Source organism: Ursus americanus, chromosome 35 (assembly GCF_024610735.1).
Source record: "Ursus americanus isolate L20-20 chromosome 35, mUrsAme1.1.p, whole genome shotgun sequence".
Taxonomy (NCBI): domain Eukaryota; kingdom Metazoa; phylum Chordata; class Mammalia; order Carnivora; family Ursidae; genus Ursus; species Ursus americanus.
In genome coordinates, this window is record NC_142161.1 from 4329456 (window position 1) to 4445120 (window position 115665).

Genomic DNA, 115665 nt, shown 5'->3' on the forward strand with positions numbered 1-115665 from the left:
TTTGACAAATAAAATCAGCACACACCGTTAGGAAATAAGAAGTAAAAGAACTGAGAGCCTGACCACAGCCTCAACAGTGGAATTAATATATCTAAGAGATTAGACACTGAAAGGTTGAAACTTAGGGAGATAAAGAGAATTGTAAAGGCCAGATCAGCCAGAGTTCAGCGGGCTAGCCAGCATGGTGCAGGGAAGAGACTATTGAGAGAGCGTTAGTCTCTTATAAAGATAGCTTACTTTAAGCAGCCTCGGACACAATCGAACATCCAGACCCTCCATGCTAAGGAAACTTTTTTTTTTTTTAAGATTTTATTTATTTATGTGACAGAGAGACAGCCAGCGAGAGAGGGAACACAAGCAGGGGGAGTGGGAGAGGAAGAAGCAGGCTCCCAGTGGAGGAGCCCGATGTGGGATTCGATCCCGGAACACCCGGATCACGCCCTGAGCCCAAGGCAGACGCTTAAACACCGGGATCACGCCCTGAGCCCAAGGCAGACGCTTAACGACTGTGCTACCCAGGCGCCCCAAGGAAACTTTTAACATCCTTGGCCAACATCTTACAAAGCCTGTCTGAGCAGCAATCAGCTTTTGGGCACCCCCACTATTTCTTCATGCCCTCTTCAAACTGCACTAGATGTTAAGAAATTAAGCTCAGTATATTTAGTCATCCAAACTGTTTTGAAAAGGTTAGAGCAAAAAGATGAGAAGAAAATCATACGTTGTACTGTGAAAGCCAAGAGAGTTTTAGAAAGAAGGGTAATCAACGGTGTCAAATACCACAGAGAAGTCTAAGAGAATGCGGACTGAGAAGAATCCCCTGTGCCTGGTGACTAGGAGGACAAGATTGCCTTTCAGCGAAATGACAGGGACAGGGGCTGCGGGAACAGCGGGAGTCAAGAGAGCAGAATTAAGAGTGGCTGAGCATTGGAAAAAGAGAGTTCTGTCCTTGAACATTCAACAATAGAAGGATGAGGAAAATAGGCTAAGAGTTGCATCAAGGTCAAGTGAAGGTTTGGGGGGGTTTTGGTGTCACTTTTTGGTTTTGTTTTTGTTTTCTCAATGTAGGGGAAAAAGATTATGTCTGCAGGCAGAGGAGAGAAAAGGAATTAAAGGTGCGTAAGCTAGGCAAAATGGAGATCATTAAGGGAGAAAATCTTTGATTCTGGATGTTACAGCACCCACAAGGGAGAAAGGGGGAAAACAGAATGGAGAGCAGAAGGAAGTTTAAACTGAAGTTTAGTTCATCTGAGATAAGGAGAGAGAAAGAAACAGAGACAGGGTTATTTTGGAATGGATTAAAAGGCTCATCTCACATGGTCTTTTCTTCATTTTATCAGGAAAGTAGGAGTAAGAGCCCCTTTCAAAGGAGAAGAAGGTACAGGTCTAACGGGCACCCAGAGGGGACTGAGGAGAGAAAAGTCTTGGAACAACTGTGGACCCTAAACACGGAACAGACACCTGATACAAAATAGGCATTCACTGGATGTTTGAATAAATGGATAAGACATGAAAAAAGTAATTGTCAAGTCACAGGAAAAGCCACAGTTCATTGGAATAATAAAAATTTCACATAATGTTTTTTAAGATTTTATTTATTTGTCAGAGAGAGAGAGCACAAGCAGGGGGAATGGCAGGCAGAGGGAAAACAGGCATCCTGCTGAGTAGGGAGCCGGGTGTGGGCTCCATCCCAGAATCCCGGGATCATGACCCAAGCCAAAGGCAGATGCTTAACCAACAGAGCCACCCAGGCATCCTAATTCCCCAGTTTTTGTAACCTTTTGTAGAACCAAAAGACAGAAGGAAGGATAAGTCACTACCTTCAGTGTGACCTGGAGGCTTTCCCCAAAGGTTCCGGAGGAAAAGTAAGAAGAGTTCCAGGGTACCAAGGCTTGTATTCGTTGAGTATAGCCCCAGTATTGGGATAGACTTGGAAACGCAGGCTGGGCAAGAAGTCAACAGGACCCTTCCCCCAAAAAATATCTTGGTATGAGCTTCACTTATTAATGCTCTAACGTCGAACATCATTGTATCCCCAAGTTTGTGATTTTTTAAAAATTGTGTTGCTTTTTCTTTGTGAGTATACATGAGACCACTGTCACCTGTCTGCTCCGGGCTCCTCAACGCCACTCAACCGGAGAATTCAAGAGGTCTGACAGTTTCCACCATCACCTCGGTGCTGACAATGACAAAACATTTTCAGCTCCGATCTCTCCTACAAACTCCAGCGCCACATTTCCATCTGAGTACAAGATACCTCCACTCAGGAGCCCCCATCCCTGCAAATTCAATATATCCGAAACCAAACCCAACACCTCCCAAAACTCCGGCTCCACTTCTGTAGCAGTCAGGATCCGGTCAAGAGCCAGAAACCACACCAGTTATTTGGAGAGGAATTTAAAGAACTGTTAAATAGGTCTAATAACTATGGAACCCGAAGGGTAAAAAGAGAACTCTAAAGGATCACAGAAGGAGCAACAGCAGAAGCGGCCGCCACTCCACGCTGAGGGAACAAAGGGAAGAAGGCGGGGTTATTAGAAGTTGGCAGCTTAGAGAGTCCCCCTCAGAACTGAAATTCACATATCTGAGGAGGGAGCATCAGACAACTGGTGCCCAAGTCTCGGCAGGGGGATAAGATTGGTTCTGCAAGTGTTGGGGGAAAATGGAAAGCTGGATTCCACTTCTGCCAGAAGCACTGCGGGGACACCGTTCACAGGAAATGCAATTAGAGAGGAAGCCCGCGTGGAACAAACTAGAAGGAGCCAGTCGTTTTCCCCTCTTCCAGCCTTCCAGTCTCCCCCTAGTGCCCTTCATTGGCAGAGTTGAACAGGGAGCCAGCTGGTGAAGCAGAAATGCAGTTTGATGGGTTGCCCACCCCAGCATCGCAAAGCAGTCAGGTTTGGAGCTAAGAGGCAATTACTTGATAAATGACACTGCTTCTGAGCTCTATTAGCTAGGGTCCAGCCAGGAAACAGAAACCGCTGGAAGTACGTCAGAGGAATTGTACCACAAGGAATTGATTGGTACATGGGCAATAGAAGGGCTATGAAGTCAAACAGGGACCAACAGCAAAGCAATCCAGAAATTGACAACAGCAGGCAGCTGCTATCCTGCCCGAGGCTGGAGGGACGATGAGAGATGGTGGTGTTACTAGAGCCCAGAATCTAAGGGCATCCAGAGGGCACTAGAATCATGGCAAGGTCTACACGGAGGGAGCCAGGATTATGGAGAAAAAGGCTGTCTGGCCAAGGAGATACAGCTGCTGGAATTAATGCAGGAAGCAGAGAAAGGAAGAGGAAATACACTAGGCTCTCTTTCTACACTCTTTTTCAGGCAATGACTTCCATTGCAGACCTATCCGGAAGCCAGAGAGCAAAGAAATGCAATGCCATGTGATACAAGACAAAGAGGTTAAGAACAGAGAAGGATGGGGCGCCTGGGTGGCTCAGTCAGTTAAGCGTCTGCCTTCAGCTCAGGTCATGATCTCAGGGTCCTGGGATTGAGCCCAGCATCGGGCTCCCTGCTCATCAAGGAGCCTGCTTCTCCCGCTCCCTCTGCTCCTCCCCACTCCTTCCCCTCCCCTCCTCACCTTCACCCCCACTCATGCTCACTCACTCTCTCTCTCAAATAATAATAAAATAAAATAAAATAAAATAAAATAAAATAATAAAATAAAATAAAATAAAATAAAATAAAATAAAATAAAAAGAGGAGGATCTGAAAGTAACCAGGCAAATGACTAGCACACTAATATAACCAATTATGTCAGTGGCACCACCGTTTCCCTGACTTCTCTGCTCAACATCCCCAGTGTTCGAGTCCCACATCCAGTGTTTCACCCAATCTGATCTATGGTGTTTTTTCCTTGAAATGCCTCTAATATATGTCTACTTCCATCACACTGGCTTGGCTTAATTCAGGACTTCCTCACTACAAATATGATTGTTGCAATAAGCTCCTCCTAACCGGTCTTGAAGCTCCAGTCTTTCCTGCACTGTCTATGTCCATTCCAGGGGTCAGCAAACGGTGGCCCATGGGCCGTATCTATTTTTGTACATAAAGTTTTATTGGCACCTTGGCATGCTCATTTGTTTACTGCTTTCACACAGGGAGGACAAAGTTCAGTACTTGTGACGGAAACCATACGGCCCACAAAGACTAAACTATTTACTCTCCAGCCCTTTATACATTAAGTTTGCTGACCCTTGGAATGGAATAATCTGCTCCATTCTGTTACTAATCTTCCTAAACTACTCTTCTTGTGTCATTTTCCCACCTTCAAATTGTTCTTCATGTCTATACAATAAAACCCAAAGCCCACAGCTTATCAAGATTCAACAGGCTCCCGAAACTGGTGCCAAATTAATGTTTAAATCAGTGAGTTAGTGAGATAGTGAATATAATGTTGCACCATACCCAGCACATCATAATCTAAGGATGACTGTTTTATTTAATCTACTTTTCTTTTTTTTTTAAGATTTTATTTATTTATTCAACAGAGATAGAGACAGCCAGCAAGAGAGGGAACACAAGCAGGGGGAGTGGGAGAGGAAGAAGCAGGCTCATAGCGGAGGAGCCTGATGTGGGGCTCGATCCCAGAACGCCGGGATCACGCCCTGAGCTGAAGGCAGACGCTTAACCGCTGTGCCTCCCAGGCGCCCCAATGGAGGAAACCATATTAAATCTTGGCCTTAGTTAATAGAAATAGAGAAAGAGAAATAAAGATAACAATATGGCATTCCAGGCAGAATGGACAATAAGGCAAAGCAATATTGTCTTTGCAAAAATACACTGTTTGGAGAGACTTCAAGTCTGCACTTCACTGTTTTTATATCAGATGTCTGTATCAAACACCTGTAATGTTCTGTCACTTTTAATTATGTATGAATGATTTCTCCCTATGTAGAATGCTGCTTATGCTTAATCAGGAAATCTTTTAAAAGAGACATCTCTAGGGATTCATTAACTTAAAAAATTGGCACTGGCTATAACTAAATAATAATAATGTAGGAATTATTAGTATAATTACTGTACAGCAATTTATAGTACCATGTAAAAGGCCATTCATTCATTCATTCATTCAACAAAGTGTGTGTTGAGTGCCTGTTATGTACCTGGCACTGTTCTAGGCAATAAAACCACTCTGTAATGAATGAGCCTGCTATGAGCCTGCTTCTTCCTCTCCCACTCCTCCTGCTTATGTTCCCTCTCTCGTTGGCTGTCTCTCTCTGTCAAATAAATAAATAAAATCTTAAAAAAAAAAAAAGAAATAATCACTCTCTCCTCAGAACCGCCAAAGCATTTTATATGTGTGTCTCTCAAAGGCACCAAAGAATGAATATCCATGCTGGGTGACAAAGTAAAATAATTATCCAGAGAATTAATTTTTTGAAGATTTTATTTATTTATTTGACACAGAGATAGAGCCAGAGAGCACAAGCAGGGGGAATGGCAGGGGGAGAAGGAGAAGCAGGCTCCCCACTGAGTGGGGAGCCCGATGCGGGGCTCGATCCCAGGATCCTGAGATCATGACCTGAGCCAAAGGCAGACACTCAACCAACTGAGCCACCCAGGCGCCCCAAATTATTTTTTAAAAACTTTGTACATGAAATTTATGGATAACTGAGGCAAATACACTATTTTGACAGAGCAATGACTTCTATAAACTTTTTTCACTTATAAATCAAACGTATTGACGTATCACACATAAAACGTACCTATTTAAGTGAATCATTTGCTGAGTTTTTGATAAACGTTATTCACCTACATAACCACCAACACAATCGAGACGTACAATATTTCTATCATCACAAAGTGTTCCTTCTGGCCTCTCTGTTGTCAGTTCTACCCTCATGCACACACCCACAGCTCCAGGCAATCACTGATCTGCTTTCTGTCACACGAGATTCATTTTACAGTTCTAGAACTTCAGATAATGAAACTGAATTGTGGATTCTCTTGTGTCTGGCTTCTTTCGTCAGCATAGTGTTGCTGAGATTCACCCATGTTGTTGATTGTATCAGTAGTCCATTCCTATTTATTGCTGAGGAGCATTCCACTGTAGGAATATAAAGGAATTTATCTATTCACACACAGATGAATATTTGTTTCCAGTTTGGTGTTATTATGAATAAAACTGCTATGAATACTCTTGTACAAGTCTTTTTGTGAACATATATTTTCATTTCTCTTGAAAAAATAGTTAGAAGTGGCATTGCTTGGTCATTTAGTAAATGTACGTTTAATTTTATAGGAATCTGCCGAATGATTGTACCGTTTTGCATTCCTACCAGCAATTTATGAAAGTTCTACTTGGTTCACATACTCAACCCAATACCTGGTATTGTCCATCAGCTCATTTCAGCAACTCTAGCAGGTATGTAGCAGTATATCATTGCTATTTTATTTTGCATTTCCTTGGTGACTAATGATTTTGAGTGTCTCTTCATGTGATTCTGACTATTCTTCTTTTTATTTATTTATTTATTTATTTATTTATTTATTTATTTATTTAATTTTTAAGTAGGCTCCATGCCCAGTTTGGAGCCCAACTAAGGGCTTGAACTCATAAACCTGAGATCAAGACCTAAGCTGAGATCAAGAGTTCAACGCTCACCCGACTGAGCCACCCAGGCGCCTTGATTTTTGGCTATTCTTTCTAGTATCTTCTTTTGTGAAATGTCTGTTCAAAACATTTGCCCATTTTCATTGGGTTGCTTTGTTTTTAATCTTTTTTTTTTTAAAGATTTTATTTATTTATTTATTCGACAGAGATAGAGACAGCCAGCGAGAGAGGGAACACAAGCAGGGGGAGTGGGAGAGGAAGAAGCAGGCTCAGTGGAGGAGCCCGATGTGGGGCTCGATCCCACAACGCCGGGATCACGCCCTAAGCCGAAGGCAGACGCTTAACCGCTGTGCCACCCAGGCGCCCCTGTTTTTAAACATTAAGTTATAAAAAGAGTCACTTACATATCCTAGATACAAATCTTTTGTTGGATGTATATATTGTGATTCCAGTCTATGCTTGCCTTTTAATTTTTCTAATGCCTTTCAAAGGGCAAGCATTTTAAATTTTGATGAAGTCCTATTTATCAAATTTTTCTTTTTATGACTAGTGTTTCTGTCTAGGAAATCTCTGCCTACTGCCTACTCCAAGGTTTTCCTTTGTGCTTTCTTCTAGAAAAATTATGGTTTTAGTTTTTAAACCTAGGACTATGACTCATTTTAAGTTAATTTTTATATATAGTACAAGCTAAGAGTTGAGGATCAAATTTTTTCTATAGGGATATCCAGTTATTCCAGCACCATTTGTTGAAAAGAATTTCTTTTACCCTTTGAATTGCCTTAGCGGTTTCATTGAAATAAGTTGATCATGTGTGTCGGGATTTTTTTCTGGACACTATTCTGTTCTTTTGATCTAAATGTCTATTTTTTTTTAAGATTTTATTTATTTATTTGACAGAGATGGAGACAGCCAGTGAGAGAGGAAACACAAGCAGGGGGAGTGGGAGAGGAAGAAGCAGGCTCCCAGCAGAGGAGCCTGATGTGGGGCTCGATCCCAGATCGCCGGGATCACGCCCTGAGCCGAAGGCAGACGCTTAACCGCTGTGCCACCCAGGCACCCCTAAATGTCTATTTTTATGCCAGTACCACACTGTCTTAATTATTGTTGTTTTATAGTAAGTCCTGAAATCTGGTAATGTAAGTCCTCCAATTTTGTTCTTCTATTTCAAAAAGTGTTTTGTCAAAAAAAAAAAAAAAAACCAAACACGTTTTGTCTATTCTAGGTCTTTTATATTTTTCATGTAAATATTTCATATAAATTATTTGTCAATTTCTACAAAAATGCTAGGATTTTTATTGAGATTGCTGTAAATCACTTTGAGAAGAATCAACCTCTAAAAAATATTGAGTCCTAAAATCCATCAACATGGTTTATTTCTCCATTTGATTATACCTTTTAAATTTTCTGTCAGTAATGTTTTGTAGCCATCACTATACAAGTCAGACACATATTTTGGGTTTCGTTTGTTTGTTTGTTTACACTCATATCTTGTTAAATGTACTAGTAAATATTTCTTGGTTTAGATGCTCTTGTAAATGGCATTTTTTATTTTCCAATTGTTCATTCTTAGTGTATAGACATGCAATTGATTTTTGCATATTGACCTTGTATCCAGCAACCTTGCCTAATTTACATGTTAGTTCTGGTAGAATTTTTTTTTTAAAGATTTTTTTATTTATTTGAGAGAGAAAGTGTGCACCTGGGCAAGTAGGGGGAGGGGCAGAGGAGGAAGGAGAGGGAGAGAATCTCAGTCAGTCTCTGAGTTGAGCCCAGAGCCTGACTTGGGGCTCGATCTCATGACCCTGAGATGATGACCTGAGCTGAAACCAAGGATCGGACACTTAACCAACTGAGTCACCCAAACACCCCTAGAATTTTTTTATATTTTCCTCAAAATCTTCTTTTTTCCCCAGCTTTATTGATAAATAATTGACATATAATATTGTATAAGTGTACAATGTAATAATTAAATATACATATATTGCAAAACAATTACCACAATAAGTTTAGTTAGCACAGTCATCACCTTGCATAGTTACAATTTGTGTGTGTTGATAACTTTTTTCCAGCTCTATTGACATATAATTGACATACAGCAATGTATAAGTTTATGGTATACAGCATAATGACTTGACTTACATATATTGTAAAATAATTACAATAGATTTAGTTGACATCCATCATCTCATATACAAAAAAAGAAAGAAAATGGTTTTTATCTTGTGATGAGAACTCCTAAGATTTGCTCTTTTAACAACTTCCAAATATACTATACCAAATATGCTAATTAGCTATCGTCATCATGTTGTACATTACATCCCAGTACTTACTTATACCTGGAAGTTTGTACCTTTAGACGGCCTGAATCCAATTCCCCACCTTCCCACCCCCTGCCTCTGGTAACCACAAATCTGGTCTCTTTTTCTGTGAGTTTTTTTTTTTTTTATTTCACATAAGAGTGAGATCATCCAGTATATGTCTTTCTCTGTGTGACTTATTTCACTTAGCATGTCTTCAAGGTCCATCCGTGTTGTCACAAATGGCAGGCTTTCCCTCTTTTTTGTGACTGAACAAGTCTCCGCTGTATATTTATACCCCAATTCCTTTATCCATTCATCCTTCCGCGGATATTTGGATTGTTTCCATGTCTTGGCTCTTATACAGAATGCTACTGTGAATATGAAAGTGCAGATATCTCTTTGATGTAGTGTTTTTGTTGCCTTCAGATATATTCCCAGACATGGGATTTCTGGATCATATGGTAGTTCTATTTTTAATTTTTTGAGAAGCTTTCATACTGTTTTCCATAGTGGCTGTAGAAGGCTCTACAACGATGTAAATACTGTGACAGATGGTCCATTTGGGGCCACCAAAGTAACAGTTCCGTTTTTTCCCCCCAAGTGTCCCCTGGTTGTATATGTGTTATCACCTCTAACTGTGTTAATTTTTTACTTTAAAATCTTATTTACAATAGTATCCAACAGATTTGATTGATAGGCGATAACCCCTATTATTACTAAATCTGCATTATATTTTTTACCTATCTTTACCATTTTTGTCAGGTACATTTGATGTAGGAAAGATGTTAGGGTTCGAAGCTGACAGCCAAGAAAAAATTCTTGAGATGTCTTTGGTGTAAAAAGGTGGTTTTATTAAAGCACGGGGACAGGGCCCCATGGGCAGAAAGAGCTGCACTGGAGTCATGAGGAGTGGCCCATTATATACTTTCAAGTTGGGAGGAGGTTAGGGATACCGCACGTCTTTAAGGAATTTTGGAAGAAAGGTTGCCAGGACCTTGAGGGGGGCTACCTATTGTTGGGATGAGGTCATTTATTACTGTCTAATAAAACCATAGTCATGAGATCCTTCAGATGTAAATCGGTGGATCATATGCTTGGGGGATGACTGCCACTATATCTTGGAGATAAAAGAAGTTGCCAAAGGAATTTTTATATGTTAAAGTAGACTTACAGGACCCTGGGGGTCAGGCTAAGATTGCCTTTTGCCCTTAGCAAAGTATTAATATCGAGGCAGCTGAGTTCCTAGAGGAATGTTACTCTGCCTGTTTCAAGGACTTGTCAATGGGCTTTAAGCCATAAGGACATTCAGTTTTTCTTCTACCTTTATTTCCCACATCACATAATCATCCCCAAATAGCAGTGACTGAAATAATTTCAGACTATTGTATCTTTCCAAACTATATATTATTCAAAAAGCACTCTGGGGGGGCGCCTGGGTGGCACAGCGGTTAAGCGTCTGCCTTCGGCTCAGGGCGTGATCCCGGCGTTCTGGGATCGAGCCCCACATCAGGCTCCTCCGCTGGGAGCCTGCTTCTTCCTCTCCCACTCCCCCTGCTTGTGTTCCCTCTCTCGCTGGCTGTCTCTATCTCTGTCAAATAAATAAATAAAATCTTTAAAAAAAAAAAAGCACTCTGGGAGGAAAAAAAAAAGGCACTCTAATTTGAAAGACTTTGTAGGAGTTTAAATATAACCAATCCCCGCCTTTCTGAACAGAAATCTTTTTCTTTGGGAGAGAATTTCACTTCATCTATCTTTAGGAATGCTTTCAGCTTCAAGAAACAATCACCAGAGCAAACGAGACCTGGAGCCTGGACAATCAAGACCTTTAATTATCTTACACAACAAAGTCTAGATACAGGTGGTACCAAGTTTGGTGCAGCACCTGAAGGACATCAGCAAGGATTCGGGGTTCTTCTTTTTCCATACCACCGTCTTCAACATGTTAGCTGTAGATTTGTCCCCTCCTGGTCACAAGATGATCCTCACACAACCCCACTTAAGAAAGGGAAAGGTGAAAGGTGGGGCCCCCTCTTAAAACTCTTTTTATCTGGGAGGAAAATATTTCTTATAAAGCTGCCTTTCTTTCCTCAATTTCTGTCAGACGCCAGACTATCCTCACATTTCACTTCATCTACAGTAACAATATTATCTAGCACTAAGAATCGAATGACACTGGACCGGAAAAAGGCACGCCAAGCACTGCCAAGACTGTCGGGAACTTGTTTTTTAAATCAACAAATCAGAGGAGAATCGCCCTTCTGCAGAACAGAGGGAAAATCTCCAGGTTTTTGCAGTCACTACCTGACGGCCCCTCAAGTGGCTCTTAACTTCAATCACCTTTCAATCTCCTGAACACACTGCGCGATCTTGTTAATAGGGCCCTTAGCGTCTTCTTACCCACTTCAAATATGGCCGCTAAGCTCCAGTTTCCTTTACCACCTGATGGTGGCAACCGCTCTGGCTTCATGCCCATTTCCAAAAGGGCCTCTTCCCGCGAGGCTGAAGTTCTGAGTGCGCAGGCGCGAGGGCAAGTCCTCTTTCCGGCAAAATGGCGATGGGTTTGATGTGCGGACGCCGGGTGCTTCTGCGCCTGTTACAGCCACAGCGTCAGGTAAGGATTCCCCAAGGCTGAGCGCCAGGATTCGGCCCTGTCCCCATGACCCAAGCCAGTGACAGCTCGTGCCAGGAACAACATGAGCAGACGCTGACCTGCTCACCAGGACCTGCCTCTCGACCTCGGTTCGCATGAGTACACGGGAGGGTTATGTCCCCGACCTTGAGGGCTCAGCGGCTGCGTATCGTTGTCTGTTCGTGGGTCCCGTTGTCACCCCTGCCACGGAAACTTCAGCCTCGACCTCTGTGCTCCGGGTTGGGCCTGAGGTAACCGAGAGCCAGGAGGCACCAATTGCGTGCCTTTGGGTCGGCCATCTGCGCGCGGAGAGTAGTAGTGCCTTCACCTGTGGTCACGGGCTGCCTGCTTCGTGGCGAATGATCATGATGAGCGACATCTGCTCCCGATAAAAGGGCTCCATCCTTCTTTTACCCTCGCAGTTCCACAGCGTCGCAAGGCCCTCGCATTGGCCGCGGAAACCGCTGACCACGGGACTCCTCTTTCCAGCCGGCCGGTGCTGCGAGCGCCCGCACTATGTTGTCCTCGAGGGCCCTGGCCCCCGGGGCCTCAGTACCTCCGTGATCTTGTTTGCAGAAGCCCAGGTGAGAGGCGATTCGTCCTGCGACGTGAGGAGTGGCGTTTGTTGATTTTTTGTTTTGTTTTAACTACAAGATGGGGGAATGTGGCACAGAGTTCTTGGGCACACTCCCAAGAACTTGCAGCTCCCCAAAGTGGTAGCATCTCTGTTTCGGATAGATTTTCAAATCAGTGGGAAAACGATTGAGAGTACAGCAGGAGAGATTTACGTTATATACAAGGCATTGTTTGCCATAATGGTGGCAAGCCGCTGATGGTGTATGAGATGTAATTCCAGGTGTGCGTGTGTTTTAGGAAAGTTATAACTTGCATATCAGTGTCTTCATGGGTATTAATATTTCTGGTGAGACCAAGTAAATATTTTGGTCTTAAAAACTGAATTGTTTTAAATAAAAATTATGGTAGTTTCAGTAACTGCAAAACCGTGCCAGTGATACTCAAATGACTGAAGTCTGGAAAACACTGATAGAAGAAATAACTTACTAATAGGAAGGGAAGTCATGAAATCTTACTCTAACTTGTCTTCCTGCCTAGAGGAAAAAATGTCCTTTTTAAGCCTTAAATTCTGTGTACACTGTAGACTAACCCAGGAGAACCAGAAGTAGAAAGTCAACAGAACAACCTGATACGAGTTATTATTTTAGGGGACCTGTGATTTCTATATGTCTCCCCTACTGAGTATTACACATGACTTCCTTTTGCACAGGTTCAAGCCCCTCCTGTCATTCCTGCAACTCCCTCACCCACAGCAGTACCCGAGGTGGCTTCTGGAGAGACCACAGATGTAATCCAAGCTGCTGCAGAACAGAGCTTCACTGAACTGGGTCTGGGGTCATACACCCCAGTGGGACTGATTCAGAACTTACTGGAATTTATGCATGTTAATCTAGGCCTACCTTGGTGGGGGGCCATTGCTGCATGTAAGGAAAACACATCCTGGTCAGGGGTAGAAGAAATGGGAACTTGGGGGTAGAACTTAAAAGATAGCAGTTCTCTAAGTGGTTGGAGGGAATACAGCTGACCCTTGAACAACCTGGGGGTTAGGGGCACTAACCCCACCCAACAGTTGAAATTCCATGTATAACTTTTGACTCCTCAAAAACTTTACTAATAGCCTACTGTTAGAAGCCTTGCTGGTAACAAAGTCAATTAGTACATGTTTTGTATGTTACATGTACTCTATATTCTTACAATAAAGTAAAGAAGAAAAAAAACATGTACAGTACTGTAAAAAAAAAAAATCCCCATATGCATGGGCCCATGCAGTTCAAACCCCAGTTGTTCAAGTGTCAACTGTCGTTGCAGAGGTTTAGGGGTCAGAAAAGCAGATGATTCAGATGAGGGATAGAGGCTCTTGATCCTCAGTATACTTTATTGATCTTTCCCGAAGGGCATTATAAAACCACTGGATCACCTGCGATTCAACAAGTGTAGCTATTTAATGTGAGCGTGGGGTTAGAGTAAGGAGACGTTGTTAACAGTGACGAAGCTGCCCTGGTTTAGGAGAATAGACAGGCCAGGCGCTTAAACCCCCCCAAATTGGAAGGTACCCACATTGTTTCTCTTTAGGCTGAGATTATACTTTAAATTCTCTTCTTCCTACACCTTGCTCCAGTGATCACCTTTTCCCTAGGTCTTCAAGCTTCTCTCTCTTTACCGTCCTGTTCTGAAAATATAAACCTGTTCAAGTATACCATGGATTTCTTGAGGAAAAGTCCCTTTTTTTTTTTTTCATCCTTAGTTCTTTGTCCTTTCATACCTGTTATTTAAGAGTGTTCTTTGTGCAATGGACTTCTTTCTTTCCACGCCTTAACACTCAGCAGTCTGACCTTTTCTTTTTAGCAATCTGACTTACTAATACCACCTCATTTTGTCAGTGACATCGTTAGTAAACCCATTTTTCTTTTCATTCTTGACCTTTCTGTGTTAGACACTTTTTTTCGTTTATTTTATTGAAGTGTAGTTTATATACAATATTACGTTAGTTTCAGGTGTACAGCATAGTAATTCAGCATACATATTACGAAGTGATCACCATGTCACAATATAAAGTTGTACAATAGATTAACTGTATTCCCTATGCTGAACATTGCATCCCTGGGTCTTTATTTCTAACTGGAAGTTTGTACCTTTTTTTTTTTCTTTTTTTAAAGTTTATTTATGCAATCCCTGGGGCACCTGACTGGTGTTCAGTTGATGGAGTGTGCAGCTCTTGATCTCAGGGTCATGATCCTGACCCACACATTGCGTGTGTGGGGCTCAAACTCACGACCCTGAGATCAAGAGCTGCATGTTCCACTGACTGAGCCAGCCTAGCACCCCTGGAAGTTTGTACCTTTTAATCTCCTATTTTGCCCATCTTCTCCAGTCCCCTCCCCTCTGACAATCAGATTGTTCTCTACACCTATGAGTCTATTTTGTTTTCTAGGTTCCACATATAAGTGAAATTACATGGTGCTTGTCTTTCTGTGTCTTATTTCACATAGCTATACCCTATAGGTCCATCCATGTCACTGATGGTCAGATCTTACTCTTTTTTATGGCTGTGTAATATACTATTGTGTGTTTATACACCACACCTTTTTTTTTTTTTTTTTTAAATATTTATTTGACAGAGCAAGAGAGGGAACTCAATTAGGGGGAGTGGGAAAGGGAGTAGCAGGCTTCTCGCTGAGCAGGGAGCCCGACATGGGGCTGGATCCCAGGACTCTGGGATCATGACCTGAGCAGAAGGCAGACACTTAACGACTGAGCCACCCAGGCGCCCCTACACCACACCTTCTTTATCCATTCATCTATCAACAGACACTTAGGTTGCCTCCATATCTATTGTAAATAATGCTGCAGTGAACTTAGGAGTGCATATATATTTTTGTTTTGGGGGTTTTTTTAAGATTATTTTAGAGAAAGAGCAAGTCGTGCATTAGTGGGGAGAGAGGCAGAGGAAGAAACTCTTTTCAGACTCCCCACTGAGTGTGGAGCTGGACACAGGGCTATACTATTTTGCATTCTCACCAGTGGTACACCAGCACAAGGGTTCTCTTTTCTCCACATCCTTATCAACACTTGTTATTTCGTATCTTTTGATTCTAGCCATCTGACAGGTATTGAGGTGATACCTTATTTTGGTTTTGACTTGCATTTCCCTGATGGTTAGTGATGTTCAGCACCTTTTCATGTGTCTGTTTCATGTGTTTGGAGAAATGTCTGTTCAGGTTCTTTGTCCAGGTTTTAATTGTACTATTTTTTGGATATTAACCCCTTATTATATCATTTGCAAATATTTTCTCCCACTCAGTATGTTGCCTTTTTGTTTTGTTGATGGTTTCCTCCACTGTGCAAAAGCTTTTTGTTTTGGTACAGTTTCAGTAGTTAATTTTGCTTTTGTTTCTCTTGCCTGGGGAGATATATCCAGAAATATATTGCTAAGGGTGATGTCCAAAAGTTTATTACCTATATTTTCTTCTAGGAGTTTTATGATTTCAGGTCTCACATTGAAGTCTTTAATCTAGTTTGGTTTATTTTTGTATATGGTATAAAAAAGTGATGCAGTTTCATTCTTTTGCACGTGGCTGTCCATTTTTAACAACACCGTTTATTAAAGGGACTCTTCTCCATTGTATATTCTTGCGATCTTTCTCAAAGATTAATTGACTGTATAAGTGTGGGTTTATTTCTGGACTCTGTTCCGTTGGCTTATGTGTCTATTTTTGTGCCAGTACATTACTATTTTACGGCTTCGTAATATATCTTGACATCTGGGATTGTGATACGTTCAGTTTTGTTCTTAAGATTGTTTTGGCTATGCAAGGTTTTGTGTGGTTCTGTACACATTTTAAGACTATCTGTTCCAGTTCTATGAAAAATGGCATTGGTATTTTGATAGGGATTGCGTTGAATGTGTAGATTGCTTTGGGTAGAGTGGACATTATAACAGTATTCTTCCAATCTGTGAGCATGGTGTGTCTTTTCATTTATTTGTGTTGTCTTCAGTATCTTTTATCAGTGTTACGGTTTTCAGAATACAGGTCTTTCACCTGCCTAGTTAAATTTATCCCTAGATATTTTATTCTTTTTGATGCAGTTGTAAATGGAGTTTTTTCTTAATTTGTCTTTCTGCTACTTCATAATTAGTGTATGGAAACACAAGAGATTTCTGTATATTAATTTTGTATCCTGCAGCTTTACTCAATTCATTTATTACTTGCAGTCATTTTTTTTAGTGGAGTCCTTAGGGCTTTTTATGTACATTATCATGTCATTTGCAAATACTGGCAGTTTTACTTCTTTACCAACTTAGATGCCTTTTATTTATTTTTCTTGTCTGATTGCTTTGGTTAGGACTTCCGGGGCTGTGTGAATGAAAGTGGCAAGAGTGGACATACTTGGCTTCCTACTATCTTAAAATAAATGTTCTCAGTGTTTCATCATTGAGTATGATGTTAACTGTGGGTTTTTCAATTTTTTTCTTCCCCAAGATTTTACTTATTTATTTGACAGCATGCATGCACAGGCACTAGGAAAGGAAGAAACCGCTCCCCACTGAGCAGGGTCCCCGGGATCATGACCTGAACCTAAGGCAGGTGCTTAACAGACTGAGCCACCCAGGGGCCCCTTAACTGGGTTTTTCATATATGACCTTTCTTATGGTGAGTTATATTCTCTCTCAACCCAATTTGTTGAGAGATTTTATCTTGAACAGATGTGGAATTTTGTCAAATGCTTTTTCTGCATCTGTTGAGATGATTATACAATTTTTCTTTCATTTCGTTAATGTGATAAATCACGTTGATTTTGTGAATATTAAACCATCCTTGCATTCCTGGAATAAATCCACTTGATCAGCGTGAATCATCTTTAAATGTATTGTTGAATGTGGTTTGGTAATATTTTGTTAAGGTTTTTTGCATCTATCATGTTCATCATAGATTTTGGCCTGTATAGTTTTCTCTTTTTTTAGTGTCTTTGTCTGGTTTTGGTATCTGGGTAATGCTGGCTTGTAGAGTGAGTTTGGAAGCTTTTCTTCCTCTTCTTGTCTTCTGGAATATTTTGAGGATAGGTATTAACTCCTCTGTAATGTTTGGTAGAATTCACCTGTGAAGCTGTCTGGTGTTGGGAGTTTGCCCATTCAATTTCATTATTAGTAATTGGTCTGTTCAGATTTTCTATTTCTCCAGATTTGCTTTTGGAAGATACATGTTTCTAGGAATTTATACATTTCTGCTAGGTTGTCCCATTTGTTGGCATATGTTTGTTGATAGTAATGTCTTGCAGTCCTTCGTGTTTCTGTGGTGTTAGTTGTTAATTCTTTCATTTCTGATTTTATTTGGGTGCGTGCACACACGCGCGCTTTTTTTTTTTTTTTTTTTTTGTATGAGTCTGGCTAAAGCCTTATCAGTTTTGTTTATTTTTTTTAAAAATCTCGTTTTGTTGATCTTCATTGCTTTTTTAGTCTGTTTCATTTATTTCTGCTCTAATATTATTTCCTTCCTTCTACTAACTTTGGGCTTTGTTCTTTTTCTAGTTCATTTAGCTGTAAGGTTAGATTGTTTGAGATTTTTCTTGTTTCCTAAGGTAGGCCTCTACCGCCATAAGCTGCCCTCTTTGAACTGCTTTCGCTGTATCCCATAAGTTTTGAACTGTTGTGCTTCCATATTCGTTTATCTTAAGATTTTTATTTTATTTCTTTGATTTCTTCCTTGACCCATTGGATGTTCAGTAGGTTGTTGTTTAGTCTCCACATGTTTGGTTTTTCCATTTTTCCCTCTTGTATTTGAGTTTTAATTTCATCCCATTGTGGTTGGAAGAGATGCTTGATGTGATTTCAGTTTCAGTTTGTGAAGACTTGGTTTGGGGCCTAACGTGTGATACATTCTAGAGAACGTTGCATGTGCACTAGAAAAGAATGTGTATTCTGCCATTGGGGGGTTTTGTTTTTTAAGTTTATGTAGTATTTATTTTTAGTAATCTCTACACCCATTGTGGTCCTCAAACGCACAACCCCAAGACCAAGAGTCTCGTGCTCTTCCGACTGAGCCCGCCAGGCGCCCGTGTATTCTGCCTTTTGGAGATGGAATGCGTTGTCTATATCTACTAAGTCCATCTGGTCGTGTTTTTTGTGGGTTTTTGGGGTTTTTTAAAGATTTTATTTATTTGAGAGAGAGTACAAGCAGGGGGAGGGGCAGAGGGAGAAGCAGGCTCAACATGGGGCTCAGTCCCAGCAGGACCCTGGGATCGTGACCTGAGCCAAAGGCAGACGCTTAACCGACTGAGCCACCCAGGTGCCCCAGTCCAGCTGGTCTTATGTGTTGTTTAAAGCAACAGTTTCCTTACTGATTTTCTGTCTGGACAATCTATCCATTGATGTAAATGGGGTGTTAAAGTTTCCTACCTTTATTGTATAACTATCAGTTTCTTCCTTTTTGTCTGTTAACATTTCCATTATGTAATTAGCTGCCTCTGTGTTGGGTGCATAGATATTTACAAGTGTTATATTCTCTTTTTGGATTGATTTTTTTTTTTTTTTTTTAATCCATTCAGCCACCCTGTGTCTTGTTTGGAACATGTAGTTCATTTACACTTAACTAATTACAGATAGATATACACTTCTTACCGTTTTCTTAAGTAACCTCTGTACCCAATTTGGGGCTCGAACTCAGGGCCCTTCAATCAAGAATCACATGCTCTACTGACTGAGCCAGCCAGGCGCCCCTACTTCTTACCATTGTATTGATTTCTGGTTGTTTTTGTAGTTCTCTGTTCCTGTCTTCTCTTGTTCTCCTCCCTTGCAATTTGGTGACTTTCCTTAGTGTTAGGTTTATATTCCTTTCTCTTTATTTTTGTGTGTCTGTTATGGATATTTGGCTTCTGGTTACCATGAAGTTCATATTTAACACTGTATGTATATAAATCTATTTTAAGTTGATGGTTGCTTTAAGTTCAAGTGGATTCTAAAAGTACTAGTCCTGGTCCCCCCTTCCCACATTTTATGGGGGTCTTTTTCCCCCCAAGGTTTAAAATTTTTTATTTAGAAAGCCTGTGAAATAGTTGTATAATAATTTGGGTAGGTTGTACCAAAAAATGACTTGAAAATTCCCACATTGTTTTTGACGTTGTATCTTAGAATTTAATATTTTGTGTATCCCTTGACTGATTATTATAGGTCTAGATGATTCTACTACTTTTGTCTTGTAACCTTCATACTAGCTCTGTAGGTAATAATCTGCTACCTTTATTATATGTTTACCAGTGAGATTTTTTTTTTCATCATTTTCTTATTTCTAATTATGGCCTTTTCTGTTTTGAGAAGTCCCTTTAACAAAATTTCTTATAAAGCTGGTTTGGGATTGATGAACTCTTTATCTTTTGCTTGTCTGGGGAACTCCTTCTCCTTCAGTCTGAGTGATAACTTTGTCAGGTAAAATATCGTTGGTTTTAATTTTTTTCCTTTCAGTATTTTGAATATATTGTGCCACTCTCTTCTGGCCTTTAAAGTTTTTGCTGAAAAATCAGCTGATTGTCTTATGGGGGTTCCTTATATGTAACTAGTTGTTTTTTTCTTGCTGCTTTTAAGATTCTTTCACTGTTGGCATTTTGATTAGTCTCAGTGTCTCTTTAGGCTCATCTTCTTTGGGCTTCTCTGTGCTTTCTGGACTTGAATGTCTGTTTCCTTTGCCAGGTTAGGGAATTTCTCAGCTGACAGGTTTTCTGTCCCTTTCTCTTTCTTCTCCTTCTGGGATCCCTGTGATGCCAGTGTTAGTTACACCTGATGTTGTCCCAAAGATTCCTTAAACTATCCTTAGTATTTTCCTTTTTGCTGTTCCAGTTGGGTGATTTCCGCTACCTTGTCTTCCAGATCGCTGATTTGTTCCTCTGCATCACCTGTTCTGCTATTGAACCCCTCTAGTGGACGTCTTCAGTTCTGTATTCTTCAGCTCTGATTGGGGTTGTTGTTGTTGTTTCATAGTTTCTGTTGAAGTTCCTGTGTTCGTTTTGGAGTTCAGTGACTATGTTTATGGCCATTACTTTGGCCTTTTTATCTGGTAGATTGCTCATCTCTTTAGTTCTTTTTCTGAGGTTTTGTCTTATTCTTTCATTTAGAATGTACTCTTCTGTTTCTTCGTTTTTGCCTAACTCTCTGTGTTTCTATTAGTTAGATCAGTTCTGTCTCCTGGTCTTGAAGGAGTAGCTTTTTGCAGGTGTCCTGTGAGGTCCAGTAGTGTAAACTTCGTAGTCACCTGAGCCAGATGCCCTGGGGGTTCTTCGTGTGAGCTGCGTGCACCCTCCTCTTGTGGCTGGGTCACTACTGGTGTAGACTGAGTGGTTTTCAGGGCCGTCCCCTGACACAGCTGTCTGCAAAGCTCCACCACAACTTCTTCAGGTATGCTGGGAAGCAGGGCTGCCCCCCATCCTGTCTGAGACGTCCAGCCACTACTGCTGTTGGGTGAGCAGGTGTTGGGGGTTGGCCTCAGCACAGCTGGCTACAAAGGCCAGCTGTGACAGCTGCATCCACTGGTGGGGAGGGCAGGCCTCCTGTGTGGCTGACTGAGGTCCGGCTGCTGCAGGTGCTCTAGTATACACAGGGCAGGGGCTGCTTGGCTGGGGGGCCTGGTGCAGGCCGAGGGGGTGTGGCAGGGGCAGGGGGCCACCTAAGAGGGGCTCTTGGCCTGTGGGCCGGCTGGGCTGAGCAAGCTGGTGCTAGCAAAGTAGATGGAGAACATCGGCAACGGTGCCAGCCAGCTCTTCCATCCCCAGAGAACGTTCCAGCAGATCCCTGCCCTGCCAGCACACGCCCTAGAAGTAGTCCGTGGATCTCCTTCACGTGTAGCCCAGACATTTTTTCAGACTGCTGCCTCTGTGCTGGAACTTTAGCAAGTGAGATTGTGCTGTGCCTCCCAGGCATAGCCTTGCTGGTTCTCAAAGCCGGGTGTTGTAGGGGCTGGTCTTCCTAGTGTAGGGCTGGGAACCCAATGTGGGGCTTGGACCCCTTGTTTCACAGGGAGAGTCTGTGATATCCCTCCCACTTGTGGGTCCTGACTAGACCTTGTCTCTGCCTCCTATCCATCTCAAAATGACTTTTTCTTTATATCCTTAGGTGTGTAAGATCTGTTCTGCTCAAGTTCTTTACACAGAGTTCTATATGTAGTTGTAGATTTTGGTATATCCTTCAGAGGATATAAGTCATACGCCTCTGTTTTGATCCCTTTGGGCCTACGGTCCCGTATGAGACCCTTTAGACCTTGACATCCCTCCCTTGGCTTTTGTGATCGTCTTTCCTGATTTTCTTCTGGTCTTTCTGACCACATCTTGCCATTGCCCAGTTCTCAGTCTCCTCCTTCAGGGCTAATATTCTTGGTTTCATCTTAGCTTCCCTTCTCTTCCCACCCCGTATCAGCCATCATAATGTTGATAAAGCCTAAGCCCATATTCCCCCCGCACCACCACCTTTTTTCTCACCCCAGACCCTCTTGTCTACAGAGTAAAACTAAATATTTTTGGAATGAGCGGGAAATAGGAAGTATAAGAAATGGGAAGGAGCTAAAGCAGTAAGCCACCAGATTACTTCCTATGCTAGGCATTTCTAGGATAGTGGCTTTCAAACTTCATTGCTGGGAGCCCCCGAGTTCTATAGTGGTACCTCTGAGAAAAGCAGAGGCCAGAGCTTGAACAGTTCTGTAGCCAGATAGCTCACTCAGCTTGGTCTTATCTATTATGTATATTGGGGCTATACTTAAGAGTTAGGGGTAGGGAGATTCCATTGATACTAGAAAAGTTCAGATACCACTGATCTAGAAAAGTATCTTCTCTCACCTCCTTTTGTTCGAGGAAATAAACAGTATCCTTGGCCATTTGCGTATAGAAGTTAATGCTAGACTTTTGTGAGGTCAAAGCAGAGAACTGAGCCTTGGAGGAACCAAGTCACCCCTGCCCTTTTTGTTGAGTTCCTTCAGCAGGCATCAGTGTTGAAAAGACTAGAATAAAAAAGACCCTTTCAGTGAGGACCTAAACACCTTCAACCTTCCAACTGCCTAATTGCTTTGATTTCACTCCAGTCCTAGTTTGTGTTTTCCAGGTACCGTCCTTGCCCGCTGCCTGGTGTTTCCTCTCATCGTGAAGGGCCAGCGAGAAGCAGCCAAGATCCACAACCACTTGCCAGAGATCCAGAAGTTTTCCACTCGAATAAGAGAGGCCAAGTTGGCAGGAGACCACGCTGAGTGTGAGTCAACTGCAGAAAGCACATAGGAGAGGACCATTTGCACTTTCCTGACGTTCTGCTGAGGGAAGGGAACGGCCTAAATCAGGAGTTGATAGAAGTGGGCAAGTTCTAAAGACCTGCCTGCTTCTTGGGCCTGATGCTTCCAGTGACTGACTAGGGTCAGGTAGAAATTTTATGGGCTAGGTGGTAAGGATGGTCACCTCCATCGATGTATTTATTAGCCCAACCATTAACTTTCCCTCATTCACAGTTTACAAGGCCTCCTCGGAAATGACAGTTTACCAGAAAAAGTATGATATTAAACTCTTCAGACCTCTTATTCTACCTCTGACTCAGGTAAGCAAAAACATTTTCCTTCTTATTTTATCCTACACCAGTCAGATAAACTCCTGTGTTTCCCATGCCCTAGACCCCCAAAAAGCAGGTGGTGATGATAGGGTTTTCAGTGATGGCATGGTGAAAATGTCCACTTTGCTAAAGGGTCCTGACACTGTTTATCCTGTGAAATAGGCCCCAATCTTCATCTCCTTCTTCATTGCCTTGAGAGAAATGGCCAACCTTCCTGTGCCCAGCCTGCAGACAGGTGGCCTCCTGTGGTTCCAGGATCTCACACTATCTGACCCCACCTACGTATTACCGCTGATAGTTACTGCTACAATGTGGGGTGTCCTTGAGGTAAGCCCGGGTTGGCTAAGTGCCAGGCCTGCAAAGTGGGGAGTGGAGGTAGAGTTGATGGATTGAAATCTGAGGCAGATTCTCTAGAAATGACGTGCATTTGCTTTTGTTTTGGCAGTTAGGTGCAGAGACTGGTGTGCAGAGTTCTGATCTTCAGTGGATGAGAAATGTGATCAGAGTGATGCCCCTAGCGGTCTTGCCCATAACTATCCATTTCCCCACGGTAGGTAATGGTGCAGGAACTGGCTCCAAGCCTTTCCATCTGGCCTGGCCATCCCCCATCAAGCTGACAGCAGAGGACAGCTCCTGAGTACCGTCTCTTTCTTCTCCTCCAGGCGGTGTTCATGTACTGGCTCTCCTCCAACATGTTTTCCCTGGTCCAGGTAGCCTGCCTCCGGGTTCCAGCCGTGCGGACTGTACTTAAAATCCCCCAGCGTGTTGTGCACGACCCCAGCAAATTACCTCCACGGGAAGGTTTTGTAAAAAGCTTCAAAAGAGGTAAAGCTCTGTCCTCAGTGAAACAGGACTGGGGGGAAGTAGTCTAAAAATGGGCCTAGGGCCCTAGTGTCTTCCTCCTCTTTACACAGGGTGGAAGAACGCTGAACTGACACATCAGCTCCAGGAGCGCGAACGACGCATGCAGAATCACTTGGAACTAGCCGCCAGGGGTAAATACCTTTGCGGGCTAAATTCTCTGATTTGTTTCTTCCTTTCCTTCCTTCATCAAGATTTGTTTTCTCTTGCCCTAGGTCCCTTACGACAGACCTTTACCCACAACCCTCTGCTACAGCATGGGAAGACTCAGCCTCCCAGCACCCCCAACAGCAGCAATGCCAAGCCAAAGCAGCCCTGGCGTGACACACTGGGCTGAATTCCGTTCCTGCTCAGACTGGTAGGAGCTCTCTCTTCACACTCAGCCTCAGGACAGATTTGACACAGAGTCCTGGCCCCAGACCTAGAAACCGTGGGGTGCAGAGATCTTCCTTTTAAAAGTGGATTCCATTACAGACTCTCCCACCTACGTGTAAAAGAGCCCAGTGATCTTGCCAGCCACGGAATTAGTAAAGCTCTGTACTACACGCTGCTTCCGGATACTTATTCAGCAGGGCAATGGATGGTGCGCTTCAGGAAACTGCAGACCCGACTGAGCGGGGCTGCTCCCGCCCGTGCTCTTAGGAAGTGCTTCGGCGTTGTAAGTGGCATTGGGAGCTTACACTCCTACCCCGTACGTGGGGTTTTCCATCCACATGGGTCTCAGGATGCTATAAAATATTCAAGAAGTACATGTGCTCCATCCTGAGAGATAATGAGGCTGTTAGTGAAAATATCATTTTGCTAGAGCAGCTCAGGCGTGTTCTCTTGTGTAGAGAGGGCTTGTGTCAGCTGCCGCAGCTGACCTGAGAGGAAAGAAATACTCCGATCCTTTCAAGCACAAGACTGTTTTTAGTGTTCCTCTGAGCCCAATGAGAACAGTCCCAGAGACCTGTCTAAAATGAAGCCACTCAAAGTTTAGAACATAACCCCTTTATTATCTAGCACCTGTGACAGTTTCATGTCTCTCGAAAGGAGACAGGAAGTTTGGAGCATTATTGGCCCTTTTAAAGGAAAAGGAGTGGGCGGGCACACCCAGAGGTGAGTGAACCCCTTAACACGGGACTGTGCTCATGGGACTGTGCTCCTCGTACAGCCAAGCCCACACCGGACATGCTCCCCACCACAGTCTTCCAGATTTTTTAAAAAGGGACAATAAAGCAATGTGTAGCAAAACAAATAAATTACTTTTCATCTCTCAAAAGGCAAGTTCAGAAATCGAAGGCACCTGTCCGGAAGCCTGGTCTGAGCAGCTTCGACAAAGAAGTATACTTTGCTTTTCATCTTCCTTGGCTCCAGCCAGTAAGGGACAAGAGGCCGCTGCTTTCCACCTCTCAGGATGGATTCTAGAGGGTATTTAGTTAGACTTGGGATCTCGTTGCTTGGGCAGCTCTCCTCCATCTTCCAAGTCCATCTCTGCAGCAACTGACATGCACAGGACCTGGAGGTACCGTGTAGCAGAGGCTACAGAGAGATGTGGGTCAGCACTGAGAAGCGGTCAGCCGCGCTCACCTCAAGTGCCGCTGAGGGATAACCAGGTTAAGCCACAGGGTTAACAACAGGAAGGGGCTAGGGCAAAGCGGACTTGGGGGCGACCAGATGTGAGGGGGGCGGAGAAGGCCCGACGAGAGCTAATCATCGTGGAGACCATAGGCTTACCCAGAGTCCTTCGGAGGCAGTGAGGTCGTTTGTGCTCTGGCACTCTGATGATGAGGAAGTAGAAGGGCAGGCCTGATAGGGCGATGCCGATGCCGATGAGGGAGTTGATGGTGTCGCTGTAAAGCGGCACAGCCACCAGGAAGACGGTGCACAGGCAGAAGACGATGGGGAAGAGCAGGCTGAGCTGGAGAGCACAGAGGGCACAGTTGGAGGTCAGACACCCCCCCCCCCCCCCCAGCGCTGCAGTTACGGCCTCTCCTGGGACGATCAGAGCAGGGAGCCCGCTTCCTTCATCTCCGCACCTGCCACCACGGGGTCCCGGGCGAAGGTGGGGTGGAGGTGGATTACCTTGAGGGGACGAGGCCGCTGAGGCTCCTTCCAGCGCAGATAGAGCTGACCCACGATAGAGAGCCCCACGAAGAACCAGTAGCTGAAGCTGTAGTAGTTAATGAGCTGGAAGATGTCCTCCACGCACAGGTAGATGAGCGCCATGAGACCCTGCGGCCACGGGCCCGCGTCAGCGCCTCTCGGCCTTCGTCACTGCCGGCGCGCTCCCCGCCTCCAATCGCCCACAGAGCCAGCCCCTTCTCAAGTCCCCAGCGTCTTCCCCCATCTGTCCTCTTCTGTCCTCACACGCTTCAGCGCCCTACCTGCCGTCTCTCCTTCCTTTTCTAGTAAGCCCGTGGCGCCTCAATTGGTTTTTCAGGCCCATTCTTCAAACCTTTGCCAAGTTAACCCTCTAAAGCACAAATCAGAACAATTCCTCGCAAACCTTTTGCTGAGGAGCCTCTCCATGATCGCTCCAACCCACATTTCCAGCTTTTATCTCCTACTACCCAACTACCCCAGCACTTTGATATGGTTTTGGGGTTTTTTTAACGTTTTTTTTTTTTTTTAAGTCCTCTTTACACCCGGCATAGGGCTCGAACGCAGGACCCCAAGACCAAGAGTTGGCATACTCCACTGACTGAGCCAGCCAGGTGCCCCCCCATACTATTTCTCTTAACCTAAAGCCCATCTCCATCTTTTGCAACCTAACCTTAAAAATTCACTTCAAATATACTTGGTCTAGAGGCGCCTGGGTGGCTCAGCCAGTTACGCGTCTGACTCTTGGTTTCGGCTCAGGTTGTGATTTCAGGGCCGAGAGGTCAAGCCCATGTCCAGTTCCGCCCTCCCTGTGGACTATGCTTAAAAAGACTCTCTCTCTGCCCCTCACCCCTGCGTGCTCGCAGTCGAATCTTTTTAAAAAAAAACAAATGCACTTTGTCTAAGAAGTCTTTCCTCCTCTACCTTCTGCTCTCACAGAGGATCGTTCTTCCTTAACCACCACATCATTTCCTGTCCTAGCAGTTATTGCATTGTAATAGACTTAGTGTACTTTATGCTTCATCCTAGACCAGAGGAGGTTACTTTTTTTTTTTTTAGAGAATATTCTTCTTTAGAGCTTTTAGGAAAGCTGTAACAGTTGCTTCTGCTGGGTTTTGTCTGTATTTAAGATTTGTGGGGGGGCAGAGGGAGAGAAAGCCTTAAGCAGAGTGCATGCTGAGCGTGCAACTCGATCTCATGACCCTGAGACCATGATCTGAGCTGAAATCAAGTCGGACGCTTAACCAGGCGCCCCTGCTTCTATTGTTGACATTCCCCCCCCCCCCCCCGTCTGGCTTTCGGCCCCATCCTTGAGGTCACTTACATTGAAGAGCAGAGCAGGTACTGGCGTGAACCGCTCCACATGAATCATGCAGATGGCATCAGGGAGATGGCCTTCTCTTGAACCCACGAAGAAAAGCCTATTTTGGGTAAGATGAGAGAGAAACTTGTGGGACATGGGGTGGGGCTGGTTCACATGCCTCCTAGCCCTCCCGCTGCCCTCCCCTCCTTCGAAAGAGTGAATAATAGGGAATGGGGTCCAGTTTTGAGATGAGTGAGAACTGGAGGCTGCTGACGGAAACCTCCGTCAGGGGTTAATATGATTTGGGCAACACAGTGCCTAAACTCTGGGGCCTCCCCTGCCCTGCCCTAGCTCTTCACAATATATCCCCCCCCCCAATGAAAGACCCCACTCATACCTAGAAGCAGCCACAATGGAGGCGTTGAGGCCACCAAAGCAGGATAATGCAACTGCCAGTGGAATCGTCCAGTTGAAAATTCCAAAAATCTGGTCTGCAAAAGTCTTAAGGAAAGGAACAGAAAAGAGTCATTAGCAGGCTCTGAAAAGGATGACAGCATGCCCCCAGATGGCCCCTCATCTAACCAACCCTTCTGCCACAGCTGGGGTGACAACCTTGTAAACTCAGAATGTGAAGCGTACTTTTAAGTGATCCCTACACCAAGTGGGGCTCACACTCTTAACCCCAAGATCAAGAGTCACACACTTGACCGACTGAGCCAGCCAGGTGCCCCTAAGCGTACTCCTTTCAAGGACTACCCCGTTTCCAGGCCTTTCAGGACCTGCGATACTCCAAGAAGCCCACAACACACCCTCAGCCTTCTGCTAGTGAAAATCCTTTACCACGGCAACGGCGTCACTGGCCAGGATGTCCCTCATGTCTAGCACGCTGTAATAGGCCACATTGGTCAAGATGTAGATGATGGTGACAATGGGCATGGAAATGCCAATGGACAGGGGCAGATTCCTGTAGCCAGACAGAACAATGCACACATTAGTCCCAGGGTCACATCCCCATCTCCTTTAATCCTCAGACTCGCACCAATCCAGGGTGGTGCCTGCTGTGTGTTTCCCCAGTGCTTTCGCCTTCGAAGTGTGCACAGCGGTGATTTCGCTCTTGAGCTCCGGGCTTAAAGAGCATCAAGGGAAAGGAATAACACGTTTAGAGAAAAGGCTAACCAAACAGCAGAGAAAGGATCAATAAAGAACAATGGAACAATGTCACACAGGAAACAGTGGGGGAGGGGGTGCCTTTTTACATCCAAAGCCTCTTAGTGTCAGGATTCCTTCTCAAGATTGTCAACATGGGGAAATTCGTCTTAAGGTTGAGAAATATAAAAGTTAGGGAGGCAAATTGTGAAATCCAGAGACTAAGGCCCTCGCTGACAAGGACAATCTGTGTCTACACAAGCGACCTGGGAGCTCTGCTCACTCCATCCCCTCACTCAGTGTGAGAACCCTGGGGCCGTCCTAACCAGTAACTAAGAGAAAGATACAAAGACAAGGTCCTCGAGGCCAATAAAGCTATGCCCTTCAAAACCATTCTTCACGGGGAGGGGAGGGTGCATACTCAGGTCGTTTAGCTTCTGTCCAGTAGGTGGAAGCACAGCCCAGGCCTCAGTCGTGCTTCTATCCTCTGTTCCCCAGATTGCAACGCTGGATGTGTGCCAAGAGGAGTTTATTATTTTGACTTAAAAATTTACAGAAACTCCACTCCCTCGTAATCTTAGTTCCAAGAATCATTGAATTTCAGAGCCAGGAAGGGCTCTGGAGATCCTATAATTCAACCCCCTCAATTTACAGATAAGGAAGCAGGCAGAGTTGGCAAGGGACTCAAATCAGTGGAAAGACAGGCTCCAGGCCCTTTGACTCCCTCCCTGTCCAGTGCTCTTGTCACTCTGCAGGACGGTCGAATAATTGGAATAACAAGGCTGAAGTAACGCTGTTAAATGCTGACACCATACCACTATGTCAGTACAAATGTGAGAAAGCAGGAAGGGCTCAAAAGAACAGGAAAATTTTGGGGTGTCTGTGACCTGAAGTTATCTATGTGGGAATAAGGGTGGGTGAATATCAAAACCCCCAGGAAAGCACACACGAACCCATGGTAGGACCTGCTGTAATTGATGCAGGAACGAAGGGACGGATGTGAAAAGACCTGCTGTTATCACAGACAGGTTATCTCCTGCCTTTAGGGCTCCCGTGTGTTCAGGTGGAGCTGATAAAATCTGTCTGGGCCGCGGTGGTGCGTTACCTCCATAAATGACAGCTGTCCTTACTGCATGGAAAATTGCTGGTGAGCTCCCTACCTCTCAGGATTCTTGATCTCTTCCGTGACATAGTTGAGCGTGTCCCAGCCGGAGTAGGAGAACAGAGCCGAGTACAGAGCCAGGGCGATATCACCCATGGCAAATGACGAACCCTCAAAAGCATTCTCAAAGTGAGCCGAGGCTCCTAGAATCCAGAAAACATGGAAAGGCAGAAGGATTAATGGTCTACCCCCAGCTTCAAAGTGATCCAGAAAAGGAGAGGAAGAACGTGACACCTAACAAGCTGAGTGGCTGAGAACCCCTTAGGCAGCAAGGGCACTGGCAGAAGAACAGGGAACAGGAGAGAGACCTCTACAGTGATGGGCTGGAGTGCAGGGGACAGCACGGGGATCTTGACAGGAAGGACTGCGGTGGCTTTCTAGGGTAAGAAACCACTACGGAGCAGAAGGCCTATAGAACAGGGGCTCCTGGACTGCCTTCGACTCAGGTCACAATTCCCAGGTCCTGGGATTTAGCCCCTCATCAGGCTCCCTGCTCAGCGGGCAGTCTGCTTCTCCTTCTGCCTCTGCCTCTCCCCCTGCTTGTGCTCTGCTTGTCTCTCAAATGAATAAATAAAAATTAAAAAAAAAAAAAAGCCTATAGAGCAGAAGTGATGTGGTTCTGTCCTGCCCTCTAAGCTGCCCCATTCCCACCTCCTTTCTAACACCACAAACAGCTGGTACAGGACGAAGGAAGGACAGTGCTCCTTATGTCCAGGGCAGCAGAGTAGTGGGGCAGGTGTTCCTACCTGGAAACTGGAGAGGAGTTAATTTCTGCCCTTCAGAACTTCCAAGGGCAGAGCAATCACAGCCACAGCACTGGGCTTGACAGTCGGCTATAGCCGGCTCCCAGGGCTTGACAGTCAGCCCTTTCGTCAAGATCAGCCTCCTCTGGGAGCACGCAGAGAAGACGGGCTTTGAGGTCAGTCTGAGTGCAAATCCCCACTAACATACTAGGAGCTGGGGACTCGGGCAAGATACTTAATTCTGCAGCCTCCGTCTCCTCCTCTATAAAATGGAAATTACGGCACCTAGCAACTGAGAATGCACAAAGGGCATTGAAAGAAATAGGACTCAAAGAAAATGCACAAGAGTTCATTGCTATTCCGGCTTACCCTGGCAAAGTCTAACAATGCCTGCGATGATGACGGCGATCAGCGCCAATACTTTAGCATAGGTGAAGACATCTTGTACCAGCGTTCCCCACTTGACATAGGCACAGTTAATGAAGGTTAAGAGACCTGAAAAAATAATTCTGACCGGTGACTGACCCTACCACCCAGAGAGCCTCAGACCCCCAAGCATGATTTCCAGTAGCAGACATTTGGCCAAAGACACGTGTTTGGGCTCTGACCCGCTCTGCGTCTGCACCCTCTCCCCAGCAGGCCCTCACCCTTAGCACCCAGAGGCGCCCGCTGAGCATCGCTGCAGGCAGCACAGGCGCACCCTTCAGCACTTCCCGGGAGGAAACACAAGTAACTGGATTTGCTCACACACAACAGTGCTCACAGCCGTGGGCGGTAACTGGTAGCCATCCAGGATTAGTGACGGTTTCCGGCTACTGGCTCTGAAACGTCACCATCCTCCCAGCTTTGCACCTCTTTACCTCCTGATACGGGCTCTAGGACTCGGCACCCTGTGGTGTTGTTAGCCTTGACAAAGCCTGTTGTGACTGACTTATCCAGTGCCTGGGCCAGCAGGTCAGGACGCGTGGCCAAGGATTAGAAGGGGGGCCAGACTTCCTGCTACCGCCTGCCAGCTCAGCCCTTGTTTTTGTACTTGGAAAGATCCTTGGAGCCGAGGTTCCTATAGAGTGGGGGCGGCATTTTTCCTGACCGGATAATGCAGAAGACTGAGCCACAAACATTTCCGAAGTCCGACCCTGGGGTAGAGGCAATCCTTTTACCCGGATGAATTTTGGGAAAGTTCATGGATCACCCTCAGAGCCAGGGTTCTTTACCTAGGGCTTCCACAAGGCCTGAAATTCCTTGTAAATGGTTATGTACATATGTCCAAAGTATACGCATTCTTCTAAGAAAAAGGTCCATGGCCTTGGTCGGAATCTCGGAGAAATCCATGACCCCCCAAAAAGTTGCAATCCACTCCTTCAGAAGAAAGAAATGCAAGAAGGGAAACCCACATATGCTGTGAGGTTGACCCACAGCCCCAGGATGCGGCCTGGAGGAAAGTGAAAAGAAAGGATTCTGAGAGCCAGCTGCACGTTCCGGATCCCGCAGCAGTGTCTGAAGCAGTTGGGCAGGCAGGCACCTGCAGCCCACCTTGTGGCAGCCTCCTCAGCCACGGCAGCCACAGGAGGAGGGCTCCCCAGTCCCTGCAAGAGCTCCAAGGGCAAGATCAGAATCAGCCCGCCTTCCCCTGGGAGAAAGGGAGGTCTGGTGCTGGGCTTGCCTGCTTCAGGCCACCAACACAGGAAGCCTCCTCCCTGTCTCAGTTCTGGCAGGGACATGTCCCCAATCCTCCTATTTTCTTGTGTCTTGGCCTCGCCACACTAGCCCAGAAGCATCTTCATCCTGAGCAGCAGGGAAGACCAACCTCAGGGAACAGCTGGCTCATCTTCTGTCTCTCCCTCTCCCTCGTTTACACCCCACCCCTCCTAGTCTACCGCCTGCCCAAGCCCTTCTCTGCTCCTCCCCAGATGTGGCATCCTAGCCCTCAACAAACACCTGCCTTTCTGCCTAATAAACAAGACAATAACAACCAAACCTTATCACAGGGCGGGGCAAGACTACACCCATAATTCCTCAATGCGAAGTTAATAATTAAAGATGCAAGCACACAGTCTCCACAAGCACCCCACAAAGTGACCCAAGTGCCTGTATCACGCCCTCCACAAACCTTTCAATCACCCATCCCTGACTCCCCCCGGACTTGCTTCCAGCCATCCACCAGCCCCCATGCCCCTGCTCTCCACCCAGTAACCCTACACCTCATCCTCTGGCTCTGCGGCTGCCCTACCAACAGGACCCGGCCCAGGTTTCTGACCAGAAACACTAAGGGCTGGGGCACCCGGGTGGCTCCGGTCATGATCTCGGCGTCCTGGGATCGAGCCCCACCTCGGGCTCCCTGCTCCATGGGAAGCCTGCTTCTCCCTCTCCCTCTGCCTCTCCCCCTGCTCATGCTCAATTGCTCTTTCTCTCTCTCAAATAAGTAAATAAAATCTTTAAGAAAAAAAAGAAATGCCAGGGGCAAAAAAAAAAAAAAAATGGGGGGGCACCTGGCTGGCTCAGTTAGTAGAGCATGCGACTCTTGATCTCAGGGTCATGAGTTCAAGGTCCACACTGGGTTTAGAGCCTACTTTAAAAAATAAAAAGAAATAAAAAGAAACAGCAAGGGCACCGGATGCTGCCCTATTCACAAGGGAATGGGATCGCCTCACTGAGACTGACCGTTAACCCTCAGCGGAACCGCGGAACGACAGTCACAACACCAAGCCGGGACAGGCTGCAGGGGCTAGTTCTGGATCGGAGTCAGTCTGCAGCCTTGTGCCACAGGGATCTGTCCTCGGCTTTGTCCAGGCACGTGCGCAGCGAACAATGCATCATCCTTTACTACAACACATTCTGAAATGAAAACACACGGATCGTGTGCACTTTAATACCGCTTCTCTGCTGGAATTCCACATCCAGCCATTTGCACTCCTCCTTTGGCCCGCTGGGTTTTCTCCCTCCCCTGCACCTGAGCCTTATTTCTCAGCCACTGACCCACCATCTTGCCCTGATCTACTCTCTGTACTAAGCACAGGGACTCAGTTTGAACGAAGGGAATCCTCCGGAAAGAAACCAGGAGCAGCGGAACTGCCTGAAGAGAGCTGGCCCTCACCTTGCCCAGAGCCCAGCTTCCTCCGGGGCCTCTTGGCCATGGGAGCAGGAAATGGGTATGGCAGGCAGCGCCGCTGACCGGGCTCTTTGTGCTCACCCACAGCGCACACAGCGGACCGAGGCCCCGAAGCCCGGCCGAGCGCACTGTTCTTAACGCGGAGCCCAACCTGCTGCTTCAGAGGCAGGGAAAGGAGGGGGCCACAGGGTGAGAGTAATAGGGAGGCAACTGCAAGTCAACCTCAGGGAGAGAAAGGCCCTACCCTCCGACCTCTAGGTGTAATTCCATCTCCACCCAACACTGGGTCAAGTCCACAAGAAGATGGCCTGAAATCGGCCTGGACCCTTGACTCAGGCGCGGCTCCGTTCCCGCTCTGACCTGCTTTCGAGGAAGGGGCAGCTTTGAAGAAGCCACTCCTGCAAGAGATGCTCTGGGCACCGGGGTGGCCCAGTCAGTTGGACCGGCCTCGGGCTCAGGTCCTGATCCCAGGGTCCCGAGATCTGACACCAGGCTCCCTGCTCAGCAGCAGCTAGTCGGCTTCTCCCTCTTCCTCTGCCTCTGCCCCTCCCCCCACCTCACGTGCGCCTGCGCTCTCTCTTGCGCTCTCAAGTAAATAAAATCTTAAAAAAGAGAGAAAGAGAGAGAGAGAGAGAGATGCTCCTGAGTGGTCATCAGTCCCAACCTACGTGGGCTCTCCTGGAGCAGGAGGCTGGTCCTAGCACTGAGGCCCAGCACCAGCTGTAGAAATGACAGTCAGGAAAGCGCCCACATAGGCTGATCCAGAACAGAACAAAGCTTGCACGCCCATCGGGACCAGATGCCCAGATCTGGTTTAGAAGCCCACACTAGACAGTCCCTGAAAAAGAACATTAACCCCACAATTCCCCCAACACGGTTAGTTGTTTTTTGTTTCGTTTTTTTTCCAGTGCCGTTAGTTTTAAATAAATAGAATGTAACAGATAAAACTTAGGCCACTAGGGGAAGAAAGGGATAAAGAAAGGGGGGGGTAATCAGAAGGGGGAATGAAGCATGAGAGACTATGGACTCTGAGAAACAAACTGAGGGCTTCAGAGGGGAGGGGGGTGGGGGAATGGGATAGACTGGTGATGGGTAGTAAGGAGGGCACGTATTGCATGGTGTACTGGGTGTTATACGCAACTAATGAATCATCGAGCCTTACATCGGAAACCGGGGATGTACTGTATGGTGACTAACATAATATAATAAAAAATCATTAAAAAAAAAAAAAAAACTTAGGCCACTATTCAGTCTATTTTCTGCTTCAAATTCCCAGGGACTATAAAACCTCAGTACTTTTATCTATGAGACAACTCATTCCACTTTTAAAGAGATCAATAGCTCTTCCTTCCACGAAGTCAAAAACTTCTTCCTCACAACTTCTACCCAGTAGTCCTAGACCTCTCTGCTCTCGAACCACACAGAACCCGGCTAAATCCGCATCCACATAATGGCCCTTCTTATCATTAAAGATTAACATCCTGTCCTCCGGGAGGCTTCCCCCTTTCCGGCTAAAAGCCCAGTTTCTTCAGCCTGCGGTGTGCAAGTGTGGCTTCCAGGCAGCTCACCGTCGAGGTTCTCCCCTCTGCACTCACTTCACTTTGTCAGGACATCCCTGAAACATGAGACCCACGCAGAACACTCCAGACATTTGTGCAGACGATGGGGTCTCGGTTTGAATTCCCTGTCAACCTCAGTTCCACCTCTGATGAGCATTTCCCTGCCCCCTTCTGGGGCCTGTAAAAGTGTTGTTTTTTAATCCCAAATATGAGGCTAACATTTATTCCTAGCAACTTTCCTCTGTAAAGTTTTAAACATCATTCCCAACTACTAAAAAGTTGATTTTCCCCCTTATCAGGCACTTCGAAAGCCTTCAATTTTGTGAAATCTGCAAGTCTGATTAGCGTACCTTCTGGATCTTCCCTGAAGTCATTAACAAAGATGTTGATTAGACAGGCAGAGCCCTCTAGTCCATCACTATAGACTTTCCCCTATGCCGTCATTCCATAACATCAACCAAGTATCTACTGAACTATTTTATCTAGTCCACCTCTTCCTACCTTGTCAACAAGAATATTACGAGAGGGGCGCGTGGGTGGCACAGCGGTTAAGCGTCTGCCTTCGGCTCAGGGCGTGATCCCGGCGTTCTGGGATCGAGCCCCACATCCGGCTCCTCCGCTATGAGCCTGCTTCTTCCTCTCCCACTCCCCCTGCTTGTGTTCCCTCTCTCGCTGGCTGTCTCTATCTCTGTCGAATGAATAAATAAATAAAACCTTAAAAAAAAAAAAGAATATTACGAGAATTTGCCAAGAATTTCTCTGAAATCTGTAGGCAAGTCTCTACTCTTGCAATCAATGACACTATCGAATGATTCAAATGAAATTAGCACATATTTATCCTAGCATGTTCAGAGCTATTCCCTTGTAAGAGTCAAAAATTAGAAGTAACCGCAGTCCCATAGAGCATGCGACTTTTTTTTTTTTTTTTAAATATGATCTCTACGCCCAACATAGGATTCAAACTCAGGACACTGAGACCAAGAGTCACATGCCCTACCAGCTGAGCCATCCAGGCACCGCTGAGCATGATTCTTGATCTCAGGGTCCGGAGTTCGAGGCCCGTGTTGGGTGTAGAGTTTACTTTAAAATATTAATTGCAAAAATAATCATTAGAAACAACCCAAATGCCAATCAACAGTGGAGTGGCTAAATACAGTGGAATACTACATAATGGTGTGACCTCCCACTATAAAAATATGTACAAACATATTAAGTAAACAAGTCAGACACAAAAAAATGCACATCCTTTATATCCTCTTACGTAAAAACGGCCAAAACGACTCTATGCTACTAAGAAGAATAGAAACTTCCCTGCGTGCGTGCATGGGGACAAGGGGAAGTGACTGGAGGAACACGAGAGGGCTTCAGGGGGCTGGTTTTTGATGTGGCTGATAGTCACATGTGTGAAAATTCATCAAGCTGTGCACTGTTCCTTCCATATTACACTTGAATAAAATATTAAGATTGAGCCAAAAAATGAGTTTAGCATGTTTTGTTTTTAGTGAATCCATACAGGTTGCTAGAGATCTTCCTTTCTTCTCCTCATACTTTGCTAACCAGGTTCAACACATGAGCCTGGAACTTGGAGTGGAATCAACTTCAAATCATTCGGTGCAGAATGCTCAGAATCCACCTCTTCCTTAGAAAGCTGGATTATCATTTTCGTGGGCAGAATGGCAGCCCTGGGAGGCCGAAGAGTTGGTGTCACCGTGATGTGATGTGAGAAAGACTTGACTAGCCACTGCTGGCTCTGAGGATGGAAGGGGACCAAGAGCCAAGGAGTATGGGCCTCCTCTGGACGCTAGAAAAGGCAAGAAAATGGATGCTTCCCCAGAGCCTCCAGAAAGTAAGATGGCACTGCTGATACGTTGATTTTAGCCCAATGAGACCCATTTCAGACTTCTACAGAACTGCAAGATAGGGGCGCCTGGGTGGCACAGCGGTTAAGCGTCTGCCTTTGGCTCAGGGCGTGATCCCAGAGTTATGGGATCGAGCCCCACATCAGGCTCCTCCGCTATAAGCCTGCTTCTTCCTCTCCCACTCCCCCTGCTTGTGTTCCCTCTCTTGCTGGCTGTCTCTGTCTCTGTCGAATAAATAAATAAAATCTTTAAAAAAAAAAAAAAAAGAACTGCAAGATAATACATTTGTGTGTTTTTAAGACTTACTGAGAGAGAGAGCACACCTGCACACACATGCAGGCATGAGGATGGGGGAGGGGCAGAGGCAGAGAATCTTCAGACTCCCCAGCGAGCGCGGAGCCTGATGCAGGTCTTGATCTCAAGACCCATGAGATCCTGACCTGAGCTGAAACCACTAACCTGACTGCGCCATCCAGGCGCCTCTAAGTTTGTGTTGCTCTAAGCCACCCAACTGGTCGTAATTTGTTGCAATAGGAAACTAATTCCTTGTTCAACAGCTTCCCTTTCGCACCATTCCTGTTCTCCAAGACCCCAGAGATGCCTGGTGGAGATGCCTGGGCTAGTTAGAAATTCTTTCCATTTGTCTGCAAGCGGATAGTTAGAAACAATGGCATGCTTCATGACTATCTCCTCAATTCTCCTGGTCTTGGTTTTTTGCTATTATCTATTTTTTATTGAACCTTTGCTAGGTTAGCAATCGTTCTGCTATGTAAAGTTAGAAAGAGAATGGGGCTGTGGCCTTCTCCTTTCTCTCCACCATCTGTTACTACAGAACTGCCCGCCCTTGCTCTTCTCACTCTCTATGTTGCTTCTGGAGTTTTTCATCCTCTGCAGTCGGTTCTTCAGATCTGAGTTGATGCTGGGCACCAGCCTCCGGATGCTCTTCTCATGGTTCTGGGTCACTCCAATATTTAGTCCTCGTTCTACCACCTCTCACCATCTCTTGCGTATCTTGTTTCTAAAAATCTAAGCTTATCAAAAAGCAATGTGTTCGATCACACTGGTTTGTTCACATGGTTCTCCTTCTCTTCCTAAATAAGATAATTCTGATCAAGTAGGTGAAAATTTCATTTCAGAGAAGCTTCTGGTCTTTTTTTTTTTAAATCCCTAAATCCAAGATTATAAATTCTTTTCCCTGAACTTTTCTGCGATCTCTTTGCCCGAATTTAGAGTGTATTTCTGAGCAAATGCACTATTTCTTTTCCTGGGAGGTACAAATTCTGGGTAGGCAGAGTCACTTTCACACAAGGATCCCACGTTTCCCCTGGTTATGTTAAATTAATAATAAAACAACAACATCCTTATCCTTAATCGATTCATACTGAAGCCTTTCAGGTGAAAGGGTATAATGTCTTGGATTTGCTTTAAATAATCTAGTGGGACGAATGGGGGTAGCTGGAGTATAGATAAAACAAGGGTGATTCATCATTCGTGCTGGTGCTTGAACCCTGGGAGTTCATCACATGACTCACTCCATTTTTGTATGTTTGAAATGTTTTATAATAAACTTTTTTTTTTTTAATTTATAGAGGTACTGCTTCTAAGGAATGAAACTGATTTTAGCAAAAAATGCTCAGGGAGTTGAGACTTCCATCACTACCATATTTTCCCTTTGGTACAAATTTTGCCGTGACTTTTAAGAAAGCAAAATATTTCTCCTCCCTCTGATCCGACAGTATGCAGTCTGTGCCCATGATCACATCACCCCTACTTCTTTTTGCTTTTAATCTCTTGTTCTCTCCACCATGCTTCTTCCCTGAGGATGGGGATTTATTTCCTTGCACTATTACTAGAGGGGACCCGCAGGAAAATTCCCCCAAGTGGAACCCAAAAGCCTCTGACAGCACCACGTAATAATTCTTCCCCAGGTAAGCAGACAGAATGAACAGACATCTAGTGTCTTTTTCCCTAAGAGACAGGCCACACATCTGTGAGGCCCAGGGTGAGAGAAGAAAGTCTTCTCCTATTTGGCTGTAAGAAGAAACCCATCTGCAGGCAGAAAGCCCGAGGCGGCACAAGGAGGTCCTGTTTGTTGCATTTGTCAGAATGAAAAACGGGGGAAGCAAAATCCTTTGACAGGTCTCTGTATCCTGGAGGACTGAAATTTCCCACTCACTGCCATCAAAAGAATCAAAACGAGACCTTGCCCAGAGGGAGCAAGCATCATCCCATCCTGCAGCGGATCCCATACAAGCAGCTCTCTCTGGTCTCACATCAGTCTCAGCTCTTCCAGGAAACCTGCCACTTCTCACCAAGGTACACGCTGTCACGGTCATATTCTAATCAAACAGGAAATTCTCTCCTCCTTGCAAGTAAACGTAAAAAGCAAATGTTTAATAGCCTTATTTCATGTTTACAGATAGGAGTCCAAAAGCATCATTCCCAATCTTCTACCCTGTTTCCCCAAATGCATTACTCAGCAACTTTTTCACCTTTATTCTTCTCTGTAATTCCTCACAGCCTCTAAAATACCCACATTTATACTTTCGTCTGTGCATTTCTCTCCTTTCCTCTAAAATTTCAGGTGAAAGCCACATTAAAGCCCTCTCTCCCACTATGAAATCTGCTCTAGCCCTTCGACGAGTCTAGGCTTCTGGTATCTTAGCATGTACAGCCGGGTACTCTGCTCTAGGTTCTCTTTTTGCTGTCATATACACAGCCTTCAGTGGCAAGAGATGAAAATGCTACCTTCCCCTCAGTTCTCTATCTTGAACTTCAAAGTCACCGGTGACACACCTCAAGGTATCTTCCGACTGGTGACATCAGTCACCCCCCAGGATGGCAAAAGGATAGGCGTCTGCGGCCTCACTGGCTCCCACAAGCTCTTTGCGATCTGTTGCTCCAGGAAAACCGCATGTCTCTGCATCACGCTGGTCTAGATACAGCCAGAGTCACACCCCTCGGGGAGCAGCCGAGCCTCTTAACTGCTTTGCTCACACCCGCTATACCCAGATGTCTCCAGAACACTCTCTTGCTGCCATTTCCCCAGGAGGACCAGATATAAGCTCTCTGAAAAAGCCTCAGGTCTGTGGCCTCAACCCAGAAATTTCAGCTTTTTCCTCTCTTTCCTTGCTGTATCTCTGTTGTCTCATGCTGGTTTAGGATACTCTCCACACCTTAAAAATCATTTGTCTTCCTGCCTTCCTTCCTTTTTTCTCCACTCTTCCTGGGTGCCTCAAATTCTTTCACCTCTCAGGCTACAGAACCATTTTGCTTACTCAGACATCATGGGTGAGAGCACCTGGCAAGAAGGCACACCAAGCATAAGCCCTATGGGTCACTGGACCAGCGGCCTCCTCCTCTGCCTCCTGGAACTCAGCCAGCATGTTGGTCGCCATGGCTCTACCTCCCTCTGAAGGAGCAAGCAGGCAGTCTGTACCAGGAGGCCCTCCTACTAAGCTGCACTCTCTGCTCCCTTCTCGAAGCCGGCTAGTCCTTGTCCATCTGAGCCTTCCTGGTTTGCTCAGCTACGTACAGTTCAGGTCCCCAGAAACAGGACCCCAAGCTTCAGTGAGCGTCAGAATCACCTGAGGAGGGGCGCCTGGGGGGCTCAGTCGTTAAGCGTCTGCCTTGGGCTCAGGGCGTGATCCCAGGGTCCTGGGATCGAGTCCCACATCGGACTCCCTGCTCAGTGGGGAGACTGCTTCTCCCTTTCCCTCTGCCGCCAATCCCCCTGCTTGTGTGCACGTGTCAAATAAATAAAATTGTTTTTAAAAAATAAAATAAATTAAACAACAAAAAAAAAAGAGAACCACGTGAGGAATGTCACCTACAGCTCCGACCCAGAAGTTCTGACGCCGGAGGCTGGAGACAGGGACTCCCAGGGGCGTCTGACCATGTGCCGGCTCTGGGTGTGCTCCGTAAAGGTACTCGCTCAACGTCACCACCTGCAGAGCCACCTTGCTGGGAACAAGCCCACGCCCTTCCCTTGCCGCAGTGCCCGTATCCGGGCGCACACTGGCATCACACGACAGCTGCAGCAAAGCCCGGGGCTCAGGCCCCCCCCAGGACAGCGAAGTCGGCAACCGCGGGGTGGGGCCCGGCATCAGCACGTTCCCGAAGCTCCCCACACAACTCTGAAGGACAGCGACAACTGAGAACTTTCTTCCCAAGGCCCCCATCAGTTCTCAGCAGCAACTTTTCTGTTTCCCCAATTCTCATTCTCCCAGCCAATTCCCTTTTTTTTTTTTTAAGATTTATCTATTTATCTGTCAGAGAGAGAGAAAGGGAGGAGGGGAGGGAGAAAGAGCATGAACAGGGGGAACGGCAGGCAGAGGGAGAAGCAGGCTCCTTGCTGAGTAAGGAGCCCAATGCGGGACTCGATCCCAGGACCCCAGGATCGTGACCAGAGCCGAAGGCAGACACCTAGCCGACTGAGCCACCCAGGCGTCCCCAATTCCCGTTCTTCTAATCAGCGGTTCGCATTTATTTGGTTGGGGAAACGAGGTGGGAGAGGGAGGGGCCATCAGCATTTTTCTAAAGGCCTAGGTGATTCCAATGTACAGGGTGGGGACCCACTGTCCCTAGCTCCTTCCCCAGCCCCCCGGAGGCTATCCACTCGGTCTCTTCTGAGGCCGAGAGAAAGAGAACAGAAAAAAAGAGGAGACCAAGGGTGAGCCCCTGAAGAGCCTTGAGGGTCAAACCCGCACAGAGCCCTACCCTCTCACTACTGGGGAAGGCTGTGCCCAAGTTTACACTGCCCCCATCGCACAAAGAACCCAAGGCTGACTCCAGCCTGTTTGCTGCTGTGACTATGGGACGTGAACTGGAAGCTTCCTCACCACCAACCTGGAGTGGCCCTTGAGAAAACTCCTCTGGGAGAGTACTAGCTTCCAAGCAGAAAGTTCGAAGGGCAAGAATCAGTTGGGGGCCCTGCACCTGGCTGTTCCACTTCATTAGCCCCAAGTACGTGAAGTCACTCATCTTCTGTCAGAAGCTACTTCACGGGGAGCCACGGCCAAAGCTCTCCGACCAACACGCGGGGATCTGGAGTTCTCCACAGCACACTGGCAGCTCTGGGGGACTCCGGATGAGCCACCTGCCCTCCCCCGGGCCCCGCTCCCACAGTGGCCCCAGCCCCCAACCTGAAGCCCCCGAGAGCCCAAGGCACGCAATGCCCTTCTCAGCCACGCTGAAGCCAGAGGCCTATCCTCTGTTCCTTCACCCAGCTCCGTCTACCCAAGCGCCCGCTCCATGCACGTCCCCAGGGTCACGCATCGGGGACGCCAAGAGGCTGCCTGCTCCCCGAACACCAGGGCTCTGCTCGCGGAGGGGCCGGAAAGCGGCTGCCGGCTGCCTGGCACAGCGTGGGGAGCCTGCTGGGGAGAACGCGGGAAGTAAAACCGCCCGAGAACGAAAGGGGAAGCTGGAGCTGGACGCGGGTGGGGCCTTCTGGACACCTAGCCCGGACTCGGCCAAGAGAAGAGTCCCTCTCCCGCAGAGAGGGAGAAGGGTCTCAGGCCTCCTTTCTGATCTCTGTAAAACTAAACCAGCTCTTAAGTCATCCGGACACAGAATGTAGGAAGTATTTAGAAATTAATAAGACACATGTGACTGTGAATTAATAAGATGCATGTGACTGAATAGAGTTTGCAGCAGGGCACACCATTTTCGACCGACAATAAAGCTTTAGGTCAATTACATTCTTACATATATGATCTAACTTACTCGGATAGAGGAGGTCGACTGTTTTTTATATCTTTTTAATTTTATTTATTTTTGTGAGACAGGATGAGTGGGGGCGGGGGGAGCCGCAGAGGGAGAAGCAGACTCCCCACTGAGCAGGGAGCCTGAAGCGGGGCTCCATCCCAGGACCCTAAGATCATGACCTGAGCCGAAGGCAGATGCTTAACAGATGGAGCCACCCAGGCGCCCCTGTCTTTATCTTGTAATTGAGAAACCTGAGGCCAGTGGCGAGCTCCAAAGCTTGCACACATTCCAGAACACCATGTGCCTCCCTATTTGTATGCAGGGATGTGGGATGACCTCCCTCTGGGGTACTGAGGCTTCTGGCTGCAGAAAATTGGACCAACCCTCGAAGAACCCTGAGATTCCAGAATAAAAGGCTTCAGGAGGGCCATCTGCATACCTCCCTGGTTAGGAAAAGTTACTTTTTTTTTTTTTTAAGATTTTATTTATTTATTTGAGATAAAGTGAGAGAGAGAGAGTACAAACAGGGAGAGCAGCAGGCAGAGGGAGAGAGAGAAGCAGACTCCCCGAGGAGCAGGAAGCCTGATGTGGGCCTCGGTCCCAAGGCCTGAGCTAAAGGCAGACGCTTAACTAACTGAGCCACCCAGGCCCCCCAAAAGTAACCATTTATAGTACCCTGGGCAGGAGAGCAAGGTTCCTTCAGAACTTCCAATTCATTCATTCATTCGGCCAGTACTGAGCATCGGCTGTGCTCCAGGCCCCTACAGACCCAGCCCCCAGCCTTCACAGAACAGAGAACCCTGTTAAGAACTGGGTGCTATGAAAGTCAGTGTGAGGCACCCCGTCCAGTCTGGGGCAGTGAACGGGGAGCACGAGGGCATTAGAACCACCGCTGCTGGGACTGAGCACACGGAGGCGGGTGCTAGGGCCGGGGGAGGGGAGGACAAATTCCTGGCAGAGAGGACAGCACGTGATTACCCTGACAATGAAATCAGCAATGAGTGAAGTCAGCCACCCGGAGAAAAAAACTTACTTAAGCAATAATCAGTAAATGACTTCAAGGTCTATTAGCAACACCAGCCTCTCCAGGGCTGTAGTTCACCAGCAGTTCTGAAGGAAGACTATACCTGGAAAAGGACAGTGAGCCACCATGACAGGAGCAGAAACTATCTGCTCTCTTGAAATGGTCACTGTTTGACTAGAAAAGGAGGAAAGTATGGCAAACAGAGATCGCGCCTCTGTGAGACCGAGCCCCCATTCTACAGATGAGGAACGTGAGACTAACGAATCTGGCCGGATGCCACGCTCCTCACCACCACACCGCCGCCTCCCAGAGGGACGAGGGGACCCTCTACACGGGACAAGCGAGAGAAGTGCTGACTCAGGGCACCCAAGCCTTCCAACCACGGGCAAGACCTTACTGTGAAGGTTATTCCATCCAACTTTTCCAGGAATATACCCCCAAAGTCGTCTTTCCCATAAACTCCTCCCTCAACCTTGACCCCTCCGTCTAACCACCACCCTTCTCGTCTTCAGAAGCAGCCTTCTGGAAAGTATATCTACATTCAAGGATATCTGTATTCTCTCCCCTTCCCTCAACTAACATCTACTCCACCACTCCTACTACACACAGTTTTCCTTGACCTCCTACTTGCCAATTCCAAGGACATTCCATACCTTATCTTACTTAACAGTTCCTCCACAAAGGCTACTTTTGAGTGCAAACCTAGCACCCTTGGGTATGCTGCTCTGCTCTGGGCTCCCACATCCCCACACTAACCACGCTGCCATAGAATGGTTTATATCTGTTTCTACCATCAACTGGGAGCCACGAGAGCAGACTGAGGAACGGTCATCCTTGGACCCCTAAGGCCTAGCTCAGAGGTAGGCACATCGTAGACACTCAGATTTCACTGGATGAATGAACCAACGTCTCTGAGATCTGACTCTACCCTCACTGCCCCGAAATTTCCCTCTCCAGAGTCACAGCGGCCTCCTGTTGATATATCCAAGCCACTGCCCTCCTTATCTAGCCTGGCCTCTGAGCAGACTGCACACTGTCGACCACCAACTCCTCCTCGGATTGCTCTCTCCTACTCACCGTGTCCCATTTCCCTCCTATCTCTCTAGGTGCTGCTTCTCCTTTTTGCAGAGTAGTCGTCCCTCAATGCTGGCATTCGTGAGAATGCGGTCCTAAGCTCTTTCCTCCTCTCTTGCTACCACCTGTCCCAAGATCATCTCATCTGCTGATTCCAATGACCATCTCCACGCTGATGATTCCCAAAAGTGTATCACCAGCCCAACCACTGTGATTTCAGATACATACGAGTATCCAACCACCTACTGGACATCAGCAGGCGCAAACCCAACCTATCCAAAACCGATCCTGTCAATTTCTCTCAAGCTACTTCTCCTCCAGTCTAATTCCCTATAAGCAACTGGCATCACCCTCAGCACCCAGGTGCCTGAGCCAAAAACCTGGCCATTTTATCCTCCTCAACTTCCACCCATATCTAATGAGCATCCAAGTCTTAAACCAGTCCCCTCCCTCATCCCATGACTCTAATATAAGCCGCCAACATCTCTCACCAGGATCAGGGTGACAGCTTCCTAACTGCTCTCCCTGCTTTCAGTTCTGCAAACTGAAGTCGGAGTAACCTTTCTAAAAATCACAAATCTGGTGGGGCGCCTGGGTAGCGCAGTCGTTAAAGCGTCTGCCTTCGGCTCAGGGCGTGATCCCGGCGTACGGGGATCGAGTCCCACATCGGGCTCCTCCGCTATGAGCCTGCTTCTTCCTCTCCCACTCCCCCTGCTGTGTTCCCTCTCTCGCTGGCTGTCTCTCTGTCACATAAATAAATAAAATCTTTAAAAAAAAAAAAAAATATATATATATATATATATATATATATATATATATATATATATATATCACAAATCTGGGACGCATGGGTGGCTCAGTCAGTTAAGCATCTGCCTTCGGCTCAGGTCATGATCCCAGGGTCCTGGGATCGAGTCCCACATCAGGCTCTTTGCTCAGCAGGGAGCCTGCTTCTCCCTCTGCCTGCTGCTCCCCCAGCTTCTGCTCGCTTTCTCTCACGCGCACGTGCTCTCTCACACACACAAAATCTTTTTAAAAACTAAAAATCACAAATTCTAAGATCTAAATCACAAATGACACAAGTCACTCTTCTGTCTAACACCTAACGAGGTTTTTCATTGCCTTAGGAAAAAGCCCACCAAACTCCTTAAATATAGTTTGTGCAATAAACTGTACTTTCCAAAGATGTCTCAACAATATCTCCCAACCCAAATGCTTTTCATACAATGTGACTTTACCACTCTGACCATCCAGAGGTAGGGTCTGGGCCTCTTCCCTTAGGAATGGATGGTCTCCTGTGCCGGTTTCTACCCACGGAGCACAGGAGAGACGCCCTGTGATTTCAGAGGCTAGGTCATAAAAGGCAACGTAGCTTCTCCTTTAGTTGCTGACATACTCATTCTTGAAGTCTTCGGCTGCCAAGGAAACGGTGTGATTGCTCTGGGGCTGCCATTAAGTGAGGAAACTCAACGCAGTCCATAGGGAGAGACTACATGGAAAGACACATCTAGTACAACTTGAAGAGAGAAAGATGCCCAGCTAGTCCCCATCTTCCTCGGCACCTCCTTGTTCTACTTCCTGTCACCATCTGACTACAACCACATAACACCCCGAGCCAGCACTGCCCCACTTAGCCCTTCCCAAATTCCTGAGCTACAGAAACCACAAAAGAACAAAATGGCCGTGGGGCACTGGCTAGCTCAGCCAGTAAAACACGCGATTCTTAACCTCGGTGTTGTGAGTTCAAGCCCCACACTGGGTATGGAGATATTACTTTAAAAATGGATGAATGAATGAATGAATGAATGAAATGGCTGTTAGTCTATACTAAGTTTTAAGTGATTTGTTATATAACAACAGTAACTAGAACAGTTTATAAAGCCCTGAACAGCCTATCCTACGATTTCCACCTACCTCTGCAAGCCAGCTCTCAACATTTCCTACCTGAAACTCAATATTGCAGCCCACCCTGAACTCCTTCATTGAAAGGAGTCTCAAAAATGTCCTTCTTGGGGCGCCTGGGTGGCACAGCGGTTAAGCGTCTGCCTTAGGCTCAGGGCGTGATCCTGGCATTATGGGATCGAGCCCCACATCAGGCTCCTCCGCTAGGAGCCTGCTTCTTCCTCTCCCACTCCCCCTGCTTGTGTTCCCTCTCTCGCTGGCTGTCTCTATCTCTGTTGAATAAATAAATAAATAAAATATTAAAAAAAAAATGTCCTTCTTGTCTTCAAGTTTTCACACATTCCGTTCTTGCTGCCTGAGTTGCTCCTCCGCCCTATCTATTCTTGGTTAATCCATCGTTCGGGTGTCAGCCTAAACTTCCTCATGGAACATTTCTCAACTCCTAGGACTAGCACAGGTGTCCTCCTGTGGCTCCCTGTGCCTGAAGAATCACAACACTCGTCATAATCCATTGTGATCTTGTGTTGGGCTGCCCATCCCGCCCCGCCCCCAGCGTGCTCTTGCGCGCGCGCGCGCACACACACACACACACACACACACACACACACAGAGCTCCATAAAGACAATGAATAGTGCTGGGAAAATGAACATTCAACAAATAGTCACGAAGCACTTGCCAATCTCCAGCCCCATCTCTTTCCCGAGCTCCAAATGGGCAAATCCACCCACTATCCTACAAATAAACTTCAAACTCAACATGATTCCATCTTCCCCACCCCCGTAAATGATGCCACCACCTACCAATAGCCCAAACCAGAAACCTCAGCTTTTCATTCAAACAATCTTTATCAAGCTCCTCTCTTTCTTTGCTGGGGATACAGTGGATCCTAAGACAGGCTTAGCCCCTGTGGCACAGAATTCACAGGCTGGTGAGTATTTCCCTCATCACCTACCTCTCTCTTACACCGGACATCCCAATGAGTATTACTGGTTACGCTGATTATACCTTCTTTTTTTTTTTTTTTTAAGATTTTATTTATTTATTCGACAGAGATAGAGACAGCCAGCGAGAGCGGAAACACAAGCAGGGGGAGTGGGAGAGGAAGAAGCAGGCTCATAGCAGAGGAGCCTGATGCAGGGCTCGATCCCATAAGACCGGGATCACGCCCTGAGCTGAAGGCAGACGCCTAACCGCTGTGCCACCCAGGCGCCCCTGATTATACCTTCTAAACTGCTCTCCTACCTGTCCTTTCCTGGAGACGTCATCTCCTAAGTAAGTCACACTCCCACCGCCATGGCCCTAGTTCAGGCTTTTGTCATTTCCTGCCGGGACTGCCACAAGAGCTCCCTCATCTGTGTCTCTGCCACCAGCCTTGCTCTTATGTCCCACCCCCGCTACACTGTTCCCCTGCTTAAAACCCTTTGGTGGCTCCTCAGATGCATTAGGCTAAAATCTCAACTCCCCAGGAACAGTTGCCTCGTGCTCCAGCCCCTTGCCTCCCTTTGTCCCCTCACATCCCACAATCGCCCCCACACCCCCCACACCCCGTACTTTTTCTCCCCTTTGTGCTTTACATTGCCTTTCCCTGTGCCTAGAACGCCCCTGCCCCTTCTTCATTCAACAATTTTACTGCGTACCTAGCGGATGCCAGGCACTGTTCTAGACGCTGGACATTCAGCAGTGAGCAAAACAAACGTGTTTATTCTTGTGGTGTTTACATTCTGGAGGGAAAGACAGACAATAAACAAGTCAATAATTAATGTCAGGTGGTGACAAGGGCTATAAAGAAAAACAAAACAGGATGGGAAACAGAGTGACCACTTCAGACAGGATAAGTCTCTGGTGAGGTAATATCCATACAAAGACGTGAATGGAGTGGGGGCTGGGGGGTAAGCTCTGAGCATATCTGGGGAAAGAGCCTTCCCAGCAGAAGGAACAATAAAGTACAGAACCTTGAAGCAGGAACAGGCCAGGAACTGGAAGAAAAGCAAGAGGGCCGGTGTAGCTGAACAGAGAGAGTGAGGGAGAAGAGAGATGGAGCAGGCCTCGCAGGCCATGCTAAGCAGCCGCTCCAAGCACGCCCGGACCCCATTTCCTCCTTCAGTGCTGCGTGCAGACATCTCCTGAGTAAGGCACTCTCCACCCCCTCCCAGTGCCCACCGACCACATACAGTAGGTCTCACTGACTCCTTTTGCCTGTCTCCACCACCACGAGTTCCGGGCTCTACCTCTCAGCTCCGTATTTGAGAGAACCCATCACGTTCCGTAAATTTTTCTCCAGTGGTCACAACTCCCTTGTTCCGAGTCCATGCCCTGCAAGCAATTCCCTGAGTACTGGATGGGCTTCCTAGGGACTATGGTAATAGGACCCCTTGATAGTGGACACACAGTCGCCTTCTGGTCCCTAGAAATCACACATGTACGCTCACCATTGTACAGTCACAGACTGGCATCACCATTTACACATCAGTTTCTTTTTTAGGTAAGTAGGACTCCGTGGATGGGAAAATGACCAACTCTGGGTCATCAGATGCCCCCCTACTCATCACTCAGCTCACCTTCCCTATTTCAGATGGAGGCACCATCACTGCCCACCTGTCCAAGCTTGAACCCTTAGCATCACCTCTGAGAGCCCCCCAACACACCCCCGGCCAGAAGTCCGAGAAATGCCACTTTATAACAACTAGTTCTTTATCCATCCCCTCATCTCTAGTCCAAAGGCCTTGCCCACAGTGCAGGCCTCACTATCCTTCACGTGGACTCAGGTTTCAGCTCCCTAAACCGGTCTGCCTACCTTCTGACTCTCACACTTGCCAAAAACACTCCATGTGGCCACCAGAGTTCTTCTTCCAAGCAAATTTGATTTCGCTTCCCCACTTACAATCAACAGCGTCCCCCCACTTTCCAGATAAAGCCTAACCTGTTTAGGCAACAGACAAACCTGTCCTGGAGCTGGCCCTGGGCCACATTTCCAGTCTCTACCTTCTTACCCTCTCCCACGCCGCATTCCAGCCATACCAACTACCCTGAATTCCCTGAACATTCCATGCCTTTCTGCACCTCCACACCTTTTCACACCCAGTTCCTTCTGTGAGAAGTGTCATAGGAGACAGCTGTGGATCTTTCCAAAATTCAGTTTAGACACCGTGGTCTCCGTGGGGTCTTCCTAAGCTCTCTTCCCCACAGGAAGAAAGTTGTCCTGCTCACTCCCATGGTGTCTCTACCACCACACAGACTATATTGCATGATAATTATCGGTCAACATATCTGTCTCCCTCCTCAACTATGAGTTCTTGGATGGCAAGGGCCATACTTTTTTCTTCTTTGCTTCCCAGCACTAGGTGGGATATCTAGCACACAGTATGCCCTAAATGTTCCCTGAACGAAGGAACGTTCTGTATTGAATCCCTTCCCTTGCTAAATTTGAAGATTTAGCCTCAGTCCTCACTTTGTGCGTAAACTGTTGGCATATATCTGACAGCTCTAGTGCAGTGACAAGTGCACCAGACCCGTGTTTGAGGGCGGGCTCCGCAGCCCTATGACGCCAGGCAAGTGCAGGGATGGTTTACTTCCAGGCTACCGCGCGGATGAAGTGAGATTCAGTGAAAACCATAAATCGTGGCTCGAGTGAAACATACTGATGATTATTATGTTTAAAATTACTCTCTCTCTTGGCTGCTTCTAGGCCTACCTCCTGCCTTTCTCCTGAATGGCTATGGTTAGACAGACATTACCGCATGGCGGTATATGGCCAGAATGTCCTCCTAGGTCTCCACATCTGACATGCATTGGGTGCTCATTAGACAATGACTGAAGGAAGAAACTCATGAATCCTATGTCCCTAATTCTTCCTTACAATCTTGGCTGCCCTTCTGAACCTTCTTCCAGATCTCTAGGTTCCTCGGAAGTTATTAAAGACAGAACAAAGTCCTAGAAGCAGCCGAGAGAGAGAGTAATTTTAAACATAATCATCACCAATACATTGCACTTGAGTCATGATTTATGGTTTTCACTGAATCTCACTTCACCTACCCAGCAGCCTGGAAGTGAAACAGTAACCGCCTCTTGCCTAGGGTCACACAGTCCAGCCTCAAATGCAGGTCTGGTGCTCTTGTCACTCTACCGGAATATGCCATAAATCCCTGCATACGACTGTGTCTTTTATTAACTGGGGAGCTCTACAGACTAATCGTAACTGTGGCTCCTTCGCATGTATTCTTACAAGGGCATACCTGCGTGCGTAAGTGTACCTGGGTACACGAGAGTTTGAGGACACCTCTGCTCCCAAAGTAGATGCAGATTAAAAGGGGGTGACTGATGGAGGCAGGCATGATGCCAGAACCCAGGAACAGCTGTCAGAGGACACAGATCGAAGCCATAAAGAAGGAAACCTGATGAACTAAAGTCTGGCCAGCACTCTGAAGCCACTGAGGAAGTAAACACTCATCGTCACCCCCAGTGGCCTGGGAAGCCCTCACAGTCATACAGGAATTGAGACGCGCAATGGTAACTCTGAGTCACCAGAAGAAATGTCAAGTTATGAAGGCAAGCAGATATATCACCGGTTTTAAAGAGATTGCGACAAAGATGACTAACATAATAGGATCCTAGGCCTTAAAGGGATGCAGCCATCTTGGAAATTTTACTTAGGTGGAATAATCCTTACACCACACAAGACATGTTAACTGTATACCCACATTTGAGGGCACCTGAAGCCTGACAGATCCTAAAATTCGTTTCACCAGTAAGTCAACCTACCGGATCATCTGTAAATGATGCGAGAGAAATTACAGATCCCATTTAAGACCTCCAGGGAGAACCTCCTTCTTGTTTTTTTTTTTTTTTTAAAGATTTTATTTATTTATTCGACAGATAGAGACAGCCAGCGAGAGAGGGAACACAAGCAGGGGGAGCGGGAGAGGAAGAAGCAGGCCCATAGCGGAAGAGCCTGATGTGGGGCTCGATCCCATAACGCTGGGATCACGCCCTGAGCCGAAGGCAGACGCTTAACCGCTGTGCCACCCAAGCGCCCCTAGAACCTCCTTCTTGTAACACAAGGCAGGGCCTTCCACTCCTCCCTGATTGTTGCCAGGCAGGATAAACCCCATACACAAAGATACACGAAGATATGAGTCCGAGCCACACACATGGACGCACGAAGCACAGGGGGGCCCCACACAGACACCCAGATCTCTGCAAGAGTAAAAAGGAGGGAGGCTGGGGAGGAAGCTGAGGGATAAAATGGGGCAGTGGAGAAACCTCAAGAGAAGGGGACATGAGGGTGACTGGACAGGGCTAATCCAGGGAGCACCTGCACCTGGTATAAAATGCCTCCACCCACACCTGCTGCTGCTGGGCAGTTGCTCCTTAAAACGACAGAAGCTCTGAGCTTCTCCAGAGTTGGGACATGGAAAGGGTCTCCAAGGTTTCAGGCTAGGAGGGCATTTTTCCAGAACAGAGGCACCTGAGGGATAGGACTATAGAAGATCAGCTTCCCAGTACCTCCAACGTAGCTTTGTAGAATGTACAGGTTTAAATGCATTATTTATGAGACACAGCAAAGTCAAGGGAGACTGAAATGATAGTTTTAAGAATCTAGACCACAGGGACGTCTGGATAGCTCAGTCGGTTAAGCGTCTGCCTTCGGCTCAGGTCATGATCCCAGGATTCTGGGATAGAGCCCCCACATCGGGCTCCCTGCTCCGCAGGAAGCCTGCTTCCTCCTATACCTGTCCCCCCTGCTCGTGGTCTCAATCTCTCAATCTCTCTCTCTCTCGATAAACAAAATCTCTTAAAAAAATAATAATAATCTAGCCCACAGAAAAACTCAAGCAAACGCAACAGAATATTCACCAGAGCATGACCTGTAGGACAGAAAAACTGGAACCAACTTAAGTGACCACTAACAGAGGACTGATTCGTTAAATAATACACCCTTAGAATTAACATGGAATACCATGAAGCTTTTTTTAAAAAAGTAGATCTCTAAGTAGAAAATATCACTGGTAAATTCTGGGGAAAAAGCAAAAACTGTAGGATTGTATGTGTACTATGATCCCATTTTTTAAAAACAGAACAAAACTACACTTAATGAGGGGCACCTGGGTGACTCAGTCGGTTAAGCACCTGACTCTTGGTCTCAGCTCAGGTCCTCATATCAGGGTTGTGAGTTCAAGCCCTGCACTGGGCTCCACACTGGGCTCCACACTGGGCATGGTGTCTACTAATTAATTAATTAACCAATCAATCAAAAAAACCCCAAAAACACTATACTTCTTGAAGGAACAAGAAAAAGTCAGGAAGGTCATACAAACTGCTAATGGGGCTCACCATGGGAAAATGGGGGAAAGGTAAATTGTTCTCTTTGTAGTTTTGCACATTGCTACCACTTGAATTTTCACGGGAAGCATACACGAATGTAAAAACAGTAAGAGCGGGCACCTGGCTGGCTCTGTCGGTAGAGCAAGCAACTCTTGATCTCAGGGTTGTAAGTTCAAGCCCCATGTTCGGGGTAGAGATTACTTAACTATAAAATCTTTTTAAAATAATAATAAAATAAAAACAACAAGAGTGTTTGTCAGAAGCATTCCCTTCCAGCTCCTTCTCCCTAGCTTCCTGGACTCACACCCCAGCCTCTGCCCTGGAGCTCCAGCCCACACCTCCTGCCCCGGCCCCACTTACAGATGCACGCAGCGGCCAGCAGGCGCCCAGCAGCATACGGGGCGAAGCAGCTCGGGAAGATGGGCTGCACCATGTAGTTGGCAAAGGTGATGGCAATGATGGCCTGGCTGGTGGGCTCGATGATGAGGAGCGAGGTCCAGAGTCGGATGAAGGCAAGGAATCCCCCGAAGGCCTCGAGGATGTAGGCATAGCTGGCCCCAGATTTCTTAATGGTGGTGCCCAATTCCGCATAACAAAGGGCCCCAAAGACGGAGAAGAGGCCCCCCACAGCCCAGATGACCAGGGAGAGGCCAAAGGAGGCACTGTACATGAGCACGCCCTTGGGGGAGACAAAGATGCCCGAGCCAATCATGTTCCCCACAATCAGGCACACGCCATTAAGCAGCGAGATCTCCTTCTTCAGCTTTACCTGCTCAGACCCTGGGCTGGCTTCACCAGCCGAAGGGGGAGCGTCCCCCTCCTGCTGGGAGGCCGCTTCATACTTAACGCCGTCAGCCATGGCGGAGGAGAAGATGGCCGTCACCAGCTTCTTGGCATTGCCTTCTAAGGAAGAAAGAACAAGTCAGGTGGTTGGCGATTACAGAGCACGCTCGCCCGCAGTGGTCAACACGGACAATGTCCTGCCGCCCCCCAGCGCCCCCCCCCAGCCCAGAGAGCTCTCTCTGGCCTCCCACCTCCCATCAACCTCTTCTTCTTCCAGCTGGCTCATTCAAATAACCCCAACTGGAATTTTTAAGGGAAAGCCCTCATTCCCTAGAGAGAAAGCAGCTGTTTCTCCTCACTAGGATGGTGCTGCCTACCGCATCTACAGAAGAGAAAACTAAACCCTGTTCGATCTGAGCCTGCTGTGGTAAAAGGCAAGCCGGCAGTTCCGGGTATAACCATCACGATTTGAGTCTGCATTTTCAGCCTCACCCCAAAAGTCTGTCTTCCCTCTAATTTCAGTCTCACCTGTTACCTGTGCTGAGCTGCAACGTGAGGAACCGATCTTGCAAGCTGCCTATCTGTGGGTTCTCCTCAAAAATTCCTCCACCCCCCCCCCCACCTCCCACCCCCTCCCGACCCCCGCCAAGGACATCAGCTCTGGCAAACCTAAAGGCTTCAGGGACCTCTTGCTGGAAACCTACAACCCTCCCCCTGCTCAGGGAGCCGCTAACCCTAACCACCCTTAGGTTAAGTACCCTTCGGTTAAGTCGGCAGCCCTAGCAAATAGAGCCCAAGCAGCCCCACCCCACCCTGGAAGAAAGAAGGCAGATTATTCTCCTCTTTTCCTTCCCAGACCTCTTTCCCAGCCCCTAATATTCCAGGCCTCTTGCTGTCAACTTCCTCACATCAGCATAGCGCCATCACCCAAAAAAGTCTGAATCAGAGAAGGGTGATCCGAAGGGACAGCCCAACCTCGAGGTGATTGGAGGCAGCTGATGACGGCTCCCCACCCAGGAGCCGCAGCTGGAGAGTCGGCACCCAAAGACGCAAAGGCTAGGAAGCCGATAAAGTGTCCGCAGGTGCCGGCCCGCAGAGCAGCAGACAGCGGGAGGACGAGAGGCGAGGCTGGCCCGGCAAGGACAGCGGTACAAGCGCCCGAGGCCCGGGGCAGAGGAAGCGATTGGCGGGTGCAGAGCAGCACAGGGGGTGGGCAAGGTGAGCGGGGCTGAGGGGCGGGGGGAAGCACACTCACTCCCTGGCCCCAGGCTCCAGCAGGTTCCCGCCGTAGCAGGCACAGAGACGCAGCCTCTGGGAACTGTGGCCTGACCACTCCTCCTTTTCAGTCAGCAGTAAAAGGAAAGGCCAGGCTACTGCTTATGGATTTAAATCAAATCGAGAAGTCAAGATGGGTGGAGGGGGTGAGGGAGGGGGAGGGGAGCGTTAAGCAACTGTCTGGGTCCAAGGTTCACTGGCCCTTCACATCTGCAAAAGGGACAGCTAGGAGCTCTTGGCTCAGCACTTTCCATGATAAGAAGGCACTCTCTCAGGAATCTCCTTTGTCAGCGCTGCGCTGGGACTGAGGGCCCAGAAAAAATGACCGTAGCTGGGTGCATATCTGCAGCCCCAGGGAAGCTGGCCCTGAGGCAATTAGCTGAGGCCAGGACGGGCGGCTGAGAAGGAGGGCGCAACCCTCTGTCCTCCAGGCCCCACCCTAGCCCCACTCCCCTCTCGCCCCAACAAGCAAGGCAGGGAGGTGGCAAGGGTGCCACAAAGGCTCGGTGCTGTGCTGAGATTAGAGGAAGTGTGAGTGCAGTCCCCACGCCTCGTGGCCTTGTGACGGGAGTCCTTAGAGAGGAACTCTGCACACTTCCCCTCAGAGCAAAGGATAGCTGCCCCCAAATTTGAGCCAGGACCCCATGGCTGAGCCTCAAGCTACTTCCAAGGAAACAAGGTCAAGAAAGGAGATTCAAACCCCTGGCTGCATGGTGCCCTTCCATCCTCAAAAGAAACCATAAATTCCTATAAACACCTTCCCACCTATAAGTTTAATCCAATTTCCTAAAAATACGGAGAAATAAGATTTCATTGAGCTATCCTGGACAGACAGGCCCAGAACAGAGAAAGTTAAACATTTTTTGGAAATCACATAGTCTATCTTCATAGTCTACTTCAATCTGGTATTCTGGGTCTCTTTTACCAACTGAAATACATCCTATCTGTTCTGAAATCTGTCGGTGTCTTCCCACACTCTTTCTAACCCTCTTTGGTTATTCTACAACCGGAGAATAAAGATCTAAAAATCCCCAGGGGGTGGGGGCTTATCTCTACCCTGTGTCTTTGCATTCAAGCCCCTTAATTGAATATCCTGGTGTCAGCCTTCCCAGAGATCACGCTTCCCCCAAGCCATCCTCACAAATATCTGGAAATCCCTCCAGAGGGTCCTGTCCTTGGCTTCCAGCTGCCCCCTCCAGGCTCTGATAATGATAGCGGTCATTTATGGAGCACTTACCCAGTGCCAGACATATGCTAAGCACCCAAATGCCTTATCTGGCCCAATCCCGCCTGCAGCCCCTTACGGCTGGCACTAAGTCACGTGCCAGGGTGCAAACTAGCCAGGGAGGCGGGGAGCCTCGCCAGCAGAGTCCAGGCTCTGAAGGGCACTGCGCATCTCCCCCACCTCTCACCCGCTCCGATCTGCTCCGACCTGCCCCATCGCTAGGCCTTCCCCTCAGACAGGAAAACACTTCAGATGGCTCCCTCGTCAATTACCTGGGGGAGGGTGTGATTAGATTAAACAGAAAGCCTCTGCCATCCTTTAGCCTGCAGGCTAGGCTAAAGGCTCCAGCAAAGCCGGTCCATCTCCTTCCCAGCTGCTCCTCCCCTTTCTCATCCCCTTGCAGGGATGAGAGGCGACCGCAAGTCCTCTTGGCGGCGACGCTATTGCTAGGGTGCCCACTGCTCAGCAAACAAAAACACGCGGAAACACATCATCCCGCCTGCCATTTTAAGACCACATTTACCGGCACCAAGGGGTGGGCGTATGTCCTAATGGAACAGAAAGGAAACGAATGAAGGAGGGACGAAGGAAGGGGAAACTGTGAGGGAGCGTAGGGAAGAGGTGTGCAGGGTTTAGCCCCCGCTGGGGAAAAGCGAAGTCCTCCTCTTCAGGGAATCTTGCGACGGAAACTCACGGTGGGGGCCGGGGGCGGTGAAACCCACACTCCAGCGGACAGCGCACCCTGGCGGCCTCACCAGGAAGTGCTGCCGGTGGACTCTCTCTAGCCTACCCCTCAGCCCGCGCAAACTGGACGGGGGAGGCTGCCCTTCAGAGAAAAGATGCCCCCTCCTTCCTCAACCACTGCTCAGCACCAGCGGCTGCGGGCAGGAAGGCACCGTCTTTGGCAGCTCACATTCCTCCCGGAGCCTCTGGCTCTCAGGCAATGCTTCCACCATTCAGGCAGCCTGGGACCAGCAGGACCTCTCCCAGAGGGCTCTCCCACCCCAGGCTTTACAGGAGAGCCTTGTAGAGTCTGGAACCCCAGGAGATGGCAGCGTTCCTGATACACACGCCCCGTCTTCTTCCTGCCTGAGGAGCATTCAACTCTGAGGACCTAGTGGAGGTTACAGGACAATACACTCACCTTACAGCCTATGGGTGAAGTTTCAGATTCAGGGGTTCAGGGAAGGCAGGTACTGGGCACCCAGCATGCCATGCCCAGCACAACAGCCAGAGAAGCCCCTGGCCCCAAACCCACCCATGAATGGCAACACCAAAATATACTTCCTCCAGGAACTAGTAGCCCGCAGTTCAGGGTCTTGGCTGCTCGGTCTAGCTCAAGAGCTAAATGTGAGAAGACACTGTCTCCCCCAGAGACCCCATGTCCTGCCTTCCTAGCTCCAACTGGTCTGTCCTGCCTCCCCTAACAAGAGAAACAGAAAACACAGACACTGTGGGGCAGCTGGATGCCCCCATCACCCCAAGCTGGAAGCTCTCAGCTCCTCCCTCCCCAGCTCTCCATTTGTTTTTCTATACTCCCTGTGGCTCCGGTAGTCCCTTTTAAAAAAAAAAGTGAAACGAAATTGTTTACTCCTGTGGCCAGGGCTCCCATTAGCATAGGGCTGAAGGCTCTGGGCAGAGGACTCTGCCTAGGGAGGGCCGGGGTCAGGACCGGGAGACAAGAGGTTCCTGGGTCTCCGGTCGGAGGCTCACTCCATCCTCCTCCTGCACTTCCCCTCTCGCCCATAGTCCCTCCTCTCCCACCTCTTACCTGTCCCGTGACCTTTGGGCAGGTGCGAGGAGGAGGGGCTACCAGCACGCTGGGGGGCGGGGGAGGGGAAGGTGCTAGGAAGGGAAGCCGGCTAAGGCTCGAGCTGCAGCAGCTGTTGACTCCGAGGAGCAGAAAAGGCAGAGGGTGACGGGGACCGAAATGGAAAACAGGAAAACACATGTGTGACTCTGGCCGGCGGCGGGGAGGGGCCAGGGGATGGGCTGGAGCTGGGACTGCCTGGTCAGACCCAGAGGACCTCGTCGCCTGCCCGCTTCTAGGCACCTTCTCTACCCAGTCTCAGCTCCTCCTGTTCCCCACCTCGGTCCCTGATCTTCCTTGTTGCCCTACATTTACTGAGCACTTAAGCTCTCCCAGCGACTGACAGTGCCCTCCTGTTCGCCTGCTCCCCTCATTCCGTCTCCTACTCAGCTCGCACTCTCATACTATCCTTGGTCCTGCGGAGGGCATAGGATCCGTCGTTAGGGCTCTGGAACTCAGCCCCTATGTCAGGCAACACATGCCAAGAAGACCACCTGTGCGGGTACAGCCAGATGCCCCAACAAGAAGCCCACTCACAGCTCAGGTCCCCAGTTGGTTCAGGGGATATACTTGCCACCGGGTAAGAGCCAGCTCTGGCACCCTGGGCAAGCTAATGAGTTGGCACCCCTTCACACCAGGATCCTTTAAACGTCTGTTGAATGTCAGCTGAGCAGAGGTGGAGGAATACCGGTTTTCTTGGAATCAAAACGGGAAGCCTCATTCTTCCTATTCAAAATGAGAGCTTATTCTATGAATTCATTACATGCAGCTTTCTGAAGTAGTTTCTCGGCGGGCATATTAAACCATTTAAACTGCAGACAAGAGCGTAAATCTTTCCTGGGGAATGGCACTTCACAGTGCAAGGTGCATTTTCAGAATTCCAGCTCTGACTCCTGCCTCCCTACAACTACCGGCTGGCCAGTCTCAGGACTACACCCTGCAACTTATACCTGTACCTGCGTGTTGCAAAATTATCCGACAGACAGACAGTCCAGGTAAGCAGTCGTCAAGGGTTCCGTCTGTGGATGGGAGCCAACTTACGGTTCACCAAGGGACACAGACAGAAATCGGAGTTCACTGGCACCGAACGTCTGAATTACTCCAAAGATCGCTTCGTGTCTTTTTACACCCAGGCCACTGCCCAGCTGGCCTGCCCCTTCATTCCCCTCTGGGGTCAGGCTCAAGGTGTATGAGGAAGTCCTAGGGAGACAGCCCTAAGGCGGCCCCCTTGACATTGGCGCTCAAGCCACCCTGGCCACCTCCTTGCTGTTGTCACACAGCAGTCACGCTCCCCGCTCAGAGCTTTCGCAATCGCAGTTGCCTCTGCCTGCAACATGCTTCCTGGTGACATTGTTCACCCTCCACTCACTCCATCCGGGTCTGTGCTTAGACACCACACTACCAGAGGCCTCGCGTGAGGAGTCTCCGACAGAGCAACTTCCCTCTTCATCCATTCACCGTCCTGGACTTTCCTGCAAGGGCACCGCCACCCAGACTGCATTTGCAGCTTGTCGTCACCTCTCTCACTAGAATGCAGGCACCACCAGAGCTGCCGCTATTCACCCCGCGTCCCCAGGGCAAAGCACAGGGACACAGTCAAGAATCCTTGCGGGAAGAATAAATGAACGCACGAACGATCCCGTGCCTCCTCGGCTGATTTCCCAGCAGCCGGGGCTCTGGGAACGTCCTTGAACTTGCCCTCTGGCCCACGTATGCTGCTGCTGGTCTGCCCCTAAACTAAGCCAGGAGTGTCTGGAAGTATTTATTCTTTTTGATAGTAATGGGTTGAAGGGAGAGGGAGGGTATAATCTTCAGTTTGACTGCGAGGCCTAGAATGGTTTGAAATGAACGTTTAGTTTCAGTAAGGGGAAAACAAAAAGCCCCTCATCCCACGCGCTCTCCGGGACCTCGGCTGTCCCACACCCCCGCTCAGGTGACCGGTCTGGGTGCGGCGAGAGCAAGGTGTGACCGACGGCCGCCGGGGGCGGAAGGACGGACGAGGCAGAGGGAGGCGAGGGCTCAGGTTCACAAGCTTTCAGGCGAGATCAAGAGCGGAGCCGCGAACCCTTAAGCGTGACCTCTTCCCGGACGCCCTCCCGCAACTCTCCCCTTCCGGGTGACCCTGGCCCCACGCTCCTCCGCCCCCGCCCAGCGGCTGCCAGACCTCACCTTTGCCCCTTTCTCCCACGCTCCCCTCCTCCCCGCCTCGCCTGCCCCTGCCCGGCCCTAAACGTCGCCTCCGCCAGTCCCTTTATTACCCTCTTTCCCTTGACCCCGGTTATTCCGAGTCTGCAGCCCGGAGACCTCGCCTTCCCAAATCCCGACCCAGCCACTGCCCGCCCTCCTTGACCCTCTTAAGAGCTCGATCGCCCCCGAAGTCCAGGTCTGGCTGCGGAGGCCAAACCTGGGCCTGCCTTGGGGGACCAGGAGCCCACCCACCCCGGCGTCCCTTCCCTTCCTTCCTTCCACCTGGCGGAGCAGCCCCCGCCCCTCCCCGGGCTCCAGGAAGCCCTGGGGGTGGGGTGTAGACTAAGGGCGTCAGGGTCCGAGAACCGAGGGGCCCCGCAACCCGCTCCCCTGCCCTCTCCTCACTCAGGCACAGCTGCGCTGCCTGAAACTGACAGCTGATACCCTTAGACGCGTCCTCCGCCCCAGGAACGCTCAGCTTCCTCTTCCCTCCCTCCCAATCCTGCTCGCGCTGGTGGCCCGACGGGGGTCCGGGCGAGGGCCCCAAACCCTGGCAACCCCGCCTCCGGTCCCGAGACGTCAGCTGAAACTCGGTAGGGACTCTGAACTGCAAAGCCCCATAGGGGAGGGGGAGGGGAGCGGCGCCCGCCCGGAGCCAGGGGAGGGGTCTCTCGCAAGGGCTTCTCAACTCCCCGCCCCCTCGGGGAGCTGTTGCATCAGCTCCGAGATCCCCAGTTAAAGAAAGTGGTCTCCACAAGGCCGGGAAGGTGTCGGGCAGTAGAGCCGCCGCCAGGAGGCAGCACTTAACCAAAAATCCTGTCTTAGGGCGCCAGGGAGGTTGAAGTCCCCAAAGCATCTTTCATCTGAAGAGTCTTAGTGACAGCATGGGCCCAACAAAAGAGGGAGTTGCTGGGCTGATTTAAGAAAAAGAATCTGGAAACACTCTTTTCACCATGTTTTAAGGCTAAAAGATGACTTGCAAATACTATGATTATTTTTTACACCTTTTGGGCAAATTTTGGCATTTTTTAAAGCCGGCACTGTCACTCTGCAGAAATTCACAAAGAGCCACCCGCCTTCAAGACCAGCCTCGTGGAAAGGCACACAGCTGAGAGACTTCCCAGCTGCCAGGCAAGAAAAAAGAGTGTAGCCCGAGGTCATAATTTACGCATCTCAAAGCTGGGTGATTTAACACAAAATTTAGCCCGAACTGATTTAGCAGCCATGGGAAAAGAAAAGGAATATGTTACAACGAATTATGTGATAAGGAAATAATGTGCAAAGCAATGTATTGTGTGAGGGCTTGCCTTTAGCTCCGACATTTCTTGCATGGGGTGACAGTGGTTTAATTGTTGAGCTGGCCTAAGGAGGAAGATAATGAAGGAATGTAAAATAAGACACTTCCCAAGTAATTTGCTCTTCTTCAACTTTCAGTTTGGTCAGAAGCATGCAAAAAGGAGAACAAGTTACAAAATGAGGTGGAATTGGTCGCCCAGAGTCAGCTTCACTGACATTTTCTCCAATGTCATTATTATTCATCTCAACAATTTAAAAAGCACCTGATTTCCCAGGGGCACCTGGCTGGCTTAGTCGGTGACTCTTGAACTCGAACTCAGGGTCCTGAGACTGAGTCCCACGTTGGGCATAGAGATTATTTCATTAAAATTTTTTTTTAACGTTTTAGTAAAAATAAAAAATAAAACGTTCCTAATTTCTCAGAGCAATGCACTTGTACAAAAGTGACTGTGTACAGACCATACAGAAAGATAGTGAATAAACATATTGGACAAAACATGAGTTGACAACAAAGTATTAAAACCAAATACAGGCTGTGACGCCCTTGAGAGGCAAAGGAGTTTAAGAGAGGAAAGACATGGGGGCGCCGGGTGGCTCAGTGGTTAAGAGTCTGCCTTCGGCTCAGGGCATGATCCCAGAGTCCTGGGATCGAGCCCCACATCCGCCTCCCCCCTCATCCCCACCCCCGCTGGAAGCCTGCTTCTTCCTCTTCCTCTCCCACTTCCTCTGCTTGTGTTCCCTCTCTCACTGGCTGTCTTGCTCTCTGTCAAATAAATAAATAAAATCTTAAAAAAAAGAGAGAGAGAGAGAGAGAGAGGAAAGACATGAAGCTCAGCTTCCTGATGCTTCTCATTGCTCTTAACGCCAGCCTTTGCCAGATGAAGTCAAGAGTCTGTAAGACATCTAGTTTGGGATGACGAAGCCGCTTTCCTGTGGCTTGAGTCTAGTGAAGTCATTAAGGAGTGCTGTCCACTTGCCAGACCCCCTCCCCTGCCACAGTGTTCCATGAAGTCGCAGAGAATGCTGCTGATGTGAGCTGTCAGCACTAATGTTCTTTCGTTCTCGCTCTCAAAATCCTAACCCATACTTCCTGCTATTTACAACCCACGGACTGTCCACATCACACCAACCACGTCAAAGGCTGAACTTGTCTTCCTTCCAAAGACCTTTCCCCTCCCAGATTTCTCAGTTTTCCCAATTAAATTTCCCATCCTGCCCCCAAAGTCTTCCAGCTCGGGCTCCTTGACTCCCACAGCTATTAAAGTATTGCATGTGTTCATTTCAGCCTGTGGAATTTATATTGTTCACATGATTTGTTCACCTTAATGCGTGTGCCCATTTTTTTAATTTTGCAAACTGATGGCGTCCCCCTAGTGTGTGAGCTACTGGAAGGTAGTACTACTGCTTCGATTCCTTTATACAGTGTTGGTGGTAGTGCCAGCTTGTCATATCTCCTGTCAATCTTGAATGTTGACACTAAGGTTATTTTTCCAGCCCTTGCCTTCTACTATCAGACTTGCCAACTGTAAACTACGTAATGGGATTCCAAGTGCTGTCTACCTCAGCTGTCTGAGGACCAGCCAAAGGTCTATGAAGCCAGCCAGGCCTGGGAAAGTGGCATTCAATCATTATTGCAACTGTAAAACAATAAATCCAGAGCCACGTTTTGATTCAATTTCCTGATCTCTGACAACTACAAGCAATCTCTACGATGATTGCTTCCTGGACTGTCTTATCTACTGTAGATGTTTTTTATGAAAATCATGCGAAATCATTTATATAGAAGTGTTTCCATAAGTGAAAATGAAGTGTATGAGTGTAAGATGGTGATAGTTCTTTATTGTCTTATTGCCCTTGCTTAGTTTTGGGGGATCCATCTGTTGGCTTATAGCCAAGGTTCTTTTGTTCCCATCCTTTCTTCTGGTTCAGCCCTAGCCTATACCATTTTTATTGTTATTGAAACAGCTGCTTTTACTTCTTAAACCAGGATCCACCCTTCCCCTCTTGCAAAGCCCAGCTCAGAGCCACCTCCTGTGGAAAAACTTCCCAGTCCTGCAGAAGGAAATGATCAACTTCCAGACAGGCCATCGCACCCCTCCCTCAGTATCCCCCAGCCCCCATGTTCAGTGTCTAACCTAGCACAAAGCTTCACCATTTATAAAGCATTTGCACTTATATTATCATTTCTAAATGTTTTCAGAAATGTGATATATTAAGGGTTTTTTAAATAAAGAAATTAAGAATAAATGAATTTCCCAAGACAAATAATGATTTAAAAAAGAGGGAAGGAGTCACAGATCTGGGTTTACTATGTATTAATACAGTATAGTCCCACCTAATCCACAGAGGATACTTTCCAAGAACCCCAGTGGATGTATGAAACCGTGGATAGTACCAAATCCTCTATATATTATGTGTTTTATTTTTCCTATACAGATATACCTATGATAAAGTTTAATTTATAAATTAGGCACAGTAAGAGATTAACAATAATAAAAAGTTATAACAATATACTGTAATAAAAGTTATGTGAATGTGGTCTTTCTCAAAATATCTTATTGTACTGGGGTGCCCGGGTGGTGCAGTGGGTTAAGCATCTTCTCTTGGTTTCGGCTCAGGTCCTGATCTCAGGGCTGTAAGACTGAGACCAGAGTCTGTCTCCGTGCTGAGCACGGAGTCTGCTTGGGATTCTCTCTCCTTCCTCTGCCCCTCACGCTTGTGCTTTCTCTCCCTCTCAAATAAATAAATAAATCTTTAAAAATACATCTTATTATACTGTATTCATCTTTCTTTTGTAGATGATAAGATGAAGAGAGGTGCATGACATAGGCACTGTAACTTAGCATTAGGCTACTATTGGCCTTCTTACAATTTGTCAGAAGGATCATCTGCTTCCATAGGGCAACTGAATTTGGAAAACTAAAACTGTGGAAAGCCAAACCATGGTTAAGGGGGGGACTTCTCTACCTGCCTCACAGGTTGCTGCAAGGATTATACTAGATAATATGTGGTGTTAGCCCTTACAAAGATGAAATCAGATCTTAGCTACAAGACCTCTTCCTCAAGAAAGCCTTCTTTAAGACCCTTCTTCAGATCAAGTTTCCATTACAGCTACAAAGGAGTCCCTCCCTTCCCAACACTCATCCTGAAAGAGGACTTCTGCTGCCTCCATTTTGGCCTCAAACTTTGTAGTTGGGTTCTTTCCTGCTCAGCTCTTGGCGCAGATGGAAGACCCTGAGGGCAAAGCCACCCATGACAGGAAGGAAACTACCCCCTCAAGCAAAAACGACTGTCCTGAGCCAGCAAGATCCCACTTGTGATTGACTCCAGGACAAGGATGGATTTGACCTTCACTGCCCACCTGCACCTACTCACCCACCTTTGCCCCTCATCTTCCTTATAAAAACCGGAAGTATTTTTGGCACTTTGGAGACAGTCTTTGAGACACTTCCCTGTCTTCCCAGTGATGGCCTCACTGAAATGAATTCCTTTCTTATTTCACCACCATTTTTCTGCCTTTGGATTTTTAGTGGCAAGTGGCTGAAGCTCGTCTGTTTGGGACCCGCGCAGCCAGGTGCTCCTGCACCCCTGTGCACCCTCTACAATCTCAGCGGTATTACAGTAATGTGTGTGATTATTGTCATCTTCTCTCTCTAGACCCAGAACTCTTACCAGAATAGTAATGTCTGTTTTGCTCTGCATAGAATCCCGTGCACTTAATACAATGCTTGTCACATATAAGCTCTTCAATTTTGTTGAATAAATAAGGCCTGAAACCCAAATTTTCTTATTCATTCTAGATTTGACTCTTAGGCTATGAAAAACGTTTCAGTGATGCGGAAGAAGGCAGAATGAGGTAGATACTCCTCTAAGATAAAGGAATAAATTCCAAAGGACCAGACACCCCTGCGCAGAGGTCACTGGTACGGTTCAAAATGGTTCAATCTAGGACACGACTTCCACTGAGGATGTAACCATTACGGACAATTCATACGCAGACCAACCGCTCTCCCTCAAAAACATTGGTCTCAGCTCTGTCCTCTCTTCCGTACAATGCCCCAAGATGGCGGGGCCCGTGGTGGAATCTCAGATTCAAGATGGCGGCTACCGACTTCCCCTGCAGCGTCGCGCGTGGCCACCGAGGTCACGCCCACTTCCGGCTCCGCGGCCTCAGTATGGCTGCTTTAGGTACTCTGCTTTTGGGTAAGTGGGTGTGGAGTCGGTGGGCTCGGGAGCCCGCGGGGGCAAGTCTAGGACCCCTGAATTGACTGTATGGCCTCTGCCCCAATTTTGCCCTGTTTTCCCTGCAGGTGTCCGGAGGCTGCACAGCAGCGTGGCGGCTCGGGCGGGCAGCCAGTGGCGACTCCAGTGAGTGCAGGTCTAATGCCGGTCTGGGGGGTACTGGGGAGTACTGGGAAGCCGGAAGCGGGGCCGAATCCTTACAGGACTGTTTTTCTCCACCCAGGCAGGGCCTGGCTGCCAACCCCTCCGGCTACGGGCCCCTTACGGAGCTCCCAGACTGGTCTTACGCGGGTGAGCGCTGACCTGACAGTTAACTCAGTTTCGCCCAGAGGGAACGCCCCTGGACGGAGGGCTGGGGAGGGGGGGAAGCGAGGAGGGAGAGAAGGGAGTCAAGGTGGGGATGTGTCTGAGCGGACAACGTATTGAACTTTATATTTGGAGTTGGGGGGAAAAGCCCAATTGTTTATTTTGTAAATTAAACTACGCCTATGGAAAATAAAGCTAGACAGGATCTTGTGGGGATGAGCAGAATATAATTCTAATTTGGAGCGCCCCGGGGGAGAGAGTGACAAAGATTTTTACGTTTTTCATGGGGGGACGGTTTTTAAAGTTAGAAAGATCCACCGTTTCATGTGGTGAGTATATTGTTGAAAATCTGGTACCAAATGCAGAGAGATCTCTGAAAGGCTGCCAAAAATGAACATCTCAGAGAGAGGGGTTAGGAGGGTGAGGATTGAGGATGGAGGGCTCCTTTCAGAAAAGTTTCTTCTCTTAGGAGGGAAAAAAAGAGGGCGGGGGAGGAAAAGGAAAGAAAGAAAATATAGGTATTATCCCTAGAAGGGAGGGATCTTAGAAAAGTTGAAGCCACTCCCCCCTCCCAATATGGGAAAACTGAGGCCTTAAGAGTTCCTGTGATCTCAAAGCTAGGTAATAGCAAAGCAAAGACTAGAACTGGGTAGGGGCAAGGCCCCCTTAAACAGCACAGAGACCTGGGTATTAATACCCTATTGGATTCTATTGGACTATGATCCTGAGGATGGTAAAGATTTTTTCCACTTATTACTTACTGCAGGAAACCCAGCATCTCCTAAAAGTAGTATGGAGTATTGGAAAGACTCTGGAATTCTTAATTCAGGCTTCTCTACTTGCTGACTTTGTGGTCTTGGACATATTACTTCATTGTATCTCTCAGTTTCTACAAAACTTCTGGGCAGAGTTTTCACTGTTTCTTACTTTGTAAAAAGTAAATGTCCTTTTTCTTTATCTTCATTATAAACAACTGCAGGTCAGATATTGCATTTTTCACCAGGTCAGCAGAATTTCTGGAATTTGTATGATGTACTTGTGTGCCTATACTGTACTACAGTGAAACCTAGGACATAGTCTGTGAAAGCCTAGCTGGGAAAACGCATGGAGATTTTAAAAATTAAATAATAGGGGCGCCTGGGTGGCTCAGTTGGTTAAGCATCTGCCTTTGGCTCAGCTCATGATCTCAGGGTCCTGGGATGGAGCCCCACATTGGGCTCCCTGCTCAGCGGGGAGTCTGCTTCTCTCTCTGCCCCTCCCTCCACTCATGCTGTCTCACCCACATGCACTCCTTCTCAAATAAATAAAATCTTTAAAAATAATAATAATAATACTTCAGTGCTCTACCTCTTTCCAAAAGAATTTGAGATGGCCAAATAAGGCAAAAAAAAAAAAACCCAATAGTACAATAAATGTCCCAAGGCAAATAGATGAATATTAATCATTGGTAGGCACTTTTAAAAAAAGATTTTATTTACTTATTTGAGAGAGGCAGAGAGAGCCAGAGAGACCACAAGCAGGGGGAGGGGCAGGGAAAAGCAGACTTCCTGCTGAGCAGGGAGGCTGATGCAGTGAACTCTAACCAGGGACTCCAGGATCATGACCTGAGCTGAAGGCGGGCGCTTAACCCACTGAGCCACCCAGGCGCCCCAATAGGCACTTCTTTCAGGAGAAAGCTAACAGAGTTGAAGGAGGGTTTCTGGGCAGATAGGACTTTAGGGGAGCTTAAGGACAAGAACTGGGCGGAAAGGAAAGGAAAAGAGAGCATTTCATTGAAGAGTGAAATGGAGTTTAGCAAAGACTCATGATGAGTAGAACAGTGATCAGATTGCCTGAGTGGAGGGTTTCTGGGTGGCTCAGTCGGTTAAGCACCAGACTCTTGATTTTGGCTTAGGTCATGATCTCACAGTCAAGATCTCGAGATTGAGCCCCAGACTGAGCCCCAAGCTGAGCTCTGCACTCGGGGGGCGGGGGGGAGTCTGCTTGAGATTCTCTCCCTCTCTCTCAAATAAATAAAAACTTGGGGGGAAAAAGATAAAACAAGAGATTCAGCACTGCAAAGGACCATTCCAGGATAACAAGGGGTACGTGAAATAGAGTCGGAGTTTGCCTCAGAGCTTATTCCTGGCATACCTTACCCTTAACACCGAGGGATGGGTTTTTGGAAAATGAAGCCACCAGGGGTGTGAAATGGGAGAGAGCAACTAGAGACTGGTCCTTTCCTATCCCACTGCCTTCACAGGGTGCTGCCAGCCATCTCTAATACCTGTCTTTTTCTTCACTTCCATCTACAGATGGCCGCCCCGCACCTCCAATGAAAGGCCAGCTTCGAAGAAAAGCCCAAAGGGAGAAGTTTGCAGTAAGTGGCTAGGGCCCCAGTCAGGGCAACCTGTATGTACTTGGAGGGAAAAATTTACATTTTAATTTGGCTTGAGCTGTGCTGACACCTAAGCTCACATGTACCCCTACACCAACGTTTAAACAGCTAGAGGTTTTTAAGGTACTGTGCGAAGGGAGGAAGAGAGTGGGGCGTTCCCAGGGCGGGAACCAGTCGTAACCATTTTGCCACACATTTTGCCGCCTCCTGCTTCCCATCCCGGGACCCGGTCCCCTTCCCCGGTCAGCAGTGTCATTTTCCAGCTGAAACCTCTGGCTTTGATCTGTGAGCGAAAGGATATATGGTGCAGAGCTCAAGCCCCAGATGTTATCCACCCTGTTTTCCTGTCTGTTTCAGAGACGAGTCGTACTGCTGTCACAGGAAATGGATGCTGGGTTACAGGCATGGCAGCTTAGGCAGCAGGAGAAGTTGCAGGAAGAAGAAGGGAAGCAGAAAAATGCTCTTAAACCCAAAGGGGCTCTACTACAGAACCCACGACCGAGTCAATAAAAAGCAGTTCCTGTCTCCCTTGCCGAGCCTCTCTCTCTGGCTTTCCTCTCTGTCACCTACATGCCTCATCCCGGCCAGAAGAGAGTCTCCACGTCCCCCGTCCCCATCTGTCTTCAGAGCACAAGAGCTTGGACACTAGGAAGAACCGCCTGTAAGATCACTGCCTGGAAGAGTTGGCTCAGTGCCCTCATCCCTGGCTCCGTTCCAGTTCAGTGGAGTCTGGCTCTGGGATACTTACCCTCTCTGCAGGCCATAGGACCGGCCCAGCTATGAACAGTAGCTGCTCTGCGAACATGAAAAAGGGGCAGCAGCTCTCCTGGTCTTAGCCAGGCACTCAGGCCTTTAATGGCCGTACACACCTCAGGCCGCCTGCAGTTACTCATTTAATAAATGTTTTGATGAAAAAGGCTTTCCGGCTGAGGTCCATTTCTTGGCAAGCAACTGGTGTCAGTTTTCCCAAACTTCAGATACATGGCCCAAGAGGATACCCCCACTGGGAAAGCTGACATGGGAAGAACCAAACTTGGGTGTTGCATGTCTGCTAAAGCGTTGGAGCCTGAGGTTTCTGTGGTTCTGGCTGAATTCCAGAGGCTGGTCAGAGACAGCCTGTACCTCTCGACCCCAATTTGTGTAGGGGAGCCCTGGAGGTGCTCGGCCCCTAATCGGTCACCGTAGCATCCGTGTCTAATATCCACCATATATCTCCCACAAACCAGTAAGCTGCCCAGGACCCAGAGAAACTTTTCCTATTATTGATCATGGATTCTGGGAGAAAAGGGCCTTTACTCCCATTACAACACAGAGCACTGGGCTTTCTTTCCATTATCCTGCTACAAACTTGTGATAGTTCCTGGATCTCTAGTATTGCTAGAGCTCCCTACCTGACCTAAATTCTGTCCAGCCTCCTTTATTCCTTGCCTTGCTTTCTTTCCCTCCCTTCTTCCCCCCACTACCTCCTTCCTCTCTCGCTGACCAATGCAATTCTGGGATCTTAGATTTCGCTGATGGTCGAGTTTTCTGTCTCCCACACTTTTCCTGCTTCTGTTGGGCTGCTTTTCCAGATCTAGCTCTCAGCCTCTTATCGGTCTCTCTTCCCCACTGTCAGCTTCAGCTCTCCCTCCCCCTTCGCCAGTCCTCCCCCTTCCCCCACATACCTCCACCTTTTGTTCTCTGTTTAGTCAGTCCCTGCAGATTTTACTCCTCAAGAAATTGCCCTTTCCCACTGCAGCGGGGAAACTAAACCCCAAAGTCCGGACTCCCAGTCTGTCTTGTCTAAGTTTCCCTGAACTTGATTTGCCTTTCACCACATTCCACGGCCTTGCACCTCCTTCCTCCAGTCAGTTTAAGGAGCAGCCAGATTGCAAATGATAATTAAGGGAGTGCATTTGTCTTTTCCACAAGGACGGGACCAGTGTGGTTGTGGAAGTTGGTTGGTGGGTTTTGTTACTGTTGCATGTTTTGGGCAGGAGAGGGATGGAGGTGGTTGTGAAGAACAAGGGGCAAAAGTTTCAATTTGTTTGAGCCACAGGTCCCAGCAGACAATCTCCAACCCAGGTGTGGTGAACATGGAAGACCTCCACCAGCAGCCTCCCAGACTCTGAACTTGTCTGCCCCAGCCACTGAGCCTCCCAGTACTTCCCACTCCGAGGTGCGACAAACGCTGAATACCAGAGGAATCAAGCCACCTAAAATATGCTTAAGGGGAGAAAGTCTCCCACATCCCGTCCCCTGCCCCCCCGCACCCCGTCCTTAGCTGTGGCCTCAACCCCTGCAGATGGCAGCCTCCACCACAGAAAGGCAACTTAGGGTTTGTGTGTGTATGTGTGTGTGTTGTGTTTTTTTTTTTTTTTTTTTTACCCGGCTCTTGGCTGTAATTGGATTCAGCCTGAAACAACCACGTCCGCACCGGGAAAGGAGGGCATTGGGGCGGGGGCGGAGAGGCTGTGGGAGAAGGGAGGGACCAGAGGAGTGAGAGAGGGCTCGCGATGCAGTTCGCAGACTAAGCAGAAGAAAGATCAAAAAACGGGAAAGAGGGGACGAGCAAACAGGCGCTTTCAAGAACAATCCCCTCATCTCCAAGCGGACAGCGCTCTAGGAATCCAGATTCAGTGCCCACCGAAGACAAAGGCGCCCCAAGGGAGTGGCGGCGCGACCCCAGGGCTTGGGCCCCCGCCGCGGAGCCCGCACGGCTGGCTGCCGGGACGGTCGCGGACCATGTCTCCTGCCCCACGGCCCACCGGCGGTCTGCTGCTCCCCCTGCTCACGCTCGCCACCGCGCTCGCCTCCCTCAGCTCGGCCCAAAGCAGCTTCAGCCCCGAAGTAAGTGAGCTCCCCCGGCCCTGCCGGGAGTCGCGCCCGCCGGGGAGGCGAGCCGGGGGTCTCCAAGGGGACAGCCCCCTCTTTGGAGAGCAGGGCGCTCGGGGTCTCGGCCGCTCCGGCCCGCAGCAACCCCCTCCCTCTCCTTTCCCTCCTCATCTCCAAACTTCCAAGTCGATCCAACTTCTGCCTCCCCCAGCCAGTACCCCACCCGCCGCAGCTGACTTTCTTTCCCGGTCCTTTCCTGGGAAGCTTTACAGCCTGGGCCCACCCCCACCCTCCCCGGTTCCCCCGGGCTCTGAGCTCAGCTCCAGAAGCAGGAGGGAGCCTGGTAAATACTTGGACTCCGCTCAGCCCCTGCGCTGCCCTGGTTTCTTGTCATCTGCGCGAGTCCGTTGTTTCTTCAACTTTCCAGCCCTCCAGCGCTCTCCCGCCCGCGCCCGCCGGCCGGGGAGGCTCGGGTGGACCGCGCCGCGGCTCCGGGGCCCCCCACGCTGCGCGCCTCCCGGGCGGTCCCGGCCCTCCGCGGATGCCGCCGCCGTCAGGTGGGGTCGGGGCTGGACGGCTGAGCGGCCCCGGCCCCCCACCCCACCCCACCTCCCCGCGCCGACCCCCTGTGTCGCGGCCGGGAGCCCTGGCGTCGAGGGTCGCGGGGCTGGCGCCCTGGCCGCCTTTCCGTACACACAAAGCTCTCCTTGTGAGCCGGGGTTCGGCCGGGAGGCCGCCTCCTCCTTCTGCCCCCCCTCACCACCCCACCCCACCCCCCAGCGGCGCCTTTAGGCTCTTCCAGTTGCTTTTGTTAATTGCTTTTCTGTGTTAATTGCAGGGAGACTGAGGGCATCGCACCGGGGAGTGGGGAGAGGGTCGGGCCCAGGGCACCCGCACATGTCTCGACTGACTGCCTCGGGCGCCCCCCCAGCCCATTCCCTGAGGCTGGCCCACCGGCCCGGGAGGAAGCCGCGTGGGAGTTGTCTGGGGAGGTTTTTTCTCTCTTTCTCGCTCTCTCTCTCTTATTTTGGGGTGAAGGTGGGAGACGAATTTGATCAGCTTCTTATTTTGGGCCATCCCAACCCACTCAGCCCGGCAGGGCCTGGGTGCGGTCGGGAGGGGCCGGGAAGGGCCCCAGAAGGGGGAGGGGATCTGGACTTGGCTTCCTCCCTCTTGGTCCTGGCCCTGGACCCACCCCCGGAGGAAACATCTCCAGAAAGAACACACTCTCTCTGTCCCGAAGGGATCTGAGGCTAAAAAGCCAAGTGTGGCCCTAGGAGTGGGGGTAACCAGGGACAGTGCAGATCTGCCCTGCGGCTAAGCCTGACACGGTCCTGCAGGAGGAGGCATCCTCTCCCCTGGCCTGGAGTCTTCATCCTAGGCCTGCAAAGAGAGCTCCTAACAAAAGAAGCCCGGGCATCTGGGGCTGCCCACTGCCAACTTTGCCTGCCCTGCCTTCCCTCCCCTGCCCCACTAGGCCCCCTAGGGGAGGGGCGGCAGCCCTGGCTCTGTTTTAAGTGGGTCATGGGCAGTCCCAGTGCCAGAACCACCATTCACTTCTGGGCCACGGAGGGGTGGGAGGCAGAGGGAGGGAGGAGCGGGCCCAGAGGCTCCCATCCAGGGCCTGCTGGAGTTTGCCAGAGTTCCCCCCAACCCACCCACCTTCCCCAGGACTCCTAGGCCAGAGGTGGGAGGGGTTCTCTGGACTTCTCCCCTAGGGGAATACCTCCGGACCACTCAGTTTTCAAGACAAAGCCAGCCAACAGAGTTGCTCCCTCTCCAGGCCAAGCTAGAGGGCGAGCTGGGGTGGCCAGGCCTCAGGCAGCCGGGTCCCTCCCACCGGGCCTCCAGAGTCCTGCACCAGCTCCAGGACGGCCCTCTCCTCCCCGCGGCCTGTCTGGCACTTGGCCCTTCCCCCACCCAGCCGCAGACACAAGAGTCCTCTCTTCTGTGGTTCCTACCTCACCTCCTAGTCTCCTCTGTGGTTCTTGCTTTGCTCAGAGCCTAGGCCGGGGAGGAGAGGGATGGGGGCACTTCCTTTCCAGGCCTCGAGGCTCTCTCGACTGCAGGGAAGTCCCTTTCTTGCCTAAGTCTCCATTTTTGTCTATTGTGTGTGGGGTGGACGTTGTGGGTGTGAATATTTACGCCTGCCTACTTTCTTGAAAGACGCATCAGGGAGAGGGCTTTATCCCAGAGCTCCTGGATGTGGGTTCTCACCTCTCTTGCCACTCTCCATTCTGTCATTCTGCCCTAAGAGAATTCCCCTCAGTTGTGTTCCCCGAGGGTTGAGAGGGCCCGACTTTAAGTCCTCCTGACTTCCAGTTCCAGGAGTAGGCCACTCTCATCCTTCTCCAGAGCTGAAGCAGCCGCTCCCCCACCAGGGGTCCTGAGCCTGGGGTGTGTGTACCCCACAGGTGAGGCTAAGGGCAAAGGGAGTTTCCCGCATACTTAGGCACAGGCCACAGCAGGCCTCCCGCGGGCACTAGCTGTGGTATCAGCCGGCACAGGTCAGGGCAAGTCTGCAGCTCCTGGGGAGAGCAACCAGGTCCTGCAGCACCCTGCTCTGCTCCCCTGTGGTATCCCAGAGGTTAAACTTGGCTCCTTCCTCTACCCCTGAGGAGGGGCTCTCCCAGGCGGGTGGTGCTAAGGTTGCTTTGGCCAGGCCTGTTGGCTGGGGAAAGGCTGGGTTGTTTACATCTCGGGCCCTAACTCCCATCAGCCTTGGGGGATCACTTCCCAGAACCTGTTGCAATTCTTGCCCCCGCGGGCACATGTCCCCAGTCAGCTGCTCCTGAATCACCCCCAGCCCCAATGCAGGAGCACTGCTCCACTACCAGGGCCTGGGCCTAGAGGTGAAGAAGGGCCAGGAAGACCCACCGTGACAACGTGGGCTAGGGGTTGTGGCACCCAACGGTGGCCTCTACCCCTCTGCGCTCCCAGCTTGCACCCTAGGCAACCCGCAGGCCCTCTCCTATCTCCTTAGGAAACCGAAGCTGGAGCAGGGACCAAAGTAGTGTCTCCACTGGAGAAGCCGAGTGTTTTCTTATTCCATATATAACTTGGCTCGTTTTACTTTTCAGGCTTTAGGAAAATACTCCATTGTTCATATAATAAAGGCTGGTTTTCCCCCCCGACAGGGCTTTGTATTTTGTGTGCCTTTCAATCAAACACCGAAAACCTAACTTTATGTTAAGGCAACATGCCAGCCTTTATATTACGAACAATTCACAACATACCTCAAGTACAATACTGTCACCGAGTCTCTGTCACCACCCCCACCTCCCACTCCCTCTACTGAGGACCTCAGATGGGCCTTTAGGTCCCAAGCCCTAGGTCAGACGCTTGGATGGGGACAGTGGCAGGATCCTAGCTCTGTGGCTGGATCACACCCCCACCTCCAAAGGTCCCAGCTTCCCATCTCAGCAGCCAACCTCAGCCCTAGCTCCTGTTCCACTCTCCTTTCTAAGAAGATCTCAGCTGTGAGGGTCCTGGAGACATGGCACCCCTGTCCCAAGACGGTCGCATACCAGGTCCAAAAGAGAGCCCCCTCCCCCTCCCTGCCTCCACCCATCATGGGCACAGCCCATTCGCAGGTAGGACCTGCGACACAGAGAACACTGACACAGAGGAGGAAAGTGCTGGAAGGAATCTCAGCTCTGAGAAGACATCCTAGGACTCAGTTAAGCCATCTGGACTCCCATTCTCAAGAGTCACAGCCAAAGTCCAGAGCCGTGGCTCCCCACCCCTGTTTGAGCCCAGAGCCCCGAGAAGACAAGTCATACTGGGGCCTGGGCCAGAGTTCAGGTCCAACCTGGGATCTCCTCCAGCCCCACTGCCAGAGCCAGGCTGGGAGCTCGTTGCCCTTTCCTCCTAAGCCAAGGGTGCATGCCAGATACCATGGGGAGGCAGAGGCTCCCCTTGGGCCAAGTGGAGATGCTCTAAGCCACATCCCTCTCCCTACAGGCCTGGCTGCAGCAGTATGGCTACCTGCCCCCCGGGGATCTGCGCACGCACACACAGCGCTCGCCCCAGTCCTTCTCAGCAGCCATCGCTGCCATGCAGAAGTTCTATGGGCTGCGTGTGACGGGCAAGGCTGATGCAGACACCATGAAGTAAGTGCGAGACCCTGGCAGGAATCCTGCCTGGCACCCAGCGACAACACTGAGCACAGAGATACTGCCACCGACACGCCTGACTCCTGCCCTCTCCCCCGACCCCACACGCTGGGCATTCGCTGGTCCCCGCCCTCTCCCATTCACCCCAACCCCATAGCCTTGGCCCTTCCCCACACTGACCCTGAGACCAGGCACTCCCCTTCTCCTCTGAAGACCTTTCTCTTTAATATGCTATCCTGACCACAATCGTCACACCCCAGGGCCATGAGGCGTCCCCGCTGTGGTGTTCCCGATAAGTTTGGGGCCGAGATCAAGGCCAATGTTCGAAGGAAGCGCTATGCCATCCAGGGCCTCAAATGGCAGCATAATGAGATCACTTTCTGGTGAGTCCAACAGGCAAGCTGCCTTTCTCGCATCAGGGTCGCCCTCCCTATCAGTTGTGCTAACAGACCCTGAGGCCTCCTGTCCTACTCACCTCTCTCTCCGCAAAGTGCCCTTGGGAGTGGGGAGGAACGTGGCTGTAATCCTGGAGGAAGGTGCAGCTTGTGGGGGGTGCACCCCAGGGCCAGAAAGCCGAAGCCTCGGGGTCCCCTGAGCCCTCCGTTCTTGGGGGAGAGGCATCCCGAGGCAGCAGGAAGAGCCGGGGCAGGAAAGGTGGCTGGGCGGTTCAGTCAGACCTGGGAAAGTACAGGGAAGGAGAATCGTATCCATTGTTATCCTAACACACTCCCATCCTCTCCCCACGTGGCTGGACCTCAGCATCCAGAATTACACCCCCAAGGTGGGCGAGTATGCCACGTTCGAGGCCATTCGCAAGGCGTTCCGCGTGTGGGAGAGCGCCACACCACTTCGTTTCCGAGAGGTGCCCTATGCCTATATCCGCGAGGGCCATGAGAAGCAGGCAGACATCATGATCTTCTTCGCTGAGGGTTTCCATGGTGACAGCACGCCTTTCGATGGCGAGGGTGGCTTCCTGGCCCATGCCTATTTCCCGGGCCCCAACATCGGAGGGGACACCCACTTTGACTCTGCTGAGCCCTGGACTGTCAGGAATGAGGATGTGAACGGTGAGCAAAGTAGCCCTGGGACTCATTTATTCTGCAGAGAGTCGATGATCATTTGGGGGTGGGGGGGAGTTCTTCTGCCTCTTCCCAAAACCTCAAACCCCAAAGTCTCTGGCCTACAAAGATCTCCTAGTCTGACTTCCAGTGAAAGCAGGATTCTTATTTTGCTCTGTTTATATCTGGTCCCTCTCTTACCCAATAATTGACTTCCCAAAGACTTCCCACGTTTCCAGGCAAACGTCACCTCTAGCTCCTGGGAGAACCTGCAGCCCAGATGGGACCTCAGCTTCCTTTCATACACATCTTCCTGGGTTTGGTATCTGGCCCCAGGACACCCTCTCACCTCTACCCAGAATAGACTGCTGACTGGCTTTGTGGCTTTGGGGGTGGAAAACATGACAGGCAGTCTCGGGTGTGAAAACGAAGCCTCTGGTGGGAAAGCAGGGAGCCTGAGGGAAGGGACCCAGGCTGCCCTCATAATCATCCCCATCCCTCCAGGGAATGACATCTTTCTGGTGGCTGTGCACGAGCTGGGCCATGCCCTGGGCCTTGAGCATTCCAATGATCCCTCGGCCATCATGGCGCCCTTTTACCAGTGGATGGATACAGAGAACTTTGTGCTGCCCGATGACGACCGCCGGGGGATCCAGCAACTTTACGGTGAGTAATCCCTACCTGCTCCTTCTCCTCTCCTGGTCTCTCCGACCTGTGCATCCCTTCCCTTCCCCCACACCCTACGGTCTCCACCCAACCCCACCTGACCCGGCCTCTACCCACCACCCACTCCCACTTTTTTCTTTTTTCTTTACATTATTTCTTCTACATGTTTTATTCTTCTCCCACTTTTGATTCCACCTTCTCTGCCCTTTCCCACCTGATGGCTTCAGCCTCCCCCAAAGGGCCATCCACACCTTTCCGAGGAGATCATCTGCCCAAATAGCTGTTCTTTCCTCCCCCTCTGCCACAAATTCTGAAGTGCCTCCCATGTTCTCTACACCAGGGAGTCAGTCAGGGTCCCCCACCAAGATGCCCCCTCAACCCAGGACGACCTCCAGGCCCTCTGTCCCCGACAAGCCCAAAAACCCCACCTATGGGCCCAACATCTGTGACGGGAACTTCGACACTGTGGCCGTGCTCCGAGGGGAGATGTTTGTCTTCAAGGTGAGAGGAAGAAGTGGGCCGGTGTGGGAGACGGGAGGGCTCTAAGCCCAGCAGGCTGGGTGGAAACGGCAGCAGGAGGACTAAGAACGAGAACTGAGACAGTGGGAAGCTTTGGGGACCGAGCCAGAGGACGAGCTACAAGACAATGTACTGTCCCCACCTCGACGCCTTCTAGGAGCGCTGGTTCTGGAGGGTGAGAAATAACCAAGTGATGGATGGATACCCCATGCCCATCGGCCAGTTCTGGCGGGGCCTGCCTGCATCCATCAGCACTGCCTACGAGAGGAAGGATGGCAAGTTTGTCTTTTTCAAAGGTAACCAGGCATTCTGCCTTAGTTCTCTGGGTGTGGGGAGAGTCTCCCTGGAGGAGTGGATTCCACTTGACTCCTCCAAAGACCCAAGTGCCCAAGGGGAACCCTGATCCGGCCCTTCTCTCTCCTCTCTAGGAGATAAGCACTGGGTGTTTGACGAAGCTTCCCTGGAGCCTGGCTACCCCAAGCACATCAAGGAGCTGGGCCGAGGACTGCCTACTGACAAAATTGATGCTGCTCTCTTCTGGATGCCCAATGGAAAGACCTACTTCTTCCGAGGAAACAAGTGAGACCTCAGCCCCTTGACTCTAGGCCTCCCTCCTCAGACACCACCACCAGAGTCCCTCAATTCTGGAGAAAGACCCACCTACCCCTGGGGCGTTTCCCTGGAGAGGTTAGCTGCTGGCTGAGCCTGTGCTGTTGCCTAGCAACAGACAGCCTCCATTAGGTGCTGAGTGAGTGGGAAGTGACCGGGTCACCATTCCAGACCAGACCCGGTCATTTGGCGCCTCCTGCCCTCAGCACCGTGCCTCCACCCCAGCTGCCAGGCACTGTCATTAAAGGCTGCTGGTGGCTCCTTGCAGCCTGGGACCTCCCATCCACCCCCACCTTCCGCCACTTTCAGCTGCAGGCCCTCATTACTCAAAACCCCTGTCGCGCACCCTGTCCGTAGCCACCCTTTGCTCACTGGTGGATTTAGTCGTGGGCCCCGCTACCCTCTGAGGACAGGCCCAGTGCCCGACCGCTTCCGTCCCCCTCCTGTCCCCCAGGTACTACCGTTTCAACGAGGAGCTCAGGGCAGTGGACAGCGAGTACCCCAAAAACATCAAGGTCTGGGAAGGGATCCCCGAGTCTCCCAGAGGGTCATTCATGGGCAGCGATGAAGGTGAGGGGCAAGGGAGGTGTCGTGAGGGGAGGATGGGGACAGGGGGTGAAGGGGAATGGGGGGGAGCCATACAGGACAGTATGCTGGGGAAAGCAGTGACGAGGAGGGCGCCGGAACCCTTGCCACGCGCCCGGCTCTGAGCACGGTGCTTTCGGCACATCCGATCCCGAAGCCCCACTGCCCTTCCAGCCTGGTCCTAGAACTAGCCGGGTTTACGGCTGAGGCCAGTGATGTTCACAAAGGTTAAGGGATGAACTCAGCTGGCTCGCGCCACTCACAGATGTTCCTTCGCTCTTCTCCTCTCTGTGGCTCTTCCGGACGCCACCTTCGTGCCGACCCCTGCAGTCTTCACGTACTTCTACAAGGGGAACAAATACTGGAAATTCAACAACCAGAAGCTGAAGGTAGAGCCAGGCTACCCCAAGTCAGCCCTGCGGGACTGGATGGGCTGCCCCGCGTCGGGGGGCCGGCCGGACGAGGGAACCGAGGAGGAGACGGAAGTGATCATCATCGAGGTGGACGAAGAGGGCAGCGGGGCGGTGAGCGCGGCCGCCGTGGTGCTGCCCGTGCTGCTGCTGCTCCTGGTGCTGGCGGCGGGCCTCGCCGTCTTCTTCTTCAGACGCCACGGGACCCCGAAACGACTGCTCTATTGCCAGCGGTCCCTGCTGGACAAGGTCTGACCCCCACGGCCGCCCGCCCACTCCTCCCACGAGGACTTTGCCTCTGAAGGCCAGTGGCAGCAGGTGGTGGTGGGTGGGCTGCTCCCACCTGTCCCGGGCCCCCTCCCTCCCCGCCCCCCACCTCCCTTCTTTTCTGTCCTCTGTCAACCTCAGCCCTGGCATTGCTTCTTCCCTAGATGGGTCCCCTGGGGGCTGATCAGGGGCCGCCGTCTCCAGCCCCTGTCCCCCCAGGGGCCTCCGTAGCTTGGTGTGTGTCCAGCCCCACCTGAATGTCTTGGCTCTGCACTTAAAGGCAGGACCCTCAGACCTCGCTGGCAAAGGTCAAATGGGGTCATCTGCTCCTTTTCCATTCCCTGACGTAACTGTAACCTCTGAACTCTGACCTCAGGAGGCTCTGGGCACGCCAGCCCCGCAAGCCCCCAGGTGTGCCCCATTGGCAACCTCCTACCACTCTTCCTGGCTTAAAGGAATCTAATCTTGTTGAGGGGGAGACCCTGAGAGAGAGAGGAGGAGGGGGGAAGGGCCGCGCAGCCATCCTAAGACCTTGGGAGGAAAGCTCAGAGTCAGTCCTCTCCGCAAAGATCTGCCTCTGCCCCACCTGGCCCCGAGAACTTCCCCAGGAGCCTGAGCCATTAAGGGGCTGTGGAAACCCTTGACGGCCCTACCCCCACAAATGTCAGCCTTGGGATGTCAGGGCTAGAGGAGCTGAGACTAGGGGCTGTAGCTACCGGGGTAGGGCAGGTGGGGCCAAGGAGAGAGACTGTCTGGAGCCCTGGGGGTGAGCCTGAAGGCCACAGAAGAAGAATCTTGCTCAAATGCAGGCAGCTGGGATAGGGACCAAGGGGCAGAGCAGTCGGGGGGGATAGGACAGGACCAAAAGGCTAACCAGGGAGGTGCAGTGGGAGTGGAGGGCCAGGGGCCAGGCAGGCCAGGCCAGCAGCGACAGCACAAGGTGGGCTGTGGTACCCAGGGGAGGGCATGTTTTATCGGAGCTCTGAGGAAGGGCCGGGGAACAGCACACCTGCCCCACTTCAGTGCCCTTCCTCCAACCAGAGTACGTGTATGGGAAGGGTGGGGAGCCCAGAGAAAGGCAGAGATGACACACATCCAGGGCCTGGCGACTCGGGACCTTCATGAGGGTGGCCACCTAGGCAGCGAGGCGAACAGGGGCTGGCAGCGCTGAGACAGCAGCCTCAGCTGGCTTCAGTGAGGGGCACGTGCCTGGGTGGGTCTCATCAGGTTAGCCCCTCACTTCCTGATGCCCCCGCCCCTTGGCCCATCCTACCGGTGTCCTGCCTCCTCTCCCCCACCCAGCCCACCCATTTGAAGTCTCCTCTGGCCACCACACGTGGTCATGGTACCGGGGACTTGGGAGAGTGAGACCCTGTGGGGGCAGGGAGAGGAGAGGGATGTCAGGGGTGGGGGGGTATGGGGGGTGGGGGTGTGTGGGATGAACGGTGCTGGCAGTTCGGCTAAATTTGTCTTGTTTGGGGTTTTTTTTTTGTTTTGTTTAATGTATATTTTTATTATAATTATTATATATGAATTCCCTTCAAATCGTTCCTTTTTGTTAACAAGGGGCATGGGAAGGGTGGGGGTGGGGGGGGCAGAGGCATCCGACCCCAGGAACCTGCAGGGCGGGGCTGGGTCAGTGCCCTCTAAGGACATTTTTGACCTTGTTCAACCTTTCCACAAAGAATAAATGGTGTTTCACATTCTTTGTGTCGCTGCCTTCTCTCGGAGAGGTGAATGGAAAGCATGCCCATAGCCGGTGTTTCCTGTGACGTGGAGTTTCGGCATTTTTCATAAAGGAATCTGTTTATTCTTGGTGGACAACGGGGATTCAGGGCCATAGCTGGGAAGGAGGGCATACTTACTCCGTGGGGGCAGGGAAGTGGTCCACAGAGCCCGCCGCTCTCTCCCAACCCAGCCAAGAGGTTACCTTCGAGGCCCAGAGCTGCAAAGGCAAGAGGAAGTGGTCAAGCTGGGGCCACTCGGAAAATCTTCCTAAATTGCATTACCCTGTCCCGTGATCTGGCCGCAGACCCTCCGTTTCCTCAGACCTCTCTTTCTGCTGCTGGGGACTCCCACCAGGATCATCTTCGGCCTCAGGCAGGCCCTTTACCCCAGCCCTCCATGTCTAAGCCTCTTCTAAGCCTGGGGGGCTCTGCCTGGGGTGGGGGGGCAAAAGGAACACCTGGGAAGGACGGACAGTTGCCCCGTGGCCAATCAGGAGCAGCCTATCTCGGGCAAAACAGGAATCTCACCCCAATCGCCCAGGAGAGGCAGGATGGTCAGGTCGGAAGGGAAGAATAACAAGGCTTTGTTTCTTCGAAACTGCTGCTCCAGACAGGGTTCCCAGGCTGTCGACCCACCCTTCCTCCGAAACCAGCCTGGAGGGAGGAATAGCTCAGTTGCTGAGTCAGCTCAGCTGAAGGGGAGCAGCCCTCTTTCTTCCTCCCCTTCCCTTCCTGCCTTAGCCCGGCCCTCCCTGGGCTCCAGCCCAGGCCCCCTCCACAGCCTTCCTCCAAGAGCGCTGGCCCCACCTAGGCCGGTGTGGTTCTATCCAGCTGCTCTTCAGGGCTGGTTGGTGTGATTGCTTTGGCAGAAGGGGTACCCCACCTCTCTGCCAGCCAGGAACCCTGAACCTATGCCTGGCCTCCTCCACCTCTCCTGCCAACAGCTGTTTGGCACAGGCTGTGTATCTCAGTGGATTTGGACACCACCTCCCCGCCACCCTCACCGGAGGGGATGGGGACCCGGGGAAGCTGGCATGGGAAAGCCAGGGGTTGTATGGGAGGGTGTAGGGGGCCGTGCATGTCGCAAGGAGCTCAAAGATGAGCTCATGGCCCCTTTGTGTTTTTGTGGCCCACATCTGGAGGCAATTACAGATGTTATCCAGTGGGAGTTCTGCAAAACACAGCTGGAACCAGTACAGGAGCCTGGGGAGGGGGGACTGCCAGAGGGAAGAGGAGGGGAGCCTAGGGCTGCCACGGCTGGAGTGCGGTTTCCCCATCACGAGGAAATTGTTTGGCCCTGATTCTGGAATCACAAGATGCTCTCTGAAGCCAAGGGGGAGAGATGGGAATGGAGGACCAGAGACAAAGGGGGGAAGAGGTGGAAGAGGCTTCCCAAGCAGGGAGAACTGTGGGGTGGAGGCCGCCAAGGTCCCGTGCTTCTGACGTGCCCCGGGCCTAAGGGATCCAGCCCAGGGAGGCCACCCAGAGACCCCTGGAGGTGCCTAGCCGATTGCACAGGGTCAGGCAGGGTGAGGGGAGAACAGAGGTCCCTGTGGCTCCCGAGAGACCTGAAAATGCCGCTTTCACTGGCCCTACCCCGCTTTGTCCGTTGGGCCTGACCCAGTTTCCAAGGTTCCAAGTTCCTGTATTCGAAAGCAGCACATGTGAGCTAGAGCGGCCAGGAGGGAGCCAAGGGGAATCTGCGAGGAGGTTTGGGCAGAACCCAGGGAAGCGGCCTCAGAGGAGACTGGAGCAGGGGCAAGCGCTGAGGAGAAGCAGTGCTCTGCCCCCCACTGCACCCCACACGTTTGAGGCGGGGAGCCACAGACTCCCTTCCCCAGGGCTCCTGCCACCAGCTGGGCCCACACCTCCAAGGCTGCCAGCCAGGTGCTGGGTCAGTGACGTGAGGAGGGAAGATCGAAGAGGAGCCAGGCCCTCCAGAGAAGAGAGGACTGAGCAGAGTGACCCCTCACGCACAACCTGGCCAGCCCTGCTGGTCCTTCACTGTCCCTCCCCTGGGGCCCCTTCTCCCCACTCTGACAGACGTCCCAGTCCTCTTTCCCCTCTGTACTCCCACTTCCCTTTCCAGCCAAAGGGAGGTGGTAAAAAAAACCAACATTTGCTGAGGTCCTCATGACACCCAGTGACACAGGCACGACCACTGCCCCTGTTTCACAGGATTGGAACCTGAGGCCCAGATAAGACTTCCTTAAGGTCGGAACTTGTTAGGCCAAAATGAAAACCCAGGTCTGTCTGATTTTTTTTTTTTTTTTTTAATCTGTGCGGGTAGATTCTGCCCGTGTCTCAGGGTGTCTCTTCCAGTGTGGCGCTGTGTGGCCGGTGTGTGTGGTAGTGTGTGTTCTGGGGATCTGAGGGCCCATGTGTGCTTGCCTCCTGTGGCAGCATCGGCATGGGAAGTAGGAATGGAGCAGAAGGGCTCTTCCTCAGGAACCCACTTTGCCTGCAGTCACCTCCTTTTGGGGGACAGGAACAGGTACCCCGAGGGAAGGAAAGAAGCAGGAAGGACTCAGAAGCCAGAAGGACTGAGTGGCTCGAATGGCAGCAGCTAGGGGAGGGATGGGGGTGGCGAATGGCTGTGGCAAGGGCCTAGGAGGATAGTTCCCGTTCCCTGAGGCCCCAAGGGAACCCCAGTCAAGGCTAATCTATTGTCCTGCGGTCCCTGTACCCCTTTTTTACCCACCCTCCAAATCTGCATTCACTTCATTTAAGACACCAATGCCTGCACACCTAACCTGGGGTGTTCGGCCTTCGTCCCTCAGACAGTCTTGGGAGACTGGGGAGACCCAGAGGCAGCCTTCGAGGGGGCTGGGCAATTGGGGCCTGGAAAGGAGGCAGTCCTGACTGGCCAGAAGCCACCTTCCAAATGAGCTCACACACATACTTTCCACCCTGGCCCAGGGCCGAAGGCTGAGCGCCTTCCAGGCCAGCCTTCCCCAGCCAGGCCCAGCCCCCTCTGTCCTCCTCTGTCCCTCACCAGTCCTAGAACCAGGGGTTTTACAGCAGAATTGGGCACCCAGGGCAAGGCTGTTGCCACACCCCAAGGGAGCAGCTTCCACTGCCCCTCCCCACCCCCAGGGTACCTTATTTCTCCAATGGGCCCTTTGTGGCTTAGAGGAGGAGGAGACTAGTTTCCTGTCCCCCAAGTCCCACACCTGGGTGGGGAGGGGCAATAGAGAGCACAGAAGAGGTGTCCACACTGCAGTGAATGGGCGGAAGGACTTCCTCTGCGTGCCTCAAGTAGCTCATTGACTCAGGGACCAGACCAGGTCTGGGAGCTGTCTCACCATGGGTCACATCCTGCTCATACACTTCACTTCCCAGTAGGGGCACTTCCCTCATTTGGGGCAGGATGGGGTCTGGGTGGGGCAAGGCCAGGATGACCACGAGGGAGGGGGAAAGACCGGGACCTCCGAGGCCTAGCGGATTCACACACACGCGACAAGCTCCAGCTCATTTCGATCCTGCCTGTGGTCACAGACGTCAGCCTTTGCTCAGCTTCCAGAGACACGGAGCACCAGGCCAGAGAGCAAAATCAATTCCCAAAAATGCTCTCCTTGGCCACTCCGTGTCTGGCTGCGTGCTAGGATCGTGGTTGCCCTGACCGTATATTCTGGATCCAATAACATAACCTTCCTGAGGTTCTGTGCGTTAGCGCATTCAGACATGGCAGATACTTCAAAAACACGGCCCCTGCGAGCAGATCACATGGCCTGCCCCAGCCCTCCGAGGCCCTGCTGGGATAGCTCTGTCAAGGAATGACTGTGATTCATAAGAATACTGACCCCACCACAGCCACGGGACAAGCATGTTCTGTCCTCGCTTCCTCACAAAGGAGTAGGACGGTGCTAGGCACGCAGGAGCCCCTTACTAAGTTTGTTGATTTGAAGGGACGCCTGGGAGGCTCAGTCATTTAAGTGTCTGCCTTTGGCTCAGGTCATGATCCCGGGGTCCTGGGATCAAGTCCCAGATGGGCTCCCTGCTCAGCGGGGAGCCTGCTTCTCCCTCTGCCTGCCCCTCCCCCTGCTTGTACGCTCTGACAAACAAATAAATAAAATCTTTAAAAAAGGGGGGGAAATGCTTGTTGACTGAAATTGCCCGTGAAAGTTGTGAATTACACAAGCACACAGCGGTAGCTGGGAATGTGTAAGTACTGTATTACCAGTATTATGTACACGAGTATTATGTATACGTAAGTTAAAAAATCATTGAGCTGTAGGTGTTAGTACATTTTATGAACTTGACTATGTATTTTACCTCAATCTTTAAAAAGTTAAAAAAAGAAAGAAAAATATATCCAGGCAATGGGTTCATAACTCCTAAGCAACTACTTTGTCCCTGTGGCCTCCTCATGTGTCCCCCACCGCCTGCCCTTAATCTGGGAGTGATCAGTACTGCGCTGTGTTAACCCAGCGCTTCTGGAAATACCAATCCTTCAGCCTGCACCCTCAGGCCAGCCTGCTCCCCGGATCCTGACCTGGGGGGCCCCACACACAGGTCTCTAAGCTCCATGCCAGTTGTCCCCAAAGTCTCTCCTCCACTTTACCGGCCTGTGCGCCAGAGACCCCCCCACCCCTTGCCTGCACAAAACTGCATCCTAATCCCGGGTGGAGGAAAACTGGACAAGGGGCCAGAGGTACATCCACCCCGCTCCCCAGCTGGCCACACCCCCTCCGCCGCAGAGACCAGCCGGTCAGGGTTTGCGGGGCGATAGCGCCCCCTTGTGCTGGGTGTTGGCACTGCGAACCAAGCTTGAGAGAGGCAGAGGCCAAGCCAGCCCCCCAACAAGGGCCAGGGATACCGCCAGCCTGTTCCTTCCCCCTTTCCACTTTCCAAGTTTCCACCCAGGACACCTGTACTTAAAGGGGTGGGACTATGGGCGCAACAGGATGACAAGCCTTAGTCTTCCAGCTGCAGAGAAGAAAAAGGCAGAGTTTCCCTCAGCTGTCTCTGTGCGGGGGTTGGTGGGCAGCTCCCGAATAACAACGGGAAGGAAGAGGGTGTGGAGTTGAGGGGGTGCGGGAGGAAGTAAGGGGGCACTTCGGTGCCCTCTCAGAGCCCCTCCGAGTCGCCATGCTGCCCCCCTGTGGACGCCTCAGACACTGGTGGCTCCAGGATGCCCTTCCCCTGGGCTCTGACCTCGGAATGCTTTGACAGGGCTCCTCCTTGCCAAGGCCCTCCGGCCTCCCTGACTCCTTTATCCCAGAGTGGGCATTTCTGTGTCCCTTCCCTGAGGCCTTTGGAGATCATGCCTCCTCTTGGGGCGCCTCTAGCCTGCACCCATCCTCCTAACCTCATCCCTACCCTAACCTCAACCTCACCCCAGGAGGATCCTTTAATCCCAGTCTCATATTTAGAGGGCTCTTCAATTTTGTACTTTAAAAAAAAATGCCTGTAGGTATTTTGTAACTATCACTATGTTATTGCTGTGTTTATGCAAAGAGTTTTTATTTGTTAAATAGAAACATCTAAAATACACTAAGTATTGGGGTGTCTGGCTGGCTCAGTCAAGTAGAAGATGTGACTCTCGATTTCAGGGTTGTTAAATTCAAGCCCCATGTTGGGTGTAGACATTACTTAAAAAATAAAACCTTTATAAATAAATATAAAAATAAAATATACTAAGTATATTCAAAAAAATCTTAGTCTTTTACTTTGTAATATACCAGACACCCCCCAAAATGGACATGATTTGAGGTTGCTCCAAATCTCCGAGGTGTGTCTCCAACCCAGTATCTCATTCTTTCCAAAGCGCAAGGAAACTTCCTCCTATAACCATATGGCAGGGTCTTTAATCCCCACTCCCTTCAAACACAGAAGTTTCCACATCTTGAAAAGCTCTCTCCTGGATACTGTTGCAGCCTTGAATGATTTCCCTCATATCCCCCTTTTCTGTCAAGCCAAGGTTTTTCAACAGCTGTCTGCATTCCTTCACTAGTCATTTTTTAAAAATTTTTTTTAAAGTTATTTATTCATTTAAGTAATCTCTACACCCAATATGGGGTTCGAACTCACAACCCCAAGATCAAGAGTGGCATGCTCTTCTGACTGAGCCTGACAGGCGCCCCAACCAGTCATTTCTTTTTAAACTAACCTCCACATCTGTGGAGGCAACCCAGGCATTTACTGAAACTTCTCCTTTTTTTTTTTTAAAGATTTTTAATTTATGTATTTGACAGAGAGAGCAAGAGAGCACAAGCAGGGGGAGCAGCAGAGGGAGAGGGAGAAGCAGACTCCCCGCCAAGCAGGGAGCCCGACACAGAGCTCGATCCCAGGACCCTGGGATCATGACCCGAGTGGAAGGCAGACACCCAACCAACTGAGCCACCCAGACACCCCTGAAACTTCTCCTTTAAAAAAGGGGGGGAGCACCTGGGTGGCTCAGTAGGTTACGTCTGCCTTCAGCTCAGGTCATGATCTCGGGGTCCTGGTATCTAGCCCCGTCCTCGTCTTCTTCTTGTGGCTCCCCGTTCAGCAGGGAGTCTGCTTCTCCCTCTTCCCCTGCCCCTCCCCACTGCTCATGCGCTCTCTCTCAAATAAATAAAAAACCGTTTTTAAAAAATTGAAGTGTAATTAACATACAGGGTTATATTAGTTTTAGGTGTACAATAAAAATATGGAATGCTTCATGAATTCGTGTCATCTTTGCACAGGGCCCTGCTAATCTTCTCAGTATTGTTCCAGTTTCAGTATATGTGCTGCCGCATTGAGCACTGAAATTTCTCCTTAAAGGTCCCTCATGACCTCTTTCCTTCCAGGTCTTTTCTCTGCTTTCACTGTGTTGGCTTCATGTCAGCATCGAACACAACTTGCTTCTAGAAGCTTCTTTGCCCTTGTTTTCTGGGAAGTCATGCCATCGTGAAATTCACAATTCACAGAGTTGCCAAGGAATCCTGAAGGTCCAGGACATCTGTCCCCTGCATCAACCCTACCTGTACCGTCAGCTTCTATATCTCAAGCAGGGAATAGACTGACTTTTTTTATTTGCTCTGTTAATTCCAGGCTCTGCCCTTCAGACTGCACAGAACAAACAAATTCTTGTTCCATGCTATAGCTCTTCAAATATTTGGATCTGGTTTTCATATATTCAATCCCTCACTCAAGTTAAGCTTTTCTTTAGGTGAAATGACTTTCTAGTTCCATAAATAGCTTATCATATGACATGGCTTAGAGACCCCTCATCCGTCTTGAACACCCTCCTCTGGATTGATTCATTATATCAATATATATATTTTTAAGATTTTATTTTAAGGTAATCTCTACACCCGATGTGGAGCCCAAACTCACAACCCGGAGAGTCTGAGCCAGCCCAGCACCCCCACTCTATCAATCCTTTAAAACATAGCTTCCAGCACAGAGAGAGGCAGTATCACGCAACGGTTAGGAACAAGGGCTCTGCAGTTACACAATCCAAGTGTGAATCCAGTCTTTACAACTCACTGGTTTGGCGGCCAGCAAGTTATGTAACTTTACGGAGCTTGCATTTCCTCATCTTTAAAATGGGGCTAATAATTGAAAGAGTACTTGAGCGAATTAAAAGATGTAATCTATGCGATGCCTATGGCTGGCATTCATTCGGCAAACATTTAGTGAGTACTTACTTTGTGTCAGACACTGTTTTGGGCACTGGGGATACACCAGTAAACAAACAGATCCCTGCCCCAAGGAACGTACATTCTTGTGGGAGGAGCAGGCAATAAACATGATAAATGAGTGAAAAAAATACACACACACACACACACACACACGCACGCATGGGTGCGCACACGCATTTACATATGTGTATCTATGGAACACTAGATAGCGATAAGAATTTTCTACATTTTTAGTTCTGCATCCTTTTTGATGAACAGTTCCCCCCTATAAATCACTTTTCTCTTCTTGTGTTTTACTCTAAGTATTCAAGGGAAACCAGGCTGCTTCCTCAACACTTTGCTTAGAAATTTCTTCAGCCAACTGGGCGCCTGGCTGGCTTAATTGGTACAGCATGAGACTCTTGATCCTGGGGTTGTGAGGTTGCGCCCCACACTGGGTACAGAGATTACTTTAAAAAGAAAAAAGAGGGAGGGGCGCCTGGGTGGCACAGCGGTTAAGTGTCTGCCTTCGGCTCAGGGCGTGATCCCAGCGTTCTGGGATCGAGCCCCACATTGGGCTCCTCCGCTGGGAGCCTGCTTCTTCCTCTCCCACTCCCCCTGCCTGTGTTCCCTCTCTCCCTGGCTGTCTCTATCTCTGTCGAATAAATAAATAAAATCTTAAAAAAAAAAAAAAAGAAAAAAGAGGGGCACCTGGGTGCCTCAGTCGGTTTAGCATCTGCCTCCGGCTCGGGTCATGATCTCGGGGTCCTGGGATCGAGCCCCACATCAGGCTCCCTGCTCAGTGGAGAATCTGCTTCTCCCTCTGCCCCTGCCTCTCTCTCTCTGCTTCTCATAAATAAATAAATAAATAAATAAATAATATATTTTAAAAATTTTTTTTAAAAAAAGAAAGAAAGAAAAAGAAGAAATGTCTTCAGCCAAATATCCAATTTCATCACTCACGAGTTCTACCTTCCAACAAACACTAGGACACAAACACAGTGAGGCCAAGCTCTTTGCCACTTTCTATCAAGGCTCTCCTTTCCTCCAGCTTCCAATTAACATGTCCCTCATCTCCATCTGGGACCTAGTCAGAGGGACTTTGACCATCTACACTTCTATCCACATTCTGTGCACGACCACTCAGGTAATCTAAGGAGACTGAGGTCTATACAGCTCTCTCCTTCTGAGCCTTCCCAAGAATCGCCCCTAATGGTCCATTCACAGCAATGGCGGCTTTCCCTAAGCATGCACCTCTGGCCTCTGACCATTCCCCAGTTCTAAAGCCACTTCCACATTTTTAGGTATTTGTACAGCAGCACCCCAACTTCTCAGCAGCAAGCCTCGTAGTCCATTTGGGCTGCTATAACAAGATACCACCGACTCGGTAGAGTTATTGCTCATGGTTCTGGAGACTGAGAAACCCAAGATCAAGGCACCGGCGTGGTCACCTGCTGGTGAGGGCCCTCCTCCTGGTTCACCGCCACATCTCCTCACTGTGTCCTCTCCTAGTGGACAGGGAGGGATCTCTCTAGGGCCTCTTTTATCAAAGGCACTAGTCCCATTGCAGGCTCCGTCTCACAGACCTAACATCTCCCAAAGGCCCACCTTCTCACACTATCATCTTTGGGGGTTAGGAAATCAACATATGAATCTGGGGGCTGGGGGACACAAATGTTCAGACCACAGCACCTTGGCTCCTGCGTGTGCTAGAAGTTTCATCTTGAGCAAGTCATTCGACCTACCTATGACTCAGTTTCCTCAATTATAAAAGGAGGGCAAAAATAACACCTACTTCCTAGAGGTGTGGTGAGGGTTAACTGAGATAATACACGTGAAGTGCTTAGGACAGTGCCTGCCATAGGCAAGTAGTCTACCAAAGTTAGATATTATCATTTTGAAAACCAGACATCTGCCCGTTTTCCACTACTTCCACTATTTTTCATAATTCCTCAAAGATTTCCAAGATCATCTCCACAGGCCCATTCCTAAATGTACCTGATGGTCTAGGATGTGATTTACAGGGGTCCGGACACTTCAACTCACTAGACTAATTAAAGTTTACACTCATTTTAAGTACCTAGGTCCTCTTTAATCTTTTCCTATCGTTTTGGGGCTTGAATTCACTCTAACTATGAACCCCACTGTCTAGCTCAGTGCCCTGCACTTGGAAGGCACTCTAATAAATAGTTATAGAATGAAAGTCTGTTCTACCCTGGTGCAATTTCTTCCTGATGATGATGATTGCTTCCAACAGCCTAGATCTTGACTTTATTTTTTGGCAAATTTTCATTTACTGGGCATCCCAGACCATGGGCTCCCTTCCTCCTTTCCCTGCCTCCCACAACTCTTTCCAATTCACTACCACCTTTTCCAGTTCCTTTCTAAATTCCTTACTCCCCCACATGCCCACTCCCACGGGTACTACCCATGGCTGTCTGGCTTTTTTCATTTGTGTATCTGACCTCTCTTTCCAAGTAGACAGTAAGCTCCTTGAAGTTCAAGTGAAGTCTTAAGAGTTCCAGGCATCCAGGGCATCTGGGTGGCTCAGATGGTTAAGCGGTTGCCTTTGGCTCAGGTCATGATCTCTGGGTCCTGGGGTCCTGGGATCCAGCCCCACATCTCATCATCTCATTGTTGTCCTGGGGGGGGGCGGGGTGTTGCTCCCTGCTCAGTGGGGAGTCTGCTTCTGCTTCTCCCTCTCCCCCTACTCATGTTCTCTGTCTCAGATGAATAAATAAAATCTTTTTTTTTTTTTAAAAAGGAATTCCAGGCATCCACCAAGCATAGAGAACACGTAGCCAGCACTCAACTAAAACCTCCATGATCACTTTTAGAACTTAAATATTTTTAATTTTTCCAACCTCTTTGCTCTGCTTCCCTTTGCTCCACATCATTTTCCCACACTCAGGATTCTATTTCACTCCTCATTAATCCCTAGAGCTGCACAGAGAGAGAGCACAGCGGACGGCACAGAGAGACCCAGGGACCAAGATCCCTTGGCACGGCACCAAGGTCCAAGTGGAAGACGGGCCTTTTTATGGCCAACGCTATGGCTTCAGGCCCTGCTATGGTTCCAGTTTTGAAAATATAAAAACGGATGCCAACAACAAATGTCTCAGATAAAAAAGTGTTTTGTGCCATTTGTAGAGAGGAGAGAGGAGCAAGGATTCAGATGTACACTCTGTCCAGAACCAGATCGCCTAGGTTCCAAACCCTGTTTCAGCATTTACTAGATGGGGCAAAATCCTTAACCTCTCTGTGCCTCAGTTTCCTTATCTGTAAAATGGGAGCAACAGTAGTTTCTACTTGACAACGATTATGAGGAGGATCAAAAGAGCAAATTCTTGAAAAGTGCTTAGATCTGTGCCTGAAATGTAAAAAAAGCTCAAAAAGTATTTGCTACTGTTACGGTTTACTAATATTAGCTATCAGTACCACAGGAAGAAGAAGTAATAACAGCCCACATAAATAAGAAAGATCTTCTGTGACTAATCATAATAATTTTCCAAGGTACAGAGCACTTCCTAGATGCTCAACTTGTATCACCTCCCTAAAATGCTGATGACAACCTTAAAAGAGAGTTGCATTATTAACCCCATTTTACAATCGAGCAGCACAGAGATGTTAAGTGATTTTCTCAAGGTCACAGAGTCAGCATGTGGCGAAGGTACATGTATTCGTTTATTTCCCGTTTATTGGGTTCTTACTGTGTCTCAGCAGGAGAGAAACCCTGTGGGTGCAAAGGTAAACAGTCTAGGCCCCAACCTACAGGAAGTTTCTGCTTCCAGAGAAGGGGCGGGGCGGGGGCGGGAAAGACGAGTAAACAAATAGTTATAACACCGTGTGGTAATTGCTATAATAGAGGCTCACGCCAAAAAGTGCTGCCGGATCTCAGACACTGGGACAAGAAAAGTACTGAGAGCTTAAGGGTCCAAAGGAAAGACATGACAGTTACGGAATAAGCAGTGGTTCTCTGACCAACGTGTCCTGTAACAAACGTGTCACCCCGAAAGGCCCGAACAAAACAAGAGTTCAAAGCGGAGGCTGAGCGCCCGGCCGAGGGCGGGTCTGACGAGTCCCGGCAGGGCCGGAAAGGGGTTAAGGCGAGCGGGTGGGCGGGGCGCGCGCGTTGATTGGCAGGGGTGGGGCCAGGCTCGTCACCCGCCCCCTCCCTCCGCCCCGGCTCCTCCAACCCCTGGGCTGGCAGGGGTACCGCCCGGGCGAGGGCCGGGGAGCTGGGCCGAGCCTCCCGTCCCCCTCCCCCGCTCCCCCGCCGCGTCCCGCCGGCTGGACGCGCTGGAGAAGTTGTGCCGCGCCCGGGCCGGCCCTGGGGGCTGACCGTCGGCAAAGTTTGGCCCGAAGAGGAAGTGGCTTCAAGACCCGGCAGGTGGCGGCCGGGCCTGGACAGGGGCGCTCGCGGCCTGCGGGCGGGCTCTAGGCGAGGGCGCGCTCCAGCGCCGGGCCTCGAACCCATTCCCGGGACTTCGGGAGCCGGCCTCGGGAGAGAGCGCAGCGGCGGCCGGGGAAAACAACTCCGAAGTTGGGAGAGAGGCACCGCCCCTGCTCCCGGACGGCCGCCCCCTCCCCGTCCCCAGCCCTGGCATCCAGAGCGCCGGTCGGGGAGCCCGGGCCATGCAGCCCCCTCGGGGAGGCGGCAGTGGGGGGCCTGGACGCCCGGAGCGGCGCCGCCTCCCCACTGGATAGACGACGGAAGCTCCGGGACGCTTCCTGCACCTCCGGACGGCTCAGGATGCTGCCCACCACCCTCCTCTTCCTCCTCCTGGGTAAGAAACCGAAACGAGACTACTCACCCGGCACCCCGCCCCTAGGGCTGTCACAGAGCCCCGGCACTCACTCCCTCCTCTGCCGCCCCTCACTTCCCCTGCCTGCCGGTGCCTCCCAGCCCCGGCCGCCGCATCCGACGCTGCCTGCCCCAAACCCCGGGAGGCTGCCAGCCGCCCCCCTCGGCCCTCCTCCTCCCCCGGGCTTCCCTAGATCGCCATGCCCACCCCCCCAGGCCGTGCTTCCGTACCTTCCTTCCCGGCCGCACAGCTCAGCCTCCCCCTGCTCCACTGCCCCTTCCCTTAAACTACCCGGAAGTCCCAGATGGCTCCCTTTCCTCCTTGAGTAGCTCAGGTGAAGAAAACTAGGGGCGATTCACTCCCCTGCCCTTTCTCGCTCTTCCTCTAGGAGGCGCTCTGGCACATCCAGACCGGACCTTTTTCCCACATCCTGGTGAGTAGAGGATGCCCCTGGGGCCCCAAGGGCTTGGTAATAAGAGAAGACCCACGAGGATTCTCTCTTCCCTGAATTCCTGTGGCACCTACCATAGTTTTAGAGTGGAGATTATCCATCCTTATTTTACAAACGGGGAAACAGACCCCGTGTGAGCTCTCACCTGGTAGTTATGTACTATTTTGGTTTTTTCCAAATATCCATACTTGAGCTCCCTAGCCAGAATGTAGTCTCCCCGATTGTAGAGACAGGATTTCCTGCTCCTCCTGGCCCAGTGGCTGGCAAAGCAGACCTCAGATCGTCTGTGGTGTTGATATTTGAGGTGAAGCTATAACGAAGGTGGGAAGGAAGGGGGCCAGATGAAGACTGTGATTCTAGGGTGTGGGTGTGGGTGTGTGGACTGAGAGGGGCAGTGTCTCTGCTCCTTCTTAAAGAGCTCAGGCCCTTAGAGGCCTCAAGCCTGGGGGCACGGGGTATGACAGTAATGGGCTCTCATCAGTGTCCTTACCTTCCTCTCTCTCCAGCCTGTGAGGACCCTCCGGCAGTGCTCTTGGAAGTGCAGGGCACCTTACAGAGGCCCCTGGGCAGGGACAGCCGCAGCGCCCCTGCCAACTGCACCTGGCTTATCCTGGGGAGCAAGGAGCAGACCGTAACAGTGAGGTGAGAAGCAGGGCAAGATCCTATTACCCTCCCTCCTTCACCATGGGAAAGTCTTCGGGAATTACTTCTCCATGGAGCTGCCAGCCCTGCCAATGGGAGGAAGAGTAGAATTTGATTTGGCCGAGTCTGCCCTAAAAGCCTGGCTTGTTCTGGCCCAGTTACAGTGCATTGGAGCTGAGCTGGAGCAGACACCTGGTTTGGATTCTGGTCCTCTCTGAAGGACAGCAGGCACTCTAGAAGCAGTCCTTGGGCTCCAATATGGCTGCTCTGAGGATTCCTTCAATCCATTGCACACCCTCGCCTGGGTTTCAAAAGCTATTCCTAATTAGCGTAGAACCTTCCTCAGTCTCCCCAGGTCTTTTAAGCGGTATAGGTCTCCCCAGTCTCCTCTGACCTTGGGCCATAGGGTTGGGGCCCAATTAAGTACCTGGCTATTTGCTTCACAGAGTTCACGCTCATGAATTTACCCAGAAAGGGCAAAGAGGGTAGTCTGGGAAGAGGTGGACGAATCAGAATGCCATGCTGCTGCTGGCCTCCGTTAGGACTACTGCCATTGACTCGGACGGAATTTGGCTGAGTTCATTTGGCTCTTTGATGTGGATTGTGTATGAGCAGGGACTTGTGCTTCTTGGGGTAGAGGGGACCTGACAGCGGTGGGAGAGGAAGAAACCAGCGGTGGTCAAGAATATCTCACGTCCGTGGGGCGCCTGGCCGGCTCGGTTGGTGGCGTGTGTGACTCTTGAACTCTGGGTTGTGAGTTTGAGCCCCACATTGGGTATGGAGGTTACTTAAAAATAAAATCATTAAAAAAAACCAAAATCTCATGTCCTGCTCTCCTCCACCCCTGTAGATTCCAAAAACTGCACCTGGCCTGTGGCTCAGAGCGCTTAGTCCTGCGCTCCCCTCTCCAGCCGCAGATCTCCCTGTGCGAGGCACCAGCCAGCCCTCTGCAGCTGCCTGGGGGCAACGTCACCATCACCTACAGCTATGCCGGGGCCAGAGCACCCATGGGCCAGGGCTTCCTGCTCTCCTACAGCCAAGGTATGCCGGACAGGGAGGTCTCTGGGACTAGTAAGACAGGTAGTAGCAGCCCCAGGGAGGAGGGGAGGATCCCACCAGCTCCCGTGTTTCATGGCGCTTCTCCACGGCGCCTCTGCAGATTGGCTGATGTGCCTGCCCGAAGAGTTCCAGTGCCTGAACCACCGCTGTGTGCCCGTGGCGCAGCGCTGCGACAGCATCGATGCCTGTGGCGACGGCTCTGACGAGGCCGGCTGCAGCTCAGACCCCTTCCCCGACCTGACCCCGGCCCCTGTCCCCACCCCACCCTGCAATCATACCTTGGAAGACTTTTACGGGGTCTTCTCTTCCCCGGGCTACGCACACCCAGCCTCAGTCTCCCACCCCCAGTCCTGCCTCTGGCTGCTGGACCCCCACGACGGCCGGCGCTTGGCAGTGCGCTTCACGGCCCTGGACCTGGGCTACGGAGATGCGGTCCATGTGTACGACGGCCCCGGGCCTCCCAAGACCTCTCGCCTGCTGCGCAGCCTCACCCACTTCAGCAACGGCAAGGCTGTCACTGTGGAGACGCTGTCCGGCCAGGCCATCGTGGCCTACCACACGGTTGCCTGGAGCGGCGGCCGGGGCTTCAACGCCACCTACCACGTGCGGGGCTACTGCCTGCCCTGGGATCGACCCTGTGGCTTGGGTGCTGGCCTGGGGGCCAGTGAGGGCCTGGGGGAGCGCTGCTACAGCGAGGCACAGCGCTGCGACGGCTCGTGGGACTGTGCTGACGGCACGGACGAGGAAAACTGCCCCAGCTGCCCACCTGGACACTTCCCCTGCGGGCCGGCCGGCACCCCCGGGGCCACCGCCTGCTACCTGCCTGCCGACCGCTGCAACTACCAGACTTTCTGTGCCGACGGAGCAGACGAGAGACGCTGCCGGCACTGCCAGCCTGGCAACTTCCGATGCCGGGACGAGAAGTGTGTGTATGAGACATGGGTGTGCGACGGGCAGCCAGACTGTGCCGACGGCAGCGACGAGTGGGACTGCTCCTATGCCCTGCCCCGCAAGGTCATCACGGCCGCTGTCATCGGCAGCCTGGTGTGCGGCCTGCTGCTGGTCATCGCGCTGGGCTGCACCTGCAAGCTCTATGCCATCCGCACCCAGGAGTACAGGTCAGTGAAGGTGCAGCCAGCCGTTGCCGTGTGGGGCCGAGGGCGAGGCCGGGAGGGGCGCACGTTCTGGTGACCTGCTCGTGGGTTGGCTCCTGGAGTTGTCCAGCTGGGGCACAGGGTGCTCCTCTGAGGAGACGACAGGTCTAGGTGCCGAAAGTAAGCTCAAGGAAGGAGGGGACCTCAGCTGACTCTCGGGAAAGCCGGGGCATAGCTCCGTTGTCCTGGCCTGGGTGCGGAGGGAAGAGACGTGCCCGGGCTGGGACAGGCTGCTCCGGCTGGCACCACCTGTGACTGAGCAGCCCTCATTCCTTCCAGCATCTTCGCCCCGCTGTCCCGGATGGAGGCTGAGATTGTGCAGCAGCAGGCGCCGCCCTCCTACGGGCAGCTCATTGCCCAGGGCGCCATCCCGCCTGTAGAGGACTTCCCTACAGAGAACCCCAATGATGTAAGTGACCTCCTGCCTCGTGCCTCCCTGCCTCCCGCTTCCAAGCCTCCCGCGGCCCCGCCCCGTACCACCCTTCTTCAGGCTCCTGGCCCTCCCCACGACTCTGACCGCGGTGTCTGCGTCCTCTCCTTGCAGAACTCAGTGCTCGGCAACCTGCGCTCTCTGCTGCAGATCTTGCGCCAGGACATGACTCCAGGGGCCGCCTCGGGTGCCCGCCGCCGGCAGCGGGGCCGCTCTGTGCGCCGGCTGGTGCGCCGCCTCCGCCGCTGGGGCCTGCTCCCTCGAGCCAACCCCCCAGCCCGGACCCCCGAGACCAGATCCCAGGTCACCCCTTCTGCCGCGCCCCTTGAGGCTCTAGATGGCAGCACAGGGCCGGCCCGTGAGGGTGGGGCGGTGGGGGGGCAGGATGGGGAACAGGCACCCCCACTGCCCGCCAAGGCTCCCCTTCCATCTAGCAGCGCGTCTCCGGCACCCCCTACTGTCTCTGACGTCCCAGGGCCACTGCCCTCCGCGCCCCTAGAGCCGTCCCTGTTGTCAGGAGTGGTGCAGGCCCTGCGAGGCCGCCTCCTGCCTAGCCTTCGGCCCCCAGGACCAACTCGGACCCCACCTGAACCCCATATCCCAGTCCTGTCTCCAGAGGACGAGGATGACGTGCTCCTGTTGCCGCTGGCTGAGCCGGGGGTCTGGGTGGTCGAGGCGGAGGATGAGCCACTGCTGGCCTGAGGTGACCTGGCGCCCCTGGGGGCTCTGGTCGCAGTGACGACAGCCCTTTAGAGGGCAGCTCAGCTTCCCTTCCCCTACTTCCCTCCCTGGCCGTCCATCTGAGGGGCCTTGCTGAGCCTCCTGTTGACCCTGTGTAGCTGCTGTAAACTAGGTATCCCTCGGGCGGGGAAAGGGCTCACACAGAGCTCCCCCTCTGCGCATGTCCAGAGACCAGAGTGTCTCTACCGCCACCGTCTCCCCACACCGCCACCACTCACGTGGCTGTTTTTAAAAAGTACATTTCTTAAAGGGTCATAGGCCTGGACACTCCATCCTTACCAAAACTCCTACCCAAAAGTGGCCTTTAAGCACCAGACCGTCAATTGGCTGGAGACCTCCAGCCCCCAGGGGAAGGATTTGGGCAGAGCCTGAAGTTTGCCCACCTCGATCCTTCCTACGGGGCCTGGCTCATAAAAAGAGCACACAAAAAAATGCTTTTGTCCCATAGCTAGGTCATTGCCCAGCAAGTCAAGGTTGAAAATAAAAGAACGAGAAATTTCATATTTTTGTAAATGAGCAATGACCGGAGCCCTGTCTCTACCCATCTCAGCTTATGCTCGCCTCACCGCGCTCCTCCCTGTGAAGCCCTCTGGTCTGCCCTCCCGCTCCTGCCCCATCCTGCTCACTTCTAACCACACACCCGTGGTTTTTATACCACTCAGAGGGGAAGAAAGTTCCAAGATGCCCAAAGATCAACTCTCTCCACCACCCCCACCCACCCCCGGGGCTCAGCTCTACAGTGAGTGACACCAGGGGTAAGCACCGGACCTCTTTACTCACCGCCAGGCCAGGAGTCTGGTGAGCCAGCTGGGCCCTGTAGCTGGGAAGGTTCCCATTTATGGAGTACTTCCAGAGCACAGAAGCAGAACGTCCCTAGTGGAACACAGGAGCCACGACTCCTGGCCTCCACCCTCCACCCCCACCAAGCACTTACAGTCTGTCCTAGGCAAGACAGATGAACTCTCAGCCAGGATGCCTCAGAACAGACAAAGATAAATCGAGAGAAAAATCATAAACATTCGGGGTGTGAAGATGCTGGCATCACTTTGACCAAATCCAAAGGGTCTTCCCAGAAGAGGGCTCAAACTAGACTCTAAAGAATGTGGTCAGTAGTTGGAATAGAGTTGTGGATTCCAGGGAGAGTAAGCATCTACAGGATAAGCAAACTAAGCCGCCGTGAAGGCCAGGGCTGGAGGCTGGACCCCAGACCTGAGACAAGGGGCAGGAGTGTAAGCAGCGGCCGGCCGGAGTTGAAGAGCTGGAGAGGGTGATGGAGGAGGGGATAATCTGTGAGGAATGTTGGAGCCCAGCCTCTGGCGAGTGCAGCGACAGAAGCTGTCCCAGAGTTCGGAATGAAAACTGGGACAAAGGATACAGAGCTGATCCGGGTGGGCATGGTGCCCCAAGAGTGGAAGTGAGGCATTCCTCAACAGAAGCAGACTTCCCTCGGGCTCGCCCTCAGCCTTCCTGGCAGGCCTGGCCTCTCCCCACCCCCGGGTCCAGGGGCCCTGTTGATCACAGCCTGTCAGCATCCTCACATCCAGCACCAACTGGGTCCAAGAGCCTAGGGAAGGGGCCGAGGGTGAATGTGGTACAGTCGTGGGATCATGGGATCTTGACTTGGGATAGAGCCAGAATCCTTTCACTCCAGACCCTCTCTGGAGATGGGGGGAGGGCCTTCAGAGATCCCCATCCTTGCTTACGCTTCCCTCTTTGAGTCTTCCCAAGCGCCAGCGGTCCCTGAGTTCCCCCAGTGTCAGGCCCAGGGAAGCAGGGAGTGCTGATTTCCCTCCCACACCTCCCCATCAATGCTCTCTGCCTCTCCCTTGCTCCTCTCTTCTTCACAGCCACCCAAAAAAAACCCTTCAGCCGAAAGCTTCATTCCTTGTCCTGCTCCAGTCCTTTTACCTCCTGGTGGTATCTGTAGCTTGAATGTGGACAAAGATTTAAAGTAAAGGAATGCTCCTCAGGGTGGAATGCTTCAGAAAGCCAGAGGGGGAAGACCTGAGGGTAGCATTCACTGGGAAGGGCTGTGTGTCTGGATTCCTGAGCCTGAAAGAAGTTTCTCTAGGTGCTGGGCGTACGCTCCAGAAGGTGCAAGGGGCAGCACTACTGTTTCAGCCACGGTGAAGCCCCGGGTTGGCGGAGAGGGGATGAGCCTTGTACAGGCAGCATGGGGAAACTACGAGGGTCCCACCCAGGAGAGGTGGGGCACTGGGCAGCAGTCACCCAAGTTTACTTGCACCGTGGCCTAAGGAAAAAGAAACGGGACCACGTCACATCCTATCAAGACAGAGACACCACCATCCAAAGTTCCCGGTATTCGGGTGTGGGACTCTTGCCAAGGCGCTGGTTCTGGAGGAGGGAGGTGTTCACGGCACGAGATGGAGATCAGCCTGGGAATCTGAGCTAACAGCACAGACCAGAATTCAGTCCTTAAGAATGGACCTGAACCAAGCTCTGGGCCCTGCTGGGAGGGGTGAGGGACCTCCGCCACCCTGCCTGAGGTTGTGCGAGCTCCTGCTGGTTGGGTAACCTGCCGAGTGCCAGATCCTTCTTCACGTGTGCGAACCCTCCTAACAAGGCTGTGCCGTGAGCATCATCAGCCCAAGTCAGTTTCAGGAGCAATCTCAGGAGTTTCGAGACTAGTCCAGCCTCTACGGAGACGCAGGGTTAAGCCCGGATTGGTTCAGTTCCAGATCTCACCTTCGCCCCACTATTGCGCAGGATCTCCCATTGCCGAGGAAGCTGGGCCAGGGGCCAGTGCACAGCCTCTTACTAGTGGGACAAGAGAGATGGAGGTTCAGGGTGAAACCCAGCCTGCTCGTACGACCCAAGGCTGGCTGAGTCCTGCCGGGGTCCGCTGTGTCCTGACTCACTCTCCTCTGGTATCCTAGAAAGGATTCCACCCACCTAAGTGAGTTTTCCAGATCCGTGAAGCTCACCCCTTTACAATTTAAAACGTTTAAAACTCATTTTGGAAGGAAATCATTCTAAACATACTCCTCTTCAGCACATCTGCAATAGAATACTTTTCTGGAGAGCGGAGGATCACTCCGAGAAACCAGGGGCCTCTCCATAGCAATGCTCTCAGCGCCTGTAACGGGGTCAGGGGAGCCGTTTGCCTTATTGCCAAATGCCCTCCGACCACATTTTAAATGTTGACGACCACTTTCAAAGTTTTTCGTACTGTTGCTTGCTACCAGGCTCTCAGGGGTCCCTTGCTACTCTAAATGTTGAGTACGGGAACACACAGGGACATTCTGGAATTGTGAATAAGGAAGGACAAGTAGGCTGTGACTGAGGACTGGAGAGTCTGCGCTCCGAGTAAAGTGTGGAAGTGTGATAGTTGCTCAGGAGTCCTTTCTGCCCCGCCGAGACCCCGAACACTGCCCTGCAGTTCACTCCAGATAAGCGGTCACCGCACATCAGTCCAGGATTCCTCTTTGTCTCTTCCATTGGAGGAGTCCACCGAAGATTACCATACAGACCGTTCCCAATAACAGGAGACTGTTGGAATATTTAAGACGAAGAAGGCAGCATAGCTGGTGAAAAACAGTCTTTGGTATTGGAAAAATCAGGTTGGGAATCCTGGTGTCCCCATTTTCCAGCTGCACGATTGATCTATCGATCGATAGATCTGGGGACAGGCCAGCCACCTACCGCTCTGAGCCTTCGGGTCATGAGGATGAAAGGGGAGAATGCAGGAAGGTGCTTAGCGCAGCACCTGGCAACCAACTGTGGCGGGGGAGGGAAGGAGCCAGGAAGTCGGAAGGTCTGTTTGGGTGCTTGCAGTGTCAGGAAGAAAAGAGAAGAGCTGGAGCCTGAAGGGAAAGGGACCCGGGCAGAAAAGGAGCAGTAAAGCCATCCTGGCTCCCCACACAGAGATAGACATCGTCTTGTAGCCCCGGAGGGCTGGTGGTGCCCCAGGGAGCACAGAGAGCGGGGGCTGGCACTCGGGATTGGGAACTTCTAGAAGGTTTAGCTCAATCTCCCACTTTTGTCCTGCTCCTATCAACAGTAGGTTGGTGGGCTTGGCAGGGCAGGAGAGAAGGGGTGGTCCACACATGGTTTGCACCCATCTGACCCTAGTGACAAGATGAAGCTGTGCCAACAGGGCAGCCACCGCCCATCTTCAGAGCCCCCACCTGCCTGGGGGCCAAGGTGGGGAATGGCTACTGTGGCGGGTCCTCGCCCAGAAGGGGCTACTGTGGTGGGAACGAGAGGGTGATGGGGAAGCCTGGTGCCAGGATGACCCTGAATCTCTTAGTTTCTGCGTCGAGGCCCCCCCGTGTAGCCACGGAGCACCCACTCGGAGCTGGACACTGGGCTCTGAGGCGGGGAGTCCACAGACAAATGACGCACAGCCCTGGCTCCTGGAGGAAGACCTCCAGTCCCGGGGCCTCGCCTCCGGCCATCCTCAGCTCCCTTACGTACTGACCCCTCACCCGGCTGCTCTGAACCCCTGTCTCTCTCGCCCCTCTGACTTCCTTCTGGTCTCTGGTCGGGTCTTAACCAGACTCCGCAGTGTGTGTGCTCCCAGAGGGAAGCGAGCGACACAAAGGAAAGGGGGGGGGCAGAAAGGAGGGAATCCCGCTGACATCACTGCTCATTAGCATGTGTGACCTCATCAGGGGGCGGGACAATTTCCCCAGGTGTGGGGGGGGAGGAGGGCATGGGGGTGGTATTTAAGGGAAAAGCTGACAGTGCTGCCGAGTGAGGGAGTGGGTACTGCAAGCCGCGGGGCTGCACACGCACACGCGCACCGATGCACGCGGACCTCGACACCGACATGGACACGGACACAGAAACCACAGCACTCTGCCCCTCCGGCAGCCACCAGGCCTCCCCCCCGGGGACGCCCACACCAGGTGAGGGCTGAGCTGGGCAGGTTGCAGCCGACACCATGGGGGTGGGAGCTGAAGCTCTGGTGGGGAGGTCGGAACTGGGGGCCGACGGAGCTTGAACCCAAACAGCACAGAGGAAGAGCAACTCAGGAAGTGGGGAAGCCTCCCGCTCACACCAGGACTGAGGCTGGGCTGGGGGCCGCGGGGCGCTGCCTAAACGCCCCCTCCCCCATCACTCCCAGGGCTTCGCTGGGGAAACTGGTGCTCAGCCCCTAGGTCAGCCTCATTCCCAAGAGGCTGGGATGGGCAGGACAGACGGGGGAGAGGGAAGGGGCAGCCCACCAGCCTGGGAATCACGGGCTGGGGGCTACCCTGGGGACCTGTTGTGAGGGTTTCACTGGCTCTCGGAGGCCCTGGCGGCCAGCCAAGTATTGATCCTGGGCTATTTCCAGCCTCTCGCCATCCCGCTTTGTTGTGTCTGTCGTTCTTCCTCCAGTTACCCTGACCCATGCATTGTCACTCTCCCTCTCGCTCATGCTCCCGCTCTCTCGCTCATCTCCCCCACTCCCTCCCTCCCTCTACCTCACCACGAACAGATTCTCTGGGACTCGCGGGGACCGCCAGAGATGCAGAAAGATTGTCACACGCAGCCATGCACTGGGCGATGCTCACCTACAGGGCCATGCGAAGAGGCAGCTCCTCTCACACACGGGGGGGGGGGGCGCCCCAATGCACACATCATAAGGAGGGAAGGCCCTTCCCTGGGAACAGGCTCCCCACAAAGTTTTTGACTCTACCACTACCCGCCCCCCAGAACCTGGGCAGCAGCAGCGGCTTCTCATCCCCTCGCGCCTCCCCAGCTGGGGGGACTACCGGTTTGGGAAGCAGTAGAAGGCAGGGCCTCTTGGTGGAAGGAGGGGCAGCCCCCAGGGCCAGAGGCCTAGTCTGGGGTGGGCCTGTGTGTCAGTGTGAGGCCTGAGTGGGTGTGCGAGCCTGCGCACAGGTGCCTCCCCTGCATGGGGCATGTTTTGAACAGGTTGTGGCTGGAACCGCATTGGGTAAGGCTTCAGTTCAGCTCCTTTGAGCCCCACCAGTTCAGGGTTCTGGGGGAGTTCAGTGTCAGAGGTCAGACACATATTCTTAGCTCCTTCTGGGTCATGGTCATCCACTCGGGCTCTGGGGCCAGAGCAGGCAGGACTGAGCCCTCTGCAGATGGCTAGGCATACCCCCACTCATAGCTTCCTTCTCTTTGCCCCCCCAGAAACAGATGCCTCACTGCTGAAGAAGCCAGAGAAGCTGTTGGCAGGGTTGGACCGGGGTGGGCCACCCCCTGCCCCAGGGGCCCCCAGACGAAGAGGCAGTATGCCTGTCCCCTACAAGCACCAGCTCCGGCGCGCCCAGGCCATAGATGAACTTGACTGGCCACCTCAAGCCTCATCCTCTGGTTCCTCTGACTCCTTGGGCTCAGGGGAGGCAGGCCCCACCCAAAAGGATGGCATCTTCAAGGTCATGCTGGTAGGGGAGAGCGGCGTGGGCAAGAGCGCCCTAGCGGGCACTTTCGGTGGTCTCCAGGGAGACAGTGCTCATGAGCCGGAGAACCCAGGTATTTTGGGGGAGCCCTGGAAAGGTCAAGGGCACCTGTGGAGCCCTAGTCAGGGATGGAAGAGCTCAAGGCACGAGCAGCCCCTGGAGGCCAGAACCTAAGAGAAGCGACTCCAGTGCTTTCTGTGGCAACCTCCCTGGAGGGGGGCCCTGGTTACCAGGCCTCACAAGTGTTGGGGAGCCTCCTAATGGGCTCTATTCTTTGTCTTTATTTCCCAACAGAGGACACCTATGAAAGACGCATCACGGTGGATAAGGAGGAAGTGACTCTAGTTGTTTATGACATCTGGGAACAGGTAAGAACCTAGGAGAGCTGGGGAGGGGCAGAGTTTGGCTGAAGGCTGGTGACACTGTAGGCCCTGGTTCCAATATGCCCTAGAACCTGATCTTTCACACGTATCCTCTCAGAGAGCAAAGGCCCACATCAATGCGCATGCCTTGGCACTGAGTGCCTCTGTCTTTCCAGGATCTTCTTCTTCTTTTTTTTTTTTTAAGATTTTTTATTTATTTATTCGACAGAGATAGAGACAGCCAGCGAGAGAGGGAACACAAGCAGGGGGAGTGGGAGAGGAAGAAGCAGGCTCATAGCGGAGGAGCCTGATGTGGGGCTCGATCCCACAACGCCGGGATCACGCCCTGAGCCGAAGGCAGACGCTTAACCGCTGTGCCACCCAGGCGCCCCTTTCCAGGATCTTCTGACCCAGAGGGAAGTTAGGATCTGAATTTGACAAACCCTGCAGCTGTGAGCTAGGCTGAACACCCTGAAATCGACCCCATCCATACATTCTCCAGCCTGGAAGAGTCTGATCGGACAGGACAAGAGCTCAGGGCTCTGGAATATCAGGGAAGAGGAGAAAGTGAGGATTTGTGACTACTGGAGCATACATGGTTACTACGCAGACATGAGAGGCCGGATTACATACAACTGAAGAGCATTCATTTTTAAACTGAGAGCTTAAGCATAAGAGAGTAGGGTGCGCTACCCCAGTCTAGGAGCCTGTGTCGCCAATTCCCCCATGTGGGGCTCACATGGTAAACCACCCTCTCCCCCACAAGCACACTCCACGGTATGGAGATTCTGCCATTAACTTGCTCCGCGGAGCTAAGCAGGTGGCTTCTCCCTCACATCTAGATGCCTCATCCTTGACATGCAGGTGCTGGACAGGTGCTCCCGCCCCTCCAGCCCTGACATTCCACCACTCTCTGCCCATATGCAGGGGGACGCAGGGGGGTGGCTGCGGGACCACTGCCTTCAGACCGGGGATGCCTTTCTCATCGTCTTCTCAGTCACCGACCGACGAAGCTTCTCCAAAGTTCCAGAGACTCTACTTCGGCTGCGGGCTGGGAGGCCCCACCACGACCTCCCTGTCATCCTCGTTGGAAACAAGAGCGACCTGGCCCGCTCCCGCGAGGTCTCACTGGAGGGTGAGTTTCCTGTACCTCATCCATCCCTGAAATCTCCCCCTTCCAGGTCACCTCTTCTCCACAGGGCCCTTTTACCCTCCCGGGTGCACGATCAATTGCCCGTAGCCTTTAGCAGGCTAAGGGCAGACTCTCAGTGCCCGTGCCTAGGGCCCGAGAACCCCTTCTCCTCACGCCTCACCTCTTCTCCAAGGCCCCTTTCTCTCCTCCCCTCGGCACCACCACCGCCCTCTGCGCGATACCTGCCTTGTTCTCGGTCGCTAGAGACTCGCTGGCCGCGACCCCCTTCTACTGCATCCGGGCACCTCCTGCCCCTCCATCCCAAGCCCACCCTCGCCCCGCCCCGGCCCCGTGCGGCCCGCGGGCGCCCTAACCGGTCCCTTCCCGCAGAGGGCCGCCACCTGGCAGGCACCCTGAGCTGCAAGCACATCGAGACGTCGGCCGCGCTGCACCACAACACGCGGGAGCTCTTCGAGGGCGCGGTGCGCCAGATCCGGCTGCGGCGGGGCCGGGGCCGCGCCGGGGGTCCGCGGCCCGAGTGGGGCTGCCCCGACGGCCCCCCGCCGCCTGCGCGCCGCGAGAGCCTCACCAAGAAGGCCAAGCGCTTCCTGGCCAACCTGGTGCCGCGCAACGCCAAGTTCTTCAAGCAGCGCTCCAGGTCGTGTCACGACCTCTCAGTGCTCTGAGCCGCCGTCGCCATGGTCACCGCGGTCGCCATGGTCACCGCGCCCTCCGCTCGCCCCCTCGCCCCGCCCCGCCCCCGTCCGGCTTCCTCTGCGAGGACCGTCTAGGAAACCAAACACGCCCGGGGCGCCCGGCCGCCGGCGTGCGTCGCCCGCAGCCCCGCCACCGCGCGTGCCCCGGCTACCTCCCCGCCCCAGGGCGCCTAGAAGGCGAGGACGCAGACCTGTGGGCGGGCGCGCTGCGGGCGGAGGGCCGGGCGGCTTCCGGGAGGGCAGGAGGGCCTACCGTTCCGCGAGCTGTTTGACTTGTATGAAGCCACGCTTGACCACTCCTCCTGGAAAGAAATCCTAAAGGCGAGAACTGGAAAAGTGCTTTGTAGACCCCTTTCCAGTTCTCCACCTTTGTACTCGGCGCGAATACGCCTCACCTTTAAGAAATCCTTAAAGGTAAAGACACGGAGACGCTTCTTGGAGACTTTTCTTAAAACGTGGTGGCTCTTAGTTGCTGCACTTGTCGTCCACTTTGCCTTTAAGAAGTCCTTAAAGGCAAAGGCCTGGAAGTGCTATTTTTCAGAATTGATTCTGTGATTTACCTGCACACCACCAGGGCACTTCCCTTGTAAGGTTATTAAAGGTAAGGTTTGGACAGACGTTTGCCTTCAGATGCCATTGTGAAGAGCTGAGCAGGTGGCACGGTCCCCTTTGGCCAGGGCCGCGGAGGCCCCCAGCAAGGGAGCCACCCTTCCCTTTTCAATAAAGAACTTTTCTACATTTGCTCATTTTGACTCTGTTCTCAAAAGCCCCACAAAAGGAATAGTTGTAGATGGAAACTGTTACACACTAAAGCTTAGGCCCAGAGGAGCAAGGAACCGAAATCTCCAGGAGGCTCCAGAACTGACTTGGTCCTGGTGTAGTCTGTGACAAGGAGCCACAGGCTGTTAGAAATAACTGTGTCCAGCTCCTCCCTCTGCAGATGAGCAAACAACCCTGGAAAGAAGCAAAGACTTGCTAGAAGTTTTAGAAATGTAGTGACACTACGGGACCAAGTCCACAGACTCTAGACCTCCTCACCTTACCACACCTTATTCTGCAGAGTAAGCTGGAGGCTACAGTTAGCACCCAGAGCTACACCCAGCTGGTTTCAGGTGGGGCCCACGTCCACCAGGGAGGCCCATCGGCTGGGGCGTGATGAAGATGGCCCGCACCTCTCCCGGCAGGCCCCACCACCCCAACTGTCACCTGCAAAGCCCGTGTGAGAACTCAAGCTGTCAGTGCCTCCCCCTGGGGACGCCCACGCCTACTGCTGCCTGAGCCACGAGTCTGAACAAAGAGAGCAGAGGCAGCAGCTCCCCTCACCCCAGACTATAGTACAGCTACTTGAGCACCTGAGGGCCAGGCCTCCGCTCCAACCCACCCAGGTTCCCAGAACTTGCTGGAAAGAGGGATGAGATGTCTCCTGATCCCTGCAGTTGGGAAGGAGCCAAGGGGGACCAGCTCAGCATGGGTGGTTATGAGACGATAGTGTGAATACTGACATTATCCTGAGGACTGTATTCACTTTCTCTGTTAATTCTCTAATGACTATATAAGGTGTTACCGAGCCTTTTATTGTGGAAGATACAGTTTAAGTAACTTGCCTGAGGTTAGTAAGAAACAGAGCGGGAACTCCCTCATATTTGCTTGATACTTAATGATTTTGTCCAGGTTTGCTCCAAGGTTCCCCTTCTAGTAAGTAGAGGAAGAGGAAAGAAGGTCGCTAGAAGAAATGTAGGGGACTTGATGGACAGGGCCATGGGCAGTGGCTGTGGTGAATGGGCCAGAGAAATTATGCGGCTATGGGGGAATAGCCAGGTCTAAACTCTGGGGACCAGGAACAGAGGCACTTCATACTGTAAAATGAAGAAATACACACTCGGCCCATGGAGGGATGGATGGTTATACCATGGGGTTGAAATCTCAGGGACATTAAGAGGAGGGGTAGGAGAGGAGCATGGAGAAGGAGACTTGGAACCCTACTTCTAAGTACCTTAAATGGCAAGCAAAGGAGTTTGTGCCCAAGCCTGCAGGCAATGAGTCACCAAAGGTCTTTGAGTATGAAAGTGACACGATCGGGACGGTCCTTGGGAAGAGGAGGCTGGGAGAGGTGTGCATGGATTGGAGGAGCAGAGGCAAGGCCTGAGGAGCTAAGTTGAGGGGGCGATTAACCGTAAGACATATGGAGGGTAATAAAGAGCCGTCCCAAGGGAGACAGCAATGGCAAGGAGAGGTACCAGGGTGTGAGTCAGAACTGGCAGGACTTGGCAACTGAGTGGCTAGGTACAGGCAGGAGTCGCAGGTGGTGGGAGGATGGTGAGGAACTGGGAGCTCGGGGGCAGAAGAGGAAGTGGGTAAATGGCTCCATTTTGGAGACCCTTGAATTTGAGACGGTAAAACATCCATATGGAGTTTCAGCAGCTCCCTGAATAGCTGGGTCTGAAATTCAGAACAGGTTAGGGTGAGAGACGCAGCTGTGAGAATAGTCCCCATAAAGACAGTAGTCGAGGAGCCCGAGGAAAGAATGAGCCGCAGTCACACAGCGCCCCACGCCTGGTGGGCCCTGCGGTCGCGGTCTTGAACATTTTCGAACAGGGAGCCCTGCGTTTTTATTTTTAAAATATTTTATTTATTTGTTTGACAGAGAGAGAGAGCACAAGCAGGGGGAGCAGCAGAGGGAGAGGGAGAAGCAGACTCCCCACTGAGCAGGGAGCCTGATGTGGGGCTCGATCCCAGGACCCTGGGATCATGACCTGAGCGGAAGGCAGATGCTTAACCGACTGAGCCACCCAGGCGTCCCAAGCCCTGCATTTTTATTTTGCCCCAGGATCCACAAGGTATGCTAAGGGAGGCACTAAGGAAGAGGATACAATACAGGCTAGGATCCTTAGCCTCAAACCACACATGGGCCTTAGGGGTCTGTGATGTTTGAGAAGTGGGGCAATTTGATGCGTTTGTGCAGTCGTGCATTTGAGATGGGGTTCACAGATTTCATGGGACTGCCAAAGGGGTCTGTGACCCAACAAATTATAAACCAGGATGGTACTGATTGCTGCTGGGAGGGGGAACTGGGTGGGTGGAGGACAGGTGCAGGAGGTTTACTTTTCACTGTATGCCCTTTTTCTTCTGTTTGAATGTTTAACTATGGTATATATTACCTGTTCAAAACCGAAATAACTTAAAACAAAGTCTTGATGTTGCAGAGAAAGAAGAGAGACCAGAGAGAGGGTCCTGGGGATAAGCAGATGAGGAGGGTGGAGACGCAGCCGCCACTGAGGCAGCAGCAGAACTGGAGTTGAACATGTGGGGGTTCTGCCAAGGGAGGAGGGCTCTGGTTTTTGTAAGTAAACTCTATGCCCACAGTGGGCCTCAAACTCTCCACCCTAAGATCGAGAGTAGCATGTCCTACTGACGGAGCCCGCCAGGCCCCCAGGAAGAGGGCTTTCGCAAAGGAAGCCTACCACCAATGGTCAAATGTGGCCAAAGGGGAAGATGAGGGAAAAGGCCCAGTGCCTTTCATGTGTCTGAAGCTTCAAATATGCATACTGACAATGGCAGGGCCTCCCCCGTGAGGGGTGCCACACACACCACAAGCCTCCCTCCCCCTCACTCAGCCAGCCCCATCAGCCCAACCCATCTGTGCGTTCCCTCCAGACGCCTACAGCCTACAGGGACGAGCTCAGAACAGACGGAAGCCGAAGCCACGCTCCCGCCAGACTTGGAAGGTGGGGTCTTCTCTGAGAGCCAGGCCATTCCTTTCCTCTCTCTCTCATCCAGGCGGAGTCGCACCGGGCTGCCAATCCGCTGGCGTGAGAGATCAGCAGAGGGCCCTGTGGCCTGAGCTGCTTCCGCCAGGTAAGGTCTTCTCCCCCCCATGCTCCTCCTAACCACTGCGATTTTGTCTGCGCTCCTTTGCTAGCCGGCCCCTGCCACCCCCGCGGTCCCTGACCCACAAGGCGCCCTCACCGGCCAACAGCAGGAAGTGTGTGTGCTCTGCGAGGGGCCCGAGGTGAGGCCAGTCCTGTGTCTCGGAAGGCATCCCTCTGCTCTGGGCCCCTGCTCAGAGCTGGGCCTTTATGCCCTGCTGCACCTAAGCCTCTCTAGAGACTGGGGCGGGGTCTCTCCTCTTCTAAAAGCCTGAGAGGATTTCCTAAGTCTTCTGGGTTAAACCCTCACTCCCATGGGGTGCCTGGGTGGCTCAGTCGTTAAGCGTCTGCCTTGGGCTCAGGGTGTGATCCCAGATCCCTGGGATTGAGCCCTGCATCGGGCTCCAAGCTCCGCTGGGAGCCTGCTTCTTCCTCTCCCACCCCCCTCACCCCCGCTTGTGTTCCCTCTCTCGCTGGCTGTCTCTGTCAAATAAATAAATAAAATCTTTAAAAGAAAAAAAAAAAAACCCTCACTCCCAGAAAGCCCACCCATGCATACATCTTCTTATTAATCTAACATAGTTCTAGCCACAGCAGTCCAAGTCCATTTTTCCCGGCCATCCATCCACAAATAGTTGTGCCCCTCAAGTGCTGCCATACGCCAGTCACTGCGCTAGGCCCTATGGGAAAAACAAATACAGGTAAGACACTGCTCCCGCCCTCCAGGAGCTTACAACTGAGCTGGAGAGCTGGGACAAGGTGGTCAACAGCAGCAAACTGGACCACATTTTGACTATCTAACTATCTGGGGGCTATGTCACCTGCTCTTAGAATCCTGAACAGTAGAAACAGAATTTGGAGACAGATTTTAGGAACTGGGTCTTGAAGGATATATGCAGGCTGTAGAAAGATGGGAGAAAGAGGAAAAAACTGCCTGTGGGGCAACTTCTTGAGCAAATGCACGGGAGACACAAGACATGGTGTATTGCCCACCGAGTAAGATAAAGACCCTCCCTGTAAGAAGGCAGCAAAACTCGAGGGGATGGTACAGCCGAGTTGTCAAGGGGACCCCAAACCAGGTAAGAGCATCCTGCTTCTTAGTCCTTTGTCATCTTGGTGGCTGTCATGGCTATGCTCAAGGTGCCTTGTCATCTATTTGAGGTGTTTTTTTTTCTGGGTAATCTTAACCCCCAATGTGGGGCTCAAACTCACAACCCTGAGATCAAGAGTTGTACCCTCCACCAACTGAGCCAGCCAAAGGCCCCTCATCTATTTGACTTTTGATGCCATGCTCCATTGCTTGGTGGCCTAGTAGACTCAAGGTGTGAATACAAACTCAGTGGGGGCCTTGCAAGCATTTTAGTTAGTACCCAGTCCCACAATTTTCTAGATGGAGAAAGTCAGTCTCAATCTCTGCTTTTCTGGACCTCAGCTCTCCCAATTATAAAGTAAAGGTAACAATACCTACCTTGTAGGATGGTCATGAGGACTAAATGCAAATGCAAATATTTTTGTAATTTGTCAAACATTAGAGAAATGAGCTGTGGAAGTACTGTTTTTTTTTACAGTCTGTGTCCTCATCCCTTATTCAGGTACCCAGACAGCTTGCTAACTTCTCAAAGCACAGCAGCGCCCCGGAGATACAAATCTAAGGGGCACCTGGCTGGCTCATTGGTGGAGCATGTGACTCTTCATCTTGGGGTTGTAAGTTCGAGGCTCACACTGGGTATAGAGATTACTTTAAATAAATAAAAAGAGGGGTGCCTGGCTGGTTCAGTTGGTTAAGTGTCTGCCTTCAGCTCAGGTCATGATCTCAGGATCCTGGGATAAAGCCCCACATTGGGGTCCTAGCTCCGTGGGGAGTCTGCCTCTCCCTCTGCCCCTCCCCCTGCTCGTGTTCTCTCTCTCAAATAAATAAATTTTTTAAAGGTTTTATTTATTTGACAGAGAGACACGGTGAGAGAGGGAACACGAGCAGGGGGGAGCTGGAGAGGGAGAAGCAGGCTCCCCGCTGACCAGGGAGCCAGGTGCAGGGGCTCATCCCAGGACACAGGGATCATGACCTGAGCGGAAGGCAGACGCTTAACGACTGAGCCACCCAAGCATCCCTAAAAACAAACAAACAAAAAAAAAACCACCTTTAATAAATAAATGATAAAAAGAAAGACATCTTTAAGTCACGGTCCACAAGGTCTAACTTGCCTCCAAAGGACTCACAGGTAACCCTCATAGGTAATGCCCATTATTAGATTTGTTGTTTGAGGAGTACTGGGGGAGAAGAGGGAAGATTGGCAACTGAAGCCTAACTGATGGTATTATCCTGCAGTATTCCATTTTTTTGTTCCAGTTATAATTTGTCTTTAGGCAGAGGACCGGTGCTCATTTAAAATATTTCTCTGAAAGGAAACTGTCAGAGCTCTGCAGACCAGCTGGGGCAGGTGCTACAGGACCCCTGTGGCAGGTGAGGAGGGGCGCTAAGCAAAGGGTGGTAGCAGAGAACACTGCAGGGTTTCCCTGGCCAAAGCAAAGGGCAGGAGGCATGCTGAAGGTACCTGACGGGGAGGCTAGGCAGAGAATCACCTTGACTTTTTGAAGCCATCTGATTGCTCTCTGATTTATAATTTTTTTTTTTTTTTTTAGGTTGTATTTGAGAGAGAGAGAGGGCATGAGCGGGGGTGGGGGGCGAGGGAGAAGCAGACTCCCCATTGAGCAGGGAGCCCTATATGGGGCTGGAGCCCAGGATCATGACCTGAGCCCAAGGCAGATGCTTAACCGACTGAACCGCCCAGGTGCCCCCTGATTTATAGTTTCAGGGACAAAAAGGCACTGGGCCAGTGGGACTTGTTTTTCTGAAAGTAGGCTGCTTGTGACCCAGGACCTTGTGATCCGGGGAGACCCAGTCCAGCAACAGTGAAGCCTTACTTTCACCACTGCCTCCCCCTCACTTCTCTCCCCCCACACACGGAGCATTCTCTGAGGTCAGGTAGCAAGTCCAGTGTGTTGGCATTCGGAGGAACGGGAATACTGATGGCCAGGAGTAATGACAAGCTCTCAAGTTCCAAGCCCTCTCCATGGACTGTTTCATTTCAGCCTCACACTGTCCCTGAGACAGGTGCTACTGTTAGCTTTTCCTTCTCACAGATGAAGATTCTGAGTCACAAAAGCGATGAAGCCCCAGCTTCCTCAGCTGGTTTGTGACAGTACAGCCATCTGCAGCGTGTGCGGTCGCTCCGGGGTGTGACCATTCTGCTACGGGGTGAAGGTCCCCTGGCTTGGGTAGGCCCAGGAGTTCAGAAAAGGCTAATTTTCAGCACTACCCACTCTAAACAAGTAGGCTTCACGATGCTTGAAAGCTGATGGAAGCTCCCTTCCTTCCTGGAACATTGGCTGGAGTCTGACAAGTCTCTGATTTCCAAGGTCATTGCTTCCCCTCCCCGCAAGCCAGCACTGACTGGCTCCTTTCCAGTGTTCAGGCCCCTCATCCATCTACCACTGCCCTCAAAAATAACTGCTTAATGGCTCTCCAGTAACTGCAGCCAACTCCTTAAGGGCTCTTGAGAGGAGATCATGTGGGAAAGCTAACAGAACTCATCCAACTTTTAAAAGTGAGCTTTGATCAGCTCTTTCCTTGCCTCCACCTTCCCGGATGATCTAAATTGGTTGGTGTGCTTCACCTCTCACCGAGCTCTCTCCACCAAGAGCACAGGGAGAGCAAAGCCGTCCTGGATATAAAGTGCAAAAGTTGGGAGGGAAGAGATGTTTGATGCTAGAAGGTTCAGACACAGCTCTGAGACCAGAATTCCTTTCCTGCATCCAGCTCATGACTAGCGACTTCACCTGGTTGCCATGGAATCATCAGTCTCTGGTGGATGGCAAGCAGCACTTCTGACAGAAAGCATCAGAGGCTACCATGGTAACACCAAAAAGAGTAAGCTGCCTTTTCTCCTGGAGGGGTGAGGAAGGAATGGAGGATACCAGGGAAAGCAGGCTAGAAGGGACGGGCGTCAGAAAGCTTAGCTCTGACTTAAACAGAGAAGGAACTAATTCAACAGACACCTAGTATGTGCAAAGCAAAGCAATAATGAAGAAGGCATGTCTATGGCTGGCCTCATCAGGCCATAATCTTCTAGTAATAGAGTTTACCCAGAACTGTAAAGGCAGAATGAGAGACTTGTAACAGGACAAAGAATCCTGAAAAGGGAAATCAACTAGCAAAGCTTCAGAGTCTTAAAGGACAGGATTCTGACCAGCAGAAGAGGGGCAGAGGGAACAAGCTGAGCAAACATGGAAGTGGAGAAGTGCAGGACGTACTGAGAACTCTGGGTACAGAGGGAGGAAAAGTGACTCCCAGGCCTTGGCTCCCAGGAGGGGCAGGCTCAGATTAGGATCTAGGAATCTGAAGCTCGACTGCCTGGATTGGAATCCCAAACTTGCTGTGTAATCGCAGGGCAGGCTACTTACCCTCTTTGGGTATCCGTTTCCTTGTTTGCAAAGTAAAGATGGTGAGGGTCGACCTCGGAGGGTCGTTGTGAGGATTAAGAACTCAGTACACATAAAGTGACTAGAACAATGCCTAACCCGTAACAGCCCTGCACCACTGTCGACAATTCACCGTCATACCACCCACCTCCCACTTTTCGGAGCCAGCACAGCCTCTCCTCACCATCCGACTATTACTTCCCGATTCTCACTAGGCCCCTTCCGTAACAGAAAAAGGAGAGGCTGTGGTTGACCCTCTCCCTTCAAGCTGTAAACTCGTTTCCCTTCCTCATAAGCACCAGGACTAAAGGTGCAAAGGGCAAACCCCTGCTTCCTCTGGTCACTCACATCTGGGGACTGTCGGAGCTAAGGAGAAAGTAGGCAGAAACCCAATTTCAAAAACACGTAAATTTAAAGAACAAGGAGGAAATACCACTGCCTTAGAGAAGACAGAATAGGCTAGAAGTCAAAAGTCAGGTGAACGTCTCCTTTTTAGAACTGAGGACAGCTGGGCAATTCTGCACTAGAAGAGGATCTGGGCCAGTCTCTCCTCCACCCACACCTGAGCCACTATGCCCAGGCAAGAGAGGCTCAGGAAGGTTTCTTTTACCTTAGGAGGCTGTTTGCTGTCCCCTCCTCTCTACTCCAACCACCCCCAATGCAGGGATGAGTAACTAGAAGGCACTGAGTCACATGTAGTGACTCCGGTGTCACCCACTGGATGCTGTCACCTTATATGGGTGAGGACTAGAGTAGTTGTCTTCGCTGTTTCCTCACTTCCACCACCGTCTCTCCCCCAGCAAAAGACTGTATGAGGAACGAAGAAGCGTTGCGGGGAGAACTGAGGTGGAAGAAAAGTGAAGGCAGGCCAAAGTAGGCAGGAATGGGAACGAAAGGAAACCAAGCAGAGACAGGCACCCATCTGATGAGGGCAGGGAAGTAGGCAAGGCCTGTGGGTATTTATAGTTTGGAGGAGTTTAAGACTGCCATGAGGAAGCCTGGTCCCGAGCCTCAGGATAACTAACAAAAATGGTCCACACTATTTTTCAGGATGCATTAGCGGCCAAATCAATAATTATAGGGGGACTGGGCCCTAGCC

The 115665-nt window shown here is 51.0% G+C and overlaps 6 protein-coding genes, 2 long non-coding RNA genes and 1 other non-coding gene across 19 annotated transcripts in view; 6 read left to right on the forward strand and 3 right to left on the reverse strand.

Moving 5' to 3' along the window:
* LOC123795696 (uncharacterized) overlaps positions 1–7996 on the forward strand; it is a 13246-nt gene extending 5250 nt beyond the window's left edge. The window contains exons 2-3 of the long non-coding RNA XR_006780569.2: positions 6251–6373; positions 7460–7996. This is a non-coding gene — a long non-coding RNA (uncharacterized LOC123795696). The remainder of the gene's footprint in view (positions 1–6250; positions 6374–7459) is intronic.
* A 3361-nt stretch (positions 7997–11357) lies between these two features.
* On the forward strand, positions 11358–29781 carry OXA1L (OXA1L mitochondrial inner membrane insertase). 2 transcript variants are annotated; one of them, XM_045802809.2, is made up of 11 exons: positions 11358–11473; positions 11914–12075; positions 12777–12990; positions 22143–22286; positions 22537–22622; positions 22797–22961; positions 23080–23184; positions 23297–23459; positions 23549–23629; positions 23711–23853; positions 24758–29781. In XM_045802809.2, exons 1-10 carry the CDS (start codon positions 11411–11413, stop codon positions 23830–23832), a joined length of 1305 nt encoding a protein of 434 aa, XP_045658765.1. In that variant the 5' UTR covers positions 11358–11410; the 3' UTR covers positions 23833–23853; positions 24758–29781. The 2 variants fall into 2 exon arrangements, with proteins under 2 accessions (XP_045658765.1, XP_045658764.1); XM_045802808.2 differs by lacking the exon at positions 24758–29781 and having other exon boundaries at positions 23711–24040.
* On the reverse strand, positions 24470–57682 carry SLC7A7 (solute carrier family 7 member 7). 7 transcript variants are annotated; one of them, XM_045802804.2, is made up of 10 exons: positions 57544–57682; positions 52850–53392; positions 30301–30426; positions 29187–29331; positions 27721–27844; positions 27278–27381; positions 26902–26998; positions 25560–25709; positions 25212–25395; positions 24470–25016 (listed from the first exon to the last, which is right to left on the reverse strand). In XM_045802804.2, exons 2-10 carry the CDS (start codon positions 53346–53348, stop codon positions 24910–24912), a joined length of 1536 nt encoding a protein of 511 aa, XP_045658760.1. In that variant the 5' UTR covers positions 53349–53392; positions 57544–57682; the 3' UTR covers positions 24470–24909. The 7 variants fall into 7 exon arrangements, with proteins under 7 accessions (XP_045658760.1, XP_087715194.1, XP_045658762.1 ...); XM_087859068.1 differs by lacking the exon at positions 57544–57682 and adding an exon at positions 56917–57506; XM_045802806.2 differs by lacking the exon at positions 57544–57682 and adding an exon at positions 55785–55852.
* Positions 57683–65135: 7453 nt separating this feature from the next.
* On the forward strand, positions 65136–68908 carry MRPL52 (mitochondrial ribosomal protein L52). 3 transcript variants are annotated; one of them, XM_045802797.2, is made up of 5 exons: positions 65136–65268; positions 65376–65433; positions 65531–65598; positions 67908–67972; positions 68348–68908. In XM_045802797.2, exons 1-5 carry the CDS (start codon positions 65163–65165, stop codon positions 68498–68500), a joined length of 450 nt encoding a protein of 149 aa, XP_045658753.2. In that variant the 5' UTR covers positions 65136–65162; the 3' UTR covers positions 68501–68908. The 3 variants fall into 3 exon arrangements, with proteins under 3 accessions (XP_045658753.2, XP_045658754.1, XP_087715106.1); XM_045802798.2 differs by having other exon boundaries at positions 65219–65268; positions 65376–65443; XM_087858980.1 differs by lacking the exons at positions 65136–65268; positions 65531–65598.
* Positions 68909–70442: 1534 nt separating this feature from the next.
* MMP14 (matrix metallopeptidase 14) lies at positions 70443–80736 on the forward strand. Its single transcript, XM_045802796.2, has 10 exons — positions 70443–70819; positions 74768–74916; positions 75180–75302; positions 75679–75986; positions 76482–76643; positions 76984–77144; positions 77320–77458; positions 77591–77741; positions 78226–78341; positions 78687–80736. The coding sequence occupies exons 1-10, from the start codon at positions 70715–70717 to the stop codon at positions 79019–79021; spliced, it is 1749 nt and encodes a 582-aa protein (XP_045658752.1). The 5' UTR covers positions 70443–70714; the 3' UTR covers positions 79022–80736.
* LOC123795800 (uncharacterized) lies at positions 80515–93743 on the reverse strand. Its single transcript, XR_006780595.2, has 3 exons — positions 93388–93743; positions 81289–81414; positions 80515–80978 (listed from the first exon to the last, which is right to left on the reverse strand). It is a non-coding gene; the product is annotated as an uncharacterized LOC123795800 (long non-coding RNA).
* Positions 87389–87492, reverse strand: LOC123795813 (U6 spliceosomal RNA). Its single transcript, XR_006780600.1, has one exon. It is a non-coding gene; the product is annotated as a U6 spliceosomal RNA (small nuclear RNA).
* LRP10 (LDL receptor related protein 10) lies at positions 92529–98135 on the forward strand. Its single transcript, XM_045802795.2, has 7 exons — positions 92529–93139; positions 93546–93590; positions 94115–94250; positions 95101–95291; positions 95410–96427; positions 96743–96872; positions 97008–98135. Exons 1-7 carry the CDS (start codon positions 93106–93108, stop codon positions 97593–97595), a joined length of 2142 nt encoding a protein of 713 aa, XP_045658751.2. The 5' UTR covers positions 92529–93105; the 3' UTR covers positions 97596–98135.
* A 4197-nt stretch (positions 98136–102332) lies between these two features.
* Positions 102333–106959, forward strand: REM2 (RRAD and GEM like GTPase 2). Of its 2 annotated transcripts, none has more exons than XM_045802793.2 (5): positions 102333–102505; positions 103743–104084; positions 104306–104379; positions 105301–105508; positions 105896–106959. In XM_045802793.2, exons 1-5 carry the CDS (start codon positions 102403–102405, stop codon positions 106189–106191), a joined length of 1023 nt encoding a protein of 340 aa, XP_045658749.1. In that variant the 5' UTR covers positions 102333–102402; the 3' UTR covers positions 106192–106959. The 2 variants fall into 2 exon arrangements, with proteins under 2 accessions (XP_045658749.1, XP_087715131.1); XM_087859005.1 differs by lacking the exon at positions 102333–102505 and adding an exon at positions 103461–103606.
* Positions 106960–115665: the final 8706 nt, after the last annotated feature.

Bases quoted from the DNA above. Each gene is read 5' to 3' on its own strand.
- REM2 (XM_087859005.1), top strand. From the start codon at position 103,498: ATGGGGCATGTTTTGAACAGGTTGTGGCTGGAACCGCATTGGGTAAGG. The intron at 103,607-103,742 runs GTCAGACACATA...TTGCCCCCCCAG, and splicing joins GGGGGAGTTCAGTGTCAGAG to AAACAGATGCCTCACTGCTG. The intron at 104,380-105,300 runs GTAAGAACCTAG...GCCCATATGCAG, and splicing joins TTTATGACATCTGGGAACAG to GGGGACGCAGGGGGGTGGCT.
- MRPL52 (XM_045802797.2), top strand. From the start codon at position 65,163: ATGGCGGCTACCGACTTCCCCTGCAGCGTCGCGCGTGGCCACCGAGGT. The intron at 65,599-67,907 runs GTGAGCGCTGAC...TTCCATCTACAG, and splicing joins CCCAGACTGGTCTTACGCGG to ATGGCCGCCCCGCACCTCCA. The intron at 67,973-68,347 runs GTAAGTGGCTAG...TGTCTGTTTCAG, and splicing joins CCCAAAGGGAGAAGTTTGCA to AGACGAGTCGTACTGCTGTC.
- MMP14 (XM_045802796.2), top strand. From the start codon at position 70,715: ATGTCTCCTGCCCCACGGCCCACCGGCGGTCTGCTGCTCCCCCTGCTC. The intron at 76,644-76,983 runs GTGAGTAATCCC...TCTCTACACCAG, and splicing joins GGGGATCCAGCAACTTTACG to GGAGTCAGTCAGGGTCCCCC. The intron at 77,742-78,225 runs GTGAGACCTCAG...CCTGTCCCCCAG, and splicing joins TACTTCTTCCGAGGAAACAA to GTACTACCGTTTCAACGAGG.
- SLC7A7 (XM_045802804.2), bottom strand. From the start codon at position 53,348: ATGGCTGACGGCGTTAAGTATGAAGCGGCCTCCCAGCAGGAGGGGGAC. The intron at 29,332-30,300 runs GTAAGCCGGAAT...TCTGGATTCTAG, and splicing joins CATTGTTAGACTTTGCCAGG to GAGCCTCGGCTCACTTTGAG. The intron at 25,017-25,211 runs GTAAGCCTATGG...ATCTCTCTGTAG, and splicing joins CTGCCTCCGAAGGACTCTGG to CCTCTGCTACACGGTACCTC.
- OXA1L (XM_045802809.2), top strand. From the start codon at position 11,411: ATGGCGATGGGTTTGATGTGCGGACGCCGGGTGCTTCTGCGCCTGTTA. The intron at 12,076-12,776 runs GTGAGAGGCGAT...CCTTTTGCACAG, and splicing joins TCTTGTTTGCAGAAGCCCAG to GTTCAAGCCCCTCCTGTCAT. The intron at 22,962-23,079 runs GTAAGCCCGGGT...TTGTTTTGGCAG, and splicing joins CAATGTGGGGTGTCCTTGAG to TTAGGTGCAGAGACTGGTGT.
- LRP10 (XM_045802795.2), top strand. From the start codon at position 93,106: ATGCTGCCCACCACCCTCCTCTTCCTCCTCCTGG. The intron at 93,591-94,114 runs GTGAGTAGAGGA...CTCTCTCTCCAG, and splicing joins GACCTTTTTCCCACATCCTG to CCTGTGAGGACCCTCCGGCA. The intron at 95,292-95,409 runs GTATGCCGGACA...GCGCCTCTGCAG, and splicing joins CCTGCTCTCCTACAGCCAAG to ATTGGCTGATGTGCCTGCCC.